The sequence below is a fragment of the Micrasema longulum genome, unplaced genomic scaffold (assembly GCF_059751315.1).
Source record: "Micrasema longulum isolate JH-2025_06_02 unplaced genomic scaffold, ASM5975131v1 h1tg002678l, whole genome shotgun sequence".
Classification (NCBI taxonomy): domain Eukaryota; kingdom Metazoa; phylum Arthropoda; class Insecta; order Trichoptera; family Brachycentridae; genus Micrasema; species Micrasema longulum.
In genome coordinates this window covers 1,682-125,572 of record NW_028279811.1, presented here as the reverse complement: position 1 = coordinate 125,572, position 123,891 = coordinate 1,682, and the positions used below count along the sequence as shown (strand labels likewise).

The following is a 123,891-nucleotide window of genomic DNA, read 5'->3' as shown; positions in this document are numbered from 1 at the left end:
TTGATAATGTTCTGTTTTCACGTAAAAATTACGATTGCAAAAAAGGCTCAAAAATCAGTGCGTGCAGGCAAAATGCTCGGCGGTTGGGATACATTTAGCGTCCGGCTAGTTTCGTACTCGAGCGGTTAAGGAAGAGAATGGTAATGTTTCTTCAGGCGTGGTTTAAACAGAAATACTGTAGAAATATCTTTGATAGTGGATGGGATATGATTCTGCAGTTGGGCAGCATAAACACCATATGAGTTTTTATTTGTTTCCTAATTTTAGTGCTTCTACACTTATAGATTACGCAGACAGGTATAGTATAAACTTAACCGAGTAAATGAAGTAATAGTATATTCTTTGGGTCAAAAAAATATAACTCATTTGAAACCCAAAAACAGACAATAGTTTTTTAATGTTATATAATAATAATATATTTATTTAGTATTTTAAGAAAAAATCTATTATCCCTAATAGTACAAAGAATATTTTCCAATGTTAGTTTTTTTTTTTGCATATTTTGATCTCACTCTAAAACTTAAAATGTCCAAAACATTTTTTTTATAAAATTTTAATATCCACAAAGTATGTACATCTAAATCTCATTATGTCAACAAAATTATGGGGTAAATTCGCAAAATTATGTTTCAAATGTTTGTATTAGAAGCAAACTTTGAAATCCCCATTGAAAGGAGTTCCTGTGATATTTGCGAAAAACTTTTGAAAAAGAATTAAGATTTCTAACTATGCTTCACAAACTGAATGGAGAATGCTAAGTTTGCAGTGTCGAGTAGTAGAATTGAAATTGGCTTTGCAAGATTTAGAGATGGTTTTGAATTGCTGTATTATTTATGTAGGTAGGCGTTTATGTATAGTTTATTTTGGCATCAATAACTAATTTTCCGTTTTTGATGGAGCGTTCTTAGTTTGCTTCTAATACCCTTATCAAATCGTCCTTAGTCCCATTATGGGTATGTCAATAAGTCTAAAATATTTATTTTAGTTTTCCCTTAAACACGTTTAGAAGATATTTTGCAGTCTTAGTAGATTAAGCTTTTTCGTAAAAAGGAAGTTCAGTGCTAAGGGAAATTGGATATAAAAAATGTTTTTTTCTGGACGCGGTATAAATTAGAGCATTTAATTGTATGGTGAAGTTTCTCTAAAATGTATAGTAAAATCAATAAAAATGAACTACTTTAAATGGTGTCGCAACATCTTCTAAATCAACCAATAGCAGTGTGTTGTAATAGATTTCCGGTTTTTGGGAAGTCAACCCATTACTTGGAGCAACTCACCGAATTTAAAAAGTACAAAACTTTGAAAAATTGTAGCGATGGGTAGTACAATATGTATATAAAATATTTAAATCCTTGATAGAAAATATTAGGAAAAATAGGTATGTATCGAATTCGCTACACTTTGTGATGATTATACTCGTGGAAATATTAGGTATGAAAAAATGTGTTCTTAAAAACAAACATTGATGGAAAGCGATAAAGCAATTCTATGTCTTGCCACACATAATAGCGGCCTCCGTGGTGTAGTGGTCAAGACGCTTGACTCACGCAAGGAAGGTTCCGGGTTCGATTCCCGGTGAGAACACAAAAATTAAAATGTGATTTTTCTCAAGCCTGGGTGCTCTGTAATGTAATTCACCACTGTAATTAGGCCTCCTGACCTGTTGCGGTGCAAAAAAAAAATGTTTAAAAAAAGAAGTAAATAATTGTACATCATACTCGTATTGACATTTGAATTTAGGCAATTTACAGTGTTGCCTTGCTGATTCATGTACCATCCAAAGACTCGTTTCATCTTTGTGAATTTCAGATGGAGGAACCTGGGTCATCAGACCTTTACGCTTTCTTGTACTGTCTTGGCTATGTATCTAATTCATAACATCACAAAATCATTCGTTTTAGGTGATTTTATGGTAATTTTTGTGGTATGTATCAAATTAAATACACCAAGCAATTAAGCGTCAAAAAATTAAAAACCACTGAACTGCCTCATTTCAAATTAATACTATTTTCCCAAAAGTTATGTTCGATTGACTTTAGTCAATTTGATGTTTAATAAATAAGGTCTGGGAAGATTTTGTTAGATAGGTATATTATTCTTAATAATGCATCAGTTTCAAACATTTTTCTTTATTAATATTATTTACAATATAAATACAAAACCACAATATGTTTCATTACTCTAAACACTAAATGTTATTAAATCTCAAGTACAAACAAGCATTCCTCACTTTATCTGTTGCATCATTATTATACAAAAATCTTTAAATGTCTTCATGAAATGATATACACCAAAAACAATAACAAAATAGGGAAATTTCAACTAAGTAAATACATAATAAGTTTAAAAAAATAAATAATTAGAGCTCTTTTGCGAATTAACGAAAGATTGACTTTAAATGTTTCGAACATTCTTTTTACATTATGTTTAATTCAAATAGTGAAATCAGTTTTCTCTATATTCCATAGTTAACAATAAATAATCCTCAACGATATTTTCACTCTCATTTCAAGCACATCTTTATAACTATTTTACAAAACCTATTTATCTCTTAATAATACTTTGGAGTTGGTACTCACTAAGTTATGTTTGGGTATTTATGCTAACAAAAAGCACCATTTGTTTTACTTAGCTTCTCGAAATCCACTCGATTGACACCTACAGAGGTTCAGCAAATATTCTAAAACTGATACAACTAAAGCAATGTCTACTTATATTATTTTAATGTCTTGTATTAAAATACTCTTAATAAATATAATATTAATTACTGTTGTGACATATTTAAAATACAATTGTAATTGGTTCTACTCCAATACAATCATGTAAATAGGATTTATGAGTCTTACAATCTAAAGGTATATATTTACAATGAATAATTCATTAAATAATATTGATGTTATAAATATAAGGATTGTATATTATATATTTATACTGTCTACCGCGTGGCTGAAATTCTCATGGTTTTATGAGAATTTCAGCCAATTCAGTGATGTTTCATCAACATTTTTAATTAGAGGCTCATCACATGTTTAGATTATAAAATTATCGAACCACTTCCCCTTATATAGAAAATATTGTCATGATCACACAAATTTATAGTCTCTAAATTTAATAATAAATATCTTTTGTAACAGTCAATTAACATGCCTAAAATTAGACATGGCTATGCTAAAAAAGTTGCCAGAAGAAACAAACTGGTTGACCTTTAACAGGAGCAGTATTTTTGAAGTACAGTAGATATAATTATGCACTCTCTTTTTTAAAAAACCTTTTTTGGTGCTAGGAATCGTATCTATGCTCCACCTAATCGGTGGCATATCACATTAGTTAACTGCTAGTTGATATATACAGTAAAACTCAAATTATCGGTGTTAATGAGTACCAGATTTTATTACAATACATTTTATTATAATACAGCGAATTGAAATCGCTTGCTTAAACATGTCCAGCAAAGTTAATTGCTCAACTAAATTAAAAACACATCCTTTATTTTTTATTTTCTGACAACGATTTGGATGTCTGACTGGAGTTCGGATAAATGGAGTTCTAATGTATATGAAATTACTCGGTTAACTTAAAATAAACATTTACACATATTAAATACTGACAAATATTATTTGAATTGTCTATTTTATCATTATAAAAATAATCGATAGATTTATATTGGAAAAGAGATTCAAACTTGGACCAAGATCTATTATCTACAGTTTGTCATAAGCACCACTAATCAATCGTAAATTTATAAAATTGCTATTTGCAATTTGATAAAGATACGAAATATATATTTTTTTGCCGATAGCTGACAATTCTAGTTTTATAATTTCACTTATCCTGTTAATACTTTACATTAAACGTTTTTGATTTTATATTTTTGAAGTACATTTGATTGTTTCTGCCATATTAATCTCTCCGAGTGAAGGTCTGTGCGCGTGGGATTGATGGGGAACTACAAGTTGATTACTGTCAGGTGTAGTATTTGATGTTCCCGTCTGATTGGATATCATGTTGCTTATTCTCTTGTCACCCGCTTCATTTTCTTCGTCCTTCTGGAAGGCTGTGTTTATCATACCACCTTTGTCTGTGTCTTTCTCTGCCTGATTTTCTTTTCTTAATCTGTCTTTCTTGTGAATTGTGTACATCCATCTAAAATAATATAATAAATTTATTTCCAAGTTTTATTACATTCTTGTGACTAAATACATTTATAAAATAATATTTTAAACAAGCAGTATTTCTATCACACAGTGTACCTTAGTTTGCATTAGTTTTAATCAAATAGGTATGTAGTTTCATATTATTTTTTTATACCCGATATTGCAATATTGTTACCAAAAACAGCTGTAATATACAATGAAAAAAGAAAATGAATACAAATCTTGACCAATTTACATGTCTGTTTTGGTTAGTTGAGAGATATTGACTTTAGCACAGTGCATTTATTTTGTACTAAAATCTTTAATAAATCAATTTAAATTGTAGCTTTTCAAGCGTTTTCACTTTGCCAAGTTTGTATTAAAGATGTGTTTCAGTTGAGACGAGATCTCTTATAGAGTGATGTTTTAAATGCGAATAAAATTTTGAGGTTTTAAAACGTCTTCATTTAAGAAACTGCATACAGTTTACATATCTCCATGCCTCTCATTTATAACAGCGCATCCACTTAAAACCGACATTAAGCAAAATTATAACGAACATTATCAATACCGGTATTTAAAATATTCACCGTTCTTAATTGTACAAGGGAGAATTTATTTACATTCAGCTCATCAGTACTCATTTCATCTATTCTCGATGTCCTAGTAAAAATAATATACTAAAACAATTACCCAAATATTATAACTGCGGGTGCTGTCAGTGCTCCTCCTAGTAGGAAGAAGGCCCCAGGAAGTGTCTTCAGGGTTGCGGAGTATACGGATGTGTACATAGGCCCATACACAAGTGGCATCATAGCCTCACATACGCCAAACAAAGAATTTACTTTTCCTGCAAACAGGAAAGAAAGTTAATATTAAGTGAAGTATTCATAGATAATTTCTGTACCTCAGAGGCAGACTGATGCAAATTAAATCGTCAAATGTTCCACATAAGCCTAAAGAATCTACTATCTCTAAGAGATTTTTAATAATTTATAGCATTAATGTATATTTTCAGTATCTTAATACATTGGTTCTTTCATTATAAGACTTGCATTTCTTCAAAATCAGTGGACATGATCATAAACTGGATATGAAAATCAAAATGTCATTTCATCAACTTCTGGATTTGCATCCGTCTGCCTCTGCGGTACAGATTTATTAGTACCCAAATAAAATAAAAAGGATAAAATCAACACAGTACAGGGTAAAAATATCCTTTGCGTGCTTGTGTTAATTTGAGATTTTTTTGTTTCATTTATTTATCATTATTTTTCCATAAAATCATTAAAGTAATTTCAAGTTGCTTTGAATAACTTGGGGTAAATAACTCTGTTCTAACATTGATGTATATGTATACACTAGATTTGGCACTAAGCATCCAACTTGTGTTCCATTAAACATATGTTCTGGAGCTTATATTTGATAGAAAATAGTGTTTTTTCTTATATACGCTAAGCAAATGTGAAGTAGTGCAAAAGGGCGCGACGTGCAGCTTTGAATAATTCAGAGTTAGCGACATAAACAGTAAGTCCTCTTTACTCTACTACGCGTTTTGCATGGAAATGTTCTATAATTTTTAGAACACTATTTCAAATTCGCTTTTTATGAAGCGTCATCTCTATTTAATTATACCTCAGTGTGTTCCAAGACAATTTCACTAAGGATAGCTGCCAGTAACCTCTTTTGGGCCTGCCACACACTCGACGAGTGGCATGGGAAGTAGCGAGGAAAGGAGGCAGAGACGTAGTGTGGCAACATTACTTGTCATGCCACACGTCATGCTCCTCGTCGTGCCCATCGCTCCCTATTTTGTTGGTTTTTTGAGCGCGAGTCAAAGGACCGGCAATATGAGCACGGGTGAGTGGCCACATAATCGGTGGCACGCGTATCTGTTAGTATGAGTGACCACTCCTACCTTCAGGAAATATTGCTGTCTGATATCAAGCACGCCATATTCCTTGAATATTGAATCACTCTGATATCTGTTAGGCTTTTTCAGGATGGTTCTTATCCAGAGCTGTCTTAGGCCGTGCAGAGACCCTTGGATACGCAGTGCTTGGTGCCATTTTTAGAAAGTAAAAAAACCTTTTTGTCGTGACATTTCGAGGCTCCTACCAGGCCGGGGACCCTGGACTCGTGCCCCACGTGCCCTTATGGAAATGACGGCTCTTTTCATATCAATGACCTTTGCGCTTTTGCCGCTGGGTCCAACTCTGTCTTGGTATAACTACCCCGAGCAATTACACCGTACATCATCACAGAATTTGCCAGCGCAGAGTAGAAGCATTTCAAGTCTTCGGGTCTTAGTATATTCCTTAGAGGTACGAAGAAATGTATCATGTTCTTAATCTTATATGAAATTATTTTAATGTGCATATCCCACCTTAAAAACCTATCAATTTTAGTACCCTAAAACAATATGTATGTAATGTTGCCAAAATGTGCTTGAAAATGAAAGTTCAACTGATATATTAATACAAATTACTCTATGAATATAAGTCTTCGGGTACCTTATGATAATAATACATTTTTTTAATAACATACGTATTATATCCCATATGTGGCATTTATTCATGAGATAGTTTTGTCATAAATATGCCTTGGATTTATTAAATCTTCTTTAAGTTAGGATATTTACCTTATATTATTGTACATACCTAGTTCATCACTTGGCACCAGTTTTGAGACAATGGATCGCATCGCTATAAAAGAAGTTCCATTTAGAATTTCCACCAGAGGTGCTGTAATTGTAAAAAATATAATGTTAGAAAGATATTGATGGAGTAGGATGTCATTTAATTTCACATTGGGCCTTACTTAAGGTAAAATAAGTAAGGCGCATTCATTTTAACTTAAGCAAATTTATTTATGCTCATAAAGGTTAAGGATAATAATGCATCAAATTTGTATAAACTTTCTGTGCATAATAATGATTAACGGTGAGATTTTCCACTATAATTTAAAATGAAGTGAAGCGAAGTTTTCCATGTTTATTGACTAAAGCTGAATAAAAGTATTAAGAGGTCAAAGTTGAATGAGACAATGGCTGAATTGGGAAGTCCTAAATAGCTAAGAAGACTTACTATGAACTCTAGTCATCAGGGTTGCCAAATATATATAAAAAATAAAGGAGATATTATAATAACAAATAAAAAAGGGAAAACCAGTTTCTTCCCCAAAGCAATTTACTTTGCAGGATATGTTAAAGTAAGGTTTAAATGTAATTTCAATTCATTGTGAAGCAATGAAAGAGTGATATTAGAGTAAATTTAGCATTTTTTTTACAAAACCGCCTTAATTTAAAGATTACTCCCACTATTTGGATTTCTGGATAACGTCTAGAACTCGTTAATCCAGATAATTCAAGTTTTACTTTATTACTATTTTTTCTTTTAATAATGATCGAACAACCTGGCCTTAAAACATTTATTTACTTATCTAGAATATGTATGCACTTATATCTCTTACCCATATAAATTTGCCATGTGTTGATAGCAAATGCATAAACGAAACTCGAAAGAATCTTGCTCATGCATGACAGTATTCCTATTATCGCATCATCCAACTTCATCAGGTGACTGAACACTCCCACTGAGAACAGAGTACCTGGAAATTAAAAAGTAATTGTTAGATTACAAATGACATAATATAGTCGCTTCTAATGAATTCAATAAAACAGTTTATATTTATTTCTTCTTTTAAGTCATGCCCAATAGAGTGGGCCGATGATGTATAAAATTTTTTTTTTGCACATCAAAGTGAAAGGGGCCTAAAAATTTGCATTTTGGATCACATTGAGCATAAAAGTTATTTAAAAAAATATTCCATACTACTTTTGGCCCTCAACCGAGGTTTGAAGTTCATAACTGTTTGAATATTTTGTTAATTATCTATATAGATATTTTTTTTTTGTTAGTAAAGATATAATTCAATCACATTACAAATTTGAACACGTTTTAAAACTACCGAAATGCAAAAAGTTTACACTCCGCGGAACTGATTCTGTTCAGCGTTGGCTAATATTGACGAAAACGATGGCCCATTAAAACAATGCTACCCATTTATCACCAAACAAAGTGCAACTCACGCCCTTAGACGCTTATTTAATAAGGTTTAGTACACATTATAAAATTTAATTGGACTGATTTTCTTACTTAAATACGAAATGACAGCTGGTTTAGCGCAAAAAAATGACTTTTTCGAAAACTTCAAACTCTGGTTGAGGATCAAAAGTAGTATAAAATATTTTTTGCATTCCGAGTTATTCAAAAAGCAACTTATAAGACCCCTGTCACTTCCAAATTCAGAAAAAAAAATATCGGCCCACCCTAATGCCCAATGAGTAGAACTGAAAAAATTGTTGTGTCAAAGTTACAATAGGGAAATATCCATACTAAGAATACCGATAAAAATATTTGAAATGGATTTACAATAATTAGTTGTATTTTCGAAATGAATATGGATATTGGGGTAGAAATGTTTTCATACGTAAATGTAAAAAATAAATTTAATAAAAATACGTTGCAAGAAAAACGCAACGTGTTTGGCCTTGGTTGTTGTGACAACAAGATTTGTGATAATGTTCTAAACAAATTTCAATGGCCAGGAACAAATAATCATGAATCGTGACGTATTAGGGGCATGGCCAATGGAATGACCATTTTTGCGGGAATTCAAAATTACAAATTAAAAATATTTTTTTTATGCTACTAATAATTAGCAAAAAAAAATAATTTTTTTACTGGACATTATTCCATAAACCTTTATTACTTTAAAATGTAAAAAAAAGTTATATTTCCCTAGTATAAATAATTATCTGTCATGTTTTAGAGCGTTTTTAATCAAGTCCAGTAGATTATGATGATTATTTGTCAATTGTATCTGATCCATAATATTACAATATGTATATAAATCATACCACTAATATTTTACTCTTAAAATTGAAACTCAAGAATGAATACTTGCAGTAATAATTCAATCACATGTTAATTTTATTTTTTACATTAAACGCTCATAGGGCTTTTAACATAAAACAAAATAAAGTTTATAAATAAAAATAGGTAGCAGTTTACGAGTACAGAGGTTAAACAATTAAGTTGATAAAAACATGTTTGAGAAGTTATAGAAGTAATTCAAAAGTTCGTAATTTACTTGTTACAATGTGTAATTTAATATATTTGAAAGAGTAAAAAAGAAATTAAGAGCAGATAAAAGTTATTTCATCACTATAATAATTTAGTAGCAAGGGAGTGACTAATTTAAACATTAATTTAACTGGTAACTTATTACATTGTACTTAACATAATTTTTGATTTGATTAAAGCAGGCAAAGTATTAAATAAACCAAAAAGATGGTTAAATTTATTGGCATTTGGGTGAAATCAAACTAACGCGTTTGTTTGATTAACGGAGAGAACTGAGCATAATTTGTTTGGAATAATTTAGTATGGAAAGTACATCTAAGCCTGGTGGTCTTAAAAGGGATCCTAAAATGTATTTCATTTACCAAGCATGGACAATCTATGACATTATTCACAATATTATATAGTGTGACAACATCAGCTACTATGCGTCTAGTTGAAAGGGAGAATACATGCAAATTTTCTAATAACAAATTATATGATATCTCAGAAAGAGGTAGACTCATCTTATAGTTTACATATCGTAGGAACTTTCTCTGGACTCTCTTTAAGTTATCAATATTTACTTTATAAATGTAAATTTATTTAAATTTTACCAAATTCTAATTTTTATTATTCCAATTTCCTTTACTTATCAACAAATTAACATTGACATATTTTTAACCTACAGAACATAATTTGTGTTTTAGTTTTAAATATTTTATTTCTGGTTAGCTGAGTAAAGAAGTTCATAATTTTGGCCTGTAAAACACAGAAGTTTAGGTAAATAGTGCAATCGTTTGAAAACACAATTTTCTCCAATGGTAAACTTTCCCATTTTTTAAAGGAAGGCGTCTGGATGGAATCCAGACAAGGTTTACATGAAATATTTAATGAAATGTGTATTTTGTCATAATACTATCGATTTTTAGAGATGAAATTTCAATTTGATAAGAGGGAACCTGAATAGTAAAAATTGATTAATAAAACAAAAATAAGTCTGTACCTTGAAGGATAAACCACGGGAGTCATTGAATGATGTGTTCAGAAAACAAGATTTTGTGATTGTGCAGAAAACCCCGCTTCACATAGATGGGATGTTGGAAATGGCCATAGGGATTAATGTTCAGTCATTACAGCACTATGACACATTTTATAGGTATGTTCGATTTTCGAAAAGTAGTTTTGATTTTTAAACAGAGCCTTGCGCGGCCCGGGGGTTGGGGACCACTGCTACAAATATGTTTTACTATCTTAAAAATAGCAAACCTACCATTGTAGTACTAATGCGCGTTTTGTTATAATACTATGAATGGAAGTAGTAAATAAATAATATTGTTTGCAATATTTATAGAATTATAGAATGAGAAAACTTATATATGAACTTATATAACTATCGAAAAAGTAAAATCTCTTACAAATTTTTCTTCATTTTTAATATTATTTCCATTTGTAAATACTCACTACAAACGACAAACTTTAAAGTATCTTTTTTTACTTAAATTTTAATTTTTAAACAACTTTCATTTTTCTTTTTCTTTTTGGTTCTCTTTTTTATACTTACATAATTAACCTTACATATAATTGCTTTATTATATGGAAACTTCACTGGTCCATTAGAGTTAAGTCTAATTGTGTAAAAATTAAACTTTGTAACTGTACTGTATGTTTCCTAAATAAAAGAAAATAAAAAAAATAAAAAAAATAAATATTCTAATATATCACGAAGTAACATCGTTTGAATTGATTTCATGGATTAGAGTTGTTTTATCACACAGAACCACAGAAAAATATCAATTTATAGTATATATATTACTTACATTATATTAACATATTACAACAGAGATGAAGAACATTTAAGAGAAGGTAATATAGAAGTCCCGGCATCTACAGGGCTTATGACCTGTCAATGGATAGTTTAAGTGGCCACTTTACACACTGTGTAACATTCACTATTCTGCCCATATTTGAACATCTGTATTCCTTCAATTCTTTCATCTGTTGATGTTTGTGAAGTTAAAGAGCTGAAAACTTTATTTATGCGGGTGAGATACATCTAATTGAATTATTTCACCTACATACTAGGCAACGCCTGAAAATGTTATTTTTTCAATTTCTATTCTTCTTCATGGACCAGGTGGATTTATCAATTATATTATGTACCTCCTTTGTAGGTACAAATATATGATATATTTTTATAGCTTACCTGTAAATAAAATCACCATTCGCCACTGGTAGGTACCTACTATCCACTATCGTAATTTTTAACACGAGACAACTGAACTGCTCTCTTAGCCTTGTTTGTGAATTTCAATGGGTTAAACGTTCTACGAATTTAATAAAAATATTATTTTGTTAACAGCAGCTTTAGGCATTGAAGACAATTACCATAATCGTTGCAAATCTTCATAGAAGTCTTCTCCGGAGATGATAAACAAAATTGAAAGAGAATTGACAAAATTCATTATATTCAACACGTTTTCCAATACTTTATTTATCACATGTTCCTAAATATTATTTGCGTAATTTCCTAGTATTTTAACAAAGCATGACCTCATTTCGGTGAATAGCAAACAAAAGATACTAATTACAATGTTTTCTGCATCAAATTAATAGTTCGTTTGCTTGTTGAATACACAATTTCTTCGAACTAATACTATTTAAAAGATTAATTTAAATCGACATCTGTGACTGTGACGCAGTCCATGAAATTACGTACAAAAATTTAAGGAAAAAAAATGTACGTAATTAAAAAACTTTCATTTTAAAAACATAATATATGTAGTAGGTAATCTAATATACTATATTTTTAATATTATTTTTGGGATAATTATCTAGAAGATATATTTATCTACGTTGTCGGCCTCGTAGTGCAACTGTTAAATGGAAAAAATCAGTGGTATTTTTGTGGATATCTGTGATTGGTTTCATTTTATGTTTTTTTCGTTTGTACATATGTATTTAGCTGTATTACGGTTGATATTTATTTATTTATATATACGCCCAATGGGCATTTTAAAGAACATATTTATAGTGACATAATGGGAAAAAAAAACAATCTATGCGGACGACTTAGGAATTTTATATGAAAACAAAAATGACATTGAAACGACTAAAACCATCAACAAGTAATTGTAAGTGAGTGACGTAAGTGCAAAAACTATTAGAATGGACAAATAAAAACTTCTTAACACTAAATGCCAAGAAATGCAATATAATACATTTCGAAACACAAAATAAGAACCATAACATGAACATAAAAATAAACAGCGAAACTCTTAAAGAACATGTGACTTACCTAGGACTCACAATGGACAGACAATTAAAATGGACAAAACACATAGACGGACTCACTAAAGTAATGGCATCACTACATAGCCTCATCTACAAAATTAAAGATTTTATACCAAGAAAGGAAAAAAATATGATGTACGAAGCCTATGTCAAAAGTAAATTGAGTTACATGATCGCCTTCTGGGGAACTGGTAACAAGACAGACATAACAAGAATACAAAGACAACAAAATAAAATTCTTACACTAACATACAACCTACCCTACCTGACCTCTACGACTGAACTGTATAAAAAAAACACATCAGTTTGACATAAACTACTTGACTAAAATTGAGACCTTAAAAATTGTGCACAAAATAACACTGGGAAACATACAAGACGATGACATAATATTAGTCAAAAATGCTGACATACACAAATATAACACCAGACAACAACAACACTGTCATATTGAAAAAGCAAAGACAAACACAGGACAGTCAAAAATACTACATAATGGACTTAAACACTACAACGACTTACCTTACTACTTGAAAACTTTTACTGGAGACAAATTTAAAATCAATCTGGAAAAGCACATGATGACTGAACTAACTAGACTAGACGAGACATAAAATGTCTAGACAATATTAAATTTCAAATGTAACCCTCACGGGTTTTTTAAAATTGTAAATAAATAAAATAAAAAATATTAAAAAAAACCTTGAAAAATATTATAAAGAAAAGTAGAAAGACACAATGGTATACAGTAGACTTTGTGGGAGTGGAAACGAGAGAGAGGTGTTTAAAATTTAATTTGATTCAGAAATCGTTTGAAAGAAGACAACTTGTTATCGAAGAAATCAATACTGGTATGTTTGTTGGCAGACCTAAGACTTCTGGATATAGGGGAATGAAAACCATAGTTAGTTCTATAGTTATTTGTATGAAAGAGTAATTTTTGTCTGAGGTTTCTAGTTGGGATATTTAATTTAATTTAGCTCAGTAGTTCAGACGCACTAAAGAGTGAGTTGAGAATTTTAAATATGACTAGAAGGTCGGATTTAGACGGTCTTGAGAAGATATATTTAAGCTAGTTTCTAACTCGTTATACGTATATTGGTCTCTGGATAAGCCCAACCTCCAGCATATCTTTCTCAAAAATTGATGTTGAACTGATTCAATATTCTTGATGTGAACATCATAATATGGAGACCAGATAACAGAGGAATACTCTAGGTGCGGGCGAACTAGGGAACAGAAGAGAGTTTTAAGGGTATTGATATTTTTGAAGTCAGTTGTGCCTCTGTTAACAAATCCAATCCATTAATATTCCAAATAAATAAAATAAAATAAAAAAGCAAAAAAAAATTAACATATTGTTGGTATATGGTATTTTCATTATAAAACAAAACATTTGTGTATATATATATATGTGTATTCAGGACCTCGTCAGCGCGTTTGCCTACCATGCAAGAGGTCTCGGGTTCGATTTCCGACATGGTTGATTTGAAATATTTATTTAAAAGGGTGTTTTCACACTAGAATATTTCATAGTCCCTGGGCTGCTACCTGAAGCGTAAGACTGATAATCTTACCTTCATGTAACCGCTTCTCGGGTTTGATTTCCAACATGGTTGACATGAAATATTTATTTAAACAGGTTATTTAAGCTAGAATATTTCATAATACCTGGATCGGAACCTGCACCGTAAGAGAGATCATCTTACCATCATGTAACAAAAAATTATCAAGATATGCTGTGATTGGTGTACCAATGCAGTGCCCTATGCACCTTCATCCACTGTCAAACTCGGGTTTCAGCTACTTGTTATGTTGTAGTTGGTTTTATGTGAAAGAGTGGTACATAAAACGTGTAAAAAAATACAATCTATATATTTTTGTAAAATAACGCTATGTGCTACATTATGGATTCCTAAAATATGTAAATTTTCGCTGAATGATTAACGGTTCTTTTTAAAAAGGGTTGATATTTGCATTTATCAATAGCAAAACGTTTTTGTCGGTTTTCGGGGTCGTTCGCATCCATTGGACATAAATCGACGATTCGTTACATAATTATCATAAACATACATTTTTGAATACTCAAATTGTCCTTAGCCTGATTACAGCTTCATGCTATAACCAAACAAACGGCTCTTAAAAAAAACCTTACTTACTTTTTTCGTATTTGTCTATTTGTGTTCATTGCACAAATTGATTGTTAACAGTCCATTTTTTGACGTTTTTCCACTTAACCGCACAGTAAGATGCATCGGTAATTTTCAGAAAACAAAACAATATTGTTTCGCAATTAATGCGATCGGTTTATTACCAGAGTGGTCAAGGATTGTCGCAGATTATAAACAAAGTCATTAAATAAAAAAATAAGTTTTTCAATAATTCTTAATTTCAAACAAAAAATATGACCACAGTCAATGATGCATTTAAATTTAAATAGTACACAAAATTAATTATGAAATCGAAAGCTGCTTACATTTTTTCATTTCTACAATTTTACGATTTTCAATAAATTCTTTTATGTTCCCAAGTAAAATATTGTAGGATTGCAAATTTGTTATTTTATAGCCTCTAAATCGTAATTAATTTTAATAATAATTCAATTACAGTTTTGACAATACATTAGTCTATTAGTGGGTTTTTTGTAGGTACTTAGATACCAATGCAGATGATGGAATTCAGTGAATTACCTTAAAGAGGCTGAAAATAAAAATTTGAACTGACCATAGTTTTCTTGGAAACAATCGAATGTAATAAATTATTATATAGTTTAATTTTTAAGAGTCTATTTCGTTTAGTTTAGAAGATAGTCAAAGATGAATGGAAGAATAACATTTATCAATTTGTGCACGACCTTTGTCTAGGTATTTAAAAGCTTTTATTTTTATGTTTTGATGTAATATTTAGTAATCATTGGTAAAATAAAATAAGATAAGATTCATTGGTTAATTATATATTGATAAAGAAGCTTGTGTCGCTTTGAAACCGGTCGGTAGAGAAAAGAAAGTGGTTAAGAACAATTTTGTTTTATAATTACATTATTATATTGAATAATCACAAAGATAGTGCTTCAAAATTAAAATTTTTTTTTTTTTGTTTTTCGTTTTAATGATTTACGGTTCTTTTCAAAATGGGTTCATATGTATTGTATAGATTTATTTAATTTCATTCATATCATGGTAAATTTTGTAAAAGTTTATTGTTTTTATGATATTATTTTTTTTGTGTTACATAAATGAAGGCATACTATTTTTTGTATGTTTAAACCCGCGCTGGGATTGCATACGAAGCAAAAAAAAAACAATTGTACTTATTTCTCGCGCCATAACCTGGCCATAACGTTATTTATATGAAATATTTATTTAAAAAGGTGTTTTCACACCAGAATATTTCATAGTCCCTGGACTGGTACCGGAAGCCTACGACTGATCATTTTACCTTCATGTAACGGAAACGATCAAGATACGCTGCGATTGGTGTACCGATACAGTTCCCTATGTACTATTAGGTGCGGAAATGGAATGATGATGATCATGAAAAATCACAGTTAATATCTCAAAGGAAAAAAAACGGGAGCCCATTTTTTGCCGTTTTGTAGTCAAAAATGCAGAAAATATCGCAATAAGCTATGTTAACGTGGATAACACACCAAAGTCTACATTCGTCCTAAAAATGTTTTTTTAAGTTGAAATAAAAATCTGAAGTCCAATTTGTTTTTGTGCAAAAAACATCAGTAGTACAGATACGCTATTTTTACCATACGTTTATTATCAAAATAATAATTATTTTTCATTGAAAGTTCTTTCATCATCATCAGTGGCGCTACAGCCCGTTGTGGGCCCTGGCCTCCTCCAGAATTTGTCTCCATTCGTCCCTGCACCCCGCGGCTCCTCTCCAGTTCCAGGCCAATCACTCTAATGTCATTTTACACATTATCTAGCCATTTTAATTTTGGTCTACCTCGGTTTCGTCTGCCTTCCGGAGTGGTATAATGAATCTTTTTTGGGGTACGGTTATCATTCATTCTGTGCACATGGCCCAACCATTGTAATCTTCTTATTTTGATGAATTGTGCAATGTTGGGTTCGCCATACAGTGCCTCTAATTCATGATTAAACCGTTTTCTCCACACTCCTTTTTGGTTGACAGCACCAAATATCTTCCTGAATATTTTTCTTTCGAATACTAATACCAAATTTTCATCTCTTTTGGTCATAACCCAGCATTCGGCACCATATGTAATGATCGGTCTGAAGAGAGTTTTGTAAATAATGGTCTTAGTTTTTCTAGTGAGCAATTTGAATCCCAAATGTTTAAACAAGCCATAATAACATATGTTTGCTGCCGATAGCCGTGCTCTAATCTCATTACTAAAATTGTTATCATTAGTCATTTCAGTACCTAAATATTTAAAGGAATTGACAATGTCTATGTGGTGTGACCCAACGTCAATTGCCTGTTGTACATAGTTTATTTGTGACTTTCTTGCAAGCATATGTTTAGTCTTAGATGTATTTATTTTAAGACCCATGTCATTTGCAGCCATTTCAAGCTTTAAGAAATGATCTTTTAATCCCGGGGCAGTTCTGGAGATAAAGTCTAGGTCATCTGCATAGGCTAATATCTGGGTGGTCTTTCTAAAAATAGTTTCTGTTCTTTCTACTCCTGCATCTCTTATGGATTTTTCAAGAGCAATATTACACAGCAGGCATGCCAATGCATCACCTTGCCTTAGACCGTTGTACGTCCGGAATGGATCTGACTTGCTGTTTTGAACCTTCACCAAGCATTGTGTTTTAGACATAGTCATCTTAGTCCAATCCCTAATTCCAGCATTGCCTCGTACAGTTTCGACTGATTGATACTGTCATATGCCGCTTTGAAGTCAATAAACATGTGGTGGGTCTTAATGTTATATTCCAGCATTTTTTCCAGTATGATCCTCAATGTAAATATTTGGTCAGTTGTTGATCTATCTGGTCTGAATCCACTATTAAAAGTTCTTTAGAAGTTGAAATTATCTCATTTGGTCAAAAAGTTGTGATGTTTCGGAAATATCACAATCAAACAATCTTGTCCTCTGAACATTTCGTTCAATGTTCATCTTTTAAGCCTTAAAGGATGAACCACGGAGTCACATTGATTTACGAAAATCTGGTAAAATTACCGTAAAATACCGGGGTAATTTAACCGCCTTACATCTCCATATAGGAGCCAAAACCGCATTTTTTTTTTTGTAAATTTTATTGTGAAATTTATGTAGAAGAAACTTGAGTGTTTGTAAAAAAATCATCTAGGCCAGGGCTGTCCAAAGCACGGCCCGCTACGTGTTTTTGATCTACCGCAAATACGAAAATTTTCCTTTCACAAAATTTATTTCGTAGAACATAATTTTGTTTTAATGGCATCCGAAATAAGTTCATATTAGAACAAGTTCTTTGTCACTATTATTAGAGGTTCTGTCACATATGATTATTATTATCATTTTGTCGGCCTCGTGGTGTAATGGTCAGTGCGTTTGCCTACATGGTTGATATGAAATATTTATTCAAAAGGGTGTTTTCACACCAGAATATTATATAGCCCCTGGACTGGTACCGGAAACGTAAGACTGATCATCTCACCCTCATGTAACAAAAAAATGATCAAGATACGCTGCGATTGGTTTACTAATGTAGTGTCCTATGCACCATTAGTGAATGACGATGCTGATGATTATTAGGGGGATTTTAGAACTGTGTATTAGTTTTTTCAAATTAACGAATCTTGGCTTAAAAACGGGGTCTATGATGGGCAGTACCTATCGTTGTGAAAGTGCATATTCAACTATGAATTTTATAAAATCTAAATATACATAGGTCTTCACTGTCAGATAAGCCACTTACACACGCAATGCGTCTGGCAACAACAAATATTAAAGTTGATATTGACAGAATAGGGAAATATCACTTTTTTACATTTTAAAAGTAATAAAGGTCTATGAAATACTGACCAGTAAAAGTTTTTTTTTGCTAATTATTAGTAGCTTAAAAATAATTTTTAAATTTGTAATTTTGAATTCCCGCATTACATCACGATTCGTTTTTATTTGGTCCTGGCCACTGGAATTCGTTTCAAACATTATCACAAATCTTGACGTTACAACAACCAAGGCCAAACACGTCGCGTTTTTCTAGCAACGTATTTTTATTAAAATTTATTTTTTACATTTATTTATAGAAACGTTTCTCCACAATATTCACATCGATTTTGAAAATACAATTAATTATTCCAAATCGATTTCATATATTTTTATCGGTATTTGCAGTATGTGATATTTCTCTATTGTAAAAAATAAATTAACGAAGAACTAAATAAAATTAATTAGTAAGAATAAGTTGACATATAACAACAGAGATGAAGAACATTTTAGAGAAGGTAATACGGAAGTCATACGGAAGATAAAAGAATTTCAAATATGGGCAGAATGGTGAATGTTACACAGTGTGTAAAGTGGCCACATAAGCCCTGTAGATGCCTAGACTTCTGTATTACCTTCTCTAAAATGTTCTTCCTCTCTGTTGTTATATGTTAATATTGACAGCTCCCGGGGAGTTGAATCCAGTCCTTGTCTACCAAAATTTGGACAAATTCAAATTATTGTTACGTTAAAATAAGAACTTGTAACAAAAGTTGAAGTGTTTGTTTTATTTGGCAATCCAATAATTAATCCAATCCGATCCGGATTGTATCTGATTTAGACATCCCTGCTTTAGAAGTTTTGCGAATAAAAAAAAAAAAAATAAGCAATAACTCACCGACAAGGTTGGTGATCATACTGTATGTTGAGAAAATACTGAAGTCTACTTCATTCCAATTGAACCTAAATCTGGTAAAGAGATAGATGACCACCATCTCCCCTGGAAATAAAAAAAAACAATTATTAATAAATAAATAATTTTTTTACGCGGGATAACGGGGGTAACATGTTTATTATGACATAAAAAGTCAAGTATCTCGGCCACATAATACTGACTGATGATGGTAAAGATGACCAGAATGGAGAGACAGAGAAGAGCCATAAATGACAGGGCCTCTGTGCTAGCAAGACACTGCGTTTAGTGGAGCTCTCATTATATCCTTAATTTTTTTAAAGATTAATTAAGACTATTTTTTCTGGTTGGGATACGCTCCCACTTGCTATTTAATGATGTTCACGCTTACACATACCTGAACACTTACTCAGACACAAATACACCTCCACACTTACTCTCATACAAATACACACAAACACACCCTTTTGTTGTACCACAATTTAATATGTATGATTTTTATTTAGAAACTTCGCTGGTCTGTCTTTAAATTGTATCTTTTATATGTTTTTTAAATTTATTTATTCATTCATATTTTTCGTTTGCAAACTATAATTATTATTAAAAATAATGCGACCTCACTGGGGTTTCCCGTGCCGAGGACACTTAACCATATACTTTTTTGAAATTACATTGGAGAATAAACAAAGAAGACTAACTTAAAAAACAAAGATAATTAACAAATATTCAGTCAGATTTAAAAACAAGGTATTTATGTACATCTATACTATTTATATTACAAAACACACAATGAAAATAACAAAAACCTAAAATAAGCTATACACTTGTGGAGTAGTTGATTCAATATTGGTATGGGCGAATGAGATAATCCATTTTACTTCTACCTAGCTCCACTATCCATTTTTTAAAGCCTTTTTAAACATTTTCTCGTTACTAATTGTTTTAATAGATAGTGGAAGTAGGTTATAGATTTTAATTAAATATTGCTCAAAATCTCTTTATCCGATTATTATATCATTGTCGCCTGTTTTTTTTTCTGTAAAATGAATAAATATCCTATTTGACCTTTATGTACTGTACACCACGGAGCTATGGTCATATTGAACGCAAGCAGCGCAGACTAGAATAATTAGTTATGGGTCACATATGGCAACGCCTAAGAAGCTCCAATAATACTCTTCTCCAAGCCACTACAATGGGCAGTTAAGGACATCACACCTTCACTATGATGGTATAGTTGAAAATAAATTCTCCCGAACGATCACGATGATACACTACTGACCCCCCACCTTCGAGTTTTGAGTAAGTACATCGATATGTACTGACAGGTTTATTACCTCACGTTACACATATTTACTCATTAAAAATAATTTTAAAAAATCTCCGCCAAACAGTTTTTGCTTTGATTACAATATATTTAACTTTTGAGTCGTTCTTAGGTGGCCAGTTTTTTTCTTAAAATCATATTTCAATTATGAGAGAGAAAAAACTAAGTTTTAAAGTCAAATTAAATTCTGACATAATAATCAGTTTTGAAAACGAGCGGCTAGATGCAGAGATAATGTGGCTAGATTCTGTCCTTCGCAGAAAAACACTAAGAACACAGATAATAAAATTACATCCGCCTATTATTTGATACCTAACATGTTGGATCTTAACAAAGATAGAATTTTAGCTGTCAAACCACCAAACTGTAATACCGGTAACTTTTCTATTACAGCATCCAATAAATTGCGGTTCTACGTTTAATTTTTCATTGTTATTTTGTAACAATAGCCGAGATACAGCACTTTTCTTAGATTAATCAGATTAATCCGCCTGATCCAAATGGTTTCGGTCTACCCTATATAAGAGCATCTAGCCCTAAAAATCTTGCCACTATAAAAAGAAAATTTAGTTATTATATTTTTTCCATTTATTTTACTATTCTCCTGAGTGTCGAGGTGTCAAAAGAGCCGGCTTTGTAATCGCTCGTTAGATAAATACAGACAAAAGTTAAGCATACCGTCTTGGCAATTGTCAAAAGTCATATAAAAATCATGTTCAAGCAAGCATTTTTTGCTTGAATTGCGATTTATTAAAGTTTTTAATTGGTTTAAAGTGGCCCCTTTTTATCACAGAAGCCTATTTAAATATAAATGAAAAATATTTAAAATTTTAATTAATTAAGAAACGCGGAATAAATTTTCGGGGTCATTCATTGGTCGAATCCGATCATATGCCGTCGAGATGATAAGTCGGTAGAACATACCGGGGTAGATAGAGATAGTATAGAAGTTAAGTATACCGTCTCGGTCTGTACCGAAGAAGATAGCATTTATATTCGCGGCTCAGGGCCAGTATTACCATGAAAAGTTTTTAATTTGATCTGCAAAGTAAAATAAAGTTTTCTGTGAGAAAAATAGAAGACGCATACAATTTTTTTTCCCAGCGTGTTCAATTACAGACTATCGACGAAGATTCTTTATATTTACGTACAAATATACAAATTTTTGTACATAAATAACGATTTTACTTTATACCGTCTCGATATGTACCGATGAAGACGGCGTTTATAATGGCGGCTCAGGGTGAATTTACTCACCACTCATCATTGGCTACAAATATTAAGACCGCTGATTATTTGTATATCATATTCATAGGCATTGGGATATGGCGTTGAGTAACGTGTACAGGTGATCGTCGGTTTGCGCCGGTTTGCGCCGGTTCGATTTACGCCGATTTACAATTACGCCGGATGGTGCCGGCGTGGAATTTCCTGGTTCGGCCTACGCCAGACGACAGAAGGCGCTGCGATTCTAATAGCAGACACACTTTTACACGTTGTTTTATTCTATTACCGAGTACGCGAGCAGCCTATTGTGTGTGTGAAATTGTTTCAGAGCTAGTTTCCGTCTTGTTTTTAAGAAAAATAAAAAGGTATGATTAATTTTTTTATTTTATTATTATTAAAATTAAAAGAATATTTAAAAAATTGTAGCTTATGCTATGATTCTGCAAGAAAGGAAGCAACAATCAAAGCAAATGAAATTGGATGTTTTTTTCATAAAAGTGATAAATTAATTTAGTATTTATTATTAAAAAATCATTAGTTATTTCAGGAGATTATTATTTATTTTGTAAACGAATTTAAACTGTATTTATTTAATAAATTTATAATTTATTTTGAATATATATAGGATATGTATTAAATAAACATGTTAGATTGTTCTCAGAATTTTAACACGGAACCTAACCCTATATCTTCCATTATATTTGTGTTGATTTTATACCGATTTTTTTTACGCCGGTGTCTCTCGGAACGGGACCCCGGCGTAAAACAAAGTTTACCTGTATTTAGAGTACCTAATAGTTGTTCATTTTATTTAAAACGAATTTGCAACCCTCAAAACACCCAGGCGTGTTCTACGTTTGCGCCCGTACCTCCGACACAGCGCCCGCCGCTGCTTTTTTCTTATATTTTAGAAAAGTTTCAGTCTACTATTGTATCGTTTATTCCTGAGATAACATTTTGAAATTCTCATTGTACTGTTTCTTCAGATGATGACGACACCACCTCCTCCCCCCCTTTCCCCGTCTCCTCTATAAATCCCCTCCTAAGACGGGAGACGAGATCCCGGTACAATAACTCAAGTAATCATCCAATTATTCCGAGTACCAACAAATTCGAAATCCACACACGTGACCTATACTCGAGTAATTTGATGTTTGTACAATTTGAATCCTGTCCTATGTTCATTCATTTATTTATATACTCCTATCAATAACCTGTCGCTCAAGGCTCGTACTATAAATATTTTCTTTTTTATTTCTCTCTAAGTTTTCACTGTAAGAATATTCATATTTATTTATCGGCATTTCTTTTGCAAAATTTATATTTATTGAATACTGTGCCTTATTTATTGAATTATTGCCGGCAAGATCGACATAAAATATTTTTTATTTATTATTTTATGTAATAAAAATGAAGAGTAAAATTATTATAATGTAAACTATGGTGAGTAAAAAAATAAATGCTTTGTTTTTTCTTTGCCTAGTTAAATTATTTTAGAGTATATTATTTCTCTTTAAGTTTTCAAAAATTACAAAAGTTTTTTTCCTTCAAACAAGCGTAAATAATGGAAATTATTATACAATTCTTAATATTTAAATATCTTATAAAAATTGCTAAATGCTCAAATCCCGTAAGCACTCTGATTATTTGTGTGTAACCTTAATAACGATTTTGGAACAACAGAGTTCCGTATTCTAATACAACCTTGTTGTTCTGAAAATAGCTGATTTTGTGAGCAACAAGAATCCATGCAAATTATTTTAACATCATTTTAACTAAATACGCTGTATCTTTTATTGAAAAATATTTTAAAATACATAAATAATCAAATGAAAAGGTGAACTAAATACTTAAAATGTCAAATATTTAAGAAATAACGGAATAATCACGAATCAAAACTTTAAACCTCATTGTCTCAGCTCCGTGAAAAAGCCAAATACCTTGTCATTCTGGTCACGATCTGTTAGTTTTTGCTAGTTAAAAAATATAAATAAATGGAAAAAAATCATTTAAGCATTAATTCCACCTTTATTTATAATTCTCACCAGTGACCAGGTTTAGTCGTGACTGACATCGTCAGACTGATTTGTTATTTATTTTTATAATTATTATTATTATTATTATTTATTATAATTATATTACATACACAAAATTATAATTTATGTAAGTTTGCTTTGACTGTCTAACTAGGGTTATTTACCCCGTTCTAAGACAGTCAAAAAAATATAAAAAAACAGTAATCAATTTATGGAAACAGTTATAAAGATACAGGACAAAGTGAAAAACAAAATAAAAAATGGAGTTAAAACATGGTAAAAAATGTAGTAAAAACATAGTAAAATGTAATAAAAACATAGTAAAATTGTAGTAAAAACATAGTAAAAATGTAGTAAAAAAACGTAGCAAAAAATTGATAAAAACAAAGTAATAAATGCAGTGAAAACATAGAAAAAACCATGAAAATATATAAATATGTCTATAAAAATATTTTGAAACTCAGTAAAATGCGAAATAAAAACAGAATACATAGTAAGAAACATATTTAAAGTCATAATAAAAAAATGAATGTATGTTGTATAGCAAAAAGCATATAACATTGTGGGTTTTTACTTTCACTGAACAAGCTGAGAACATGGCTGTGTTTTGGTAGTCGTGCAATGTTTTATTACAAACATGTACTAAAATATTATTGAAAACATCATCTGGATTATACAAAACTAGCGGACCCGACAGACGTTGTCCTGCCTGAACGTTGGCTTGCCTGCTATTAGTTGGGAAAAAGACTTTTCATTGATAAGTAGGTACCTAGGTACTTGTTTATGGTTGAATTCTAAAACAAAATTTTTTTTTTTCAAATATGGCATTATTTTTGCAAACGTCAAACTTCGGTCTTCTCACCAACAGAGGGGTGTACTTTTGTAGGAAAACTATTTTTTATTTAATATTATTTTAGTATTACCTAAAATCTAGGAAAAATAAATAAATGGGTAGAAATTATAAGGAATTTAAGGAAAGGATCTGATTTAAGATCCCCAAAAAACAAATGCTGTTTGTAAACATTCAAAAACAAACTTTTTTTAAACACAAAAAACAACATTTTTTTGTAAATGCATTCTCCTCGAATGCAACCCTGGTAGATCGATGAATAAAACATTTATGATCCTAACTTCTTTTTTACACATTCGACTGAAGATTTTTATATTCACGAACAAGCACAGCGCAAAGATCTATATTTCTCTGAAAACCGCACGTCAATCGGTTAAGCCGTCTAGGAGTTCGGTGACATCACACTTACAAAAGAATTATTATTATTTTTTATTTTTTTATCTATTTTTTTTTTATTTTTGCACCACAACAGGCCAGGAGGCCCAATTACAGTGGTGAATTACATCACAGAACACCCAGGCTTGAGAAAAATCACATTTAATTTTTGTGTTCCAACCGGGAATCGAACCCGGAACCTTCCGTCTGTGAGTCAAGCGTCTTGACCACTACACCACGGAGGCCGCCTTATATATATATAAAGATGTAAATTTTTTATAAATTAAAGATTCATTCAGTCCAAATAAGATATAAGATATAAAAAATATCAAAAGAACAAAAGTGCATATAAATAAATCATATCAATTAAAGTAAAATAATTACAGATGAAGATTGTTGATTGTACATTACAGAACATTTCATGAATAGAAAAAAATAATAATCTTCTGATATTATGTTAATGTAATTAATACGTATGAAAACTAATCTTAAAATCAATCTCAAGTCATTATTTTGTCTTTGATACAGAGGCAGTGGAAAATATGCCGTTTTTTTTATAATAGCACGGAACGTTTTTAAAAACAAAACCGTTCGGGTTGATCGCCCATATATTTATTTTTTCATTGAAAAGAATACTCAATCAACATTTGTAATCATAATATATATTATTATTATTCTAGTACTGAAGGTTACATACGTGCTTTGTGTGAATAATATAACATGTGAATGTCTGAAAATAAATTACATGATTCGATTGATTAGATAGAAACACAAAAAAAAGGTTGCTACGAGCCAAATTTTGATAAAGAAACCCCACGTTTTTTTTCGTAAAAAATGACCCAATTCTACGTATGCAATTCATTGTCAAATTATATTAATGTAAATTATAAACGTGCATATGTAATTAAACATAAAAAGCTCGCTTCATTTGTGAGTCTAATTTAGAATTGATTCAAGCTATTTTTTGTTCAAAGGACAAATGGATTGTATTATGCAAAAATGTGTCAAGCCAGAAAATCGAATAAAATGAGTTGGTGTCAGAATCATAATCCAAAACTGACATTCTTACTGAAAAAATAGTTTGATGAGTTTAAAGTTACAAATTCTCTGTAAAACTTCGATGTGTTAACTAAAAGCCATCAGCTGTAGTAAAAACAATGTAACTCTGCTTTAAGATGCTCAACGTGTTGCAAAAACGTGTTAACCCCGCAATAGACACATTTTTTGTCAGATTTGCCGGCAAGTTTTGTTTATTATAAACGGCAGCTCGGTTTTTGTAATTCGGGGATTTATATTGGAAGTTAATTCCGAGGTATTTTGAACTTCTGCTTTAGAACATAAAGATTTTATTGTTTTTTTTTTTCTTTTTTTAAAAAATGTAATAAATTATGGATCTCCAAACATAGGCAAAATGGTGAATGTTGCACAGTGTGTAAAGTGGCCACTCAAACCAGCCAATGACAGGTCATAAGCCCTGTAAATGCCTAGAATTCCATATTCCCTTCATTAAGGTGTTCTCCATCCCTGTTGTAATTTTTTGAGAGTAAAATGTTTTCTTTTCATATTTTTATATTAAAAAAATAGATAAAAAATACAGATTTAGATCTAAATTAGTTTAAATGACGAAAGTTGCAGTTTAAGTTTATATTGAAATATTACTTATTTCGTCTACATTTGCGTTATTGTTATTACAAAGGTAATAGCTTTAAAGGTGTTCTGTAAAAATGCGCTATCCCACTTATTTATTAAACTTTTATATTTAAAAATAAATATGAAAAATATGTCGCTTTCCTTTGTTCTGTTAAGTACTTTTTATATATTAAACTTAACAGCCAAGATAAATTATAAATCGTGTTTTTAAAAAATGCCCTTGATGTTAAACGTTATTTATCTCAGTTTGAGGTTGGTGTGGCTTAATACATGTTTGCATATACAAATAAACTGCAATTAATTATTATTTGGCCATATATTCGCATTGTTCTGAAATATGGAAAAAACGTACATAGATACAACACAGATCCTATGTGATAAAAATAACCACTGCAGTGCATAATTTACTTGTAGCCTTGATTTGCCAATGCTAATAACACGGGAAAAGGAAAAATAATCTAAATATAATGACCACTTACTGAACTACAAAATAATTGGTCTTTTTTTTCTAATTAGAGAAATGCCATATCTATATATAGTTGTGTATGACCTAGTGTTTAGAAAATTAATAATCTAAACCAGAAATCAGTGATTGTTTTTTTTTTAAAGCAAATGGTTAAGGTAGCCAACTAAAATCGTAATATTAATTATCAATCGAATTATAGTTTATGTATGCATTCATATATTTATTTTATTTTATTTGTTCTTTTAGGATTTACGTATGACTTTTTTTACATTACAGATAATGTTCCCTCACTGTGGTGTCCCAATCCGAGGGAGACATTTTATATAATTTTAAAACATGCCTTATTAAACATTATTCAATCATAATATCAAATGCATATAAAACAAATAAAAACACTTTAAATAAAAACATTATTCTACCTATTCGGCCTGATCCACTCATCAATCCGTGCGCATTCCCCCTCCATTTTCCATTTCTTAATGGCGATTTTAAAGTTACTGTTTTTACTGTATTCATGTGTGCATGGATTACTTAAGAGTGTGCATTCGCTATTTTTTTATTAATCACCACCATGAAAAACGTAAACGTTAACGTTTATGATTATGATAAAATTATAAATAAACTTATCAATGAAACTTCTTTGTTTAGTTTTACTTTTTATTATTCTGACCAACGAGCGCTTTCGCCCAAGTAGGCATCTTCAAGTCTAGTGAATTGTTTACAACGTTTACAGCTTTAATACTTTTCTTAACATATTTTGGAGAGAAGATCAAATAAGTATTTTAACAGGGGACAGAAAACATAAATATTTTAGTAAATAGTTTAGTAACTAGTTTGCTAAACAGTTCATTTTTGGGAGTTTTTGGACCCAAATTGGGATTAATCTTTTATTATTTAAAAGGTGGGAAAAGAACACATGGCGAAATACAACAGAGTGGGGTAAATACACATTTTTACAGATAAAGCTTTGCACAATACTTTGATTTTTTGATTGGGACGTTTGTGTTAGTTTTCCGAACGCGCCAGCTTTAGTTAAACAACCAGTGCCTCGATTATGAACGCTATCTTAATCTGTATATATGGAGACGGTATACTTAACTTCTGTACTATCTGTATCTTACCTCGGTATGTTCTACCTACTTGTCATATCAACATCATATCATCCAAACAAGCCAATGGAATGACCGCAAACAATTACTCCGCGTTCCATACGTCATTAACATTTTTAAAAGTTCTAAACTCAAAAATTATTTCAACGGAGGACAGAGACCGGGGGATATATTTATATTTTTAGTCCCCTGTTAAAATAATTATATGATCTTATCTCCAAAATATGTTAAGAATAGTATAAAAACTGTAAACGTTCTAAACAATTCATCAGTCTTGAAGATGCCTACTTAGGCGAAAGCGCTCGTTGGTCAAAATAATAAAAAGTAAAACTAAACCAAGAAGTTTCATTGAAAAGTTTATTTATAATTTTATCATAATCATTAACTATGGAGTTTTATCAAGAAATATCAACAAAAAACATCAATATTGTTTACGTTTATCCCTTTCTGAAGTTTTGTTTCTCACGTTAAATGTTTACATTTCTTATCTTTGTTTTTAATACTTATGTATGACTGTATGTTTTCTGAATAAAATAAAAAAAATAAAAAAAAGGTATATAAAATATGGATATCGAAAATGATGCAGGAAATTAGTAAAATTTTTAATAGTGTACATGATACAACATTTTATATAATCTCTAAATTTAATCAATTAATGCCGACAGGTAAATATCGAATACAACAAAATAAAAAACTATATTTTAATTAGAAATAATTCATATTAATATTTAGCTCGATTTTTATTTTATTTACTAGGCAAATCATACATCTTTCGATGAAATAAAAGCTAGGTATAAAGACAACATTTGAATAAGAGTTATTCACTCATAATTACGTTTTTCAGGCATAATTATGATGGTTACAGACAAGAAGAAAAATAAGCAAAAATATCAGTAAAACTTTAAAGAAATTATTCTGCACATAGTGAATTTTGGTTGATATGAAAAACTAATGGTAAATTTTTTTGTTGACAATATTTATATAAATAATTATAACATTTTTATCGTTCTGTTAGATACACTAAACTAAAAAACATGCCTTGTGTTTTATTAAGGGATACTTGATTCGTCCTGTTTTTCATTCTTCTACACCGTTTTTGGGTCTATTGCCTGATGCAATTGGTAAATAATATTTTCCATTTCTGCCTCTTTTGTTAGCAGAACTGTCATTTTTTTCTTATCCGTATTTTTAAAAAGACCGTAGAGAGTTTGGTCCTGATTCCTGACGGTAAACATTTAAATTTAATAAGAACATTGATTATTGGTCTCTAATATATATTTTTTTGTATCACGGTATGCCTGGCTTGATCGACACTGCAATTCTGCCCGTGCCAACAAAACACGTCATAACAACCCGAAGAACCCGATCAGAATATAGCCCGTATTTAGATGGGTTTAGATATGCGAGTAATCTATGCCACGAACAATCCGCAGAACAGTGAATGATCAGCACAAATAATATATTTGATTATAATAGACCATTTAGCCTTTAATATTAAAGTGCCTTGTGTCACAAAGGATCATTAAAGTTATTAAATTCGGTTGCAATGTTCGGTATGTTTTCTTCGTCACCGTTTACGGTAGCGAAGTGTGTTCCAAGAAGTTGTATGGAAATATGAATGAGTCCGTATGAGCCTGTTTCGGAGACGTACCAAAGAAATTATCTAGTGTTACGAGGTGACAATCATCCAACCATTGCCACTAGATTATCACATTATGGCGTCACTTCCTACACAGTCATATCCTATCTCTAACAAGGATTAAATTATCGGAGAGACCTATTTATATATTTTTTTACCGTAGAATTAAAATAATGGCATAAGTATCATTCGGCTAAGCTTATCATATAGGTATAGAACAGGGCAAAAGATTTATTTATAAGATGTGAATTGGTACTGAAAAGATAGGTAGGTATGCAACATCGCTCAAGAGATATCTTTGCATTAAATAAAGCGACAATATTTTGGCATACCTGCTTAGCTTCAATTTCATCGCCGGCACCGTGGGAGAAAATTTTAACTTCTTAAATCTTTATAATTTATAAGTCACATATTTTGTGTTGATTTACGTGTTGCAAACCAATAAAATATCGTCGCCGTTCAGGCAAAATTCACTAACCCAAAACATCATTTTGAGAAACAGCAATTCGAAAGTTTGTTGACCAAGAAAAAATCGGAAATTTGTGTTTTGGAGGTTGTATGTACTCAAAATAATTAATTTATGTCTTTTTATTAAGTTCCATTGGTATTTTTTTTCTTCTGATGCATTTGAAAATATCTAGAAGGTTTTTAATGAGGCAAGGTAACTAAAATTTGGTTAAGGGCTTGTGATTATTTATAATTTGGACAATGCAAGCTATAAGGGTTACTGAAAGGAAGAAAATAAAAGAAATAATTATTATAATATTGTGTTAACGAAATATTTCTTATTCAAAGAAATATTCTTTAACTCGTTTTTTTTAAATGTTTTAATAGACTCGTATAAAAATATACAGTCATTTAATAAAAAAACAAATAATTTTTATTTACGCAACTTTTTTCTAACCCAGTGACGTTTTTTTTATTTTTTTTTATTTAAATCTTAACGTAGGGCACACATATCATACATATTGTTATGTGTGTTCTAATAATAACATTACAAATATATTTAATTTATAAATTGTTTATCACATATGTCTTGACCATTATTTTAAATTTTGATATGTTTTTTTCTTCATAAATATTTTTTTCCATTTCGTAATACTTTTTAATTGCTTTAAATAAAATTGAATTTTGTGACTTTGCCTCTTAAAGAACACAGTTTTTCACTTTGAATAGAATATTTAACTTAAAAGTGTCATTTTTAGGGTTAGTGACTTTTACCTGAACGGCAAAAATGTCTGAGTCTGAGAAAAATGAGGTTATTCTATTAAAGTAAAGAGTTATTCAAATATCTTTTACATTTTTTAAAGCTAACTTTAAATGCTGACAATGATTTTATCAGACACGATTTAGGAACCTGGCTTGTGATAAAGTGCAGTAACCGATTTAAAAAAAAAACTTTATTATGACTGAACTAAAGTGACAAAAATGTCATACCACAATGCAAAAAATGTTTTCAAAATAAAAAAAACCATGTGCTTTAAAAAAGCATAAATCGCATTTTATTTCTATTTTAAAATAAACTTTTTAGTACGAAGTAAAGAGATATTATATTATAACTAATATTAAATTGTAACTTATGATATTATATTATAACTAATATAATTACGAAACTTAAGAAATAAAAAAAAATATTTTTTTAAATTTTCTGTTTTCGCCATTTAAATAATATTATGTTTGTTAAACTCTCCATCACGTTTTTCGTATGATTTTGCATTCTACATAATATATTCACAACTGTGTATTTACAGATACAATAGTTTACTACGCAATACGTACGTTAGATCAGTGTTTTTCAACCTTTTTGAATGCGCTAATTTTTTACCAGTAAAAATAATCTGGCGACCCCCCAGGACCTTAATTATACTACTCGCATAGTAGTGATTTTAACGACGGCATTATATAAAATTATCTTTTTATTGAGACCATAAATAATGATTAAAAAATCAAGTGCAAGGTATGATCAGCAGCACAATATATAAGATTCATACGGCATGTTGATAATGGAATTTAATTTGTATGACATTGACGCTTTCTGCAACAAAAATATCCAGAGCTGGCAAGGGAAGCTTTAAAATTATTAGCGCCATTTGCCGAATCCCCTCTATTTGACCTACAGTTCTTTCCAACGGTGGACATAAATTTAAAAAGGGAAATATACTGCAATTAGAAAATAAATTGGTTATTTGGGTTTCAAAAACACATTAAACTATGATTCGACAAATTGTTAAAAACTAAACAGGCATAGCCTTCTTATTGGAATTATTGTATTTTTACTGTAATCTAGCACTAAAACCCTCTCTTTTTACTTAAGCCTTGTTTGTGACCGCGACTCCCCCCCGGGGGTCACAACCCACAGGTTGAAAAACACTGCGTTAGATACTGCTGACAATAGAAAGATCGTTCTGGAAAGATTGAGCACAGGCGACAGCTACTACACAAGTCTTTATACACACCGTGAAACAATAATCTGACAATCTTAAATTACTATATTACACTTTCTAATCCAAACAGTACACGTCAAAGTTTCTTTCACATTTAAAAAATGAATATGATTGTAATTGGTATGATCAATGTATTTCCTAAAACAACTGTTGGAAATCAAATCGTCATGATCGTAGAACAACGATGCATGTGATTTTCTTCAACTTTACATGAGAGTGGTTTAATTTTTTCTTTTGTACACCTTATGCCATAACTTGATAAGTACAAAAGTGTATCCTTTGATATTTGGATTAGTTTTATACATCTTTTTATTTTAAAACTGGAATAACAAAACCTTTTCAAGATCAAATATAAAAGAAAGTCCATGTCGCATTTTCACGAATCCGTCGTTATTCTACGATCACGACGAAATGAACCAAATAGCTAAATGAGATACACAAAAAATAGTGTTTGCAAACGTCGTTATAAAAAGAATGCTTTTAAGATACAAAAAAATAAATATAACATTTATAAAAAATAGCTATTCTTGTAGAATTTATAGACAACACTTTTGATAATCTGTTAAAAACAGAAAAAACACCTTGTTAAAATAATGTGAATATTTGCATAACTAGCGGATCCGACAGACGTTGTCTTGCCGCCTTGTTGTAAAGTGGTTGGCGCGTTTGTCTACCATTCTTGGTTCCGTGGTCCCGAGTTCGACGTGAAATATTTATTTTAGAGGTTTAAAAGTGCCCTATGCACCACTGGAACACCACCCAGAAAGGAGAATGATGATGATGACGTCAAAAATATTTTTTGTGGTAATTCACTTAAACAAGCAATAAATAGACAGTTTGACATTTTAAATAGTGTACTTGCTTAGTGAAAGAACCTTTAGCTTTCACTGTAAATAATATTTTTTAGTAGAAAATAGGGAAATACCACGTTTTTTAAAAACATTTTTAAGGTAATAGGGGTCTATGAAATACTGTCTATTAAAAAAAATTACATTTTGCTACTTATTAGTAGCATAAAAATATTTTTTAAATTTGTTATTTTAAATTCCCGCAAAAACTTTAATTGCAATGGGACGATCGTTAAAACAGTTGGGGATGTGTGGTGCAAATTTGGACCTCCGGATGCTAAGCATTATGGACCCTTCTCAAGTAATTTTGTTTACTGCCTTCTGGGACCAGTCGGCGAATTATGGACGCTCATGTCTCGAGTCGATACACGCGCCTTGGGCTGAGGTCCGTATGTAGACATAATACTAGTAGCTATGTGCATAACCGATTGATGGAAATAATCGAATAAATCATAACCGATTAAAAAAATAATTAAACCAATCATTTTACATAGCTTCATCATAAAAAAACCTTAATCCACACCTGATGGTGCATAGGGCGCTACATTGGTGAAGCACATGCAGTGTATCTCGATAACGTGTTACAGGAGATCAGTCTTAGTCCCGAGGGATATTATATGTCATATATAAAGAATATAAACTCGATGCCGATTGTCGAGGGCCATCAAGTCGAAAACACTCGTCCAGGGTTCTGGGTCTATTCCACACACAGAACTCGATTTTTCACCCTCCTGTAGCTTAATCACAAATAACTATCGACGTGCTTAAAAACATGTTAAGCATTTGAGCGATCACAATGAACAATAATGAACATGCTTAAGTTATCGCAGTCATAAGTCAATGCGTGTGTAATCTCTAAGTCAACGCTCTTGTCGGTTTGTTTTTTATTGTCCTCGTAAATAAATACAGTTCATTGGCGAAAAATCGGTTTACTATAAACAATAATACAATATATTGCAATTGCAAAAATGTAAGGAGTATCTAAAACAAAAAAGGGAACATTTAATTACAATAACTAGTGCGACTGCTTTTCTTGACATTTGGTTTACCAACCGCCGGCTAAATGCAATAAGAAGCAAGAAAAATAATAAATACAAATAGCAGTTTTGGAATATTTTCCATGTTTACACCGGTGAGATTCAAATATGTGATTGCGCAGCAGGATTATACGTCGCGAAACGTTAATATTTTGACATTTAATAAAGGTGTTCACGGATGTCCCATTGTGATCGCGAATACGATAAACAACCATGTTGAGAAATTGTTATTACGTCGCTTATTAGCACGTCGATAGTTATTTGTGATTGAGCTACTGGACTTGTTTAAAGAGTTTTTTTATTACAGTGGCGCCCCCGTAGCATAATGGCTATGTCGCTTGCCTGGGGGTTCCGGGTGTGATTCCTGATGTATAATAATAATTCAATCTAATTTGTATTATGGCGATAGTTATTATGTGCCATACTGCTCTGCTAAGCCTAAAAGTAGTAACTTAGAAAAAAGGGTGTATGGTTTTTTTTGCAATAGATTCGATAGCCTCACATATTTACATAGCCAACAGCTTACCCACCACATACCGCACACCGCATCTGAGGACATAAGTCTCCTTGGCGGTGCCCACATACACGGAAAATTTGCTCGTTGTCAAACGAGAAAAGCTGCCCGAAGGAGCTCTCTGAAATCTGGTAGCCTTAGCATCTTTGTGCTGAAAGAAAGTAATCCAGAAGTACATAATATGTACTTCATTGGATTGAGAAGAGAGGGAAGTGAGAAATAGCCAACATTAATAAATAAATAAACTGAGTGATCACTCAGTTTACCCTGCACTCAGCGTGCTCCTGCAATGGTAGCCGAAACGTAGGAACAAATCCAACACACGCGGTATTACCCAAAAAAGAAATAAATTGATAACGGTGACCGTAAAAACCTTCGTACCTATTTCATGATTGCCATTTGTATTTTTTAAAATTGTTCTTTATTTTCATATTTTATTTTTAACATCCAGTTAAAATCTCTAATCCGCGGCATGCAGCAACCTCTCTGACTCCTTAAGACCATCACTCCCTCTCATTTCTGTTCAATGTACATACTTCATAGTTCTAACGCTCCCATATACCTGCGTGAAAAATATCAACGCTTATCAGCTCCTGGTTAACCTCTTCGTTCTAATTCTTAAGGCACTCTCTTAATACCCATCCACAATTCCTCTTTCTTCTCTCACTCATATAGTGTCCATGCGGCTCGACTGTGGAATCGTCTCCCATCCACCATCAAAGATGTTAGGTACTACATTATCTCTGTTTAAATCACGTCTGAAAAAACATCTCCTTTCTCTTCCTCAATCTCTCCTCCTTTCCTTTTTCCTCTTTTTTCTTTTTTCCCATTGAGTAATAGTTTTGATTCAAGGTAATTTATTAACAAATACGTTTATTTCTATTTTTATATATCTTTAGCTTTTTAATCTTTTTTTTCTTTTAAATATGTTCTGTAACTTGAATTATAAAAATAAAACTTTTATTTTATTGGTTGTTTGGAAGAAATTGCTATTTGGCAATAAGCCCGCCAATGTACAAATAACATTATATACAAAAAGTTAAATAAAAGTTTTAAAAAAAGACCAATGTCATGAAAGAGCGAGGTCAACACCTTCCTCCTTGTTTTTTTTTTATTTTTATTTTATTTATTTTTTTATACGCCTCCACTCGTTTGCGAGTGATTTTGGTCCTCGTTGTTTATCTAGATAAGAATATTTGCTATATTTTAGATGAAGCTTGTATGGGAACGAAAGGTCTATTTATTATACTATGCGTCAATGCATTGTAACGTCCTTGTGTGAGGAGTGTGAAAAGTGTACAATTTTTCTTTTAAAATAAAAGAATGTCAACACTCAATTTATCAACTGATTTCAAAGATTTACAAAAAAATTTAATTTTATTATATAGAAAAAATAAATGATGCCTTTATTGGTTGACAGCTACGCTCTGTGCATTGTTGTGAGACAATGCAAAAAAGTGAGCCGAATAAATAAATGCAGATCAAACCCATCACAAAATATACGCTATTCACCAGTGTCGCTCAACCAGTAAAGATGAGAATTTCTCCAAAATGTGGACAGTCATTATGTCCGACCTTCCCACAAGATGTGTGAAGAATCAAAATAAAAATAGGATTCAAATCACTGTGAATTGCTAATTAAAATATGTAGACCAGGTAATTGCAAAATAACAAAGCCATTTTCTCGAAATTACAATTTTATTCTTACAAACAAAAATTATAAAGTTTTGTGCGTTTACCTAGCTAAATATAAAATCTAGAAGATCAAATTGCGAATGATTTAGAAATTAAATGAAAATGAACATAAATATTAAATATTTGATTCTTGACACCAATCAACCACGTTAAATTCTTTAAAATCTTCTTTGTAGACATTCAAAGTTTTTTTTCTGTTTCAAATAGCCGGAGTATTATGTGAAAGGTTTCAGTTTTTAAAGGTACATCCGGCCAACATGTTAGCGTAAAGCTAGGGTTTCCTAGGACAGCGGTGCCCGTATTTTAACGGCCGTAGTGAACGGTGATGCGGTGGATAACAGTCGTAACGGTGACTAGAGTGTGGTTTCCTAGGAAAACGGTGTTATCAACACCATTTAACACCATTTCACTAGGAAACAACTCTCTAGTCGACGTTACGACGGCTGTCTACCGCATCCCCGTTCACTACGGCCGTTAAAATACGGGCACCGCTGTCCTAGGAAACCCTAGCTTAAGCCATAGCTGTCCGCGTCATTCCTCTGAATAAAACTTCGACCAATCTTATTGTTACTGATTCGACATCGGGTTAAATAATTCAGATTTACATATAAAAATTGACCTAAATTGTCAAGATTTAGACAGATGTAATGAAAATCCATTAATAAAAATGGTAAAATACTATATATTTAAAATATAAAAAAGTTAAATGGATTATTTAGAAAACCTATAATTATGGACAAAAATACATCATTAGATTCCGTGTTCTGGCAAATTGAAACGACAATACAGTTACAAATTCTATTACATAGCACTTAAATACCGTAAAGCGTTGATTCCTCGATATAAAAGAACCACATCTTAGATTTTGTTACGATACATGTTTATTCCGCTTGTCACGGGCGGTCTTTTGCTTTTTTTTTAAATGCACAGTCTGGCGTTGTATTGCCATGCTTGAATTTTAGCGAAGCAAAAATATTATTTGGACCCGTGCTTAGTTACGCGCTGCTTAAATGGGGCAGGATGAAATATAGTCGTTACAGCATGCATATATACACAAATAAACAATCGTCCTCCGAAACATACGAAAGGAAATAGCTGCAAAACTGCCCATATGTACAGACAATTATGTCAATTTTATATTCTGGAGCCGTATTAAGTGACCGAATCGTTCTATTAAAAGGTGAATTTCCACTCACATTCTTACGACTTCTGAATTGCATCCGGGACTTCTAGGGTGGTAAGCAATCGCTTTAACCACCACATTACAGGGCAGACATAGAAATAACAATTCGTTTATTGTCAAATTTTATGGTTCACTAACAGTAAACAATACATACGACATTAGTATAATACCTTTTTAAAAAAATATTGTTCGTTAATTAAATCTGAACACAACATGTTAAAATAAATTAAAAAAAGATTATTGAAATGGATAAGCCTTATTAAATTCTCATTACAATAATTAAAGAAGTTATCTACTTATTACAATAAATTATACTGACAGGTTATTACAAGTATTACCTAACATAAGAGACTATTTGATATTATAAATTCAGTTACAGTTCTCCTATAATTATTGAATGTATCGTTAAAGATATCCACATCAGCATTTCTTTCTACATGAAATATGTTATCCTTACATACGTGAAAATGCATTAAAGTGCGCCATATTATTATTGAAGGTTGGAAGACAAAATGTTCAATACGATCTTTAATCTCCGACTGGGAACATTCAAAGGTACATTTTTTAAACAAAAAGTAGAGTCAATATTACGATTAATTGTATTATATTGAAATACACATTAAGTCTTCAATCTGTCTCCTAATTTCCAACTTATACATACCAAACTGTTTTAGAAGCTGATCATAAGACTAAAAGGTTCTGCCCAGGCTCCATTTAAATGTAAGGTACTGAATATTTTTTTGCACAGATTTCATTAAATTAATGTGAGTTCTATAATGGGGCGCCCAAAATATGAAGGCATATTCTTAGTATTTAATATTTTAATCTTAAGTTTACATTCATGCTCTGTAACAATACTCAAATTAATACTGAAACGCCTACACTCGAATAACGCTTGCGAATTGTGGAAAGCGTTTAATTCGCCATTCGCCTAGGGCTCGTAAACTATGAATTTACTGCTTAAAAGGTTTGACGACGACATTATTTTCAGAAACGTTACTGTGGGATTCATAGTCCATTGATCGATGATACACACACGTATTAAATAAGTTCACTTGAAGTATAGTGCGACGACCGATGAAGCAAGTCATTGTTTTATATTGAATATTCTGCAAGACTAACGGTATTGCACAAAACGACGAGAGCGAAATACTGCAGTACATTAACATTGTTCCTTTCATGGAGACGTAAAAAACATAGGAATGTCACCTATTAAGAGACCACGGGGCGTAATAACGTCCAGTCAGTCCAATCACCCCAGTCAGCCCCAGTCAGTCAGTCCAGTCAGCTCAGTCAGCCCGAAGACTCAGTTTAACTCAGTCACTCAGTTCCAGCATGTAGTCCAAGTGCAGCCAGTTTAACTTCTCATCGCCGTAACACTCATGCGACATAATTCATTATTTATTCGCCATGTAATAATTACGCATAACAGCAACCTCGTGTCTTCTGTCAATCTCTAACTAGGGTAGGAGCTCCACCAACCTTCAACAACCAAATCCTACAGTACTGTTAATTGGCCCCCATGTCATTTTTCATTCTGTCATTTTACGCCATCCTATGGTCCATGGTCTATGGAAACATAGCAACAACTCTTGAAATATTGAAAGCCAGTATAACACGTTCCTTTTCGGGAATAACGCCGGGTTTGTTGGGAAATGTGTTAAAAATTAGACGGACAGAATTTTGAAAAAAACATGTGTATTTTTTTTATTTTGAACACTTTAAAAACAAACTCATCCCTACAAATATTTGCTTGTATTACGCTTAAAAAACAATTGAAAATTCCTGCTAGATCTTCTTGCATTTCGCAAAAATATCTCCCAATCAAAAATGCTGTATGATGTGGCAATGTTTTTTGTTACATTTTTTTACACCACATACTGACTTTGGCCGATAATAAATAAATAATTTTTAATTAATAAATAGACAAGACCATTACGAAGGTCTGAAGCCTTGGTGCCACAGTTTATGAAGTTAATATGGACATATTTTATGACGATCTTGGCCTATTTCTGCAACCCTATTTCGCTAATCCAGATACAAAATTGAATCTTCCGGCTATCTCGCATGAGGTCTTACTCCGTCAACTAGAATCTGACAGGTGATTACCTAATTAGCATGTTATTTGCGGGATGGGGACACATTTTCCAACGTAGAGTGATAAAAAGCAGCGGTTGTAATTTAAAAAAAATCATATCATATACCAGGGGCGAATCGTCAAAATAAGCAATTATGCACAGCTTACCATTATACGAGTATTTGACTTTCGATAATAATGTTTTATAGTAAATATGTTTAAGAATGTTTTTAATTTACAAAAAAATCTATGAAGTACACCCAGCGCCCAGCCCATCCTCAGTGAACAATGAAAATAGCCGGTTACTTCAGCTTATTTTCCATACAAAAAGTACACTTTATTTTACATCTTTAACCGAAGTCAGCTTTTTTAGTACTAAAACAAGCTTGCAGATAACAAATATTAATTGAAGATTCTCTATTTGGAAACTAGTATTTGGAACATTATTTCCGAAGGACTATTTTTCTTTGATAGGATACTTGTGTATCACAAAGGACATGTGGCGATTGCAGTGGCCGTTTTTGGCATTATTCATTTTAAAATAAATCGGCAAGTGCTCAGTGTTGACAGTTGACAGTTACTGCTTAATGTCATTGTGGTATTTGTTAGAAAACTTTTGTAGAAATATTGTTTTAAAATAGTGTAGAATAAAGCTACGTATATCGCGAGGTTAATAATAATTTCTGTTTGAGTTGATTTTCACAGATTCATAGAAAAAATAGTAATTTATAATTATATTACGATACTTATATATAGGTACAAATGAATGATATTTTTTTGTAGATTACCTATAAAATAAATCTCCGCTCGCTACTGCTATATACTTGCAACACAGAAGAAGAATCAAAGTAAAAATAATGAATTTAAAAAGTTCCATCGTAGTAATTTCGATGTTTAATCTATTTGTGGTGTTCTAGTAATAAGCTGAAAGTTAACATTAAAAAATGTCAGGTCATGCGATTTTTCAGAATAAAAAATCCTATTATTAATATATTTATGAAATACAATTCAATAAAATCAATAAAAAAAAATATATCGTATTTTTGTTTTTTTAACGTAATGAGGAATTTCAGTGTTACAGGAAATTGGATGCAGATTTTTTTTTCACGCGCTACAAATTAGAGCACTTAGTTATACAGCGAGGTTTTTTGAAAATTTCTGAAAAAAATAATAAAAATAATCTTAATGAAAATGAACTACTTTAAATGACGTCAAAAGTTCTTCGAAGTCCTCCAATGACAGAGTGCTGTGATAGATTTCCGGCTTCCAGAAAGCCAGCCCACTAATCCGGAAAACTAACGGAGTAATGAAGCAATTACAAAATTTAAAAAATCGTAGCGATAATAATACGATACATTAAAATTTATATTTTTTAAATTGACTTAGTTTGCACAAACCAAATATATGATCAAATTTTTGACGTTAAGGCGACTATTTTGGATGCCATATTTAAAAAAAAAAATTCGATAGAGGGTATATGGAAGGAGGTAATAAAAAATACACCATATCACCAACACCAATTGAGAAAAAAATCTTTCTTAGAATTTTTTCTTGCAACTGGCGAGAATCAAACCCGCGACGACAGTTTTACAGTCTTACCAACTGCGCCACGACCCCTGTCAATATGTGTTCAATATTATGCGATGGCACAAAAAACACACACGGATTGAAAGCAAGGTACGTATATACAAAACGAGTGTCAGACCATTCATGACGTATACAGTAGAGACGAGGGCAGATACAGTGAGAACCAAAAATCTGCTCAGAACGTCAAAGATCTAAGAACTGAGGGCAATAGCAGAAAAAACTCTAAGGCACAGAATCCGGAATCAAGAAATTAGACGGACTTGCGATACCCAAGACATAGTACTGTGGAGCAGAACAAGGAGAAGATTCTGGAGAGATCACGTCGATATAATGGACAGCTCCAGAGTTCCCTTTATCGTGCCCCATGAAATCCCAGCTGGTCGCCGTCTGCCCGGAAGACCACCAAAGAGAAGGAAAAACAGCTGAAACTCAGCGTCTCAGAAATCGCCTTCTAGCCAATAACAGATCATCCGATCTAAACAAAGTAGACGAAGAAGAATATTACGAGGGCGATACGAAGCAGCCATTGATTTATCGTATCGAGAGCGAACCCAGGCCGGGCATGTGGACTGTGTGTGTGTATCGAGCCTAATTATTGTGTCAGCTTTTCGCATTTTTCTTTCTGTGAGTAACCAGCTTATCCATTTAGTACATCCGTAATAACTCAGTTCCTTTATGCGGATGTAATGGCCGTAGGCACTACCCACACCAATAAAGTATAAAGTAGCCACACACATATGATTGCAACAGGGTAATTACAGGTACAGATGATGGAAGCCATTGTCAAGTGCGTGACCTTCGTGTTTCGCTTGCACCAACTGTCCGTGTTACTGTGTACCTAAATCAATTATTTTTTATCATATTTATGTAGTTATGTATAGGCAAATGCGGTTCAGACACAGAGCAATAATTTTCTAGAGAAGTCTCGCATAGAACAAAAGCGTTCCAAATTTTTGGTTCGGTTTTAGTTTGGTTTTTAGTTTGGCAATAAACGTGTAATGGACGGTTTCGGTTTGCGCTCGCAATTCTCAACGCAAGTCCTTACGGCTCGTTGTATTGCTGTAATCTATAGCTATGTTCGTGGTCAATAATCATAACATGATTTTTCTCCGCATGGGCGACTCTATTAGGTTATAACCCTTAGGGTTCATAGGCCTATTATTGTAAAAATGTATCGATGTATGTTTATCAGGGCTCAAAAATACCATTATATTATACCAAAATACCCAATATATATTAAAATGCATATTTAAAAAAAAAAAAATGAGCAACAGAAGTAAAACGGAATATTTTCGGCTCTACGATATATTGTGTTTACTATTACGTTACATACATTTTTTATTTTATTACTCGCCTTCAAAATGGAATGTCAACAGGACGAAGGAAAGCATTTTCGACACCTTCTTCTGTTCATGTTTAAAAACGACAAAAAATAATTATTTATTCAAACTTTTTTTGTACAGATTAATAAAAAGAAGTGTTGAGCTATATTATTTTGAATTTTCGTTTACAATATTATAGTAAACGGAAATTCAAAATTTACGCCATTTTCCCACTTTGCATAGAATGCCCCATTGATGAAAACCATTTTGGATTAAATAAAACGGTAAATTTGCAGTGATATATGTAAATATGCTATTTACATGAATCAATTTCGTTTATATTTATAGTTTTCAAAAACTTCCCTTTTTGACAATCAACCTTTTTGTCCTGTACCCTTGATGTATACACACCAAGTAAGTAAAAGAGCGATTTATGGCATTTCAATATGAATAGTATAATTATCTTACTATTACACATTGTCAAATTAATGTTTTTTTTTCAATTAAATTTTTGAACCGTGTATAATGAGGTTCATATAAATTTAAAAGGGTAGTATTAATTCAATTTACTTTTACAGGAAAATAATGACTAATCATATAATTATTTACATCCTTCATCGTGTATTTTACAATTTTGAATATACCAACCATTTTTTATTATGTATTATAAGCGCTTTATAATTTTATTTTTCTAGCACTTTGGATTAATTTTAGAGGCCCTTGTAGTTATATAAGAGTTTACATTGTGTGAACAATAGTTATATTTATACACATAGAACTTAATATTCTGTTCATACTGTATTTTATAACATTATGTACCTAGCTGACCTTTAAACCTTTAACTACATTTATTTAGCTTATTTAAAAATAAAAATAAGTTTTTTTTTTTTTTAACCAACTTAACTTCTAAACACAGTTCTATATTTTATTGCTTTATATTGTATTTTTTAAAATTTATGTTGTTAATACACTCATCTTTTTATTTTTATTTTTATACCAACTGTACTTTTTAACACTGTTCCTATCTTTTATTTCTTTATATTTTCACGATAAATTAACAAAATATTTTAAGGATAAAGTTGTCTTAAACAAAAATTGTCATGAGTATGCTACTAGACAAAAGGATAAAATAAGACTACCATTATTGAAAAGAGCTGAGTCGCAAAATTGTTTGATGTATAAGGGTTTAAAAATGTATGATGAGATGCCTGAATGTATGAAGAATGAAAAGTGTCTGAAAGAATTTAAAAATAAATGTATAAGTTACTGCAAGGAAATGTAAATATATATAGATGATGTAAATGTACATAATAGTTTATATTAGTTTTAATATAAGCTAAAAAAAAAAAAATGTTGTTTATATACTCATCTTCTTTTTTTATACCAACTTTACTTCTAAACACTGTCCTATCTTTTGTTGCTTTATATTGTATTTTTTAAATTTAATGTTGTTAATATACTCATATATTATATAACTTTCATGTATGTAAAAGCCTTATGGGCGTGAAAATTTATTTTTATTTTTATTTTTTTTTAAATGTAGATTACGTTTGTGCGATCTGAATATGAACATTACAAAAAAAAAATTGTAAGTCCAGAAAATAAGATCATCACTGTTAACAATAAAAGCCTCGAATTTGTAGATGAATACATTATATATTTTGGACATAAGATAAAGCTGGGCAAAGAAAATCAAACAGTAAATCAGAAAATACAGAGATTCCGATTTGTCTGAAAAGAAAAACATATTAATAATGTATACTGCAAGTGACTATATACGTATTAGAGACCACGGCCCTTACAAAAGTAAATATAGAAAAGCTCAAATCCACACAGCGATCCATGGAAAGATCCATGCTTGGTATAAGCCTAAAAGACAAAATAAGTAATGAGGAAATTAGGAACAGAACCAGAATAGCGGATATCATGTATCGCGTAGCAGGACTGAAGTGGCAATGAGCAGGACATGTTGCGAGACAAGACCACACAAGATGGACCCCTAAAATTTTAAGACGGAGACTATGGGAGAAAAAGAGAGGCGTCGGCGTCGGTAGACCTAAAAAAAGATGGTCCGACGACATAGCCGCTGGGGGTAAAAATTGGCTGCAAGCATCTACCGACCGAAAGAAATGGAAGGATATAGAAGAGGCCTATACACTCAGAACTGTACTCTTCATCCGTACGGCTACGGACATATGTAGCAACTATGTGTTATTTTAATTTTATTCTAATATAAATTCCGAATCCAGGAAGTGACTTTTTTAAGATTTCATACTAATACAAAGTATCCATTCTAATATAAATGAGAAATTGTGTTTCTCTGTTAGTCTGCTTTGTCTGATAAGTCTCACGTGTAACGGAGACACTTATCAACGTGATTAAAAGAAATATTTAGCTGGAGAGTTGACAAGTGTCATAGGCTACCTTTTATTACGAAAAAATATATCTTACTCACACGGAAAATTCTTAATGGGAAAATTAATTAATATTGAAACAGAATAACAATGCTACTCGTACGTCATACGTCGCCATAGACTAACGGATCAAAGTATTTTTTGCATAGCAATATTGGAGGATCAGCTACCGATACAGGCTACTTTATCCAGAAAAAACATCTTATTATATCAGTTATTTGTTGTTAACAACAACAGTTATATTATTCCATGAAAAAATTCAATAAATTGATTTCCTCACTACTACTTTGCTAAATTTACTTTTTTTGCACAATAGGAGGCCCAATTACAGTGGCGAATTACAGTACAAAACACCCTGGCTCATAAAAAATTAAAAAATATATTTTTGTGTTCTCACCGGGAATCGAACCCGAAACCATTTGTGCAAAAATGGCTTCCATCACTGTACCATTGAGGCCACCGAAACGATATTATTCCATTAAAAAATGTACTCTGATAATGTAATTATGCTACGAGTAAATTGTACAAACCCGTCTTTTGATTTAGGCATTCCATCCTTATTATACCTCTACACAAGCGCCTCTACACAGCGCACTAAATTCGGCGAAAGTGCATTTGCGGTCGCAGACCCTACGGCATGGAATGCTCTCCCAGCAGAGGTGCGAAACTGTGAGAGTGAAGTGATGTTTCGGAAAAAAACTTAAAACTCAGTTGTTCTCTAAATCGTTAGAATAAATCCTTAGCACGTGGTGACAAAGTACATCGTTTTTTCTTAAATTATATGTTAAAAAGTAAAAATTGATTTTATATCTTTATAAAATCACTTTGTAAAGCGCTCTTGAGGTGTTTTTTTAATGAAAATCACGCTTTATAAGTTATCCATAATAATAATCCTAAAAAAGCCCGTTCTTTGGTACATTAATAAATTTTGAAACACGAGCCTCTAAAAACATTTTTTTTGTTGCGTATAAATAAGATGATACAAAAATAACGTAACGGTTTGTCAAAACGTTACTTTTTTAGATCTTTTGTGTTGAAAACTGTCACTAAACGTTAATTATGGCATTCAGAATTTCCTTTAAATGACTTGTTTGCGTGTAGTAATGTTTTTCTAGCGGTTCGTAGAAATAAAGAAAAGTATCACGCTGACTGCTCCATCGAGAGGTTATAGGCCTGTTTTTTATTACATTTCCAGTGAAAGACATTACTTTTTCTATTATTTTCTGCACCATCCAAAAAAATAGTACTCTCTAGTCTAATAGTCAAAATGTAATAAACTCTTGTGTGGCTTTGATGTCACACTAGTCGACATACGATACAAGATTTGATATATCTCTCTTATTTATTTAAATGATGAAATTTTATTTTTCGTAATCTTTCAATTGGATTTGGAAAGTAAAATTTTTATAACTATACTGGATTTTGATACAAAACATATTTATGCTTGCTACGCCAATACAGTGATAAATTTGCATAATAGGGAGCACGAAGATATAACTTATAATAAGGAAGACAGAGACGCTGTTTTGTGGCCAGTGTTTGTGTGAAACCGATTAAGTTTTATCATATCTATATTTTTATAAATTATGGAAAAGGAATTATTAAACAGTATGTCCCTATATTTTTTTTTGTCTAATGTCAGAACTTTAAAATATTCCGTCTTTTGCTTGTGGTAACACGATCTTACATCACCGCGCGCAAAAGATTTATTTACCACAGTCTTTTAGGAGTTAAAAACGATCATTAATCATTTTTTAGATTACAAAAAATATAAATAATGAACATCTGTGATAAATGGTCTAAAATTTACTGACAGATTCTTTTTAAACATACTTCTTCTCGAATAGTTTTTTTATATACAAGTATTTACCTCAATTTCGTACTCACGTCATTTATTTGCATTTATTTCAATGCAGAATGCTCTGTCCTATATATTCAAATCACGCCTTGGATTTCAAAATACAATTTCTTTTTCACTGACGGACTTAAATTAAATTTTGAAAAATATTTAGCTTTTTTGGGCTCAACGCTATAACTAAGTAACTTCAAAATCAACATTTTTTACTTTACCGCTAAAAACACATATTTGTATCTTCCTCTATGAATGCTACAAATAGACACGTCGTGATATTATAAACGATGGAAAATTTTTCAAAAGCATAAATTATCAAAAACTAACACCAAATTTTGCAAAAATAGGACCCTAGAACGATTTGTAGTGCAGTGGACCCCACTGGATTCATAATTTTTTATGTAAATTATAAAATAAGACAGGAAAAAATATTTATAACTCAATAAATTTTGGCTATGGATTGAAAGTATATATCTCCAAAAACAAAAATGATAAGAAACTGGTTGGGTGCTTACCGTGCAGTGGTCCAATGACAACACAGACGACAATCATAAGCATCGTCACTCGAAGCCTACGAGATCCGGGACCCTTCTTGAAGGCAACTGTAAAGGTCTCCTTCACGTGGTTTACATCGAAGAAACTCCTAATTGTCTCCCCCCACGAAGTCGTTACTTGGGTTAAGTGTTCCTAAATAAAAAAAAACATGCTTATTTTGTATTTACGTTGCACAACGCTAATATCTTATTAATTTTGCGAATACTTCAATCAGTTAGGCGTTTGGTGCTGTAAACTAATAATAATAAAGCAACATTGTTCTAATTGAATTTCCACGTTTTTTTGTCCACATTAATACTGATTTTACTTATTTTGTTACAACACAGCGTAACAAAACCCCTGAAAAGTTTACCTGTATATTATTTTTGTTTCTAAATTTGATCATTTGTCTATGATATTGAAGTAATGTTTTTGTTTGATCAAGGAGAGACAAATTAGAGAGGCAGCAAGTATGATTCAAGTTGAAAAAATATTTTAGATTTTAATTGAGAATCCAAAGATTAAATTGGGAGCATGCGATGTATCGCGATGTACTACGTTGCGTTGTATAGATTTGAGCGTATTTTATTCAAATAAGTAAAGAAATAAATTATTCTAATTATGTGTCGGTTCATGAAGAAAAATAAAATGTTTAAGGCAACTGTACCTTAGAAGATGTGAGATTCTTTGGTTCTTCAATAAGGAAATACCCGTAGTAGAAGCTGATGAGGTACAATGTAGCTGAGATACTAAAAACTCCATAAAACCCAATTTCCCTCAGTAACACTCCACTCAAAGCCATCCCCACTGGAACGCCGAGAGAACAAAACAGATTCACCACGCCTATTCTTAGAGTCCGAGTCTCTTCCGTAGTAACATCAGCCACGTAGCTGAATATACCCATAAACATAGTAAACCATCCGCCGGTAATACCAGGAAATAGTGCCTCTGTCACTCCAGCAACTTCCATCGGAAGCTCGTAGAAGAAGTAGGTGTTGACGATGAGACCAACACTAGTTAAGAACTCCCCAATTATTGGAAGCAGCATGCATGGTTTTCTTCTTCCTACTCTGTCGCTCCAAGCTCCGAAGAACAGGATGAGCAAGCATGGAAGAGCTGACTGCAGAATTGTCTTCCATCCTTGCATCTGCGCGACCAGTTGTTGAACTTCGCTTTCTTCGAACGTATAGTTTGCTGTTTCTCTCGCTGACAACGCGTCGCAAATGTGTTTGTCGTATTTTAAATTGACTCTGCAAGCTTTTTCTAAGTTGAGATTCTGCGTCGCGAGTGATGCTAGCACACTCGGCATAATGTAGCAAGCAAGCATGGGTTCGACTGTTATGTTTGCTCGCATTAATCTAATCTTCTCCATAACATTTTTGTACTGCCACCGAATCGACTCGTTGAATGTTCGTGATTTTGATTCTTCTTTTTTTGTTTTTTCCGCATTGCCATTCTTTTCAGATTTTTCTTGCTTAACACCGTTGGCTTCTGTAGGCTCCGTCATCTTTCAACCTGAAAACAAATAAAATAATCAATGTCTATTTTTAATACAATATTTGAGTTTGTCCACTTGTTAAATTGTTAGACAAAATACTGGATTTCACCGCCTCAGGAGTCATTGAGATTAACAAATTACCACAGGGATGGAGAATACCTTAAAGAAGGGAATATGGAAGTCTAAGCATTTACAAGGTTTATGACCTGTCAGAGGCTGGTTGAAATGGACACTTTACACGTTTTGTTACATTCACCATTTTGCTTATATTTGAAAATCTATATTTTTTCAATTCTTCCATTCGTTGATTTTAGTGAAGTTAAAGAGCTGAAACCTTTATTGTTGTGGAGAGATTCATCTGACTGAATTATTTCACAAACTAGGCAACGCCTGAAAACAATTTGCCAATGTTTAAACTTCTTATTGGACCAGTTGGTTTTATTACAATATTTGAGTTTGCCCAAATGTTCGTCGACAAAATCTCCATACCTGTTGTAATTTGTTAATCTTAGTGACTCCCAAGGGGGTGAAATCCAGTCTTTTGTCTTGTTTTAATGTATTAAACCCTTGTATGGTAAATTTACAAAGTGTTTTATTTTAAATAAATATTACGTGTTTAATGGCATTGAATTGAATTGGTATTCAACGGCGTTCTGTGTTTTATAAGGAAGCGTGGATGTACTAAATAAATTAATATGGATGAATGGTTAACCCAGTGCATTCATTCCACTATCCGTAACTCATTTCAAAAATTGTTTTGATTTAGATACGCCACACATAAATCGCGGTGATGCACTGGATACTATTGTAAACGAATGACAATGCATTGTTGACTTTGAAATCTGACATCGTCCAAATGGGCTGGTGTACAAAGTTAATATAAGCTGGATAGAATGTTTAGGTTAATGACCAATTCTTTTCAGTTGCGTTTTTTCACGACATGGGTTCGGCGAGATGACGAGATTAAAACTAATTTACAAACACATTTTTCTGTATTAATTTACAAACGCAAACCTGAATAATTAATAGTTTTCTTTGCTTATTACATTTTTAAAAAGGCATTTTAAAAATGATCAAAGAAAATACGTTTACCTTGTCCATTAAAGTACCTCATTTTTAATAACATCAACATTTTCTTCGTGTTTTCCATTTGACGTAATTAAATATATTGTATAATAAAATGAATACTCATATTAAATCAACTGCTCCACAAGTGTAAAGCCTATTTTTTAAATTTTTTTTTGTAATATAAATACCTTGTTTTTAAAACTGTTTGAATATTGGTTAATTATCTTCCTTTTTTAAGTTTTAAGTTCTTTGTTTATTCTCGAATGTAATTTAAAAAAAAGTATATTGTTAAGTGTCCTCGGCACGGGAAACCCCAGTGAGGTCACATTATTTTTATTATTAATTATATTTTGTAAGCAAAAAAATAAAATATCGTACAGTGTCACAATATCACAACCTATGTAACAACATTTCAGTTCCGGATAAACTGTATCTTTCTCCTCCTTTCCTTTCCACTTTTACCCCCTCCTTTCTTCACATAGTATAGCGTAGCTATTTAGTTGATATTGATATTGATTGATTTTAAAAAAGAAAAATATCTACGATTTCTTTTGTAATTAAAATATTCTAATATACTCGTAGATACCTACAATTTGTTAATACATAAAGCAGAGATATAATAAATAGAGATAACACTCCTTACAAATCTGAGCTAAAATGTCGTCCCAAAAGGAATGGGAATGACCAGTGGAGAGAGCAAGTATCGTAAGATCATATCACGTCGACTTTGACAAGCAAAACAAGTAGTACAGTAAAAAGCACGGACTTTTTAAATCAGTCTACTGAAAGTTCTATTCACTATGTCGCTCCCTTCCGCATACGCGTTACCTTTGTTTATCGTTTCACTATACGTCCGACTAACTGAGCAGGACAGAGACAAGAGATAGCTTACGACTGGTAACATATTAATAAAACGTTTTTTAACATTAAAATAGCTATTTTAAACAAGTATTGATTAAGATAAAAACATTTCTCACCAGTGAAAGGTTATACCATTGCTTTTTCAATCTTTTCCATATCTATTTGTGCAGTATCTTAGCGTACATATAGGAATTTAAGTAATTGCGAGGAGAAAATAAGCCAGGGAATGCTCGCAACAGACTTAAGTCTGTTTTATCAAACGTATGCCAATTAAACGTAGTTATGCAGAAAACAGCCAGCCATAGAAAAGTGAAACTAAGATAATAGCACCTTTGTGAAAGGAGTGGATAATCGAATCTTCACAAGAGTTGGAGTGTTTTTGACTTTGACAAATGATAAACAATAAAGACATTAGTTTTATTAGAAACAAGAATCTTACTACTTGTCAATTTTTTAATGATTTTTACCGTTGGATTATTCTGGTGCTTTGGGTGTTTTCTGCTAATTGGTAAATGCTATTTTTGTGATCCAAACTATTTTCAGAAGGTAATTATTACAGTTTTTGTATGAAAGCGGTCTGGCTGTTTTAGCAGAACACAGAATTGACCTTACTGCACCCGATAACACCAATATCTCGGGTTTTTTTAAATTGTGGACTGGCTGCTTTATGCATAACTACGTTCAATTGTTCGTAGGTTGAGGGAACATATTTTGAACGCTCATGTTTACTCTAGTTGTATACCCAATGAAATACAACTTATCTTCTTAAATTGAACAGTTTGGGTAGGTAGAAAGAAATTGCCTTAGGGCAATATGCCCGCCCTTGTATGTATATAAACTGCATGTGTATATAAAGTGTTTAAACAAATAAATCATGTAAATGTGTTTATTTACAAATTATTTACATTTATGTCTCCACAAGTACTAACTCCATGGAACTAAAGTCCTGTGTTGAGTTGAGACGAATTATGTAGGTAAAAACTTAAAAAACAACGTATTAATATTTGAAGAACAAATAAATACAAGTTTTACATTTACGTGAAATAACTGCATCACTAATTTAAATAATTATCAAGGATTTTCCTACTCAAATCCTTAAGCAAAATTCAGTCCTAAACCTCTCTCTTAAAAAATTATTTTGTCCATCGGAGTTAAATACGAGTACGCTCTTTCATCATCATTCCATGTCCCCTCCCTAGTTAGAGCATATGGTATCCACAAAGAGCCTCCATGCATCTCTATCGGCTGCCAACTCATTTGCGTCCTCCTAAGTCAGGTTTTCGTCCCAAAGTAAACTGCCGACGAATAGTCAGCAGTGGAGAGAATCTGATGCCTTGTGAAGTAGGCAAGCGTGGCCGAGCCATCCGCAGTATATGACCTAGCCAACCTTATCGCTTTCGCTTGATTTTACTACTATTTGACTACGTCACGAAATAACAATATTTCATACAAATGTAATAATTAATATGGTTAAGATTTTTCAATTTTGTATAATTTTGTATTGTAGTATTTTATACAAATATATAATTTTGATGACGTGTCACCTTTAAGGTGTTTTTCCAGCGTCATGTAAAATATTTAAAAAATATAAATACATATATAGAAACTCACGAAGATGTTAGGTAAGGAGAACATCAGAAATGAATTTATTTGATTTTGATGAATTCCAATGATAGTTTGAGGGTGAGAGTGTTGGATATTTTGGGAAGGAAGGTAGGGAATTGATCATTTATCGGGCGGAAGAGGAATATGTGATTAAGATCCTCCTCATCCAAAAGGCACTCGCACATTAGAGAGTCTAATACCTTTAGCTTTGCCAGGTTGGATCCCACAGAACAAAGCCCCAACCGCGTTTGGCAAATGGTGGACGTATATCTGGTTGAATCAGAGCGTAGTGTTTCCCTTTGTAGAGTTAACTAATGTTCCAGTGTTCCGTCCATCTTACCGGCAATTCTTTAGTGGGAACGAGAAAGTCTTCGATGGGGATGTGGGAATATTTAGTGTTTCCACCAGAAATGGCATCTATAGTCCTTAAAATATAGCTTGATTAGAATGACAGCTGTCAAACTAATTTCATTAGTGATGGGAAATTACCGATCACTGATCAAATCGATTTCATCAGTTATTTTATGCAATCATGAAACTCTGTTTCCGAAAATTGATATAAAAACGAAAGAACAAGCCTATTATGGTGTGTTTAACATAATTGTTCACCAAAAAATGAGACATTTTTACTTTTTTCATGAACAACATCAAACGAATAATTTTTTTATTCGATCAATTTACATTTACGTTTTTGCAAAATGATGTAACCTTGTAAGAACGTCGTTAATAATTAGGTTTATTTTAGTTTTTTTTAGTTTTAAAGCTGATTTTATATATCAATGTTGATGTTTCAAACATTGTAATAAAAAAATAAATTAACATACCAGATACGAATGATAAATCATATATGATATAATCACTCCTTACAAAGTTATGTCGTCTCATTTGCTGACTACTGTCATTCTAATCAAGCTACATTTTAAGGACTATAGTAATGCAACAGAGGAAAATTAAGCATCTAAAAATCAGAGGGATGATTATTCAAATACGCTGGATAAGAGGACATGCTGGCATCGTAGGAAATGAGAGAGCGGATGAACGAGCAAGAGCCGCAACTTGCAAAAGAACGGCACCTTTCTTCTCAGAATTTCCCTTTGGCTTTGCTAAACGCGTATAAAACAAAATACGCCACAGCGTTGGGAGGATCATTACCGCGCTTCTTCTACAGGTAAAATCACTAAAATGTTTTTCACAACGCTAGCTGATGCAGCAAACTTCCGTCGTCATCACCAAAGTACTTTCGAAACGACCCAAATTTTTCCTGGACACGGAGCTATGAGAAGTTACCTATAAAGGTTTGAATTAAGGAATGATGACTATTGTCCATGCGATGATATTTCTTCACAGAGTATCGAACACTTTGACGTTACTACAAAGTAATGTCGTCACTTTTTCTGACAACTGTCATTCTAATCATGTTACATTTTAAGAACTATAGTATGTATTTATCTCTACTAAATTAAACAATGATTGCGGTTTTATATTTTCTGCAATGTCTATTTCCGCCGAGCATAGTATAGGCTGCAGTACGGTTGGATATTTCACAGTTCGTTAGTACATTATTTTATGTTCGCATGGAAAATTTTCGCCATTTTACTCCTGAATTGATGTCAAGAGAATTATACGTACAACTATAAAAGTGAAAGTTACCCACAACGAATCGAATGATTGTTATTGTCATTATTGTTATTCAACATGGGCCATCAACCATTGACACTGTCTGTATATACGCCTATGTAAATCAAAATATTAACAACGACCTGGGAAATCTAAAATATTATTATTATTATTAGTAATATAATTATAAATATTAGTATTAGTGTAATATTGTTTCCTGTTATTCTTTTTATTTCGTATAATTTTAATTATTTTCTCTTGTGTATTCGAAATTACGTAACTTCAAATTACTAAATAAATATAACAGTGTAAGTCAGTCTCCAAGCACAAGAGCTAGTCTCTTTTTTGGAAAGTAACAGCCATAATATTTAAAAAAAACACGTATTAAATTTGTAATTATAATAATCCATAAAATAAAAAAAATTACGTTTATAAATTAAAATTAAAATAAATTTTTGAAACATTAGGTAATGTATTTACGGTTTATATTTTATTATTTTTTTAAAGGAAAAATAAATATTTGCGTTCTTATGATTTACCCAAATATTTAATTTTGAGGGCCATTTTCAACGAGTTGTAAATAACTCACTATTAGAAAATGGAATCAAGTTGGGGTAAAGTGGGATTCGAACGACGGAACTTTGGTCCGTGAGTCCGAGACACTAGCCACAGGACCACAACCCGATCTATGTTCTACAACATGTTTTTTAGTATGTATTGAATAAAAAAAAAGTCAAGAGTGCTTTGAAGAGTGAAAAGACCCTAATTTTTTTTAAAAGTCATTTAAATAACACCAGCAGGCAACAGTCGGGTATCGTCGACTGTTACATGCTAGATGTTTCGATCGGCCTTCCGGGCCTCAGTTTTCAGCTCTTCGCGCCTCCCTCGATCATCTAGAAGTATCTTCCCTTTGGGCTTTAAGACAGACGAAAATTATCTTGATTTAGCGTTGATACCACAATAATTAGGCTCAAATTCCTTTGCAGGAGTATAAGGGATAGACGCAATCAATCAATTCTTGAGTATTAATATAACGGATAGATGTTCTCCAGGTCATTAATATTTTGTCATGATACATTTAAAGGGATTTGATAATATTTTCAGGGCTTTTAAAAAATATTAATTTAGAGTTGCATGTTTTTGTGATCATACTGAAAAAAATATATCCTCCTGGCTTATAAAAAGAACATTTACTGGTAAATATTGTGATAATAATAATTGAAAAATATATTCTAATGGTTGGAGAGATAATTATTATTCCATTTCAATATTAAATTTTAAATGTCGAAAATGACCCTATAAGGGACGGACGCAATTAATGAATTCTCAACTAATAATATAACAGATTATGATGATTTGAATGCGCGACTTGTCTATTTGTAGCATTCAGGATAAGGATACAAAAGTGTATTTTTAGTCGCTAATTAAAAAATTCCTTTTTTCCTCATTTTAAAGTTGGTTAGTTGTAGTAATTACCCCGCGAATTGATATCTGTATAATTAAATGTTTATGTTGTGATTTATCTTTTATTATGCCTTAGAATGAGGAAGTTCGGTGCCTATTAAATAAAAAAAAACAGAATTTCGTTTTTTTGTAGACTATTATCAAACTAGCCCAAAAGATTTTTTCTTTTCTTTTTATGTATCGTGTTACTATCGCTATAAGGTTTTGTAATTTTGAAAATACTCCGCCCGTGACGTCACTAGTTCTTGTCGATTAGTTGTCCTGACATTTGAAATTGGGGCCCCGTAGCTATCAAAGCACACTTAACGTTGAACAAAATGGCTTCCCGGAAACCGGAAATATATCGCAACTCATGTCAACGTTGTGATTGATTGGTTGATTCGCAAGAACGTGTGACCACGATTATAATATTTCTTTTTTATAAAACTGTAATCTTAATATTTTTTTCATACATTTTGGAGAAACTTCGCCGAATAATTAAATGCTCTTATTTTTACCGCGTGTGAGAATACATTTTTTATGTACGATTTCCAGTAGCACTGAACTTTTTTATAACGAAGATAGTTTTTTTACCTTATTGAAAAAATCAATAGAAACGAGTGAATTATGTGACTTGCAATTTTCGTTAGATTTTTTTTAATGTTTAATCAAAGTTTTTACTGAAGATTACGTAATTAAAATTAAAAGAGCATTTTTCAAGTACAGCTATTATTAATTTCAAAATACATTTTTGATTTACCGAAACGTTAATATTTTTTACGTTTTAACAAAGTAGATATATCCATTTTTTATTAAATACTTTCACATATACATTTTCATGCATTTTCCTAAATTCCCGCCAAACTTCAAACGCAGATGAAATAAAATGTTTTTTTTAGGTAACGAAACGTTAAAACATTTTTTTACATACTGAATTAAAAGTTTGCGAAAAAAAATATATTTCGGTTCATTTTATTGATTCCACTCAACAGAGACACTATCTTACAAAGGGATCTGGAAATATTGGCATTTACAGGGTTTTTCGCCTGCTATAGTTGATCACATAATCTTGTGATGAAAAGTTCTATACCACTGCTCAGTAATACTAAATATGTTACGTAATTTATCTTGTTATTAATATGTCAAAATGAAAAGTTTTTCCACGATCTAATGCTAGGTTATTGACTCCCATATATTTATATTTCATCTCAATATTTTAACAACTTATTTGTTTTTTATTGTAAACCTAATCTAGATACGTGATTTGCAATTTTAACAGTTGTAAACATTTTTTATAACTATGTTTTTATATGACTTACGTAAGTGAAAGTGTATCAAATTGATGGTTACATAGTGTTATTAACACTTCTAAAGTCTTGTGTACCTGCTGGAAATTTGCGTCGTATTTTTTTTATATATAAATGAGATCCAAAATATTTTCTCGCACGCGGTAAAATTTAGAGCATTTAAATGTTCGGCAAAGTTCATAAAAAAAAAATAAAAAATATTAAAAATGATTTTAATAAAAATGAACTACTTTGAAAGACGCTGACGTCATAATTTCTTGTGAATCAACCAATTAATTACAGCGTTGAAATGAGTTGTGATATATATCCGGTTTCCGGGAATACATTTTTCTCTACGTTGACTGTATTTTGATAGCTACGGGGTTCTATTTTTAATTGTCGGGATAACTAAATGACGAGAACTAGTGACGTCACGGACAGAGTAATTTTAAAACTTTAAAAACTCATGCCAATGAATGCAAGAAAATAACGTTTTTTTTTTAATTAACTTAAGTATAATAGTCTATTATAACAAAAAAAAACTAGAAAAAAACACTAAATTTCTTTATTGAGAAATACATTTTAATGAAAAAAAAATTGTTAAGGAAGGTTTTTATGTTGTCATATAGTTATAAATAATGTATCTTTGTTGTTCTGAATATGTGCTTTTAATAAAAATGTTTTTAATATTTAAGTCTCGAACTGAGTCGCAGTAACTCTTGGGAATGTAATTCGTTAGTTTTATATTTTGTATGATTTTTTAATAAAATAGTAAAAAAAAAATTCAAAAACAATTAACATACCAACTGCCCCAGTTTCTATTTTTTTTAAAATTTAAAATCTTTTTTCCTTTTATTTCATGTATTCATACATATATATTAGCAATGTCTTTACTTAACCGTATTTCTTCGGATATCGACATTTTACACATTAGTAAAAAAAAGTTCAGAGAGGAGAACATCCTTTTTCTATAATTGCTGGGTATTTTTATTTTACCATTTTGTACATTTAAATTTTAGTATGAAATTTTTCGTGTTTTGCATGCTTTGAAATATTTTTGTAATGTACGTAAACGTAAATTAAATAAATAAATTGAAATGGAAAAAAAAATACAAAAAAATAAAAATAACGTATCCTAAACTCTATGAGGCCAAGAGCCCTATGCTGAGTTGGGATACAACAAAATAAAAAGTGAAAGAAAGTGACAACACGCTTAGTAATTTATAAATCTATGCAATATCTCGCAGCAGTCTCCTGCAATGGTCTCTTCCCTTAGACAAAATCCAAACTTGTACACTCTTTCCCTCTTATTTTGGTTAAAGAAGTAGAAAATGTATAACTATAACAAGAGAACACATACGTTTATGTAGTAATAACTTTTTTCAAATTTGCTAATCACCCAATTGAAAATAATAACGCTTTTCAAAATAATGGTTGACTGTACCTTAAATATTTGTACTAGAGGCCCAAAATTAGATCATTTTTAAAACTTGGAAATTCAACAAGCTGTCAATAATAATTCCATATTAATAATAACGAGATTAAAGACTTAAATAAAAGTATCTAACTAAAAAAAAATAAAGTACCCACCTAGTATTCCTTTGCAGAGAATCTGTAGTTTAGACGTGACATTGAACACATATTAGTTTTATTTGATGGACATTTTGTATGATTTGTTTATTTTCACCTCTGAAATCTGTTATTGTACTTTTTATTACCTGGCTCACTATATCAATATGTATCATGTAAAATTAGTATTTTTGAAATATATCATGATATAAATAACCTTTAATAGAAATTAAGTATTTTTTAAATTTTATTTTATTAGATAAACAAACAGTATGTACACAAATATTGCCAATTTCTTTGTATACTAGTGTGAGACACTCATGCACACACCAAAAAAATTGTTTACACTTAATACAATAATTTAAATTATGTTCAATATAATAAATGTAAAAGAAACGAAATGAAAAAATATGTATAAAAATAAAGTTAACTATCTGCTTCTCTCGAAATTTCTATAATTTTTTACCTAAATTTACATACATTGTCACAAAAAATATCAGCCTCGGTAAATATATTGTTACATTGGTCGCATATTCTAGGTATTGTAGATTTTTACAATAGTTTGTTGACGCGTTTTCTGTGTAAAACAGAAGATTTTGTCTTGTCGGCCAAGACGGCACAGTCTTTCAAGTTGGTTAGGAGAATCAATTTTATTATTTATTAATTTGAATAAAAATAACTGGTCTAACATTATTCTTCGATTTTTAGAAGAGTTTATTCCATGGTACTGCATACTTTCAGCATGGTTAGAGAAGTTAATATTTAACTGGTAGTCAAACTGCTTAAAAAAAAATGTTGGACCCTTTCTAGTCTATTAATACTTACATTTTAGTAAGGTGACCAAATAGGAGTACAGTATTCTAGCTGGGGACGAACAAATGTTTTGTAAAGTTTTTCATATGCCTCTGCATGTTTAAATGGTTTCGATATTCGCATTATAAATCCAACCATTTTGTTTGTTTTTTTCAGGACTAATTCAATATGAATATTAAACATTAGCTTCGTATCAATAATAACACCTAAGTCGCGAATTTGACTATCTGTAATAGAGATCTGGATTTATAAGATAATGAACGTGGAAAAACAAATAAATTTATTTTTTATTACAAAAAACTGTTGAATGGTTGGTTATCAAGGCTATTTTTCATTATTTTATACGAAAATAATTGCAAAGGTTCTGTTTTTTTCTAGTCGTGATCAATTCTAACAGAAAATAAAATATTATAAATAATTATCATTAACAATGCAACGAAATAAATGAGGATTTTAGCATTATAGTTTTTTAAATAACTACAGAGAAGTCTTTAAACTATGTGCACGATATCATAGTGTGATTCATGACTAAATACCAGTTTAAAGATGAACATTGCCCCGTATACTAAAGTTATTATATTTATTTATTATTAAAAGTGCCTACTTACCTGTTATAAAGGTCAAATAATGGTTAGTAATATTTAGGTCGATACGGCGGATTAAATATATATATATATATATATATATATATATATAATTTATTTATTTGTTTAGGTATTTCACAGTTTTAAAATGTACAGAGTTTCTTTGTTTCAAATCCCGACTAGCTAGGAAATTCCTGTGTTTAAAAAAGATCTTTTTTTTACATGTGTTTTTTTATTTCATTAAATTATGTTCAATAAATTCAAATAAAAATAATAACATAAAAAAAATCCAAATAAATATAAATTAGAAAACATGCAGGTAATAGTAATAAAAATTGAACCATAAATATAAATTAGAAAAACAACCATTATTAATTAGAAAATAAAACATTGATTTAAATTTGAAAACATACCGATAATAATAAAAATTGAAGCATAAATACAAATTAGAAAATATACCATTATAGTTAAGAAATGAGACTTAATTATTATGCTAATAATAATAAAAATTAAAGAACATACGTGTAAATACTAGTAATAATAAGAAAATTAAAACAAATGTAAATGAATAATCAGAAAAGTAAAAATAACATATAAATAAAAACAATAAGGAGACATTTGGCAATTAAAAACAACACAATTTGTAGTCATGAAAATAATTTACAGGATATAAAAAGGTCTACTCCTTATCCACTTGCTCACCTCTTTCTTATAAACATTGTAACTGACAGACGCCTCTATGTCAGGGTCCAACATGTTGAAAACCCTAGGGCCCAATACTGCAAAATGTCTCTCAATACAGGTAGTTCTACCTTGGGGTACCCCAAAGTTTATGATCATTGCATATCTTGTATCAATATTTTGTGGTGTTGTGGTGTTGGTGTAGGTGGATGGCAGTTTTAGCCTTATTTTCTTTTTTTTTTTTTGGAGAATGGCCAATGGATTTAATATGACCTCCGAACAACCACCCCATCCAATCACTCCATATGACGCACTCGACTGGAACAGTGCAAAATCGATCTACCGATTTAACTGCTCCGTAATCTAAATCACCTCTCAATGAGTAGAACGCATGTATCAGTTTTCGGAGTTTTTTGACAGTCATAGAAATGTGAGATTCCCACCTAAGATGTCGATCATAATTCCCAAATATTTTATTTCATTAACTCTTTTTAAGAGAGAGCAAGTACACGGCACAAGGATAACATTGAAAGATGTGACTGGTTGTTTATATAATAAAACTACAATTATTAGGATAATGTTAAAATAATTAAAAATATTTTAGGCATAAACAGGATACTGAACACTCAGACATCAGGATATAACGAGTCATTGTTTCAATTTATAAAGGTATCGGACATTAGACAAATGTTTTTAAAGAGTCATTGACACCTTGCTGGTCATGCGTTTACAAGAGAAGATCCCAGCAGTATTTTTGTACGAAGTTTTCATGTAATTTGAATCATTCAATACCAGAAACACGTGCATATTTATGACTTTCGCTGAGAGAAAATTCTATTTTGTGGCCCTAAGAGTGTCCAATGTCCAGGATGAACATACTATGTTCTCCAAACCGAAAGCCCTTTTCAGGAGAAGTCTTTTGTTAATTAATTTCATTAAAGGTACATGTTTTTTAAAAAATTCTATACGTATCTACTTTTACACATCTAGTAAATGTTATCACTGTAATTCTCCAAAAAAGAGACTAACTCTCGTGCTTGGAGAGTGACTTACACTGTTGTAGTTGTTTATTGTTTATTATAAGAGTTTATATAATTTTAAATACGAGTTCATGAGAAAAAACTAAAAACATAGGACATATAAATAAAAAACAAAAAAACAATAATACATTCATATTAATTAAAATTTAATGAGTTTTTACACGTGTTCAAAAAATTTCTTTAGATTTACTTTAAATTTATTTATTTCTTTTATTTTGGATTTTGTTTAAGTGAAAAGACCATTGCAGGAGACTGCTGCGAGACATTGCATTGATTTATATAATGAGCGAGCTGTCCAATTAAAATTTATGTTTATGCAATAATTTTTATTTTTAGTATTCTGTAATAATTTGCATGCTCCACTTTCCATTATATCGTATCCCAACTCAACACTTTTGATCTCATAGAGTTTGGAGTACGTTATGATTTTTTATATGTATACCAGATATTTTTATTCAAATTAATAAATAATCAAATTGATTCTCCTAACCTACTAGAAAGACTTCCATTCCGTGTGCCATCTAGACCGACAAGACAAATTCGTTTGTTTTACACTGAAAACGCGTCAACAAACTATTTTAAACAATCTACAATACCTAGAATATGCGACCAATATAACAATATATTTACCGAGGCTGATATTTTTTGTGACAATGTATGTAAATTTAGGTCAAAAATTATAGAAATTTTGAGAGAAGCAGACATTTAACATTATTATTATATAAATATTTTTTCATTTCGTTTCTTTTACATTTATTATATTGAACATAATTTAAATTATTGTATTAAGTGTACACATTTTTTTTGGTGTGTGCATGAGTTTCTTACTCTAATATACAAAGAAATTGGCAATATATGTGTACATACTGTTTGTTTACCTAATAAAATAAATAAATAATTATAAATTCCATAAAAAAACAGTTTTACTAAAATACATTTTTTCGCACCACAACAGGCCAGGTGGCCCGATTTATTAAAGTACGGAACATCCAGGCTTGAGAAAAATCACATTTATATTTTTGTGTTCTCCTCGGGAATCGAACCCGGAAAATTCCGTGCGTGACTCAAGCGTCTATACCACTGCGCCACGGAGGCCGCCTATTTTGAACTGTATTTTTTTTTAACGATTATTAAAAGCAGAATTAAACCTAGATAAGAAAGATACCACAAAAATTGTTTGATGTAAAATGTTTTTATTTATATTTTTGAATAAATAAATTTAAGTTTTTTATTTATAACTTTTCTGTCCGATTCATTATTTTTAAATCATTGGAACTAATTTTACTTAAATACTTTGTCTTTATATGATTACCAATGACCTTTAGTTTAGTAGAAAGTTTAAGAGGCCAGTCTGCCAGTCGAAAAGTAATTATATTTTAGTTGACATACTACAACAGAGATGAAGAACATTTAAGAGAAGGTATTTATAGAAGTCTTGGCATCTAAAGGGCTTATGACCTGTCAATGGCTGGTTTAAGTGGCCACTTTACACACTGTGTAACATTCACCATTCTGCCTATATTTGAACATCTATAGCCCTTCAGTTCTTTCATCTGTTGATGTTTGTGAATTTTCAGGCGTCGCCTAGTATGTAGGTGAAATAATTCAATTAGACGAATCTCACCCGCTTAAATAAAGGTTTCAGCTCTTTAACTTCACAAACATCAACAGATGAAAGAATTGAAGGGCTATAGATGTTCAAATATAGGCAGAATGGTGAATATTACACAGTGTGTAAAGTGGCCACTTAAACCAGGCATTGACAGGTCATAAGCCTTGATTTCTATATTACCTTCTCGTAAATGTTTTTCATCTCTGTTGTAATATGTCAATATAAACAGCTCCCCAGGGAGTCGAATCCAGTCCATGTCTACAAAAATTTGGACAAACTCAAAATATTATATTTTAGTTATTTAAAACTTTTATGTATGTTTTTTTAATCAGAAACACCTTAAAAATATTGTTTCATAATCGCTTTGAAGTGACCACTTTTTGTCACAGAAGCTTTTTTAAAATATAAATTAAAACAATTTTAAATTTTACTTATGTAAGGAACGCGGACTGAATTTTCAGCGTCGTATGAATGATGGTTGGATTCAATCATATGACGTCGATATCACAAGTCGGTAGATCATATCTAGGTAGTTAGAGATAGTAGAGAAGTTAAGCATACCGTCTCGGTATGTACCGATGAAGACAGCCTTTATAATCGCGGCCTTGGACTTGAAGGAGGAGATTTTAGCCATAGATATGAAAGCGCTCGCCCTCCACCCAGTGGCCCGGCTCTTAAAAGACCTTGGCTTGGAGGGCGAGAACTAATGTACAGGATGTTAAAATAGATCTACTCGAGTCGCAGTGACGTCAGGAGTTTATTCAGCACTGACTCCCGTCTACAAGAACATACACAAAGGCAGAAGACTCCGGATCAGGGGTTCGAGCTTCACTTTCCAGCCTACAATTTGATTTCTTTATTCTACACGTTTATCTACGAATAAATAATTGTAAAAAATAATTAGGACTTATAGACCTAGATACTTCAAAAGTGACGGAAACGTGGGCATTTATTATTATTATAGTTAGATAATTTATAAAGCGCCATTTTCGTGAACATCACCCCAAGGGCGCCGTACATTAAATAAATAATACAGCACGTTTTGCAGCTACAGAGCGCATAGACGGTAAGTAATCTAGAATTTACATGATGATATTAAAATAAACAAATGAAAACTTGTTTTTAAAAATAGGATTTAGATGATAACAAGTCTTGCAGTTTCTGAGCGCATGGACTGTTGAAATTCTTGACCCCATTTACAAAATTTAAGTATTTTATGGTTGATAACATTTATATATTAAAACAAGATTACCAATCGTCTTGCAGCTACAAAGCGCATGGATAAGTAGAACTCTAGCAACTTAAAAATATGTCAATGAATTTACTAACACAAAAAATTGAGCATAGTAAATAGTTTGTTAAGTGTTCGTGCTAAAAAGTAAACAAGGAGAATAATAAAAAAATTAACACTGTTTTAAAATTATGGTTAGCAAAATAAAGAAAGCTGTCCGATGGGTAGCTTTTGTAGATTGTAGGTATCATAGTTACTGCCGGATATGTGGCTAACAGGCTGCTCGCTGATTCCTGAGAGATGGTAGATGCATATATGTGCAGTTACCGAGAGATGATGAGCATTGTTCGAATTGTTTCGTTTTATGATAGGTACGCAACATTTCCGCTCAATTTATATTTTTACGTTAATATTAGAAAAGCGCGTGTGTGAGAGTGGTATAAGGATTGATTGATCATTGTATATGTTAATTGAAGGTATTTACAAAATATGACCCATAAATATTTGGTTTTAGTGATTTCTTTACATACTGTGTAACATTCACTTTTTGGACCTAGACCGTGGATTTACATCTTAAGAGAATAAAGAATTTGCAATTAGGTCACGGTTGTATGAGTTTTTTGTATTTTAATTAACACGTTTTAATAAACCAGTTATTAAATAATAACAAAAAACGTAAAGGTTCCTTATCGATTTGAACATTTGAAGGTTCAAGTGATTTGACTGCATTATTTACAAATATACATGACATTGACATCATCAGATATTTGCATTTTTATTAAGGACGAATTGTTTAATGTAAGCACACTATATTATGTAGGTAGAGATAGACTTTGAATTCACGCACTTGCAATCGATAATTTTACCTGTTCTTCAGTTTGAATTTCAGAACAGCGTTTCTTTGGTATTTTTAAACACATATTACAAGAATAAAAAAAAAAAAACAACAATTTTTTTAAACCACTAGTTTTTATTTTTTACCGACCGGTTTCAAAGCAAACAAGCTTCTTTGTCAAGGTTTACGTAACTAATGAATTGATTCCTTTTTATTTTCTTTCTGTCGTGTTCACTAAATACTACACGTGGACCCAATAAATCAAGTGGTTTTTTTCTTACACGGGTGGTAATTTGATATCATTATTTTCGAAGTTAGCCAGGAGAAGACTAAAAAAAATAATGTTTTTTTGGATATTAATTATTGTTTTCTTATTATGAATCGCTTTTTTAATATTTAAGATTTCTAAATTGTCTAATTTTGTTGTTTTATTTATTTTATTTTTATGAATAACCACAAAGTTAGTGCTTCAAATATAAACTTTACATATTACAATGTATTAGTTACCTATTAAGTCCAAAGACTTTTCGGTGGAAAACGTTTTTTAAGAAAGGTTTATTTTACACACCTTTATATTATTTGACTTTTTATTTTATTTTATTTTTATAACAATTTTGGAGTTTGTCCAAATGTTTGTAGACAAAAGACTGGATTTCACCCCCTCGGGAATCATTAAGATTAACAAATTACAACAAGGATGGAGAATACCTAAAATAAAAGAATATGAAAGTCTAGGCACTTACAGGGCTTATGACCTGTCATTAGCTGGTTTAATTGGCCACTTTACACACTGTGTAACATTCACCATTTTGCCCATGTTTGAACATCCTTGTTGTAATTTTTTAATCTTAATGACTCCCGAGGGGGTGAAATCCAGTCTTTTGTCTCCAAACATTTGGACAAACTCAAATATTGTAATGAAACCAACTGGTCCAAGAAGAAGTTTGAAAATTGAAAAAATATGTGAAATAATTCAGTCAGATGAATTTCTTCACAACAATAAAGTTTTCAGCTCTTTAAGTTCACTAAAATCTTGAGGTGATTTTCACAAAAATTGCGCTATATAAATTCTCCAAACACATATATATATAAAATCAACAAATGGAAGAATTGAAGAAATATGGATGTTCAAACATAATCAAAATGGTGAATGTTACACAGTGTGTAAAGTGGCTACTTAAACCAGCCAATGACAGGTCATAAGCTCTGTAAATGCCTAGACTTCCATATTCCCTTATTTTAGGTATTCTCCATTCTTGTTGTAATTTGTTAATCATTTTTATAATTTTTGTATTTTTTTACAATATATATAATAGGTTAAACAGAGTATAAAAAAAAATTACATAGCAGAAAAACAATTTTGAGGATGAATGTGTTATTTTATCAACAATTCAAAACTTTAACCCCTAACATCTCCGTTTATTGTTTCTAACACATAACACCTTTATCCACCAACGCCTTTAATTATTTATGCCAGTCTCAGTACAGTCTCAGTACAGTGTTTATTGTATTAATATAAAAATAATGAAAAAAGATATTAAATCTACGAAAGCTTTGTTATGTTCGGGGTCTACGTTTAACGCGCACGGAAGGAAAGGGGTAATGTGTTTTGAAGCTGCGCGGTTGAGTTTTGATAACAATTTGTGCCTCGATATTCTAGAATATAATATATTCGTGAACTGACCAGCTGTTTTTTTTAAATCTAAATTAAACCACACAGGTTCATAACACACTACTGTATTATATATATATATATTTAAACACCTCGTTTAAAACAGTCATAACACATATTGTACATCATCCTTTATTTAATGCATAATTCTGAATTGATAAACAATACTGAAATTATAAAGGAATGTATAGTTTATATTTTTTTAATAATTATTATTTCTTGTTTGTTGTTTACAATTCTTACCGTAAATATGCTATTTAATTATTCATAAAATTTTAAATATTCTATTTTACCTCTTATGTATATTTTTTTTAAAAACTAAAAAAAATAAAAAATAATAACTTTAAAACATATTATTTAACTCAGCGTTATCTTTTTTTAATATTATTAAATCATTAAATTCAGTTTTCTTAATTATTGGTTAATGGTAAAAAACCCGCTTATAATTTCATTAATTCTTAAAAGACTATTCTAAAAAATATATTTGCAAACGGTGATGTAACATCGTGTTACATTATACAAAAGACGATATATTTTAAAAAACACGCACTTAAAAAGAAAATTTTCATATTGCTTAACATTATATCTTTCATAATTTATAAAAAGAATTATATAATTTACTTAAGTTATTTAGTTATTAAGCTTTGTATTCTATGTGACATTCTACGTCACAATTTTCATATGGGTATATTATGGGTTACCAAAAAATCTCCATCTCTAACAGGCTGAGCCTATCCGGAAAACACTATATGGTAATAATATTATTGTTAATGATATAATGCTATAAAGATTCTCTCGAAAAAAATATTTATATGCATTAAATTTAATACTGAATAAATACTTTAATTTTTTCTATTTTGCCATTATTTTTGTTCGAAAATCAATAAATAAGTAAAGTTTTCTTATTTATTGAAGCCCTTCTAAAGTATAAATTGTAATCTGTATCCTTACTTTATAACATACCTGTATTCAATTAGCATGCCTGTGATATGAATAACATTAAACGAGTATTGTGTATAGAATATTACATACAAATACTATTTGGGCCTTACTCATAAACTTGGCATAAAGTTACACTTAAGTATAGCAGTATAATTCGGATGTGAATACCATCCTTATTATAGTAGTTGAATAAGGATGGTATTCCCATCCGAATTATATCACTATACTTAGGCGTAACTTTACGCCAAGTTTATTATTAGTAAGGCCCATATTGTTTTGAACACATTTGGCATGACCCAGAAACTGCAAGTTTTTCTTCCGCGCCGAGGCTAAATCAGGAGTCGCGAATCAAGGTGATGTTCGTTCAATCGAAGTCTGTGGCCAAGGTGACTATTAGATCGAGACTTAAGCATCCCAACAAGATACATTCATAATTACTGTAACTGTCGTATCAAATATGGAGCTACATACATCGTACATAATTAATGTTTCCCATTCATGCATTGCTAAAAATCACTTTGGCATTGAATCATTTCTTTATACATAATTTCCACTGAGCACTACTGAGTTCAAGTCATTATGAACATAGCATTAAAGTAAAAAATAAGTTTCTAAATTAATTTATCTATTCCAGCCGGATTAAGGATCCCCATGCAGTTATGTGTGTGAAATAGTATCAGTATCCCGAACGAGAGATTTTGATTTTATCGTTACTCACAGGTAAAATTCCTGAAAAGGGTAATGAATTCTAGATAATTCCATCTCGTAGTTTAGTGGATGGCCCGTTTTCCTACCATGCTTGAGATCCTGGGTTTGATTCCTAGTTGAGTTGATTTGAAATATTTATTATAAATGTGTTTTTACACTGAAATATTTTACTGTCCCTGGACTGGCGCCGAAAGCCTAAGACTAATAACCTAACCTTCATGTAACAGATGATTCATATACTTTGTATTTTGATTACCAGTGCAGTGCCCTATGCGCCTCTGGATGCTGTCTGGGAAACGATGATGATTTATTCATTTCAAATTAAGTTTCAACTCACATATATTTATGAACAAACCAGCAGGCAACAGTCGAGTCAGCTGATTTCGACTGTTATATTGTATTTTATTTTATTTATTTCGAATACAAACAGATGTACAGGTTAAACGATTATAACTAAAAATTGTAAAAAATGTATACATAGTAGGGCCTTATATCTATATGTATTCACTTGATTATTATATAGTAAAGCGACGACAGTTTAAACTATATAAATAATAAATAAACTAAATATTAAAAGAAAATAAATATGGAAAAAAACAAGGATATAGTGGGAAGGAAAAGAAGGAAATGAATAAGGAGTGGTGAAGGATGGATGAAGGAAAGTAGGAGTAGAACATTGCACTTGATTTAATGATTAAGAGCAAGGAAAGATACAAAACGTCTATTATCTGTTATTTTGAATCAAGCCCATTAGCCTGCCAGTATGTAGCATTAACTATGCACAACACTCTTTCCTCTACCGTTCTTGCTCTAACTTTAATGCTTTTTTTTCATCTATAGACATATTTTACATTTATTTAAAAATAAATTAAGACTCCTTATTTCTGGCTGCGATACGATCCCACTTACTATTTAATGATGCTCACACTTACTATATCATTGTCGACTGTTTGTTTCTTTAAAATAAATAAATTAGTTCTCTTCTGTACCAATTGTATAGAATGTTAAATATATCAATACTATTAATTTTTTTGTTAAATGCTTCATATATACGAGGGATGGTAGAATGTTTCCGATGGTTAGTTTTAATATTACGAAGATAGAATATATCACAGTCTAGTTGTCGAATATGTTACAAAAATATTTAGAGACAGAGTCATTTAAATTTTAACAGAAAATGAAAATATTCCAGAATTACAATGGAAAATCAATTCATAAATTTAAAGTAAATGAAAAATATTTCGTTACTCATTTTTAAAATTTAATTGAGGGTTCAGTATTTTAATAATAATGCAAATGTAGAGATAATAATTGAAAGTCTATAATTTCAATACTATAGAATTGGTTGATTGCGTCTGTAGCTTATACTCGCTCACAGGAATTTGAGTCTTATTGTTGTGGTAACCACGCTAAATCAGGGCCATTTTCGTCTGTTAAAATTTAATATACGAACAGAATAATAATAATGTATCTATATTTGTATTAATGTTAACCTCAATTATTTTTTTTTTAAAAACCCAGAAAATTTATTTTTTAAACAATTATTATTATTAAAACATTTACCTTTAAATGATTATTTTTTAAAAGCCATGAGAATTATTTCTTAATCCCTTTTAATTGTATTATGACAAAATTAAATTAATTGGAGAACATATTTGTAGATTCCTTTAAATTTCATTATTACTTACATTGCGAAAATAATTCAGTTGTGTCGTTTTTATTATTATTATGGATGAACGGTCTATCATGTAACAGTCGGCGATTGCCGACTGTTGCCTCCTAGTTAATTACTACATGTCATGTATTCTGTATACCCACGCGCAAGCTATGCCTATGTCGGTTTTTTTTCTCATTATCTTTTACGCTTTCTTTGTATGCTATAGAATGTAAGAAAAATGCAACAAATAAAGTAAACAATGAACAAATACCACGTGCAACATCGGGCTATAAGTAAAAAGGGTCAACACTTTTATTAAAATTTATTTCAACAGAGAAGGAAAACATTTTTGAGAAGGAGATATGGAAGTCTAGGCATTTACAGGGGATATGACCTGTCATTGGCTGGTTTAAGTGGCCACTTTACACACTGTGTAACATTCACCATTCTGCCCATGTTTGAACATCCACATTTCCTCAACTCTTCCATCTGTTGACTTTTGTGAAGTAAAAGAGCTGAAACTTTTATCACGTGGGTGAGATTCATCCGGCTGAACCAAATCACCTACTAGGCAACGCCTGAAAACAATTTTCCAATTTTGATACTTCTTCTTTTACCAGGTAGTAATTCCCTCTCTGTTGAAATAAATTTAAATATATACAACTCCCTAGGGAGGAAATCCAGCCAGTCTGCAAGCATTTGGACATAATCAAACATTGTTGAAACACTTACATGTTTATAAATTTGTATAAACCACTTTAATTTAGAGTTATACTTTGACCGGTTCCAGGGTTACTACCTGATCGTCAGGAATTAAACTAAATCAAAGTGGTTTATACAAATTGATAAATATATAAGCGTAAAAAGTCATACCACAAAGTAAAAAAATGTTAAACGATAATTTATTTGGTTAAAGTTTCAAACTTTTTCGATTTGTACATTTATTTGACTATCCGTTTTTATAGTTGTAGCTTACGCGGATTAAATTATTTAGATACTGACTCGCTAAACTGTAAGACATAAAAATGACCCTGCTTTATCGTTGATACCAGGATGATAAGACTCAAAATCCTGTGCCCAAGTATAAGCGACAGACGCAATCAATCAATTCTAGAATAATAATTATATAGATTATGGCTTCTTTGGTTGTGTGTGTGTTAAACTATAATAATTTGATGATGATAATGATTGAATTTTTTAATTTTTCTTCAATTATCTAAAAATGTTTAAATTCTTCATGCAAAAAAAAATTGTTACAAATAATCGTACGCAGTTCAAAGTAGATCATTTTTATTAAATTTTTCATACATTTTCGTGCAACTTTGCTGCACAATGAAATGCTCTTCATTTTACCGCGTATAAAAAAACCTATTTTATACCATTTCCCGTAGCGTTAAACGTCCTCATTACAATCTGTGATCAACGTTATATTAAAGTTATCTTCGACTGTCTATGAAGTAAAATCGATATTTGTGTACGAAAATGTGTATGTTTGTATGAAAATTTAACGTCTCTTTGTCGGTAACCTGTGTAATTGAACATGTTTAGAAAAAAATATATTCTAGTTTTCTTACATATAACTTAATTTCACTGTGTAAATAAAATTAAAGATAAATCGACAACGGTCCCTACGTATACTATTATATAGCAAAAACACAGCTTGATATTTTTTTAAGAAGCTGTCAAATACTGTAGAATTGTCATACATGTGTCCACTGAAATACAACAGACCCAGGAATTCTACAGTATCTGATTGGCTTCATAAAAAATATCATGCATTGTTTTTGCTTTCCCGTAAACCTCACAAAATGCAGTTTCAATTGTATACGAGTACGCAGGGACCGTCGAAATATTTACCTGGTTACGGCAATCATTTTTCAATTATGGGTTGCACAGAATGAATTCTAAGCAGTTGGATGTTAGATAACTACTTTATACATTATTAAAATAATTATTTTTACACACCTGGGTACTGTAGTTTTATTACAACAAAAAATCACTGTGAAAATTAGCACCTGAGATTTCAGAACGCTTCGAATTACTAGGTAAGCAATACCATGTATCAATTATCAGTAAAATAGAATACTGCCGATATTTTGCAATAATACGAGAGTGAATGGCATACGAGATCAAATACTAGCAAAAGTTCATGAATGCATTGCATAAACTTACTCCAATGACTCGAGCACTGTTACAAATGGACACATTACACTCTAAAATAAAATAGACGTTGTCGCTTACTTGACTAGGTTACTGTTTTAAATTTGTTTGTAATTTTAAAAGCGATATTTTAAATCTCTCTGTCCTCTTTGAAAATCTCAATCTATGTTCTGGAAAACTAGTTATATTTTATGATTAAGTCAAATGAATTTTTCAAGCGTTAATTTTGTGATTTTGTATTTTTTGTTTTTTTTTTGCACCACAACAGACCAGGAGACTCAATTCAGTGCAGAATAAATCGGCGTTTATTGTAAAGGATAGGGTCATTATGATCTGTTTTCAAAACAGTAAAGAAGGTAAAAAATATGGAAATAAGCTAAATTAAAGTGAAAGCAAGTAAAAATTAAGTAAAATTTAAGTAAAAGCAAACTACAGCATATTTTTTTTTAATGCCTTAGCACTTTGTATCCCGGAGCCGTGTAAACACGTGATGATATAACCACGCGTTGTGTCCCGATCTTTTATTAGTACTTTTTCGCTGCTGGTAAACTACGTGAAAACACGGGAGCGGAACACAACGCGTGGTTATTATAATCACGTGTTTACGCGGCTCCGGGATACAAAGCACAAAAAACGGAGTGAAGCCCTGTATATGTGCGAACATTGCAATGTGACTTTGCAATGTTGGCAAAACTATCATACAAAAATGATTTATTAAATTGTTTCAAATAAATATGAGAAGTTACAATTGATTGAACCTAGTATTTTCATAATAGGACTCGTTTAAGAATCCCTTCACAAAGTATAAAATTTCACAAAAATGGGCCGGCACAGGGTAAATTCTATGTGTATTCGGCCGGTGCGCAGTGTTAAGATAATTAATACAAAATTTAATAATATACGTATAAAAAATTGATAATCTTACAAAAAAATATGGAACTAAAAAATCAAAACTGTCAAAGTATATGTAACAGAAAAAATATGTGAAAATGAAAAAATATATGAATATGAAAAAAATATGAGACTGAAAACAAAAATTCATTAAAATGTGCAAACTGATAGAAAGTAATAAATTTGAAAAATAGCTTTTAATTTTTTTTTTATTTAATCTTAAAATAGGACAAACATAATATATGAATGTCCTTATATTAACTTATATATAATTATTATTAAAACATATACTAGTTATTAACATTTCTAAAGAATATACGTTCACTTAAAAAAAATTATTTAAAGCCAACTCGAATAAGATTACTTTTTAAGAGCTACACACGTGTTGTTTTTAATTATTTTTTTTTTTTTAATTCTCTTATTTTTAAAAGTATTTCATTATAGTAAAACTCTATAACTCGGTTTTAAATTTAAAAAAAAAAAAAAAAACAACACTAACAAATAAAATTATATCACACAAAAACTCTCGATAGCTGCTCCAACCGGCTCCTTCCCACTTTTAAATTCCACTCTTTTCTACCAATTTAAAATTTGTTTTAAGCTGAGCATAATATTTATTGTGGGAGCATATTGTATACACGGGGGCCTATAAAAATTGGATGCCTTTGAGCAAAATAAGTTTTCATATGGGGAATATTTATTTTCCCTTCATTTTTAAATCTGGTACTTTTAGTATGGGTGACGATGAGCGAAGCTTTGTTTATATGAATGCCTTCTAAAATTGTCTTTATAAACATTTGTCTTGCATTTAATATATTGGCTTTACGAAATTATGGTTTTAAATTACAATTGAATGTTGTAATGCAAAAATATGTCAAGGCACAGAATCGAAAAAAATGAGTAAGTGTCAGAATCATAATCCAAAAGTGATATTCTTACTTTGAAAAAATAGTTTGATGAGCTTAAACTTACAAATTCTTGGTAATACCTTGACGTTTTAACCAAAAAACATACAATTGGACTTAGATTAAATTGGATTCATGTCTAGACTTCCATATTCCCTCACCTATAATACTTTATATATCCATGCTGTAATTTGTTGATATTATTAGATAGTCAAATATAATGGTAAGCTGCGCATAATCGTTTATATGGAAGATTCGTCCGTGCACATTTTTCAATTCCAATTTATTTATTCATATATATGTACATTACAAAATGGAATATCTTTATTCATACATATAGAAATAATGAAAATAAAATTAGGTATATATAAAAATAAGACATTATTATCCATAATATCCACTACTGAGCTTAATATAATTAAATATCCCAACTAGAAACCTCAGACAAAACTTACTCTTTCATACCGATAACCATAGAACTAACTATGGTTTTCATTCCCCTATGCCCAGAATTCTTAGGTCTGCCAACAAACATACCAGTCTTGATTTCTTTGATAGCAAGTTGTCTTCTTTCAAACGATCATTGAATCAAATTCAATTATAAACACCCCTCTCCCGCTTCCACTCCCACAAAGTCTACTATAAACCATCGTGTCTTTCTAATTTTTTTATAATAATTTTCTATGCATAAATGTGTCCATAAAAATGCCCATTTGGCGTATATATAAATAAATAAAAATAAAATAATAATATGTTAAAAAAGTAAGAGAATCTTGTAACGGAACACTCCCTCAAAGACGTGAAAAATGATAATTAAAAACAAATATTGTTCAACATAGAGATAGCCCTTCTAATAGGCATAACCATTGGCAGGTTGGTCCTGTATCTTGGAATGTGAAACAATCTATGCTGACGCTGTCTAAGTTCGGGGTTTAATTTCGCGGTTGTCAATAATACCGCGCAAAAATCGAAAGAAGTGCGTAGTTAAATACACATTCCCTTTGGTCTTCAAACTGATGTAATCAAGCATACCCTGGAGGAAGTCAGTGGAATAAAGCCATGGATAATAATCATAGATGTAGAAGCCAAGGACGGACGAGAAAGCCATACGCGACAAATCCTTTTGGTTTATAGGGCTCTAAAACGCCATTAAATCGATAATTAGTCAAGTCATTGATGATAGTGGGATATGACATTCTATCCCATACACCTAACTCTGTTTGGCGACGATTCGGTTTACCAATCCAATTAGTTTTAGCATCATCTTGATCGTCATTTACGTGAAGGTGAGATACTCTGTTTTACGCTTCAATTCATTGCAGAATAATTTATGTAGCACGTGAACGACGAAGGTAACTCAAAAGTTTATATAACTAAATAAGTATTGAAATGTTCGTGCTGAAAATTCTACGAGGAACTAGATAACTATCGATTATAATTGATAAATATCTAACCTTCTCTTTATAATCCCTTTCTAACTAAGGTTCTCGTGTGTTGTGTCGAGGCGCCTCGATGTAATTCTACCCATACGATTTCCATATAAGCAATACGCTCCAGATAATTCCTCAATACACCACTCCACAACGCACGAAAACAATGTAATCCTATCTTTATATTCGGAGTATTTTTAAAATTTGTATGATACAGGTTGAAAACTCTAATAGACTTTTTATTACTATAAATAGTATTAATCCTGTCACCCGTGATAAAAAGGGCTTATTTCACACGGATCGTACAAATCCACAAAGTAAGGTAAAATTCGAGTAGATTAATTTTTATTTATTTGGTTTAACCCTTTAAGACCTAAATCAATTCCTGCGGATATAAGAAATATTTTTAAGTATGTTTGTACAAAAGGAATTATTTGAAAATTCATGGTATTTTTAATGTTTTTTTTGTAAGTTAATAATTATTTAACGATCATTTTTTTGGGAACAGTTATAAAATATAATTTTCAAACTGTTATAAACCAACAAAAATAATTGAAAATGTGTAATTGTCCTACAACATATCCGGATCATAGAACAACGACGGATGTGCGAAAAATGAAACATTGACTTTCTTTTACATGTTATATTAAAAAAGTTATATTCTTTTTTTCGAGGTTTGAAAATATATTTATGTATGTAAATGAAGTCTATGGCACTCCATTTAGTTTAACATCTATGGTAGTAAAATTATCTGTGGAAGAATGGCAATGACAGAAAGGTTAGGTTGTCAGACGAGTCAAAAGAAAACGTTTAAATATTTACGATGAAAACGTTATGGAATTTGTGAAATAATATCTTTAAATGTTGTTTTTTTCTTTTCAGGTAAGACGAGTAATTACCTTTAAACGTACTTGGTGTATTAGTGAAATAGGTTAAGTATTGTTTGATAAAAATATTTTCTTTTCAGAGCAACTCAATTTAGTGATTGTTTCGCAAAACCACATCATATGTATAAATTACCCAAGTATCAAATAGTAAGCTTTTGAATTTGTCAAGTTGTGACATAAAGTGTCCAAAAATATTTAAAACCACTCTCATGTAAAATTGAAAAAATCACATGCGTCGTTGTTCTGCGATCCCAATGTTAATTTTATTCAATCAAATGACTTTTATTTCAATAAAATGACTTTTATTTCAATAAAATATATTTTAAACTTGTCTACGTATTTAAGGACGACAGCCATTCGGTCCAAAATTAACAATCCAGCCAGAAGCCAGCTGTCAAAGTTAAAAGCGAATTTTTATGTGTAATGCTGATTACCGAAGTATGCAAAAAAAATAGAGACGTACTTAGAACTTCCAGTAATTAAAAAAAAAATCGCTGCCTTTGAATTTCGGTTGGTATGACAGTAAAAAATATATTTAAATTCCTGCATATTTAAGGTAAAAAGTACTCCAAAGGGCATCCAAAAACTGCGTTGAATTTTAGAATTTTTTGCTTGGGTATAATCGTACTTAAACTGTTCTAACAAGGTAATTAAAATAATTATGTTCGTCGTGCATGCAAATTACATCAAATGCACCATTTTGAACGTGACAACTCTGTAAACAAACAGGTCCTAAAATAGAATCGATAATTGGAATTAAAAAATAAGTGTTTTTACAATGATGATACAAGTGATGTCCCGTCTCTGTTGCAATCAATTTCTTTTCATGTTCCCAACCGTGTCACCAGAAGTCAAAATCTGCTATTTATAAAATCTTCTAAGAGCAACTTTGGTTTTTATGCCCCAATGTCCAGAATGTGTAGATTAGTCAATTCATCACACGACTCGGAATTTTTTGGGATAGATCTTCCGGCTTTTCGTAGATCTCTTCGCGCATAAACAGTGTGGGATGAAGTTGGATTGATATGGTTTAGCTCAAAGATTTTGGTCTTTCGTTTTTTTTATATATTGTATACTATTATTGTTTATTATTTATTTATTAATTTATTATTATCATTATATTACATACACAAAATTATAATATATGTAAAGTTGCTTTGACTGTCTAACTAGGGTTATTTACCCCGTTCTAAAATAGTCAAAAAATATAAAAACAGTAATCAATTTATAGAAACAGTTATAAAGATACAGGACAAAGTGAAAAACAAAGTAAAAAATGGAGTAAAAACAAGGTAAAAAACGCGTTAAAAACATAGTAAAATGTAATAAAAACATAGTAAAATTGTAGTAAAAACATAGTAAAAATGTAATAAAAACATAGTAAAAAAAAAACGTAGCAAAAAAATAAATTATAAAAACAAAGTAATAAATGCAGTGAAAACATATCACTTATGCATAAATATTAAAAAACATATGCGCATATATTGTAAAAAATACCGAACGGTAGTGTGGTGGTTAATTACTCAGACTCAGATAGTTTAAGAGGATATGCGGCGATGAGCGGTTGATGAACATGTGTTTGAGCATAGTTTTTCTGTACCTCTCCGAATACTGTGCAAAAAGACAACTGCGCGTCGGACTGATTATGCCTAGTTAAAATCGACTAAATCGAGGTTTCTCTATTTTGTTTTTTGCTATGAAAAAGTATCAGAATGAAACGTTCTATGTCAGCACATTTTGATTTAAAAAAAAAAAAAAACATATTCTGAATCGGGTCGTGGTCCCGTGGTAATATTGTAGACTCACGGACCAAAGGTCTCACGATCAAATCCTACTCCACCACAACTCAATTTTCATTTTTCTGGCACAAGTTATTAACGACTATTAGGAAATGGTCTGAAAATGTAAATATTTGAGTAAATGTTGTCGGCTTCCGTAGTGTAATGGTCAGCACATTCGCCTACCATGCAATAGGTCTCGGGTTCTATTCCTAATATGGTTGATATGAAATATAATTTAAAAAGGTGTATTTACACTTAAATATTTTATAGTCCCTAGATGGGTACTTGAAGCGTTAAACTGATTTCCTTACCCTTGTGAAACAAAGATAATCAAGATGCGCTGCGATTGGTGTACCATTGCCGTGCCCTATGCACTATTAGGTGTGGAAAGGGAACAATGATGATGATGACAATAAAAACTCAAGTATTTCTCTTTTATTTGAAAAAAATAATTTTTGTGTATACCGTACGACTGAAGACGGGAGGTAAAACCAAGCGATTTGAAGGGTTTTTGAATAATTCATTTCTGAATTCTAGCTCGTATAAAAAACAAATTATTAACAAAAAAAAAAACAGCTTTAGGGACACGCAAATAGTGGATTATAGTGTGTAAAAAAAATGTCACTCTAGTGCCACAATCCAGGGGAAAATACGGGAATACGTTTATACGAAAAAAAGTCAGACTGCGCATCCTCTTAACAGTTGTAAGGCAAATTAATTCTCCGAACATAATATAGATATGTCATCTCGTCAAAAAACGTCCAATTGTGCCTACACTTAACAGCTTTACATTAACTATTCATTCCACGCTAACGGTTTTTGAAGCAGCTGAACGTCTGACGTGACATCATTGTCAACTAATATTATGGTCATCTTGAGGTTAACACGTTACTTTGACTTATGTCTACGGTCACCTTAACTTCCGCGCATTTGTAATTTTGTACCTGATTAACCTGAGCCAAGATCAATAACAATCGTTCTTAGGGTTCAGTGTACTTTAATAAATTAATATTCGTCTTCTTCAACAAACGAAACCTTAATGTTTCATTTTCATTAGCATACGGGGTGCTATGTTTTCAAAGTCATATGTTTTATTAGAAAGTCTAATTTGTGGTTAGGGACACGAAAACAGCCCCCTGCATGAAGAGTGCAGTATCTCAGACATGTATCCAAAAAAACGCAGTAAAAGAAAATAATGTTATTTTTGTATTTATTTGTTTGGAAAAACAACAGAAAAATTGTATACAATTCATATTATAAGATAATATATGAGTCCAATTAAAGTTTTTCACAACTATATAACACTTTTTTTAGACATACTAATGAACAGATTAAAAATATGTATGAGTTTATAAAAATATATTTAAACTATCATACGGGAGAGTTAAATTAAATACAAAGCGTTAGGAGGGATGAAAAAAATAAGAAAATATGAGGATAAAAGATTTTGATAAAATAGGAAAAAGGAAGGATTCAGTTAGGTAGATTACCCTTAAAATTCCTATAAAGAATACAGACAAGAGAATAATGTAATAGTGATACATATTTAGCATTATTTTTCTTTTTCATTATTACCTAGCTAAATACTAGCCACTTTAATTTTATGTTAAATTATTCTCAACTATACTTTGTTATATTTATATTTAGAACATAAGATTTTCTCACGTTAAATGTTATCTTTTATTTGTCATCTTATACATGTTATATTTCTTTTTGACTTTTTTGCTGTTTTTTTTTATTCATATTTTACTTTTACTAAATTGTTTAGTTTTAATTATTCAACTTTATTTCATATTATATATTACATAATGAATTTTTCACTGCTATGATTATTTCTGTACACTTTTTTATTGTCAAAGGTTCTTTGAACCGTTCAATATAAATTAATAAATATTTGATTAAAGTAGTTCTAGTAAAAATATTTTTAAAAATTAGAAAGGTTTGAATCAAATATATTATTTTTTTTTTTTAATTTATTTGATTTACTAGCATAATTATACATTTTTACAATTTAAAAATATTTCACTTGTTATATTTTTACTAAAACTAAAATCCCACCAAGCCACTTTTTGTAGCTTGTTGGTGAAGGGAGGAACAAATTTTGTTATATTCTGTGCAGCTACGGTTAATGCAGGAATTTGGAGCAAAGTCATTGGATGGTACAGGATTGTAAAAAAGCCGGGCTTGTCTGGTAAATCTGATAGGGCAGTTTAGATTGATGATTTCCAGGAGATAAGTACTTTAATTAAATTATTCAAGATCTTGAATAAGAAGCACATGTCTAAAACAGTTCTTCGTTTGGGGAGAGAAGTCAGATTATGGAAAGAGGAAGAGTCATCATACAAATCGAGCGTTACAAGTGATTTACGGATAAGAACTTTCAAGAATTTATTTTGGACTCGATCTAATTGATTAATGTAAATAAGATATTGGGGATTTCAGACGACAGAGGAGTTTACAATTTTTTTTTTGTAGTTTCAACACTTATGCGTGTCATCACTATATGACACGATTCAAAAGAAAGGAAAATACTCTGAGATTAATTTATAAAAAAAATATTAAGATAATTATTTAAATTTAAAATGTAAATTAAACTTAGATAAAAAAATAAAGGTAATTATTAACTGAAAACAGATTTAAAAAATAAAATAAAAAAATTCTCATGGACTTCATCCTAATGAAGTCAATTCCTTCAGATCGAGGAATATCCATCCTTCCTCCCTAAAACTCTGCAATCTAGAGTATGCCGATGATGCGGTTATAATTGACGATTCCGTCACGGGTCTTCAGGCCACTGTAGATAGCCTAAATAGGTACTCCGCATGCATGGGTTTAAAAATCAATATTACAAAAACCCATGTACTGTGTAACACTTCATGCGTTGATGCCCAAAATCCCCTGACTCTGTCAAACCAAGTTACCGAAGGGGTCGAGAGTTTCAAATACTTGGGAGTGTGTGCTACGGAAAATGGCGGCTTTCAAAAGGAGCTGGGAGTACGGCTAGGAATAGCAGGCGCCACATTCAACAGTATGAAGGCTATCTGAAGATCGGATATTTATTAAGTGGAAACCAAGTTCTGCCTATATAACGCCTGCATAACACCTATTCTACTCTATGAATGCGAATCGTGGCACCTCACTGGGGCCCAAAATAGCAGTTTTTAGCTAGAATCTTGGGTGTGCGGTAGTTTGACTTTGTGCGGAATGAAGTAATAAGAGAACGGACGCAGCAAACTCCAGTGACAACTGTCATCAAGCGGAGGCGATACGGCTGGCTTAGCCATGTATTGCGGATGCCTCCTGAGAACCTTAACGACGTCCACTGCTGACTGTTCATCAGAAATTCATGTCAGAACTACGGGACGCGAACCTGACTCGAGAAGATGCACGGGAGCTGGTGGCCGACAGAGATGCCTTAATGAGTAGTTTTACGTTTAACGCCAGTGGTTACTCTGTAGACGTTTGCTCAGTACGCAGCTGCCAATTTAAATTCGGTAAAATAAGGTGGGATCACATTTTATGTGTTAGTAGCGAATTCACAAATAATCTTATTCAAGAATTCGATTATTTTACCATCTGTCAGATTGTTAGTATTGCCAGGGTGGTCGATTTTTTAACCCGGCTTTGTATTATTAAAGCTTAGTATAATATTAAACGGTATTAATTCACTTAATTACTAAATAAGTATTTTATTTTTAAAAACTGTTTGCCCAATAAAAGTACCAGTACAGCCAGTAAAATATTTGTTTCGGTAAAATATAACTTAACGCAGTCTGGTAACATTACGCGGCCACTTCGCGCATGCGCGCAGGCGGAATGTCAGATTTTTTGACACATTGCGATGTAAGCAAACATGATTCTATGAGCCTTCTAGTATATTATAATTCTATGAAGGAAGAAAAATAAAGACAATGTAAAAGTATCATTTACAATATCATCAAATTATTGATGTGTGTTTTTATTGCAGAACTGCGTTCATAGTTTACAAAACATGCAGTTTGTCAAGTAACGATCATAATACCGCATTGATAAGGAACGATTTTGCTGAACAGGTACATTGTACATTATATTACTTACAGGAAGTATCGTACTGCGCATAACTGTTACCAATGCAAACCTACATGGTATGATAATTTAATTTATTAATAGATAAATTATTTTATTTGCAAAGGTCATATGTTTTTCCTTTAGAGGGATAGTATAGAGATAGTATAAAAAAACAGTATTATTTTTCCATCGTGAAAAACGACAATTATTAATAGTTTCGCTGACTAAAATTATTCTTAACGGAATTCCATTGTAGTTTAATGAGAAAATGGCGTGAAGATGATCTTCCTCGTTTTTTTTGGTGTAAAATTAAAGTATTGTGCGAATTAATGGAAAAAAATTGTAATCATAAAATAGGTTTTTTATTAATATGTTGAGTTACAGATGACGTACAATCATAAAATATTTTTTATTTAATTGGATTATGTCCTTCTTTTGCGTTTATCTGTTATAAACGCAAAAGAAGGACTGAACACGTTTTGGCATGGAATCAATTAAACTTCGGCAATTTCCTTTTATTCTGTCATCTCGAAACCACATCTGAATAACAGCTTTTATCATCTTTATTTTGGTGGTGCAGTCTAATTCTTGTATATTAGATGTACAAATCACCCACATATTTTCTATAGGGTTAAGGTCAGCTGAATTTCCAGGCCAGTCTAAAAGAGTTATCTTTTTATCATTGAAATACTTAAGCATAAACTTCGATACGTGACAAAGAGCTGAGTCCCGTTGAAATACAGCCCCACCATTAGGACTTCATTTACTCGGTTCTGTACTCAAGTGCTGCTCCAATAGAGCTTTATACCTACTTTAGGCTATTCATCATTCCTTCTATTGGTATCAAAGATCCGGTCCCCATTTACGAAAAGCAGCCCCAAAACATTTTCTTCACAGGATATTTCACCGTTTGATCAACATAAACCACAGTATGTTTTGTGCGATATTCCTGCATGAGAAAGTGGGTCTCATCTGAAAACAGCACATTTTTCTAGTCTTCTACAGTCCATTTTGTATATTTTCTAGCCCAAATGAGCCTTTGCTTTATCATACGTGCCGTCAGGAGTTCTTCTTCGTACTGTTGAGTCATGTATCATCACCCCAGTGGCTGCCAAATCTCGTTGAAGTTCGTAACTAGTTTTTCATGGGTTTACCTTACTATTTCTGATTAAAGATATTACATCTCGGACACTAGTTTTCCGGTTTCTTCCACATTTCCCAATTCTCTTTGCTTCAACTGACCCTGTTTCTACTTTCTGCTTAGTAATCTTCATGACTGCTTCCTGACTCACAAAACATTTTTTTTCAATCTCCCTCTGAGTCATTGATGTATGTTCACTTAAAGTTATTTTCCCTTTTCCTCGGCGTGATATCAATGATTTAAACAACTCAAAAACACACAACTGTTTAATATGCAAGCAATTTATAAAATTAGTCCTTTATCGAGAAAATGTTAAAAAAAAAAAACTTCAGATAGTACACAAACAAACACGAATATGAGCTCCCAAAGGATTAATGAACTGTTAGTCGTAAACAACTGTAAAATTGACATATGAGTGTTGCTATACGTAAAAAATGACAAAATTACTCTTATTCCATTAATTCGTACATTTGTAGGTAGGTATCTTTTTCACTTTGGACAATGCGTTATTATTTTGTCTGTTAAACCTGGAATGAAATAATAAGGTATTTATAAATTTTATGCAGATTAAACGCAATGCTCATCTTAATGAGGAAGTTCAGTGGTTTTTTTAAAAAATTTTATTTGTTAATGGACTGTTAAACTAAGTCAATTTTAAAAAAAAAAATTTATATATCGTATTATCGGCGCTACGATTTTTCAAAGTTTTGTATTTCAGAGATAACTCCGCGTGTAACGTCAGAGGTTCATTTCCGCTTATTCTCATTCAGTTCTTCCTATTGGTCCAGAAGCGACAAGCAGACCGGAAATCTTCCATAGCTCTCAGATCATAGGTTGATTCACATGAACCAGTGACGTCATTTAAAGTAGTGCGTTTTTATCAAAATATTTTTTATTATTTTGTCTGTACATTTTCAAGAAACTTTGTGGTACAATTTAATGCTCTAATTTTTACCCCGCGTAAGAAAACATTTTTTGTATCCAATTTCCCGTAGGGCTGAAGTTCCTCATTGCTAATTTGCTAATTATCACGGTTTTTTGTTTAACTAGAAACATATAAACAAAAATTAACAGTTAAATAATATGCACACAATACATACTTAACCTATAAAAACATTTTTAGTTACATCAACCATAATGTAGTTATTATAATATTAGCAATTAAGATTAGCGTTGCGTTTAATCTGCATAAAATGTATAAATACCTTATTATTTATAAATACCAAAATATGGAGGGTCTGATGTCTTGCAGGGTACCCGCTGGCACAACGCGGGTTTAAACTGTGCAACTCGGTTATAAGCTTAGACTATACCCTGTCTGCGTAATCTATAAGTGTGAAAGCACTACAATTAATGGTATAAATCATACACACGTATCAACCATAATATGCTATTAAATTTTCAGAATTTATTTATCATAATATTTTTTGTTTTTTTACGAAAAACATGATCACGTGAATTTTTTAAAGGTTTTCAAATGAGAACAAAAATATTATTACTTGCGAAATATTATAAATCGCGAAATATTGTAAATCGTGAAATATTGTAAATTGTCAAAAAATATGTTTTTACTTACGTAATACTTACTTTTAAATCTGTGTCATCGATAATTATACAATTCATTAGTTCGTGTATGTCTGTATGCATATGAATCAAAATGTGTATCCGAATAAGTTTATATTTTGTTTGTCTGTGCTCTATATTAATTTGTTAACTATTATAATATATAAAAATGTAATTGCCTAGCTTGGAACGGGGTATGTACCCTTGTTAGCTGGGCAAAGTGAATATGGAATTGTATTTTGATAAAGAGTGTGAATAAATAAATAAATAAATTAAGAATTTGGATCTGTTGTCTGGTTACGAAATTACATAACTCACATTAATTTAATTGAATCTGTGGAAAAAAAAAATCTTTGCATCATAACATTAAAATGTAACCTGGGGCAGAACCCTTCAGTCTTATGATCAGCACCTAGCTCATTTTGGACTAGATAAGTTAGACTTTATGAAACAGATTTTAGACTTGATATATCTTTATAAAATAATTAATTGTAATGTTGAGTCTACATTTTGTTGAGAGAATGTACCCCTGTAGCTTAATGACAAATAAATATCGACGTGCATTAGCACTAGCTTATTAAAGCGACGTGAAAAAAAATTCTCACCATGGTTGTTTATCGTATTCGCGATCACAATAGAGCATCCGTGAACACCTAATATTAAATGTCAAAATATTTACGTTTCGTGACGTATAATCCTGCTGGGCAATCACATATTTAAATTTCACCTGTGTAAATATGGAAAATATTGCAAAACTTCTATTTTCATTTATTATGTATCAAGCTATTTATTGCATTTAGCCAGCGGCGGCGGTTGGCAAGCCAAATGTCAAACTAAGCAGCTACCTTAGTAATTATAATTTAATTTTCACTTTTTTGTATTAGATACTTCTTACTATTTTGCTAATGCAATATATTGCATTATTTTTTTAAGTAAACGCCGATTTTTCGCCAGTGAACTGTATTTATTTATGAGGAAAACAAAAAACAAACTTACACGAGCGTTGACTAAGAGATTACACACGCGTTGACATATGACTGCGATAACTTAAGCATGTTCATTATTGTTCATTGCGATCGCTCAAATGCTCAGCATGTTTTTAAGCACGTCCATAGTTATTTGTGAATGAGCTACCAGTCGCCCCAGTCGGCGATTGAGATCGTACACAACATTTTCTCTTCCAACCTTCATTAATAATATGGCGCACTTTAATGCATCATCACGTGTGTCAAGATTGTATAATAATGTAGAAAGTAATGCTGATATTGATATCTTTAACGATACATTAAATAATACAAAAAAAAACACTGAAATTATCATTACAGTAATGTCAGTAGGTATATAGGTAACATGTGATATTTATGGATTTTACCTATAAAATAATCACGCAAAAATTATGCCTATCTCTGTCTTTTCATTTTTGTAAATAAAATATGAAGAGTACCTAAGAAATTGACGAATATGTAATGTTAAAGGATATTTTATTACTTGTTTTGTCTTGAAACGGTACATTTTAAGCATTTGCTGACAAATTGTAGGATTCGAATGACATACTACAGCCTTAAAGTAAAAATATTTTGTGTATCTTTATAGGTATCAGTCACCGCCAAAAAGTTAAATCAGCCACTCTTTACTCGACAAATATGGATGTTCAAACATAATCAAAATGGTGAATGTTACACAGTGTGTAAAGTGGCCACTTAAACCAGCCATTGACAGGTCATAAGCCCTGTAGATGACTAGACTTCTATATTACCGTTTCTTAAATTTTCTTCATCTCTGTTGTAATATGTTAACAATTAAAGAGGCTAAGCGACGATCAACCCCTTTGTTAAACGTTCATTCAACAAACGGCCTAGCCATTTAGTTGAATGCCGGCCTAGCCGCTCGGTTGAGTGGCTAATTAAACCATTTGAAGGCGACATATTTAATGACTAACAACCGAATTGAAACTTCTTTATTCTTTAAAGTTTTGTATTTCTGAAATGACTCCGCATGTGATGTCAGAGGTTATCTTCCGCTTATTCTCGGTCAGTTCTGCCGATTGGTTCGTTGACGGTAAGTAAACCGGATATCTACCACAGCTCTCCTATCGTGGCGTCGCTTAAAGTAGTTTGTTTTAATAAAAATATAATTTTTAATCTTTTTCGCACATTTTCTAGAAACTTTGCTTACAATTTAATGCTGTTATTTTTAGCGCGCGCAAGAAAACATTTTTTTGGATCCAATTTCCCGTAGGGCTGAAGTTCCAAATTGCAGAGGCGTCGAACATGGAATTAGTTATTTTATATGTATACATAATCTCTCAAAATTCTCCCATCACTTAATATCAATGAATTTAAAATATACCGGAGAAAATTAGAACCAAAAATTTCAATATTAACCCCTAATTCAAAATGGATAAATCTCAGAAACATTTTCAGGGTTTTTTCAGTATATTTAATTACTTGTATGATTTACTGTATTTTTGTATTATGTTACAAATACAATTAGTTATGCCATCTCAGCCCATTACTATCAAGTTGGATAATAATATAATATAATATGACATCTCATTAACTAATAAATTGTTAAATAGATTACTATGAACTATGGGACTAATAAGTTGTAAAAAAAAATTCTAGTCCCGCATAAACCAAGTAAATTTTATTTTCAAAAAATTTTTTTTCATCATGTAAGGTATGTGGGTACTAATGATGATAGAGAAAATCCAAAAGAAGTTTCTGAGATATCTCTACATGAGCGAGTGCGGGTATTATCCTTGGCTCTATCCGACCGAGTTTCTCCAGGGTATGCTTGGCTACAACAGTTTAGAGACTAGAAGGAATGTGTATTTCACTACACATTTTTATCGATTGTCGATTGTTGCGCGGTATTGTCGATAATCCTAAGATTATGATGAGCATTGATTCGTACGTTCCTGATAATTACCTAAGACAGCGTCAGAATATATTGTTTCATATTCCGATATACAGGACCAACCATTCGATGGTTATGCCTGTTGGAAGAGCTACCGTTATGCTGAACAACATCGCTCCGGATATTGATCTGTTCCATGTATCCGAAGGGGTTTTCCGGAGCTGGATTCTCCTACTACTTTGACATGAATCTCTTTCATGTATTTTTTTCTTTTTTATAATATGTACGTATTAAATGTATATTTGTAATGTATATGTTATATTATATTTAAATAAATAAATTGAATTGAATTGAATTAATTGTAATGGTGCCTCGTGTTGTAATGGTCAGCGCGTTTGACTAATACAGCGCCCTACGCACTATTAGGTGCGGAAAGAGAAACACTAAACAAAATATACTAAATTAATTATTTATATTTTAGAATACCTACATGACTTGATCATCACCGCCGAGATATAAAACAAATTTAAATAATCACTGTATTGATTTGAAAGCCACTGCATACGGGTAACTGGTGAATTTAATTTATAATTCATCATCAACATCATTCCCTTTCCGCATCTAATGGTGCATAGGGCACTGCGTTAGTACACCAATCGCAGCGTATTTTGATCAATTTTCTGTTACACGAAGGTAAGATGATCAGCCTTACGCTTCAGGTACCTGTCCAGGGACCACGAAATATTCTGGTATGTAAGCACCCTTTTAAATAAATATTTCCTATCAACTATGTCTGGAGTGAACCCGAGACCTATCGCGCGGTAGGCAAATGCGCTGACATATGTACATGATGTACCCATGCAAAAATCCTATAGGCGTTTATAAATAAATAAATAAATCTCAACCATCTAGGGAGATCGCTCGGATTGTTTGAAAAAAATAAAAGAAAAATTGATTTCATTTTGATTTTTAAAAGCGGATGAAGAAATGTATATTTTTTCTTATCAAATCATTGTAATTCTTTGAAGTAAAACTTTAATATGAAAATAGATACACAAGAATACCGGGGATAATTCCAACACTATTACTTAACAAATTTAATAATGCTGGATTATTATAGTACTCATGGACCATGACAGCTATTCTTATGTATAATTACATTTAACATATTTACATGCACCAGGGGCGAACCGTGTATAGAAGCGATTATGCGCAGCTTACCATTATATTTGACTAACCATATTAACGTTTTACTGTAACCTTATTTACAGAAAAACAAATAAATAATAACTGTTTATTTTAAATCGTTTAACACCTCTTGTATTTTTATCCTAATATAAATATTAATATTAATAAAGCGCGCCCAGCGCCTGCGGTGAGCCAAGAAACTAGCCGATTATTCCAGCTTATTTTTTCATACAAATAAGTATACAACAATGTTTGAGTATGTCCAAATGCTTGCAGACTGGCTGGATTTTCTTCCTAGGGAGTTGTTCATATTTAAATTTATTTCAACAGAGAGGGAAAACGTTTTTGAGAAGGGAATATGGAAGTCTAGGCATTTACAGGGCTTATGACCTGTCATTGGCTGGTTTAAGTGGCCACTTTACACACTGAGTAACATTCACCATTCTGCCCAAGTTTGAACATCCCCATTTCCTCAACTCTTAAACATTGTTGAATTACTACCTGGCAAAAGAAGTATGAAAATTGGAAAATTATTTTCAGGCGTTGCCTAGTAGGTGATTTGGTTCAGCCGGATGAATCTCACCAACATCATAAAGGTTTCAGCTCCTTTACTTCACAAAAGTCTTACTGAACTTCCTCATTCGGCCAGTTGACATTTCAATTGAATACTTAACATGGACTGAATTCATAGTCCTATTTTTTATTTATTTTTCAATGATTTATGAATTGAAGGAATGGATAATATATCGATTTAATATAATATATCACGAAGTTACGTCGTTTGAGTTGATTTTACAGGTGAGAGTTGTTGTATCACACAGAACCACAGAAAAATATCGATTTATAGTAAGTATTACTTACATTATATTATGTACATTTCATTTAATTTCATTTCATTTTTTTGCACCACAACAGGCCAGGAGGCCCAATTACAGTGGTGAATTACATTACAGAACAACCAGGCTTGAGAAAAATCACATTTATATTTTTTTTGTTCTCACCGGGAATCGAACCCGGAACCTTCCGTGCGTGAGTCAAGCGTCTTGACCACTACACCACGGAGGCCGCAACCTACCTTTCGGGCGTACCTTCTATGTAGGTACAAATATATGATATTTTTATATTGCTTTTATTATTATGGCGGCCTCCGCGGTGTAGTGGTCAAGACGCTTGACTCACGCACGGAAGGTTCCGGGTTCGATTCCCGGCAAGAACACAAAAAATAAATGTGATTTTTCTCTAGCCTGGGTGCTCTATGATGTAATTCACCTGGCCCGTTGTGGTGCAAAAAAAAATGTAAGCTTACCTGTAAAATTATCTGTGCATCTCAAAGATATGTTACTTTTAACATAAGATCATAATTACTTGCATGCGTCATATTGCAGGACATATGGCGCTCGACGCGGCCGTTTTAAGCACTATTAATTTCTAGAACAATTCGGCCAGTTGACATTTCAATTGGATACTTAATAAACACTGAATTCATGGTCTAATTTTTTATTTATTTTTTTATGATTTTTGAATTGAAGTAATGGATAATATATCAATTTAATATAATATATCACGAAGTTGCGTCGTTTGAGTTGATTTCACAGGTGAGAGTTGTTGAATCACACAGAACCACAGAAAAATATCGATTTATAATATATATTACTTACATTATATTATGTACCTTCTATGTAGGTACAAATATATGATCTTTTTTTATATCTTACCTGCAAATAAAATCACCATTCGCCACTGCTATGCACACATTATGTATTATGTCCTATTATTTTTTAACCTATCATATTATCCGGTTCGCCAATCAGAACACAAAGTACCGGCAATTCTCACATAATATACGGCGATGCCTTTACAAAATATAACGAATATTTTTTTCAGGCTGACAAAAAAATAGCAATGATCCCTTTCATGACTATGTTTACGTTTTTGGTTCCATCCGTTATACCTTACATGTGCTATTGTTAAAGTTTCACACGCGGTAATGTTTTTTTTCAGAATATTATCAATGGACATCTCGGTTAAAGGCATGTTTTCCCAAAATTACCCGTAATTATCTTATATTAATTTGTCGTATTTTACTATTGTTTTGGCAATTTAAAAATAAAACAAAAAACCCTTTATCTGCTATAAGCTTACAAAAATAATTTCATAACTCTTAAACCAAATATTATTCATATTTAAAGCATTAACTTTGTGGTCAACGTTAATGTTATTAAATATGTGTATATAACCACATAACGACTTTTTTAAAGTAACTAGACTTCACAATATTTGAGTTTGTCGATTTTAGTGAAGTTAAAGAGCTAAACCTTTTTTGTTGTATAATGATTCATCTGACTGAATTATTTCACATATTAGGCAACGCTTGAAAACAATTTTCCAATTTTTAAACTTCTTGGACCAGTTGGTTTTATTACCACTGGTCCAAGAAGAAGTTTAAAAACAGTAAAATTGTTTTCAGGCATTGCCTAGTAAGTTAAATAATTCAGTCAGATGAATCTTTTCACAACAATAAAGGTTTAAGCTCTTTAACTTCACTAAAATCAACAAATGGAAGAATTGAAGAAATATGGATGTTCAAACATAGGCAAAATGGTGAATGTTACACAGTATGTAAAGTGGCCACTTAAACCAGCCATTGACAGGTCATAAGCCCTGTAAATGCCTAGACTTCCATATTCCCTTATTTAAGGTATTTTCCATCCCTGTTGTAATTTGTTATCAATTATTACATTCGGTTCAATACCTACTAAGGTATTTTTTTATTTTTTGACCATTTTTATTATTTTTTTTGTTTTGTTAAAGGCATAATCCGTTGAATAATAGTTGTTTTTCGTTTACTCATTATGGTTATTGCTAAATATTTATAACACCTTAAAATTCTTGCAATGTTCACGAAAAACATTGGCAATATTTATTTATATCTGACACATGAACTGATAAAAGTTTCACGAAGGCAATAAAATTTCACAAACTTATCAAATATCAATTTTGTAAATCAATTTGTTTCATTCGGTTAAGTTTACACGTGCGAAATGTGTACACACCGACTTGGCTAATATTGTAATAGTGAAATAAAATACATAGCAAATAAATGAAATATTTTTAACAGTGAATAAAAAAAGCGAATAATGAAAATGCTTCTCTGCGTCTTAACCGAAATTCCATTCTGAAAAGTTTTCTTGAAAACTATGATAACTATAAAAAACTATAAAAACTATGAAAAATAAAACTATGTTCTTGAACATGATAACAATACAAATTCGTAACCGCGAAACATTTCTAAAATTACTAAATAAGCAATAAAAATGATTTAAGATTCAACTCATTTGAATTTGTGTGGATGTGTGTGGTGTGTGTGTGTGTGTGTGTGTGTGAGGTTGTGTTTGTTATGTTTGTATGTGTATGTGGGTACGCGTCTACGTGTATTGTTACTGTATATATATAAGCATGTATACATGCATGTGTATGTGTATAATATGTATGTGTATGTATGTGTGAATACGTATGTATTTTTATATGGGTGCACACGTGTGGGTGTATGTATATGGAAATATATAAAAAAACATAAATGTTAGTTTGCCTTAGCACGGGTCTTCTCTTGCTAGGCATTACTTTATATTATCAGGAAAAAATATATAAAAAATGAAAATAAAAAAAAACTCATATGCAAGTGTCAACGCTAATCTTATTTCTGCCAATTAGTTAGTCAATCATACACGCGCGTACACGCAGTGGAACAAACCAACCTTAGCGGGATAAGTTTATGAAAACTCTCCGCTATATGGGCAAAAAATATTCTAGGATTATCAATCATGAAGTTAGCTTTAGTTAACAGCAAACGCTTTTGTTCTACGCAATTATTACTCTCAGTGAAAACATCACACTTGTGACATCACCATTCGTCGTACCAAATTTCAACATGGATTTTTTAAAATACAGGTAAACGTCGTTTTATGCCGGCGTTCCGTTCCGAGAGACACCGGCGTGAAATGAACACAATTTTAATGGAAGGTTAGGTTCCGTGGCAAAATTCTGAGAACAATCTAACATGTTTATTTTAATCATAAATGTATATAATAAATACAGTTTAAATTTGTTTTCAAAAAAAACTCTTCATGTCAATAATGTTTTTTTTAATAATAGAAATAACTCACCAGTTCGTCGGTACTAAATTAAAAAAAAAAATTCTTTTTTGAAAAAAGCATCCGATTTCATTTGCTCAAATTGTTGCTTCTAATAATAAATAATATACCCCGTAATCATTGCCGTTCTTAATATACACGCTGCACATTTTAACTTAAAAAATTACAACAGGGATGGAGAACACCTTAAATAAGGGAATATGGAAGTCTAGGCATTTACAAGGCTTATGACCTGTCATTGGCTGATTTAAGTGTCCACTTTACATATACGATTTTTTATTTTTTTTAAATATATTTGGACCCCTGTATTTAGTAGCCTTACGTGTCATGTACAAGGCTAAGGTACTCGGTAAAAAAAAAGTTTTTTGTTTGTCTTGGAAATGGGATGTTCGATCACTGATTTTGGTTTATTACCTTTATGAGTCCAATCACCATTGTTGCAAAGTTCAAGAACAATGGCGCGTGATAACTACTTTTTACTACAGTGTGGATATCTGTTAAGGATATTCCATCTTTCCTGCATTCTGCTTCAAGATTATGGCGTTGCAAACTGAAAAATGGGCACTGAAATAACAGATGTTCTATACTCTGTGAAGAAATATCATCGCATGGACAATAGTCATCATTCCTTAATTTAAACCCATATAGATAACTTCTCATAGCTCCGTGTCCGGTAAAAAATTGGGTCGTTTCGAAAGTACTTTGGCGATGATGACGGAAGTTTGCTGCATCAGCCAGCGTTGGGAAAAACATTTTAGTGATTTTACCTGCAGAAGAAGCGCGGTAATGATCTTACCAACGCTGCTGCGTATTTTGTTTTATACAGCGTTTAGCAAAGCTAAGGGGAAATTCTGAGAAGAAAGGTGCCGTTCTTTTACAAGTTGCGGCTCTTGCTCGTTCATCCGCTCTCTCATTTCCTACGATACCAGCATGTCCTCTTATCCAGCATATTTGAATGGTTATCCCTCTTATTTTTAGATGCTTAATTTTACTCTGAATATCTACAATGAATGGATTTACCGACCGAGTATCTGTTATAGCTTGAACGCCCGAACGATAATATTTTTGATAATATTCTGATAATATTTTTGCAATAACCCATCTCTCTGGTCGTTTCTTTACTAACCATTCGAAAGCTTCTCGTATTGCGAGTAGTTTAACCTGGAAAACTGAGCAGAAATTATCTAATTTAAATGTTCTGCCTGGTAATTCTTTCACTCTCAAAAGGAACGAATGCCGCTCCCACTTTTCCGTCGAGCAGGCTACCATCCGTAAAGATTCTAATTTCGTTGGGAGCATAAGGAGGTATATCTTTGTCAAGTAAAAGAATATTTTCGGGAATTCTTTCGCACGGGTGAGGTAAATCGAAATAGTTTGCAGTTCCTTGATACTTGCGATCATCTGGAATGGAATACAGCTTACCAAATTTCTTGACATTATAAATGTCCTTCCTTTCTTGAATTTTCAGGTCTAACGGTGTAAACCCTGTTAGAGCTTGAGCAGAGATGAGTGAGATATACGATTAACATATACCATTTTGCCTATATTTGAATATTCATATTTCTTCGATTCTTCCATTTGTTAATTTTAGTGAAGTTAAAGAGCTGAAACCTAAATTGTTGTAAAGAGATTCATCTGACTGAATTACATTACATACTAGGCAACGCCTGTAAACAATTTTCCAATTTTTAAACTTCTTCTTGGACCAGTTGGTTTCATTACAATATTTTAGTTTGTCCAAATGTTTGTAGACACTTTTGTCTTTACTAGATTTCACCCCCTCGGGAGTCATTAAGATTAACAAATTACAACAGGGATGGAGAATATCTTAAATAAGGGAATATGGAAAACTTGGCAAACAGGGCTTATGACCTGTCATTGGCTGGTTTAAGTGGCCACTTTACACACTGTGTAACATTCACTATTTTGCCATGTAAAACGTTGAAGTTTGAAAGTGAAAATTCTCGATGTTAGATCATTGTGATTTGTTATAGAAATAAAATTATAACAAAATTTTATACTCTCTTAAATTAACTAAATTGCAAGAACGAAGAACATCGACCGATCTTACGACTTTATATAAAATAATAAAACCAATGTTTGATACCCCTGATCTACTGAAATTGATTTCATTCTATGTACCACCTAGATTACGCAGAACATCTACAATATTTTTTTGTCAAAATTCTCGAACGGTAGCTCAATATAACTCACCTATTGTTAGATTACAGAATACCGGGAATGAATATGCATCACATTTTGATATATTTAGTTTATCTCTGCCTAATTTAAAAAATAAAGCGACCAACATATTTTTATCAAAAAGAGCAAATCGTCTTCAGAAGATTGAGTTGGAATAGTTATAATTTGATTAATTAATGTATTTTGTTATTGTATAATTTCTTTGAAATATATATTTAATAATGTGTACAGTACGAGTATATTAATATTTCATACTCGATTTTTTTAAAGTATTTTTATTTTTAAGCACTCTTTATACCACTTATATGTAAATGGCAGATTTGCCGTATATAAATAAATAAAATATAAGTGATTCTTAAATCTGTAAATTGGGAAAACCGGTCACCGGTTTAATCGCTTTCGCGACATCTTCGAGACTGCTATCTTTATTATCAGATTCAATGTATTTGTACACAAAAGTAAAGATAGAGAATTCAAATTTGAAATTTAAATTACTTTTATATAATTTTGAATTATCCATACTTACTAAATGTAGGTTAAGTGTCTAATAAAAAAAATATAAGTATATACTTACGAATTGCATGATTGCGATTTAGAAGGTTTTTGATTGGGATTACAAAAAAAATAACTATCTACAAAGTATTTTAAATTTATACCTTACGTTCGAATATAAGTTATTATATAATTATAAAAAGACCGTTAGTTTTTTTATAATATTAAATGTACGTACAGTTTTTTCCTTTATTGGGGCCTTCTACCACGACACGCTAATGTTGGTTGAAACCAAGTTACATATTTACAAATGGACTGTGTTATAAAATAATAGCTACAATATTTTGAGATTTTCCAAATGTTATTAAGATTAACAAATTACAACAGGGATGGAGGACATTTTGGAGAATGGAATATGGAAGTCTAAAACAAACTAACAAAGTCTAGAAACATTTGGATAATATCAAAATATCGTAATAAAAACAACTGGTCCAAGATGAAGTTTAAAATTTGAAAATTGTTTTCAGGCGTTGCCTAGTATGTGAAATAATTCAATCAAATAAATCTCTTCATAACAATAAAGGTTTCAGTTGTTTAACTTCACTACAATCAACATTGAGGGAAAATCCTTAAGCCCACCATCCACTCGCAGCTGTTATAGAGTCCTCGGGGACGCTCTGTCAGCTGCGCATAGAGGAAAGTTATTATAAATATTCCTAAGGAATACAAACTCTATGCAAATTAAGGAAGGGGGAGGAGGATGTATGGACAGTGGCCAACACGTCGTTCCCACCCCTCAGAATCCCCTCAATGCCTCTGTTTTTTTTTATTCAATAAATATGTATTTACATAAACAATTTACGTAAATAAACGTATCCAAATATACAAAAAAAAAATCTTAAAACTATAGTAACACAACAACCATAAGTAAAAATACGGATATTTACAATGAGAGAACGGCTTTGAATAAATAAAGACTCCCTGGGTGGTCAGAGGCAGAGGATCCGAATACCACCCTCGTAAGGGGAGGACAAAACAAAAGAACGTGTGCGTTCCGCTCGGAAGGAAGCACAGTCCCAACTGCATTGTTTACCCACCTAGGCCTCCGCGCATCTGAGGAGCTCCCAACGCAATACCCAAGTCCGGACAATCTGACGGAAGAGTGCAAGATTCGTACTGTTGACCATCAGATCCACATTCTACGCAGGTCGCATGACCCCTGTCAGATCATTCAGCATCTCATCTCTGGCATCGTCTGATAGAAAACAGTGCCACAGGATGTGTTCGGCCGATTGATGGTTATCTCCGCAAGCACAGCTCGAAACAGGGGCAAGTCCAAGTTTATAAAGCTTGTCTCCAAACTCCCCATGTCCCGAAACCATTTGTGCGGTATGATGGTCAATCACCGAGAACTTACTATACATCCTGTGTGTGATGGAAGGTAAAAAAAACCACGTCCATCTCCTCGTACATGCCATGTCCCATATATTCTGCCATTGATTGACATTTACGCCTCGCATAATATCACATAGTACGCTAACTCATTTCTCGGAAGGGCGTAGCTCAACACCAAAGTATTCCATATTCTCTCCACTACAATCAACAGATGGAAGAATTGAAGAAATATGGATGTTCAAACATAGGCAAAATGGTGAATGTTACACAGTGTGTAAAGTAGTCACCTAAACCAGCCAACGACACATCAAAGGCCCTATAAATGCCTAGACTTCTATATTTCCCTTCTCCAAAATGTTCTCCATCTCTGTTGTAATTTGTTAAAATAATAGCTGTTTTTTAATTGGGTGAAAAGGCTTGCACATAGAAATGTGAAATCACATAATGAATATGGAAAGAGAGATAAAGAGGAACTAAGGAAAGAAAAGAGATAAAGATATTTTTACAAATAAATAGTTTGTTTTAATTTACTATGAGCAGCGCTTCTAAATGAATACCAATTTTGTAATACAATATGTGGAAAGAAGTAGTAATATTAATTATAATTGCCTTACCTCACTTACTATATAACGGAAGTTGACATGATGGTATCTTTAGAAGCAATTGCAAAAAATGCATATATAATAAAAATTAACAGAGTCCTTCTTGTTTGAAGATAGTCACGGTTTTTCGTATTCAATCAATCATTGTTATATTGCCCTGACTATGTATGATCGCTCATTTTGAATGAAAAGCATGTTTACTTTTTTTAAAAACAATGTCTGATTTTATATCAATAATCTGACTATATAGATCATTGTATGGGCTTTCCATTTCATAAGGTTTTTCTTATTTTCTCTTATAAATTTTATGATTTCATATATTTTTATCCCATATTTTAAATAATCCCACTTCACCTGTTAATCGGAGAAAGCTCTTCCAACCTCTATTCCAACCACAGCATGGACTAACTCTCCGTTCAACGCTCCAATTTTTCGCCTCCTCTTTCACAGTAGTAGTTGCTCAATCATGGAATAATCTACTCACTAATGTCAGAGACACCCTTTCTTTATTAACATTCAAATTTTTTTTCATTTCATTTCATTTCATTTTTTTGCACCACAACATGAATTACCAATTACAGTGGTGAATTACACTACAGAACAACCAGGCTTGAGAAAAATCACATTTTAATTTTTGTGTTCTCACCGGGAATCGAACCCGGAACCTTCCGTGCGTGAGTCAAGCGTCTTGACCACTACACCACGGAGGCCGCCAATGACGTATGAAATGTCACTTCCTGAATATTTTAGTTTTTCCCTTTCCCTCCTTCTTTCCTTCTCTCTTTACCTTATCCTCTCTTAATAGTATATTGTAGATATTTAGTCAATTGGTACTTCTTAATAAAAAAATATTTTTATAAATAAAGATATTATTCATAAATTCAAGATTACGTTCACATACCACTGATTTTCTCAAATTGAACGGTTTGGGTAGGTAGAAAGAAATTATCTCAAGGCAATATGCCAGCTTTTATGTATATGTATGTAAACTGTACATGTAAATAAAGTGTTTAAATGAATAATTAAACATTTGTTCCTTTTTTATCCTCTGTGTCCGGCAGATTAATAATACAGTTCTGTGTGTGGAATAGAACCAGAACCCTGGATTAGCCACTCGCAGATAAAAATCACAAAAAAGGAAATCGAGTGCAGATTAGTCCACCTCGTAGTGTAGTGGTCGGTGCGTTTGCTGACCATGCTTGTGGTCCCAGTTTTGATCCTGGCAGGGTCAACGTAAAATATTTATTTTAAAGGCGATTCAGTGCAATATTTCGCTGTCCCTAGACTGGCACTTAAAGCCTACGACTGATCACCTTACCATCGTGTAACAGATTATTGAATTACGTTGCATTATTGTACGAATGCAGTGCATTATGCGCCTCTGAGTGCAGAAAGGAAATGGTGATAAAGTCGATTTACCTGCTCCAAAAAAAACAATTAAATATTAGGGTAATAATGAAGACAGCATCGATAAATCAATTGATTCCCGCAGCAATTTAATATAATGGTATATTCCCTTTGATAAAACCCATTTATAGATGATCATCTTAAACAAAAATCTTAAAGCCATGCTCGTATTTAAGCTGGTCGTACTTTAAAATTCTAAATTATCATTAACGTTTTTTTTTTTCGCCTTAACACAATTTCCTTATTACAGCGAATAATTGTTTAACTGACCATTAAGAAAGATAATTTCGTTAAATAAACTGCATTTAACCCTTTCATTCCGGGAGTTGATTTAAATATACCCGAAATTTAAGATTTATGAACTCACATACCTACCTCAGTTAAAAAGTGGCTAGTTTATTTTTTGATTAAAAGTAGTGTTATGGTCAGCGCGTTTGCCTACTGTTCAAGAGGTTTCGGGTCTGATTCTCGACATGGTTTTTTAATATTAGAAAAAAAATTATTTACATTCTTACTTACTATTAGAAAATGGGAACCAAGCTGTGGCAGAGCGGGGTGCGATCTTTGGACCTCTGACCCGTGAGTCCGCGACACTAGCCACAGGACCACAGCCCAGTTCAATTCGCATGAAATATTCAAAACTGTGTTTTTACCCTGGAATTTTTCGTAGTCGCTGGAGGGTACCTGAAGCTTAAGACTGATCAAATCTTGATGTGACAAAAAATATATTACGATATCCTGCGATTGGCGTACCAGTGCAGTGCCCTATGCACCATTAGGTGCAGAACGGGAATGATGAAGATTATGATAATCCCTAAGTATGTCTCTTTTTTTTCTGAATATATTAGTAATCCACATCACTCGGAAAAAAGGAACCGCTTTGAGAAGGAATGCAGATAGTCTAGGCATTAACATTACATATGACATTACAATTGCTGGATGGTGAATGTTACACAGTGTGTAAAGTGGCCACTTAAACCAGCCATTGACAGGTCATAAGCCATGTAGATGCCTAGACTTCTACATTACCTTCTCTTAAATGTTCTTCATCTCTGTTGTAATATGTTAATATAAACAGCTTTTTAAGGAGTTGAATCCAGTCCATGTCTACAAAAATTTGGAGAAACTCAAAATATTGTTGATAAATCCACCTGGTCCACGAAGAAGTATAGAAATTGTAATTTCTGAAAAAAAATGTATTTTCAGGCGTTGCCCAGTATGTGGGTGAAATAATTCAATTAGATGAATCTCACCCGCATAAATAAAGGTTTCAATTCTTTGACTTCACAAACATCAATAGATGAAAGAATTAAAGGAATTTAGATGTTCAAATATGGGCAGAATGGTGAATGTTACACAGTGTGTAAAGTGACCACTTAAACCAGCCAATGGCAGGTCATAAGCCCTGTAGATGGCTAGACTTATATATTACCTTTTCTTAAATGTTCTTCATCTGTGTTGTAATATGTTAATTAATCAAAATACTTTTAAGTAATATTATCTTAGTATCTAACATAGTTTTTTCAATAAAAAACAGAAAGAAGAATATTATGTAGGTTACGAGTATTATTCAAATATTGGTTTGCAAGCTCTATTTCAAAACTTCCGGTTTTCCACGAATTTATTTACAAATTGATTAGTCAATAATAATTAATAAACGAACCAATAAAAAGTGTATTTTTTTTTGTATTTTTGTGAAAGCGATTGAACCAGTACTGTTGTAAATCGAATTAAAGTTTTTTTTTACCTTTAACAATCGGTTTGCGACAGATTCGAGTCGCCGTTGTCAACAAGGCGTGAACTGTTTTGAAATCTTAACAAGGAATTTATAAATAAAACATTGCCATTAGAAATTTCTCGTGAATTGTGTCTTGACAATATTTATTTTGATTCAATTAAATTAATTCAAACATGATTCATATGCATATTTATGAAGTTCAAAAGAATACACATATTGACAGAGAAATCATTTGAATATTGAAATTACTATTTGTTGTCATGAAAAAAATAAGAAATCTGTTGAATGAAAGTAGGAGTATTTATATTTATATGTTAAGGCCGTGGTTTCCAGTATTCATGCTACTGAGCCCCCATGAAAAAAACGTTCGTCGCCTCCCAACCGTTTGATTGTTTTAATAGATACAATAATGTAGACTAGAGTGTTTCGGTTATTTTAAAGAAGTAGCATTAACAATTATTAGCGTTTTCAACATTTTTTTAAACCAGTTTTATTTAATATCCTGACTAGTTTTTCTGCAAATGAACGGTTGAATTTTCTTATAAGCTCTGCCATTTCTGAATTTTTTTAAAAAAAAAAACAGTTTTTTTACTACCTCTAATATAGACACTGTTTCAATAATAATCTTAGTACCTTAAATGGTGTTTTCAATAAAAAACAGAAAGAAGAATTTATTATAAAGGGTTTTATTTGAACATTTATTTCCAAGCTCCGTTTTTATCTATTTAAAAATTGATTAACAAAAATGTTTGCGTTCTTTCTTAGATTCACTCTATTATTCAATTTTTCAATAAAATAGATTAAAAAAAAACGGAAACTTATATTATCCAGGTAGGTACACAATTTGACAAAAAAGAGACATGGATTCTAACTTATTTGATAAAATTGTGTTCGGGAGATTCATTAAAAATATAACTTTTTTGATAAAGCGCATGTTTTTCAGCAAAGACTTTTTTCATAAATACTTATTAACACGCACTCTTACTTTGCCTAAAACTCTATTTATCAAAATCTAATTGAAATTATTATCACTTTTTTTTTTATAAATATCTGCTGTCGTCAAAAAGCATAAGTCCCTTACGAATATTAAGTTGTATTTCCAGTACCTACTTATGAGTATGTTATTATATTAGAAAAACTGCAATCATTTTCACACCATATTTTTTGGCAAGTTCAACCTGAATTGTTCTTTTTTATTTATTTATGTTTGTTTTAATGTTAAATGAAGATTATTTTATTAATTTTAAAAATATAGAAAATCTGTAATAATGTAAAAAATTAGATGGAAATACCTCCGTAATAAAATTATTTACAAAAAAATATAAATATTTGTTTTTAGTGGTTATTTTTACTTTTTTTCTTTACTGTCGAATTAATATTCTGCCTTTCGCAATATTCAAAAATTTAGTTTACAATGTACGTATATAAGAAAGCTTACCATACGTCCCGGTTTTGACAGGAATTGTCCCGGTTTTACAAAACGGTCCCGACCGGGTTTGCATTTTGCACAATACAATTAGTAAATACCTAATAATAAAGTACATTCATGGACACTGGACCACTGTGCACGTACAAACCAAGAGCCCACTGCGTGATATCGTTCAATTTACCGATTTCACTACATGGCAAAAATTTACTTGGTATGATAAAGTATAATACTATCAATATTTACTGCATTGCAATTATTTATTTATTTAATTCCAGGCAATCGCAATAACCAGTACACCATAAGGCCGACTAATCTCCAGTCGATTTCCTTTCACAGGATTTTTGCGTGAGAGTACTCGCTGAATAAATTTAAATAGGTACAAACGAAAATACCACACTTGAATCCACCCTAATTTTACCGTGCCGTCTAAATTAAGATGATATATGTGAAATGGGCCATTCTCTGTCGGATTTCACGCAGCTGGTTTGTTCATTTGGAAATTCTTATTATCATGAACAGACTTTCGTTGATTCGCGTCAAATTTGAGGTTTAGAATCCGTTATCTTTATCTTTTTCCATGTGTATTTATCGTTTCAATTATATTATATCTATTATATTTATATTTATCTATATCCATAATTTTATCGATACTATTTGAATGTCTAGTAAATCTAAATTAATTTAATAAATTGTTACATAATTTTTTTATTTTTTAAAAATATAATCTTTATACTGTCTATGTATAAGGGTACTTTAGGGGTTTAAATTATTTTATAAACGAACTTACCTGATCAAATATCTTATTCAAGTCGAAAGATCACCTATCAACACTTATAATCAAACTTATTCACAAAATTAAAATTATTCATTAAAAAAATGTCAATTTTTTATTAATTTAATCAAAACTGCAACACAAAACACAATTAATTTTTAAGAATAACGAAGGTATTTAAAAAACGTAAAGACGTTTGACTTAATTTAAGACAACTGTTTCGCCTTACGTCTTATGTTATTTTTATACTATATTTTTCATTAATATAAATATTAATATTTGATAGATACCGTAAGACAGAACTATTTCTACTTTGTATTTATTTAAATAAGAGTCGATTAAAATTATATTTATAGTTGATTATTATTACAAGGGCTGGATTTTCCGATTTTCACTTTAGTGTCGGGTCGGTTGTATGTTGTAGGCGCGTTGACTCGGCGACGGCTTTCGGTCAACTGAAAAATTGTTGGCTGATATCATTCTTAAATTGTTCTTCTTTGGTCACAATTGCGCGGTACGTGTGTACCTTGGCTGATGAATAAATTCGCTGATCAGCGATCGGCGATTACAACACTACGTACATGCAGTGTATGGAAACGTACTCATATTCCTTAGTAAACCAGGAGAGTGGTAATTTTAAAAAAAACACAATTTTTGTTGAGGAATTAATGAGATGCATCTGGTTAAAATACGCTCCGCTTCATTAGCTTAGCTATGCACTTAGACATCACACAAGTAATTAATCATAGGGTACTGCAGACTGTATTATATAAGCACCCTGCTAGTAAAGGTCATCCTGAAGATTATATTTTTAGGTTCTGATGAATAAGGATGAAAACACGCCTGTGTCCTATTTCACATACGAGAATGCTTTTCCATAATTCGGGACCCTTCTGAGTCGAATCACATTCTTGAAATGGAAAAATTTTAAAACCGATTTTTGCGCTACTTATATCTTAAATAATATAATTATCATTCATTTGTGTATCCATAATTATTTCTGGCAAGGATGCTTAATTACAAAAATCTCGGCGTCATATTTTTCTTGGGAAACATTTTTATTTTTATTTATTAAGGAAAAACAACAGTTGTCATATAAGAATACAAAATATAAAAATAGAACATGCATCCAGCTAAAGTTTTTCACAAATATAATCAGAGAACATGTTACACAGTAAAGAAAAAAATATATTATATAAGAAATGAAAAAAAAAAAAAAAGAGTGCGTAAGAAGGTTAAGGGATGAGGAAATAGAGTGGAGGAGTGGAGGAGAGGGATCTTCATAATATAGTTGACCAATTCAAAATTTTGATATTATAATAAAATAAACATAGTTAAAGGAACATAAACTTTTTACACACTGACAAATGTTTTATTTTACAGTGTTTCGAAAAGTTTTTTTTGAAGTCACAAAATTTCGTATTAAAAATATCTAAATGGGGACAAAGTAAATTAAATTTGGAGCAGCTACGATAAATAAAAGTTTAAAACATATTTTTTTTTGGGCAATAAATTATTAAAAAAATGAACTTGTCGTGTCGACTTTACGGGACAATTGATTGAAATACGCTCCAAGAAATATGGACTATCGATAAAATTGTTTTAAATTTTGAAGAAAAAAGACAGATCAGAAATGCTTCTACGTTTAGTAAGGGAAGTTAAACTATGAAAGGAAAAAGAGTCTTCCGACGAGTCAAAATATGTAAGAGATTATAAGCTGACTTCTGTATTTAGGTAAAGATGTTTATGCATTCACCCACTATTTATGCATGTATATATGTTTTTTCTTATGTTTAAACATTATCAAAGTAAATGGGTATTTTTTTATTTTAATTACTAGCTGACCGACAGACGTTGCCCGAACGTCGGCTTGCCAGGGAAAAAGACTTTTCATTGATAAGTAGGTACCTAGATACTTGTTTGTGATTAAATTCCAAAACTAAAAATTGACAATATGAAAAAAATATTGAATTTATTTTGGTACTTGTGTATGGTTGAATTCCAAAACAACAAATAAATATTTTTTTAAATAAAGCATTCTTTTTGCAAACATCAAACTCCGGTCGTCTCACCAACAAAATGTTTAAAATGTGTTAAATTTAATTTAATTTTAGTACTACCAAAAATCCAATAAAAAGAAATAAATGGGTAGAAATTATAAGGAATTTAAGGAAAGAATCTGAATGAGATTTACTTATTAGTTGTTTGTTATTTAGTTGTTTGTAAACATTCAAAAACAAACTTTTTTATACACAAAAAAACAACATCTTTCCATTTTTTTGCAAATGCATTCTCCTAGAATGCAACCCTGGTAGATCGATAGGATTTATGATCCTAACTTATTTTTTACATATTTGATTGAAGATTTTAATATCTACGAATACGCACAGCGCAAAGATCTATATTTCGTAAATCGGTTAAGCCGCTTAAGAGGAGTACGGTGACATCACACGTACAGAGGAATTATATATGTAAAGATATAAATTTCTCAATTGTCCTACTTTGAAAAAAATATTTTAAACCATTTTATCTAGTTTTGTTGAGTGTTTTCTTTTCTGTCTTCCTAATAATATGTTTTATTTTTCAAAGAATCAAAAATAAAATAATATATGTTAACAATATTTTGAGTGTGTCCAAATTTTTGTAGACAAGAACTGGATTCAACTCCTGGGAGCTGTTTATATTAACATATTACAACAGAGATGAAGAAAATTTAAAAATAACATTTTCAGGCGTTGCCTAGTATGCAGGTGAAATAATTCAATTAGATGAATCTCACTCGCATAAATAAAGGTTTCAGCTCTTTAACTTCACAAACATCAACAGATGAAAGAATTGAAGGGCTATAGATGTTCAAATATAGGCAGAATGGTGAATGTTACACAGTGTGTAAAGTGGCCACTTAAACCAGCCATTGACAGGTCATAAGCCCTGTAGATGCCTAGACTTCTATATTACCTTCTCTTAAATGTTCTTCATCTCTGTTGTAATATGTTAATATATGTTCATCATTTTATATGTGTACTATATTATGTCTGTACTTTTTCATTTGATTCTTAATTAAAACTAATGTCTGAGCACCCGATTACAAACAATTATTTAATATTTTATCGGGACAAAATATGATTAATACTTTGTTTTCTTTTTATAATGTATTAATATTGTAATAATGTGTATTTTATTGATTAAATACTTCATATTATACATGTACATGTCACTAAAATTGAGAAAATAAGTTAAGTACCCAGTTTCACTCTATAAGTTCTACGAAAGGTTGAGTGAAAAGATACAAGTAAGGAAAAATGTATTATTTTCAATATTACAATAATGAAATTGATAAATATTGTTTAATTCGTATGTGCATTAATATTGATGTAACTTGTATCAAAATATGAAAAATAATGTGACTTGTAACACTTTATCTATTTCATTTTTTAATTTACGCATTTGATGTATATACTGAAAGAGATAAATTTGTTCCCAGTAACTATATGGGGGCTAGTATTTTAAACGTTTTCGCAAGCGTAGAAAACGCTTTGCTATCGCATATTTGGTATGTAAATGTACGCTGAAAAAAGCGCGCGCAAGAGCGTTCAGAATTGCAGCCCAGAGCGAGATCTCGTGCATTATTTTACGCATCCAGAGGCCGTTCGAATGTAAGAAAGAATTCACTCATTAATAAAATAATTCGCTTGCTGAATACGGTTTCTGAACATATATGTACATATTTTTCGGCACACATCGGCAGTTTAGCACCTATCTGAATTCTATTTGCTAACTTGTCATACGTCGGGTTATTCTACTTAATATTCAGCAATGTAATAAATAACCCGTAAAGAAATGCTTACCAAAATTGATAAACATATAAGTAAATAAAAGAAGCCATATTATCTAGAGACAACTTATTGGCTCTAAGGTTATGAGAGCTCTAGGCTCACCCCCCCCCCCCCCTCAATAGCCTAGGGCCGCGATTATATATAGTATAGTTAAAGATAAATTCTTTCGAGTGATTACGAAGATACACTACCGACCCACTTCAAGTTTTGGGTAGGTACAACGAAATGTAACAAGGGGAAGCGTACGTCATGGTACACATATCTATGCACTAAAGTGACATAGCTTCATTATGATGTTATAGTTGAAGATAAATTCTCCCGAACGATTACGAAGATACACTACCACCATCAAATGTTGATGCAAGTACATTGGTTTGTACCAACGGGTCTAGTACCCCTTGATACGCATATCTACACATTAAAAGTGACAAACAATTTTTCCCACCGAGCAATTTTTCTTTAATTACGATTTATTTAAATTTGAATCGTTCTGAGGTTGGCACTTTTTTCTTAAAAGCCTATTAAAAATATGAGAGAGCAATACGTCAATTTGGAAGTCGAATTGAATTCTGACATAACTGTCAGTTTTGAAAACGAACGCCTAGATGGGTACAGATACTGTGGCTAGATTCTGCCCTTTTAACATAATAAGAGCACCTAGGCGTAAAATGTTGCCACAAACTTAGTTTTCATATTTTTTCTATCTGTTTTACTATCTTCCTGAGTGTACGTATCGAGACGTTAAAAGAGCCGGCTTTGTAATACCTCGGTAGATAAATACAGACGATCGTTGAGCTAACTGTCTTGGTAATTTTCAAAAGTCATATAAAAATCATGTTCAAGCGGGCATTTTTCGCTTGAATTGGGGTTAATTGAAGTTTGTAATAGCTTTGAAGTGGGCACTTTTTATCACAGAAGCCTATTTAAAATATAAATGAGAACTATTTTAAATTTTATTTTATTGAAGGAACGCGGACTAAATTTTCGGGGGATTCGATCATATGACATCGAGGTTTTGATTTATGCCTTCCAAACCGAATAAAATATATTACTTTTTGATATAAAAAACATACTGCATTTGAAAATCAGAGTTATAGCCTGATCTACTAGTGTGCGTTATTAAATACTCTTGTGGCATAAGATTTATTATTTATATAAAATTATAGAAATATACCTCAATTCTGGTGGTATGTGTAATATATATGGTATGTCCTATAATATATTAACTGAGTAGTTATTTGAAAACCTAGGGAAAAAGTTGGCATTGACGCCAAGAGCTTGTAAAGCATAAACCTAAATAAATAAAAAATATTTATTTTAAAACATTTACACTATTAAAAAAATATATATCCGGGCAGATTAAGAATACGGTTCTGTTTGTGCAATAAAATCAGAATCCTGGACGAGTGCTTTTGGCCCGATGGCAATTCTTAGGTTAACTTTCTGGATAAGTAAATCGAGTGGAGATACGTCCGCTTCGAGAGCCCGGGTTCGATTCCTGGGAAGGTCGACATGAAATATTGATTAAAAAGGTGATTCTACACAATACAGTTCATTTTTCTGGACTGGCGTCTAAAGCGTAAGAGTGATCACCTAACCTTCATGTAACAGATGATCGATTTACGCTGCATTAAGTGTACTAATGCAGTGATGCACTGTGCACTATCGGATGCAGACAGGGGTGCGATGGTATGATTTTTTACCCTTGAAAATAGACGCACTAAATCTGAATTATGATATTTATATAAATGATTAAATAATAAAATAGACTATTTTAACCTACTCTCCAAAATTAATCTTAATGTCCCCTTTCGCGTGACAAAACCGGGTTGTAGTCCTGTGGCTAGTGTCTCGGACTCACGGACCGAAGGTCTGTGGTTCGAATCCCACTCTACCCCAACTTGATTCCCATTTTCTAATAGTGAGTTATTTACAACTCGTTGAAAATGGCCCTCAAAATGAAATATTTGGGTAAATCAAAAGAACGCAAATATTTATTTTTTTATTAAAAAAAAAAAGACGTAAAAGAGTATTTATTTTATCTGCCAGTCTGTAGCACTAACTATGCACAACACTCTTTCCTCTATCGTTCTTCCTCAAACTATAATGCTTTTTTCCATCTATTGATATATCATGCCCCTTAATTTATTTAAAAATAAATTAAGACTCATTATTTATTGCTGCGATACGCTCCCACTTGCTATTTAATGATGCCCACGCTTACACACACCTGAACACTTACTCCCACACAGATACACCTCTACACTTACTCTTATACAAATACACACAAACAAACCCTTTTGTTGTACTACAATTTAATATTTAGGTTGTAGGTATTATTTTTATTTAGAAACTTCGCTGGTCTGTCTTTAAACCATTTTTTAATGTTATTATTTCATTGATGACTGTTTGTTTCTGTAAAATAAATAAATATATATAAAGTACAGTTAATAAATAAAATAAAACGTCCTTTTAGCGGTCTCAGTACTTGTAGCCACCGCTTGAACTGGGGTGGGTGGATTTTTTTTTGTATTTAAAGATGGACAGACTAAGAACTCCATATACTCAATTTTAGCTTTTACAAAACTATTATTTTTGAACTTGAGAGTACCCTTATTTTATAATTTTGCAGATATGTTATCTCTAATTTCTGTATGATATGTGAAGGAAACCCGCAGGTAATATTTCAATGGCATAAGATACAACTAGAATTTGATTTATGTTTATTTTTAAAATCACCGTATCGTAAATGTGGAATGGGTAAACATCCTGAAAAAGGAATAAAGTGGAGATGAGACCGCTTCGTGCTTAGCTCCTTTTTGTTTATCAGAATTTGGTTTAGTTTATTCATAAATATGTATATTACAACTAAATGACGTATTTTACTTATAATATTTATTAACTTAGGATTAGTTTTCGATTATGAAAGCTGTCGCTTGGTACTAGGTGCATGCATAGGTAAAATTTTAGCGTACTACTAACACAGAAACTCAAATTAAATGTAAATAAAACAAGAGTGATACTTTAATCCACAAATTTGGAATATCCAGTGACCGGTTTCATCGCTTTCGCGACATCTTCGAGACTGGTATATTTATTAAAAAATTAAATGTATTTATACAGAACATTTGTTAACCCATAGAAAATTTGTCGATAATGATCCTTAAGATAAAAATAACTTTATTTAATTTACTTACATATAACTTTGAATTATGTATCCTTACCTCTGTTCTGTATAAATACATTTAATTTTTTAATAAATATACCAGTCTCGAAGATGTCGCGAAAGCGATGAAACCGGTCACTGGATATTCCAAATTTGTGGATTAAAGTATCACTCTTGTTTTATTTATATAATAAATTACAATGAACTTCCATCAAGAATTTTCACTTACAAACTTAAATGTTTCAAATTAAATGCTTTGAAATAATCTAAAAAGCAATTTAATGCCATAATTTCCGTGTAAAAGAGTTATATTTCATAGTTTAACATTATAAGGTCATCCTGTCAACCGATTTCAGTGCTAAATTTAAATAAATAATTATAAACATTATATTTTCGTGCCGAGCAAACCAGAAGTGAGTTCTGTGCATAGTTGGTGCGAACTGTCGGTACTTGGAAAAGAGATTCGTGTGTCGGATGTAGCAGCCAGGTACATCAAAGGCATGAACTTTTGCTTCCGGTCATACCGATTCGATAAATTTTTTGGCCAATCAAAAGCTAAGTAATACAAGAGCGTCAAATAATTTAAAATATACAAAAAACATACAAGCATTTAAAAAACACATCAAAAAAATATTCTTTTAACCCATGTAACGAGTAATATGTGATGATATTCTATCGGCTTTTATTGGTGATATAATATATTATATCCCTGATACCAGCACTTTTGTTGATTGGGAATATTTTGTAAAACTAAAATATGTAATATAATGCCATATGTAATTTGATATGTAAAGTAAAGTAAGTAATCAAAAGCGTCGCAGTACATGGAAAATAAACCTGGATGTGTTTGTTAGAATCGGTTCCACAGATACTAAATATCTCTATTTGTGCATGCGCGGACTCGTGAAATTCTGTACTGAGAGACCGCCTTAAAGGAACTAAAGCACTTACATAGTTCAATATTCCAGAATCAGACAGAGCGCAGTTTATTTTATACCAGTCCACGCACAACTGCAAAGTCGAAAGGAGGGTCAATTTTTTAGAAGTTAATTATGAATGAACATCGAATTAAAATGACAAACCAAAAGCAAAATACGTCTTGTAGTTATTTAAAAGATTAGTTAACTTAAAGCTGATTTTATTCTTAAAAATAAATAAATACTGATTGTTTTAAGGTCCAATTTTTAGGGAAGCAATGGTTTCATTCAATATATGGATGGACCGCGCATGTTTAATACATATGCTAACGTTTCCTATTACGAAAAGAACAAAAACTATTTTTGTTTACATATTTGAGGGCTTAGGTTTGATGCCTAGCAGGGTTAATATTTATTTTAAATTTCAAAAGAAAGTAACAAAAATTATCCGGATATTTTTAGCCGTTATTTCGCTATCCATTCGCTCTACATGTCCAAACCAGCGCAGTGCTCTTTTCTTGGTTGTGTCGAAAATGCTTAATCTCAGCCTTATCGTACATTAGTATACATGGTTCTCAGCATTTGTGCATCTATCGTACATTGTTTTACCACATATTCACCTGAGAGATCGCATTTCGACAGCATTCGGCCTACTTTCATCCCTATTTTTCCAAGTCCATACTTCGCTCCGATACATCAGGGTCGGGACCAGGACTCCATTGTGAACTGCTAATTTTGCCTCTTGCGACAAACATTTATTTGCACCGTTCATTCTGTGCCGGCACTCACCCTCCTTTCAGTACCTTTCTCAGTCATTCCACCCCTAGTAAACATACTTCCCAGATACACAAATTCCTCTACTTGTTTTAGTATAACTCCATTCACAGTGATTTTATATTTAGTCATACTTTCATTTCTTTCAAAAACCATCACATTCGATTTACGGACATTTATCAGCAAATCGCTTCCCTTGCCTACGTCGTAGACCTTTCTTACCGAGAACTGCAGTTCTTTTTTGTTGTTAGCAAGATGCACGGCATCATCAGCATACAAAAGACAATTGACATTTAAATCACCCATTTTCGCTCCCATTCCAAAAATAAGATAACTATAATACAAGTAAACGTTGTTTTTAATAAGCTTTGGCTAAGCGTCCGTTAGGCATTTGAATCCCGGCAATTAATGCACATCTAAGCCCTCCAATTAAGAAGCTGATTTAACTATTAGGCGGCGAAATAATACAATGTGGATTGTGGAAGCATAGTTTACATTTTGTTTTATCAAAAAATACCCTCTGAATCTTAATAATAATTTTCATGGACTAGAAACGAATGACTATTTTTATTAATATCTACCTGCTATCTACCAATATATTGGATGTCTACACTAATATATTTAATTTTCTTATTATTATACAATAATTATTTTTTTTATTCAAAATATAAATATATTTACCTATAAGTTTCTACCCGCGACTTCGCTCGCACGACATTTGATAGAAGTTAGTTAATTTATTCGTTTCTCGTTTCACAATAAGAGTTTTCCCGGTGGAGTTATTTATTTTTTCGGGATAAAAGAAGCCTGTATCGATTGCTGGTCCTTCAAATAGTTATATGCAAAAAATATGTCAGTCCGTTAGTCCACGGCGACGCCGACGTAGCATAGTTTAATTTTTTAAAGATATAAATACACTTTCGCATTTATAATATTAGTAGGTATTCTACTTGTTATCATTCCTCTCCCCGATGGGGGTTGGATATCATCGTAGCAATCCTCACTTTGTTGGTAGCTGCCCTGAACATGGACTGAGTGCTGCAATGGAGCCAGTCACGCAAGTCCTTTAGCCAAGAAATGCGCCTTCTACCTACACTGCGTCTTCCTTCAATCCCAGCCTGTAGAATGACTTGTAAAATGTCATATTTTTCGCCTCTCTTCACATGCCCAAAGTACCTACTCAAGTTTTCTTTTATTTATTGTCTTCAGTACAATTTATTTATTTATATATACGCCCAATGGGCATTTTTAAGGACATACTTATGCATGGAAAATTATTATTAAAAAAAGTAGAAAGACACAATGGTACATAGTAGGCTTTGTGGGAGTGGAAGCGGGAGAGGTGTTTATAATTTAATTTGATTCGGAAATCGTTTGAAAGTAGACGACTTGTTATCAAATAAATTATGACTGGTATGTTTGTTGGCAGACATACCAGTAAATAAATGGATACTACAAAATACCAATATTATTTTACATAGAAAGAGCCATAGAATTAAGAATTAATTCTATGGAAAGAGCTGTCTAGTAAAAAATTACATCCAACTGTCAAATGAAGTCGAATATATTTGCCATCTATCGGAATTTATCTAAACTAGATATGTCTGAAAGGTTCTATTTTCTGCTAATTTTTTGTAAGATATAACAAAAAACATAGGTATTATACGCTGACTTAGGAGGTTTATTATTTTTATTTATCAATAATTTTATGAACAAATAAATATAATGTTTTTTTATTTCATATGGATTTTTAATAAATAATGAAAAATGATCTGCAAATTTAAGGATCAGTGTATTTTTATATTGAGTGATAGAGTAAATCTTATATTTTTAAAAAAAGACATATGTTAATGCACCAGTTTTTTTTGGCAACTGTTTAATTTTTAAGTTTACGCATTTAAAGTTCATTCCCGTCTGTCACCAAAAATCATGGGTTAAATAATTCAATCAGTAAGAAACTCCAAATGGTCCCCTTGCATTATCAGCTAATAGTGCCTTGTATCATCAAGGTAATAATACACCGCCGGCTTATAGTCACTTATACCAACAAAAACCATTCTATGATTATCAATCACGAAGTTAGCTACAGTTTACAGCAATACAACTGGGCATAGGTACTCAGGTCGAGAATTACAAGAGCAAACCGAAACCATCTGTTACACGTTTGTTGTTAAACCGAAAACTTGGAATGCCATTGTTCTATGCAATAAAGCGAAATGGCATCTCTATAAGCGGGAGCGAATTTTAATTCTAAGCTAAAGCGAATTTTAATTCTAGCTTTTTAAAGAACAGATGCTAGTTTCACCCTCCCCACTCCAGTTTTCTCCCTTGCAGAAGTAAGGAACCATTTGGTTTTTTTAAATATTATTTTTTCATTGTGGTTTATAGTCGTATATTAAATTCTTTTACTCATACTGATCATTGTTCAATCATTTGTTATTTTCTAAAGTGACAGGATTTAATTTGACATACAATATGCCTATGAGAATATAATAACATACACATGGTGTATGTAATTATATTCTACTCTAATTAAAAATCTTCAATTTATTTATTGAGAATAAACAAATTTGGGATGTATGGCATTCAATATCATGGTGTAAAGGAATACATATTTTAAAAGAACATATCGTCTTAATCCTAAAACAATGATGGATGTATGAAAAATACGACTCTGACATTCTTTTATATTTTATCTTGAAAGCTACTAGCTTTGAAAAAATAAAAACTTGTTTAACTAACCAAAGTTACAAAGGATAAACTTTTGCACTTAAAGAGTTATGACATAGTGTAAAAAAAAACCATTCTCATGTAAACTGGAGAAAATCACATGGGTTGTTGTTCTACGATCATGAACATACACTAGGTAAATTGTATATTTATTGGTTAAATAATAAAGATACATTTAAAAAAATACTTTTACAAGTTTTTGTGTAGGTTCCGGGCATTAATTTGTTAATTATACTTTGGAAACAAAGTAAATGTAGGCTGGAATGAATCAACTGGCTATAATCTCTCAGAAACTATTTCTAGTATCTCGAAGTTTTCTTTTGGCGTTCCCTTTTCTGTTTTGTTTTTTTCTGCTTTTATTTTATCAGCTTTTTTCCGATCTCTAATATTTTTTATTAAAAAGTAAGCTATAATTACGACGAAAATTAAAATGACAATGACTATTCCTCTAATTGACCAGTAGCTTAAATCATTAGATACTTCGGCATCCATATATTGGGTAACAGGTTGAAAGTATTGAAGAAGAGCATCAGCAGATATTTTTCTGCTTCCAGTCAGGTTGAACCAAACATCTTGCCAGTCTACGGAGCTTCCCAGCTTTTGGATTTCCCTGAAAAATATGTTGTAATTTACTAATATTAAAAAAAAATAATACATTTTCTGATTCTCGTAATGGAATTAAATTCCCAAAACTTAGCCCATTCTCAAAAATAGGAGAAGAAAACAACCGGTTGTCAAAACATTAAATAGTGTTAGAAATGGTATTAAAGAAAAAAGTAAATTACTCTGTTTTAAATACTATATTAGACTATGATCATTTTCATAGAACTGACTAAATAAAATATAAATTATTATACTAAACTTGTTTTACTCTTTTCAAAATGGCATTCTGCTCCTTTCACATTTCTGGCACCAATTTTTAGTACAATTGGAAGCCTTTTATGTGTACAACTGTTTTTGTCTATTTTTGAATCAATAAAGATCAAACCGCGTTGATTAAAGTAAATCGGTTTTCTATTTAAATTGATAGTAGAAATGAATTACACATACATGAGTTTCTTCCCAAAATCTTTTTTCCCCAATAAGAGGCACTGATCAAGAGGTTGTTGTTTGGTGTTCGATGTTTCCTTTTTACACATGGGTGATAGGTTCTCTGGGCAGATTGACAAAAGAAGTTGGTAGTACATTATTATTCCCAGAAATTGTCTAAAAAATATAATTAATCATGTGATTCTGGTCTTAAAATCAGCATTCAACTAATAAAACTTTCGTACAAGCACTCAAAAGAATGGTATCTTGAAAAAAAATATGCCTTTGTTACAATACATGTCATGATCAATTGCAGTTGTGAATTAGAAAATCAATTTAACTTAAAAATAAATAATTATTGTTATCTCATTGGGAATCAAACCCAGAACCCTTTGTAAAGGGATCTTTTCTTAGCTGTTGCACCACAAAAGCTGCCCCTTTAAAAAATCAATAACATGCTCTAAGTAGTACTGATAGTAGATTTACTAATTCACAATTAGTTTCATTTCAACAGGCCAGCTTCTCCTGAAGAGATTTAAGTGGTTTCCTCTCCGCATGAGCAAATGCTGAGAAATTCCTGATTGGTCCACATTAGAATATTCTTTCTGATCCCAACAGTTTAGCTGAAATAAAGTAATATAATAGCAGCAAAATCCTCTTTTTGAAATATAAACCCTGTATATTATAAGCAAGGCAAAAAATAATGCAACTCCCATTTAAAAAAATAGTTTCATTAAGTAAATGGCCTGTTCCCAACATCTTAGATGTGGGTATAATAATTTGAGATTTTAAAGGAAATTTGTTAATATTTGATCATTCTTTATAATGTTAATATGATTATCAATTTGTCAGTTTCAAAACAACTCACCGATTTTCATTAGTATCCAATACAATATCATAATTTGCAACTGCATCAAACTCTCCAATCGGTTTCTGGGTTTCAGGTTCGACGCCTTCGTAAGTTCGCCTTAAAAATATCTTTCAAAGTACACTAAATTTGTATTCTTAAATTTATAATTACTTCTTATTTAAGAACACCTTATGATCAAATTTTTGACTACTAAAAACTGTACAAAGGAAGCCCAGGTGATCCCGTCCATCCTCTTTCCTCAACATTACAGTAGATTGTATTTAGATGGATAGGGCTCAGCTGCTTTGCACTGTGAAGTGTGATTGTGAACCAAATCTTCAAAACTAACATGCTTTAACTATCAGAGTTTGTGTGAAATTCCAACAATAATCCTACAATAAAACTCCTACAATCTGGATTACTGAGGGCCAGTCATAATCTGGATATGCAGAAATCCAGCTAATAATATGTTTTGAAAGAAAATGCAAAATTTACTCTCGGTTTTTTTTGGATTTTAATCAATAGATTAATTGGAATCACATTAAAAACTTTCTTAAACATCTCCAGCAGTGCAATTCTGAACGCTGGGGGGTAAAAAAAGTGTTGCTAGCTCAAAAATAAGCGATAGCAATGCTTTCTCTGTCCACTAGAGAAGCGTTCTGAATCACACTGCAGCAAAATTTAATGCTTTTATTAAGAAACTAGTTTGTTATTATAACGTCGCCTTTATTTTTTATTTCTTGATAATCGTCTGGACATTTTGCTGTTCAGCTCACTAGATTTTGAATAAAAAGATTACTACTAAAATGTAATGGGACTGTCTCAGTTTACAGAACGAGTCTCAGATGTATTTTATGATATACTTTTTGAAATGTTTAGTAATTATTTCCCATGTTTCGTGGAATTGTAAAGCAGGATCACCAGAACGGACTTTAGTTTATGCCCCTGTATATATAACATCATGTTATTGCTGTAAAATATTGAAAATAATTGAGCAAAAACGTAAAACAAACCTTGCTACCCACCAACGCTCGTTCCATGAATTCGATGGATATTGACCAGATATTAAGTCTCCGCGGAACTTTTCCAAAGAATAAGCATATCCTAAAGCAGGGAAAATTCGAAGAGCTTCTCCCATCAAGTGATTCAATGAGGCTTCAGGACTCGACTGCATATTTATTTTAGACATCTTCTCAGTTTGTTCGGATATCAAATATGCAAATGCTTCCTCAAGTCCTAAATAGTAAAGAAAATAGATTAATCAAAATTCACCTTTTTGATATTTCCTGTCATAATTATCAGTGAAAATATTATTTATCCAGTTTATTTTTTAACGCAGCTAATTTTTTCCTATTGTTGCTTATTCATTACATACATATATACAATAGTTTGCCGAAAGGGTCTTTTCACATTTTTTTGTTCTTTCTAAATACAGTTTTAATTTTATTTTATTGCAACGTCGGATAAATAAAAAACGGAAGACTCACACTATATGGGACAAACGGCACATATGGCGTTATTTAGGTTACTCATTTTTTGTTCATAAATAAGTTTGTATTTTAATGTCAACAATCAAAATTAGTTTTTGGTGGATCCCATCTGATTATTTGCTTAAATTTCTTATAAATTGACATTTCAAAAATTTTACTAGCTCACATTTATTTTATTTTTATAAAAAATGTGCTTATTGACTGATTGCAGTGCGACCTGAAGTAAGAAGAGATTCGCAATTGCGCTGCCAAACGTAGTCTGACTTTTATAAAAAATAATATATAAATATTTTTTTTTAAGCTGTGTTAATAACTCATGAACAAATATTTACCAATAAAAGGTTACACAACCGTTTTTACAATATTTATCTGAAAGGTTTTTTCACACTTTCATGAAACAAGCAGGCATTTCGGTTTTGATTCTAAACGTCACACCTAGCTGACGATCAATGAACGACTAAATACGCGTTGGGCATGACTAAGCATTTGGGCACGAGTTAAGTGTCATCATTTTTGCAGGGTATGTCTATGTGGTATTATCAGGCTAAGCCATGTTAGATGGAGATTATCCCAACCAGAGGACTCTCCGTATTCATTTTGTCATCCACTACTTTTATAAAGGTTCCCAATTACATATTTATTATTATTTATTTTATTTTATTTTATTAACATAAACGGCAAATATGCCTTTTACAAAAAATTATAATACTAATATATTTGGCTTAGTAATTTTCTTTTACCCAAGATGTATAAAAAAAATTTAACTTAAAAATTATACAACATATTCAGTAGAAAGTTTAAACAATTCAAGAATAAATGTAAGAAACAAATTAAATAATAAAATATTTTAAAGTAATATAACAAGAAAATCATAAGTACTGTTTCATACAGCTGGGCAAAGTGAACAAAATATAATATGTACTTACTTATGCTATAAATTTATAAATAAATAATAATAATATGTCAATGTTCCTATACCAACCTGGGTGAGGGGGATGCCTGAACACATAATTCTGATGAGCATAGTTCGTGGCATAAATAATTTTCTCCAGTTCTAGATGAGCTTGTTTTGAATGGGTATCATCATTTTCACAAACTCTTACCCTGGAATAGAATTAAACTAAACGTTTGAAATTGTTCGTCAAACATTGCGTGTCATAAATTTGTTATGTTTCCATGTTCAGAGAAAATATTCACTCACTCATAATTTTTCCCATCGCAAAAATCGTAGCCACGGGGGACGCAGTCTGTCTTTTTGTCATCTTTTTGTACAGATATTAAAGATTCGCAGACTTTAGAAGAACGTTCCATGTCCATAGATTGGAAAAGCATAGAAGAGTCAGAGCAGTACTGATGAAGGGTTTGGTTTATAATAGTCTCACTTAAGCACGGATAGGGCTTTGTCAGCTCATACAAGGATTCCCAATCATTACCTTGTGTGCTTCCTAGAAATAGATTTTAAGACAGAATTAAAATAATAAAATATATGAGCGTAAAATTAACTAACTAGGCTACCAAAACATTTCATTTAATATTTTTTGTGAAAAGCCTTGAGAAAATTAAGTTCAATTAAGTATTATTTATAGACTTTATAATGTGTAACCTCAGAGTAATAATTCTCTAAAGAAGCCCTTAAGCTGTATTGCATAGAACAAAAGCGTTCCAAATTTTCGGTATGGTTTTATCAGGTGCCAGTCCCGGGACAGTGAAATATTGCAATAAACCATATTTTAAGCAAATATTTTTTCATGTGTCTCCCAGGAAACAAACCCAGAACCTCAGGCAAGAGTTTTCTCCCCTTGATTTCCTTTTTTAGTTTTACTTGATAGTTAGTAGTCATCAAGTCGAAAATACTTCTCCAGGATTCCGGTTTTCTTTTACACACAAAACTACATTCGTCATCCGCCCAGACACTTTCATTGACCCATAAAAATTAAATATTTCATTTAATTGTAATTCACTATTGTGATTTGGCCCCTTGGTTTCTTGTGATGCACGTAAAATTATATAAAAACATGTGCGGTTTCTCATTTGCATAAAAATAAACAATGCTACATGTATATGAATCTATCAAAATGAGTCTAATTCTTACCTAGAAGGTGTGCTGGAATCAATTGACCCTGGTATGTGAAACTGTCACCATAAAATTCTTTCAACTTTTTAATCACATATTTTCTTATCAGGATCAGTGCGGGTTGTATTTTTTTCCACAGTTCTTTCATCGTATCTTCCAATTGTGGATCTCCGTAAGTCTTCTCAAGCAATTTTGATCCATCATTAAGGCCAAGAATTTTTGCCGCTTTATTACGAGTGTGAGAGGAGATAGCCAAGTTATCTATGCTCTGATTATCTGTTTTTAGGTGCCACTGAGTCCAATAGTATAACTTCTCTTTGTATGTCTTATTGGCAGAGAGAATTTTGTCAATTTCTATAAAATTTAAATATTGAATCATTTTCAAAATTTGGAAATACACTTTTAGGGTAATAATGATGAGTTTGGACTTACCGTAGGAAAAAATATGCTTCTGATACCTTGGAGGATAATTTGTTTTATTTCCATTATATTCAAAATTATTATCTTTATCATAAAGATCAATAACATATCTTGACCTGTAACTATATTCTAAACGAGCCATAGTGAGTTGAAGCTGAAAGGGGTTATGAATAATTTGTTTGGTTATTTAACCAAATGGTTTATTGTATGAAATTAGAAAATGTGACACACATCGCAAATTGGATCATGCTAATAGCTAAATTAGGCCTGATTAGCTAAAATCAGTATAAGTTTATGAAGAGAAATGTAAATACTAAGTAATGGCTTACTTCTTCTGCCTCGATTTCAGGCAGTGAAGCAATATTAATACTGTCCATAATTCTTTCCACCATTTTATTGATGACAGTGTTTTCAGATTGGTTAAATCCTTGCAATTTACTCCAGTAAAATCCTCTAATGGTATTGAGTCGAGTCACTGATTCAACCTGCAAAAAACGATAATCATATTAAAGAATCATAAACAATCAATCATTCTGCATATTCCTATACTTTTAATAACAAAATACACATTAATATAATGACCTTAAATTATAAATATTGCCCCCAAATCAAATTAGCACCATTAAAAAACCTTCCCAATGAAAGAGCTTGATATTTTCTAAAAATTTGTTTTGAAAATACCGAAATTTTAATACCATATTTTTTTATCATTTATTTTTCTACGCTACAACAGGCCAAAAGGACCAATTACTGCGGCAAACAACATTACCAAGAAACGGGCAGAATGAAAATTACATTTATTTATTGTGATCTCACCAGGAATCGGTCATAAAACCCCCAAAAATGTTTTAGCCATTGGGGCTTAATACACAAATATTTGAGTTTTTATTATTTACCTAAATATTTTGAATTTCAGATCATTTCCTAAAAGTCATAAATAACTTGTCTTGGAAAAATGGTAATTGGGTTGCGGCACACTGGGATTTGAATTTCGAACCTATGATCCTAGAATCCTCTTCAGCTCTTTAACTTCACAAACATCAACAGATGGAAGAATTGAAGGAATACAGATTTAAAAAAAAATAGGCAAAATGGTGAATGTTACACAGTGTGTAAAGTGGCCACTTAAACCAGCCAATGACAGGTCATTAGTCCTGTAGTTGTCTAGACTTCTATATTCCCTTCTCTAAAATGTTCTCTGTCTCTGTTGTAATAATATGGGGTTGAATCCAGTTCTTGTATACAAAAATTTGAACCAACTCAAAAAATGTATAAAATATGAATAATTCTAAATTATCAGTTTTTATTCTCACCATTTTTTTAATCCTACTCATATTGTACACATCCATCATGTGATCTAACAAGGCATGCTTATTAATAGTGCAGGTATGTTGACTATTATTGACGTACTGTATTAAAATATTATTCACATCTTTTCTTGCACTACCTTCTAGATCTGGGCTGAAAAATAATTAGCATTTTCATTCTATTAACATGAATCCAAATTTTATATTTATTACCATTTACAACTTTAGCTGGAATTTCTAAGATATCTGATTCCTAGTACCTAGATATTGAGTCATCTATTGTACTTCTCAATTCATCGGTGGTTCTGGCTGTTGGTTCAATATCAGGGTTAGTGATTTGTCTCGTACCATCTTCGTTCACCTTATTTTCTAGACTATCCAATTTTCTGTCAGGTGCATTATTAGCTTCAAATGATATTTTAGTTGTTGTACTATTTAATGCCTCATTTTCATTGTTCATAGTGTCTTTTTGATCAACTGTTTCATAATTATCTTCAGTATTGGATACATTATTCATTGTAGAAGTCGTTACTTCATTTGGTATATTTTTCTCGTATACTTCATCCTGTTTATTTTCTGGACTATCTGATTTTTCGATAACTTCACTAATATCCCGAGAAGAAGTATCGGTTAATTCAGACGCTATGTTACTTGGTTCATTCGCTGTATTTTTCTCATCCTCTTCAACATTCACCAAATTTTCTGTATTATTTGATTTTTCAATAACTTCAATATCTCGAGAAGAAGTATCGGTTAATTCAGATGCTATGGTACTTGGTTCATTTGCTGTATTTTCCTCATCCTCTTCAACATTCACCAAATTTTCTGTATTATTTGATTTTTCTTCATCTGTATTTATGTTTCCTTCAATGGGTAATTTTATTTCTTCATCTTTTGACAAGTTTTCCGCAGAATCATTATTCAGCTCTTCTTGATCTTGTGAGACAATTGGGGTGGGAAGCACAGAAATAATAATAAGTGCTGAACAAACCAACCACCAGAATAACTGAAATATAACAATCCAAATATCAAAACCAACTCGAGTCGAAGAAGTACCTTACATATAGGATTTCTAACAAGAATATTTTACTTTTCCATTGATAAAATATATCGCATTATTAATTTAGATCCTGACGTTTAACTTTGTACTAGATTAATATAAATTTAATATGTAATTGATGGGAAACATACAAATTCAAAATAAAGAATGGAAAAAAAGAAGGATACATTTTTGATAATAAAAATATGTTAATCGAAACTAAACTGGCAGTGCACTACGGAGCTTTAGTCCCAACACTTATGTATGGAAGTGAAACATGGAACTGGCAGAGGAAGAATGAAAGCCGAAGAGTGCGACTTCTTCGACGAATGTGTGGGAAATAAGTGTATGACAGGGTTACGAATGAAATGAGCGAGAGTCTTAATCAGAGTCAAGTATAATTGATAAGATTAAGAAAGGGTCTCTAAGATGGTTTGGTCATGTAGAATGAAATAATGAGAAAACAGTATATATGGTGAAAATGAACCGCAACGTGAGACGAAAACAACCAAGGAAGACATGGCATGATCAGATAAACCAAAATCTTAAGTCTTGTCACGTCAAAAGCAGACAGAACCGAAGGGCATGTATGACAAGATGTGTGAATGTGGAAGAAGCTAGGAATGTATGCCAGGATAGACGTGTGTGGCAGCCCATTCTCTCTGCCTACCCCTATGGAGAAATGGCGTGATGGTAGTAGTAGTAGTAGTAGTACAGTTTTCATGTTTATTTGTTTTTTTTCCATGGGTTCCTATTATTTTCATTTTTACAGTATATTTGTAATACAAATTAGTTTTTTTTGTGCTTCTACATTTAAAACATATATTTAAATAACTAGATAAGTCTTTCTAAAAACATTATCTAAATTTTGTGTTTTTTTTACCATCCGCGTTGCGATAATTCTATATCTCCTTTCATAATACTTAAAATAAAGAGTGGAGTGAAAATA

General features: G+C 31.5%; 1 protein-coding gene across 1 annotated transcript; it reads right to left on the bottom strand.

Moving 5' to 3' along the window:
- Positions 1 to 3,365: 3,365 nt before the first annotated feature.
- On the bottom strand, positions 3,366 to 103,767 carry LOC148271751 (putative peptidoglycan muropeptide transporter SLC46). Its single transcript, XM_088240987.1, has 9 exons — positions 103,601 to 103,767; positions 103,326 to 103,443; positions 48,216 to 49,063; positions 47,530 to 47,701; positions 19,348 to 19,449; positions 7,605 to 7,742; positions 6,794 to 6,877; positions 4,827 to 4,983; positions 3,366 to 4,143 (listed from the first exon to the last, which is right to left on the bottom strand). Exons 3-9 carry the CDS (start codon positions 49,053 to 49,055, stop codon positions 3,864 to 3,866), a joined length of 1,773 nt encoding a protein of 590 aa, XP_088097113.1. The 5' UTR covers positions 49,056 to 49,063; positions 103,326 to 103,443; positions 103,601 to 103,767; the 3' UTR covers positions 3,366 to 3,863.
- Between the last annotated feature and the right edge of the window lie 20,124 nt (positions 103,768 to 123,891).

Bases quoted from the DNA above. Each gene is read 5' to 3' on its own strand.
- LOC148271751 (XM_088240987.1), bottom strand. From the start codon at position 49,055: ATGACGGAGCCTACAGAAGCCAACGGTGTTAAGCAAGAAAAATCTGAA. The intron at 7,743-19,347 runs GTGAGTTATTGC...TTTAATTTCCAG, and splicing joins TATGATCACCAACCTTGTCG to GTACTCTGTTCTCAGTGGGA. The intron at 4,144-4,826 runs GTAATTGTTTTA...ATATTATTTTAG, and splicing joins CCCGCAGTTATAATATTTGG to ATGGATGTACACAATTCACA.